This window comes from Bos grunniens, chromosome X, assembly GCF_055505025.1.
Source record: "Bos grunniens cultivar Pamir isolate PY7600 chromosome X, Bosgru_T2T1.0, whole genome shotgun sequence".
NCBI lineage: Eukaryota > Metazoa > Chordata > Mammalia > Artiodactyla > Bovidae > Bos > Bos grunniens.
Window position 1 is genome coordinate 90,472,825 of NC_141194.1, and position 144,179 is coordinate 90,617,003.

The following is a 144,179-nucleotide window of genomic DNA, read 5'->3' on the forward strand; positions in this document are numbered from 1 at the left end:
TAGGTATATTTACTTTGCCCATTTTAAGGAATATAAATATTATATAAAAATTGAAGTTTCATTAACTTTCATCCCATTTCCATTCTCCTCTCACTTTCCAAGGGATACTCCTACCCCGAATGTGGTATGTAGTTTCTAGCCACGTTTTCCATCATTACAGATTTATGTGATCTGTCTCCAGGAGCAACATGGAGCATTCTGTTGTCCGGTGCACCAGAAGTAAGACTGAACTTCCACATCTCTTGGGGTTGAAGGAAGCCCCAGACAGGCACCTCCCCACTCCTGTCCCAACTTCAAAGTCTATCTTGAATCGATCTGCCTCAAATCCATCAGAACCCACCTTATCATAATGTCCATCCCCATTTGTGCCAGTCACCACAAGAATCCCCAAATCTCCATGATACTCCTCAACATCTACATTCTAAATTCCATAAGGCTGTGACCACATCTCTTTACTTCACTTCTCACACCCCTTTCCTACTCTTAAAATGCAATGCAACCTCAATAATTCCTTCACATCATCACCCTCTTCTCTGAATGTGCCCTTCATTTTCTTGCCCTAACAGAAACCAGGCTCTTCCTTGAGGATTCTGTGTCCCCTGACGTCCACTCAAGAGAAGCAGATGATTTTTTTCTCGCACGGCCATTGTTCCACAGAGCCTGAAGCTCTGGTAAATGTCTTTCATGTTTCTCATTGCCTCCTTTAGAACATTCCTCTCCTACATCCTCCAAAACCTCCAGCTTTGACAGCTTGTGTCACCAACTAGCCTGCATTGTGATCATCAACCAAATTTCAGGACTCCTCTCCTTTATTTCTGAAAGATTTTAGCTCCTACAGTAGGTCACTCCCAACAGTAGTTCTGTCTTAATTCCTGGTGAACTCAAGAATGATCATTCTGATATACCTCCTCTTTTTCCAGTTCATTCCCTTTGTTACCCACACCCCATTACCCTTTAACCTCACCAGAATCTCTAGTCCATTGGTCTTTCCAGATTTCACCACCTCTCTCTCCCTTACTGTTTTCTCTCCCCTCCTTCCCTAGCTCAGATGTCATGCTCAGTCTTTGTGATCACTCACTGACATATACCCTCCACTCTCCTGCCCCTCTCTCACTTTGTATTGTTGCTTCCCTGGAAAAATCATATCTCTAGCTAAGTCAAGATACACCTCAATGAGCCTGTACTCACACAGCTAAACCTGTCCAGAAGAAAAATACACAACCACAAGCTTTTGAATTTTAATGTTTTCCCTGGCCAGCATTATGTGGTAGGATACTCTGTCAACATGCTGGGCAGCGGCAGAGATCTACAGCTCCCAGTCAGCTGAGTGATCACAAGGTAAACAACTGATCCTGATATGCGTCCACTCATTCTGTACCTGTTCAACCATCCTGTGTTTCACGTTCAGTACAGTATTCAGTAATTTACATGAGATACTGAACATTTTATTATAAAAAAGAGGATTTGTGTTAAATGACTTTGCCCAGATGTAAGCTAATAAATGTAAGTGGTTTAGCACCTTTCAGATCAGATCAGATCAGATCAGTCGCTCAGTCGTGTTCAGCAAGCCAGGCCTCCCTGTCTATCACCAACTCCCGGAGTTCACTCAGACTCACGTCCATCGAGTCAGTGATGCCATCCAGCCATCTCATCCTCTGTCGTCCCCTTCTCCTCTTGCCCCCAATCCCTCCCAGCATCAGTCTTTTCCAATGACTCAACTCTTCGAATGAGGTAGCCAAAGTACTGGAGTTTCAGCTTCAGCATCATTCCTTCCAAAGAAATCCCAGGGCTGATTTCCTTCAGAATGGACTGGTTGGATCTCCTTGCAGTCCAAGGGACTCTCAAGAGTCTTCTCCAACACCACAGTTCAAAAGCATCAATTCTTTGGTAGTCAGCCTTCTTCACAGTCCAACTCTCACGTCCATACATGACCACAGGAAAAACCATAGCCTTGACTAGACGAAACTTTGTTGGCAAAGTAATGTCTCTGCTTTTGAATATGCTCTCTAGGTTTGTCATAACTTTCCTTCCAAGGAGTAAGCATCTTTTAATTTCATGGCTGCAGTCACCATCTGCAGTGATTTTGGAGCCCAGAAAAATAAAGTCTGACACTGTTTCCACTGTTTCCCCATCTATTTCCCATGAAGTGATGGGACAGGATGCCATGATCCTTAGGGCAGGTTAATCTAAGAAACGATGTTGGGTAGGTTATGAGTATTTAATGCATTTTCCTTTTTTAAATTTACTTTTAGTTGAAGGAAAATTGCTTTATGATATTATGTTGGTCTGCCATACATCATCATGAATCAGCCATAGATATACGTATGGCCCCTCCCTCTTGAACTTCCCTTCCACCCCATCCCATCCTCTATGTTGTCACAGAGCACCGGTTTAAGCTCCCTGAGTCATACAGCATATTCCCAGTAGCTATCTATTTTACATACAGTACTGTATGTTTTCATGCTACTCTCTCAATTCATCCTACCATCTTCTTCCCCCACTATGTCCACAAATCTGTTCTCTATGTCTGTGTTTCCCCTGCTGTCTTGCAAATAGGTTTATCAGCATCATCTGTTTGGTTTTCAGTTGTCAAGTCATGTCTGACTCTTTGCAACCCCATGGACTGCAGCACACCAGGCCTACTTGTCCATCACCATCTCCCAGAGTTTGCCCAAGTTCATGTTCATTGAATTGGTGATGTCATCCAACCTTCTCATCCTCTATTGTCCTGTTCTTCTGCCTTCAATCTTTCCCAGCATCAGACTCTTTTCTAGTGATTGGGGTCTTCATGTCAGATGGCCAAGTTATTGGAACTTCAGCTTCAGCATCAGCCTTTCCAATGAGTATTCAGGGTTTATTTCCTTTGGGATTGACTGCTTTGATGATCTGTATAGATTATATACATATGCATTAATATACAGTATTTGTTTTTCTCTTTGTAACTTCACTCTGTATAATAAGCTCTAGGTTCATCCACCTCATTAAATCAACTCAAATGTGTTCCTTTTTATGGCTGAGTAATAATCCATTGTACTAATATATATGTACCACAGCTTCTTTATCCATTCATCTGTTGACGGACATCTAGGTTGGTTCCATGTCCTAACTATTGTAAAGTGTTAGTTACCCAGTCGTGTCCAATTCTTTGCAACCCCATGGACTGTAGCCTGCCAGGTTCCTCTGTCTATGGAATTCTCCAGGTAAGAATACTGGAATGGGTAGATATTTCTTTCTTCAAAAGATCTTCGCAACCCAGGGATTGAACCCGGGTCTCCTGCATTGCAGGTGGATGCTTTACTGTCTGAGCTACCAGGGAAGCTATTGCAAATAGTGCTGCAATGAACATCGGGGTACATGTGACTTTTTCAATTATGGTTTCAGGGTATATACCCAGTAGTGGGACAGTTGGGTCATTTGTAGTTTTATTCCTAGTTTTTTAAGGATTCTCCATACTGTTCTCCATAGTGGCTGTATTAATATACATTTCCACTGATAATGCAAAAGGGTTCCCTTTTTTCCACACCCTCTTTGAAATGTATTGTTCGTAGATTTTTTAACGATGGCTGTTATCACCATTCTGAGGTGAAACCTCATTGTAGTTTTGATTTGCATTTCTTTGAGAGTCAGCAATGTTGAGCATCTTTTCATGTTTGTTAACCATGTATATGTCTTCTTTTGAAAAATGTCTGTTTAGGTTTTCTGCCCACTTTCTCATTGGGTTGTTTGTTTTTCTGGTATTGAGCTTCATGAGCTGCTTGTATATTTTGGAGATTAATCCTTTGTCCATGTTATCCAATTATTTACACTCCTTCACCTTCTTTAAGGCTCAAATCCCACCATTTCAATGAAGCCTATCTGAACTAGCTTATTTAATACTGCAACCTGCACAGCCCTACTTTATCTGCCTTACTCTGTTCTGCTTTCATCATTCTCTAATACAACATTCAACTTATTTACTTAGTATGCTTATTGCTTTATTTCAGTATTCCTCCACTGAGATGTAAAGTCCTTGAGGGCAGATATCTCTGTTTTGTTCACTGAGTCTAAGTACCTAGAATTGCACAAGATATGGGGTTTTTTAAATGAATTTTATCATAATTTTTGTTTTACAATGTTATATCGCACTGCATGTAATTGCCCACAACTTGATTTTTTCACCCAACATTATAATCTTTTAAATTTATCCATGTTCATGCTATAACATATGTACATTCATTATAACTGGTATATAATATTCCATTTTTGAATAGTTTCCTTGTGCATTTCATTCTTGTGGACATTTTTGAGTAGCTACTCTTTTTTCTATTACAAAGAATGCTGCAATGAATTCTCTTGTTATAGCCTCTTATTACTCTATAAATTTGTTTCCTAGAACTGGAATTGCTAAATGACAGAGTATGTGCATCTTGAACCTCACTGTGTGTGCATGCTCAGTTGCTTCATTCATGTCTGACTCTTTGTGACCTCATGGACTGTAGCCTTCCAGGCTCCTCTGTCCATGGGATTCTCCAGGCAAGAATACTGGAGTGGGTTGCCATGCCCTCCTCCAGGGAATCTTCCCAACCCAGGGATGGAACCTCCATCTCTATGCCTCTTGCATCAGCAAGCAGGTTCTTTACCACTAGTGCCCCCTGGAAAGCCCATTCAACCTCATGCAGTTCAGTTCAGTTGCTCAGCTGTGTCCTACTCTTTGTGACCCCATGGACTGCAGCATGCCAGGCCTCCCTGTCCATCACCAACTCCCAGAGTTTACCCAAACTCATGTCCATTGAGTCAGAGATGCCACCCAACCATCTCATTCTCTGTCAGCCCCTTCTCCTCCCACCTTCAATCTTTCCCAGCATCAGGGTCTTTTCAAATGAGTCAGTTCTTTGCATCAGGTGGCCAAACTATTGGAGTTTCAGCTTCAACATCACTCCTTCCAATGAACACTCAGGACTGATCTCCTTTAGGATGGACTAGTTGTATCTCCTTGCAGTCCAAGGGACTCTCGAGAGTCTTCTCTAACACCACAGTTCAAAAGCATCAATTCTTCGGCACTCACCTTTCTTTACAGTCCAACTCTCACATCCATACATGACCACTGGAAAAACCATAGCCTTGACTAGACAGACCTTTGTTGGCAAAGAAATGTCTGCTTTTTAAAATGCTGTCTAGGTTGGTCATAACATTCCTTCCAAGGAGTAAACATCTTTTAATTTCATGGCTACAGTCACCATCTGCAGTGATTTTGGAGCCCCCCAAAATAAAGTCTGCCACTGTTTCCCCATCTATTTGCCATGGAGTGTTGGGACCAGATGACATGATCTTAGTTTTCTGAATGTTGAACTTTAAACCAACTTTTTCACTCTCCTCTTTCACTTTCATCAAGAGGCTCTTTAGTGCTTCTTCACTTTCTGCCATAAGGCTGGTGTCATCTGCATATCTGAGGTTATTGATATTTCTCCCAGCAATCTTGATTCCAGCTTGTGCTTCATCCAGCTCAGTGTTTCTCATGTACTCTGCATATAAGTTAACTAAGCAGGGTGACAATATACAGCCTTGATGTACACCTTTCCTGATTTGGAACCAGTCTGTTGTTCCATGTCCAGTTCTAACTGTTGCTTCCTGGCCTGCACACAGATTTCTCAAGAGGCAATTCAGGTGGTCTGGTATTCCCATCGCTTTCAGAATTTTTCAGTTTATTGTGATCCACACACTTAAAGGCTTTGGCATAATCAATAAAGCAGAAATAGATGTTTTCCTGAAACTCTCTTGCTTTTTCAATGATCCAGCAATTTGCTGGATGTTGATAATTTGATCTCTGGTTCCTCTGCCTTTTCTAAATACAGCTTGAACATCTGGAAGTTCACAGTTCACGTATTGTTGAAGCATGGCTTGGAGAATTTTGAGAGTTACTTTACTAGCGTGTGAGATGAGTACAATTGTGCAGTAGTTTGAGCATTCTTTGGCATCGCCTTTCTTAGAGATTGGAATGAATACCGACCTTTTCCAGTCCTGTGGCCACTGCTGAATTTTCCAAATTTGCTGACACATTGAGTGCAGCACTTTCAACCTCACTAGACACTGCCAAATGCTAATTACATCAATTTACACACACATCAGCTGTAGAAGTGTACCCATTTCCCCCACATTCTTGCAGATAAGTATCTTTAAATTTCTTTTTTTACCAGTCTAAGAAATGAAAATTAGCATCTCCCTAATGTTGAACCTGCCTTTCCCATACCATTTCTTTGGGTGAGCATCTCATTGTAGGTTTTTCTGAGCAAACATACTTCCTCTTCTTTGAATTATCTTTTGATATCCTTTACCCATTTTTCTTTTGTCTCCTTTTTAAAAATAATTTTATTTGTTTATTTTTGTATTTATTTGGAGGGCTGCACTGGGTTTTAGTTGCTGCACACAGGTTTTTCTCTCATTGAGGCAAACAGGGCCTACTCTCTAGTTGCAGTGCACGGACTTCTCATTGCAGTGGGTTCTCTTGTGGAGCACAGGCTCTAGAGCCCACGGGCTTCAGTAATTTCAGTTTCCTGGCTTTAGAGCACAGGCTCAGTAGTTGTGGCACATGGGCTTAGTTGCTCCGCAGCATGTAAGGATCTTCTTGGACCAAGCATTGAACATGTGTCTCCTGCATTTAGGCAGATTCTTTACCACTGAGCCACCAGGGAAACCCCTGTTTGTCTTCTTAATATTGCTTCTCATGGGTACTTTACGTATTTTATATTCTAATTATTGGTCTGTAACATATTTTGAAAAATTTCTCTGTATTCCAAGAAATTTTTTTCTGCATTCCTATTTTGTTGGTTTGGTTTATAAGCCATCCTTATTTGGTTTAAAATAAGTGTAGCTTAAACAAACTTGTTTGAGTTTCTCTACTCAAACATGCAACTCTACTGGTGAGAAAGTATACTATTAAGCAGGTTTTCAAAAGGTTTTTACTTAAGTATAGCACACATACAGAAAATGGACATATCTTAACTGCACATCTTGATGAATATTCACAAAATGAAGACACACATAAAATCAGCTCTCAGATCAAGACCATTCTTTATCAGTCCTTTCTCCACTCTTTTGCAGTGCAACATCCTTCATAAATCAATTTTCTGTATAAAGAAGGTGAATGTGAAAGTCGCTCAGTTGTGTCCAACTCTTTGTGACCCAATGGACTATAAAGTCCATGGAATTCTCCAGGCCAGAATACTGGAGTGGGTAGCCTTTCCCTTCTCCAGGGTATCTTCCCAACCCAGGAATTGAACCCAGGTCTCCCGCATTGCAGGCAGGTTCTTTACCAGCTGAGCCACAAGGGAAGCCAAGAATACTAGAGTGGGTAGCCTATCCCTTCTCCAGTAAATCCTCCTGACCCAGGAATAGAACTGGCATCTCCTGCATTGCAGGTGGATTCTTTACAACTGAGCTGTCAGGGAAACCAAGTTTTCTGCACATGCCTTTTCCAATTTTGTAATCAATTTTCAAGTTCCACAAAAAAAATGGTCTTGTTAATATTAATATTTTGATTGGAGTGTTACTGGACTTAGGGATTAATTTGAGGTGAATTTCTAACTTTTGGGGGGTTTCCCAGGTCATACTAATGGTAAAGAACCTGCCTGCCAATGCAGGAGACATAGAGACTTGGGTTTGATCCCTGGGTGGGGAAGATCCCCTGAAGGAAGGCATGGCAATCCAGTCCATTATTCTTGCCTGGAGAATCCCATGGACAGAGGAGCCTGGTGGGTTACATTCCATAGGATCACAAAGAGTTGGACAGGACTGAACCGACTTAGCACACATGCATGCTAACTTATTGACATGAAGTCTTCCCATGTATAAATGCAATAGTGTTTGGGAGAAACAATCCTCCATGGTCCCTTTGTACCCCTGTATTTTCTTGCTGAGTATGCCAAAATGCAATCCTTGAAGCCTGTTTTTCTGAGCCATTTCTCAGGGTCATGTTTGCAATGAAGGGTGAGGAAATATCTCCCTATAGAAAAAGAGCAGGCTTGCTTTTACTTTTCTATAAAATCAGTGGAACCTCCAAACTCATTGTCCCTCTCCTGTAATGCAATCCAGTATGTGTTCAGCGTCCTTCATATCATCCTTGTGGGACTTGGTTAGGAGGGTGGGGGGTATTAAGGATAGACACAAATCATCATAAGCTCTGGTTACTGCTTTTATTGTCAATAATAAAGTGTAAACCCGTGGCGGATTCATGTTGATGTATGGCAAAACCAATACAATATTGTAAAGTAATTAGCCTCCAATTAAAATAAATAAATTTATATCAAAAAATTATAATAAAGTCCTTTGTCTCTCACCCAAGATTCTCATGTCTTATGCCAGAATCCATGGAACTAGAGTAGCCTAATATCTTAGATTGTGTATAGGTAAAATCCCACACTCTGTATAGTTCTTACTAAGTTTATTTCTTTACTTTCAGATATTTTTGAAATGTCCTTTAGCACAATTTTATGCTTTTATGTGTAATGGTGTATTCATGTTTGTTAGCTATCTTTTTAGCTGCCTTTTAGATTTGGGGGCTACTGTGAAAGGGTTATTTATACTGAATTTTCTACTCGGTTATTGAATTCTACATCTTTTTTTATATGTCACTAGTGTAGCTATTCATACTGCTGCTGTTCAGTCACTAAGTCCTGTCCAACTCTCTGTGACCCCATGGACTGCAGCATGCCACGCTTCCCTATCCTTCACTATATCCCAGAGTTTGCTCAAACTTATGTCCATTGAATTGGTGATGCCATCTAACCATCTCATCCTCTGTTGTCCCCTTCTCCTCCTGTCCTCAGTTTTTCCTAGCATCAGGGTCTTTTCCAAGAAGTCAGATCTTTGCATCAGGTGGCCAAAATATCGGAGCTTCAGCTTCAGCATCAGTCCGTCCAATGAATATTCAGGGTTGGTTTCCTTTAGGATTGACTGGTTTGATCTCCTTCCTGTCCAAGGGACTCTCAAGAGTTTTCTCCAGCACCACAGTTCAAAAGCATCAATTCTTTAGTGCTAAGCCTTCTTTATGGTCCAACTCTCACATCTGTACATGATTTTATAAATATATAATAAAGAGTAAATGAGGAAAATATATGCACACATTCCCTTATATTCTGGTAAAATAGGGTGCCTGCTGTCAAAGAATTTATAAAATGCGAAGAAGATAGAAACATCCACAGATTATTACCATTAAGAAAGTAATATTATACATCAAGGCAGAGATGTAAACAAAGTACTATGGAAGTAGGGGCAATTCAATGTGATTTGGAGGACTGTGGAAGTTCTCATATCATATCAGGTGTTTATGTTGGGCCTCAGAAAGTAATCAGCATCTCGACTGGTGCAGATGGAAATCAGGGAAAGGCAGATGACTTCTCATGCCATACCTGGCATTCAAAGACATCCACAATTTAACCCCAATCTAGCTTTCTAAACCCAGATGCTAAGTCCTCCAGGAAATAAGAGCTAGTCTCTCATCTGTTAACCCTCTTCCAAACTCAAAATGTTTGAGTTCCCACCATGTTGCTTTGCATTATAACACACTGATTAAAGCAGAAGATTTAGAGTCAGATGATTCTGCCCCAGGCTCTAACTTACTGACTATGAAATCTTGGGCAAATAAAAACTAAAAATGGTGCTAATCTCATGGGATTGTGTGATAGATTAAATAATTATTGTAAAGCTTTGGTATAGTACCTGGCACAGAGTATGCATTCAATTTACATTAATTCTTATGAATGATAACTCTATTTTATCCATCCCTCTGGTATTAGCTATCAGGTTAACCAAAACACACTTATTGTGTATCTACAATGTGTAATAGATTGTATTTGGTATCATGGAGAACACAAAGATGAAAAAGACCCTTTCTCTGCCTCCAGTGACCTGTCAAGTAAAGGATATAAAATACGTAAAAATAATCATGAGGCAAGGCAATTAAGAAAAAATGGAAACAGTACCAGATTTTATTTTCCTGGGCTCCAAAATCACTGCAGATGGAGACTGCAGCCATGAAGTTAAAAGGTGCTTGTTCCTTGGAAGGAAAACTATGACAAATCTACAGTATGAAAAACTATGACAGCGTATTAAAAAGCAGAGATATCACTTTGCCAAAAAAGGTCTGTATAGTCAAAGCTATGGTTTTTCCAATAGTCATGTACTGATGTGAGAGTTGGCCCATAAAGAAGGCTCAGTGCCAAAGAATTGATGCTTTTGAACTGTGGTGTTGGAGAAGACTCTGGAGTCCCTTGGACTGCAAGGAGATCAAACCAGTCAATCCAAAAGGAAATCAACCCTGAATACTCATTGAAAGTGTTGATACTGAAGCTCCAATGCTTTGGCCACCTGATACGAAGAGTTGTCTCATCTGAAAAGACCCTGATGCTGGGAAAGATTGGGGGCAGGAGGAGAAGGGGACGACAGAGGATGAGATGGTTGGAAGGCATCACTGACTCAATGGACATGAGTTTGGGTAAACTCTGTGAGTTGGTAATGGACAGGGAGGCCTGGCGTGCTGCAGTCCATGGGGTAGCAAAGAGTAGGACACAGCTGAGCAACTGAACTGAACTGAACTGAAAGTAAATTTATTTTACAAAAATGAAGTAACTAGAACTACTTGCAGCAATGTGGATGAATCTCACAAATAATATCAAAGGTGTGCATGTATGCTTAGTCTTGTCCATCTCTTTGCAACCCCATGGATTGTAGCTGGCCTGACTGTAGCCATTTTTCCATGGGATTCTCCAGGCAAGAATACTGGAGCGGGTTGCCATTTTCCTCTTCCAAGGGATCTTCCCAACTGAGGGATCAAACCCACGTTTTTTGAGTCTCCTGCATTGGCAGATGGATTCTTTACCACTGTGCCACCTGGGAAGCTAGTCACAATTCCAAGTACATAAAGTTCAAGTATCTACAAAATAAAACTGTATTGTTTAGGGATGCTTATATGGAATGTTAGGGAACCATTGACCGAAACTGCCTGCCCTGGCCAGGCAGGATAACAACCACTTGCATGAGTTATCTCACATCAGGAGGTCCTGATAAGGAGCACAGAACTGACAAGCTACCACCAGCTGGAAGAATTCAGGAGGGGCCAAAAGGAGAGAGGAGACACTAGCCCATAATATGTCCTGCCAACCTCCCAGAAACCTTCTTGCTGGAATCCATCTTGGCTGAGAGATGCACATGCCACCAGGAAGGATCTTGAATCAGACCAAATATAGGCACAGGCAAGATGGTTGGCCAGAGACAACCAGGAAATTAACTCCATTACCATAAAACCTGAGATTTTGAGCCATGTGTTGGAGCAGTTCTCCCAGGTTCCCTTTCCCTGCTGCTGTCCACGTGGGCGCCCTTTGCCAATAAAGTCTTTTGCTTTGTCAGTACATGTGTCTCCTCGGACAATTCCTTTTCGATTGTTAGACAAGAGCCCACTCTTGGGCCCTGGAAAGGGTTCCCCTCCCAGTGACAGGAAGATAAATCTATAAAGAAAAGTAAAGAAATGATATCATATTTGCCAGCATAGGAGTTATCTCTAGGATGGATGGAGGAATAGCATCAGTGAGGGGCTTGGAGTGCAGGAGGAATAGTGATGGGGGTTATCAAGATGTTGAATTTCTTATCTTGGGTGGTCATTACATACACAGTAACTTTATAAATGTTCTTCTAACTGGTAATTCTATTCTGAATGCTTCTCTTTTCCTAATGAGAGAGAAAGTAAGGTCATGAACTGAGACTGAGGGTGAAGGAGGAAGCATTGAAGATGTGAGGAAAAGAAAGACAAAGAGAAGTTGGAAAGGGAACAGAACAGGGAACTACAGTATTTTTACCTTATTCTTTAGGAAAACTTTTCACTTTTTTCCTGAATTATCATGCTGTTCATCTCCTGCTGCTGCTGCTGCTGCTAAGTCGCATCAGTCATGTCCAACTCTGTGCGACCCCATAGACGGAAGCCCACCAGGCTCCCCCGTCCCTGGGATTCTCCAGGCAAGAACACTGGAGTGGGTTGCCATTTCCTTCTCCAGTTTGTCTCCTACATACCATTATTTAATTAACTTTACCATACTACATGCGGTTATCCCAAACACATAAATTACAATGCTATCAATGTTTAAAAATAAATGTCAAAAGCAAAATTGTCTTAATAAACCATATAATTGTGATAATAGTTGTAATACATTAGTTACTTATTCTTTCACTTTGAGCTTTAGGAATCTGCAGTAGTTTATATTTAGACCAAAATACACAGAGCTCATACAGGGATTGTTATTTTTTCTTTCACCTTTTTATACCAAGTAGCTTTAGTGTTAAATTCTACATTTTATAAGTTTTAAACAGACATAGGTATTTATTATCTCTTTATTTTATTGATCTTAAATCCAAAAGCAATTTTTAAATGTCAGAAAACAATATTAACACCACAAAACTAAATATTGATATTTAAAACTACTAGAAAACTATTACACTCTCAAATTTTACTCAGAAGATTTAAATGGGAAAAGTTGATCAGCCTATGTGTTTTGTAATATAATTTTATTAGTTTATTTATTGGATGTGCTGAGTCTTCATTGCTGCAAGGGCTTTTCTTTAGTTTCGGAGAGTCGGGGCTACTCACTAGTTGCAGTGCACAGGCTTCTCACTGCAGTGGCTTGTCTTGTTGCAGAGCACGGGCTCTAGGGTACATGGGCTTGGTAGCTGTGGCTTCCAGGCTCCAGAGCACTGGCTTAATAGTTGTGGCGCACAGGCTTAGTGGCTCCGTGGTATGTGGGATCTTCCAGGACCAGGGATTGGACTGGTGTCTCCTGCATTGGCAGGCAGATTCTTTACCACTGAGCCACCAGGGAAGCCCAGCCTATGTAATTTTAAAATTTTACATGAACCAATTTGTAAAAATAAATTATTTCAATTATAACATGCTTTAGTTGTAAATTCATATTTATAATTGCATAACTTCAAGTATTAACATACATAATGAAAATGTAAAATTTTTAAAAAGACAAATATAGTAAATTTAAATAATTACCACTAATGTAGCTTTAAAATCTGCTGTGAGCTTTCATTTATTCAATTATAACTGTGCCAGTGTCATAAAGCCCTCAGTCTTTTTAAAAGAATTTGAATCTACAAATGTTGAATCTAGAAATATTAAAAATTGCAACTCAGTTCAGCAAAAAATATCATGTGTGTGGAGAGAATGAGTGCTCAAGAAATAAAGCAAATGGTGTAAAATGTTAATAGTAGGTGATTTGGGATAAAGGGTATATGAGTGTTCTTTGAACTCTATTTATGTTGGCAGCTTTTCTAGAAGTTTGAACTTATTTCTAAATAAGTTAAAATGAAGGAACAGACGTGGACTGACATACTGACATAAGTGAAAATGGACAGTGTGCTTAGAAATAAATGTGGGGGGGTACCATATTTTATCTTGAATAAAAAAGTGGGAGAGTACCATAGTTTATCCCCTTCTTTTCAGCTTATAAACTGAAGTCATTATCTAAATAATGATTTTTTGTATTCTGAGAGCTAGCCTTTAAGTAGAACTAACTGCTCTTCTACTTTTCCTTCCCTGGTACAGACTCTGTGCTCCCTGTCACTGAATCTACAAGCAGAGTACTGACCCACCACATCCAGGTCTGCAGAGGGATCAGACATGGGAATGCATCTGCAGCGATTCTGGACCCGCCATTTTTCGTTGACCTTGCTGGCAAATGCTTTCTGATCTCATAATGCTTACAGCCGTGTCTTTAACTTCTCTGATATTCAGTGAGGAATCCCCACAGCCAGGATCTATAGTCAGATCATTATAAATGACAATTTTGGTTTGGTAAGGAAGGAGGTGCATGTGGAGATCATTACATGATATCATTTATAAGGGAAAAACTGCAATGTATGTCATCTTGGAAATCCTCAAAATTCCAGAGTTAAAAATAAATATCAGACCATTAGGCAATGTCTCTGTGAATTTCAGATCCAAAGTGTTGCCAGTAACAAACATGCCACCAATAACACAAACTCATCAAATGTCCCAGTTGAAAGTCACTTTTACTTATTGTTGGTATTATTATTATCATCATCAGCATCATTATCATTAGCACAAAACTAAATCCACTAATAAAACAAAAATCACACCCTAAAGGCAGACGTCTTCATGACAATGAATCAATAACATTATCTTCATGTACAAGGGACAGCACCCTGAGGATAAAGACCATATCACAGCTTGATAATCAATTCAATAATTCAGCCAACATTATTGAGCACCTAGGCACAATGGGAGATTTAAAAACATATACAAGAATCCCTGCTTTCAAGGAGTTTTACAGTCTAGTAGGAGGTATTGAAGAACGTCAAGAACAGAGGACCACATGAGCTCAGTGACATAATGGAATCAGTGCCACGTATGAAGTGTAATTGGAGAGAGACATCACAAGAGACTAACGTCACATTCAATTAGGGGCAATCACATTCAGTAGGGGCAATCAGAAGAGACTCCTTAGAGAAGGTGGCATCTGAGCTGGGCTTTGAGGAACTGGAAGGATTTTGGTGGACTGGCATGTAGAGAACAGGTGTTGGAGGTGGAGAAGATAGAGCATGGCTATGGGAAAGTTAGTGGCATGTTTGAGGAGGGAACAATACTCCAGTTTGGCTAGGGTATGGGATCTATGTAAGTAGGAATGGTGTGATAATATGCTACAAATTTTATGGGGGCCATATTTTGAATGGCTTTAAATGACAGGCTACAATTTCAGATCTTTAACTTATGTCACAGTAACTTATGTCACAGTAATTATGTAGAGTCACATGTAGAGAACAGGTGTTGGAGGTGGAGAAGATAGAGCATGGCTATGGGAAAGTTAGTGGCATGTTTGAGGAGGGAACAATACTCCAGTTTGGCTAGGGTATTGTATCTATGTAAGTAGGAATGGTGTGATAATATGCTACAAATTTTATGGGGGCCATATTTTGAATGGCTTTAAATGACAGGCTACAATTCAGATCTTTAACTTATGTCACAGTAATTATATTTATCCATGGCAATAAAATATGCAATTATTGATGAAAAGATATAGTCATTTGAGTTCCAGATTTCTTAGGGAAACTCAAGTGGTTACTAGGCAATGTTATTGCCTTGCTATCAGAAATGTCCCAGCATGTAACACCAATCAATCAATAGTAGAATTTTCTATTCTGCATGTAACTAAACTTCTTCACTCAAAGTCTATTCTTTCCATCCATCCAAGGACCACACTTCTTCCCATTCCCACCAGTTCTTGTGGCATCTGATCAGTTGAGGCAAGTCTAATTCAGGATTTCTAGCCACAACCACTACCCTGAAACTAGCACCAACAACTTTGAAAAGTGAGAGTGGTGGTGGCAGGGGTAGTGAACGTAGCCATCTGAAAAAATCTCTGGAATCCCCATACCAAGAGTCAAGCTTAGTTCTCTGAAATTGGAATTCCTGGTCCTCCACTCAGTTTGGCCCAGAAGACAACTGGAGGGGTCCCAGAATTCACAGTGCCTGATTAAGGTCATCTTTTAGAGTTTCCTCTTAATGTCAGCAAATTCCTTAAAGGAATGACATTTCATGCAGGTGACATGTTACTTAAAGCCTTCCTGGGTCTGCATGAAGCTGTGGATAAACTGGGGTGAATTTCTTTTTCTAACCAAGGAACCCTATTGGGTTTTGGCTTTACAGAACAGGCTGGTAGTTGTGACCTTCTCGAGTGCACTGACAGTTGAAAGATTTTGAAGAATAGTTGTATTAGGTGACCAAGCCAAAGAAGTAAGCTATTTAAGCCACCCCAGGAAGGCTTAGAATAACAAGTTGCCATGGCCACACTACACTGCCTGCAGCCAGTCAGTCTTTCGGCTCTTTCCTGGAATGATACCTCCTCTGCAGGAAGTCATGGATAGCAGTAGTAAGGCCCCAGGTTACACTGGACCTTAGGATGACCAGGGAACCTCCCCGGTAGATCAGAAATACCTTTCGGCCCCGAGTGTCCCACACATCCTGGATAGAGGCCCATAAGCTTGGCATGCTCTGCCAGCCAATGTGGGACTGCATATTGGCAACCAGCACAATCAGAGGATACAGAACTAGGCAGGTGATTGTTCCATTGACACTCCCAGACACCAAGGCAGGAACCCAGTGGGGCAGGCCTTGCTCTGCCAAGCTATTCTGAATGGGATCCTTGAAGGAGAAATACAGAGCACTCCCCAGGCTGTTCCTGAGAAGGATAGGCCAGAAACCGCGATAGTAACCCTGTGACAGCCGGCCCCAAAGCCCATAAGAGTGAAATTCCTTGAGAATGCTGATGGTGCTGGGAAAGCGAGCTTGCTTGCGACCATCCTGGAGCACATTTTGCACCCTCTCAAAGGGGCTAAGTGCCACAGCCTCCACCACACCAGACATAAGCCCCGCAGCCCAGCGGTTCCCCAGGGAGTGTGGCCCAACAGGGGAGAGACAACACAGCATGCTATCGTAAGTCCCAAACAGCAGAGTCCCTTGCAATGTCTTGGAGAGAAGAGGCGGGTAGATTCCCCGGTAGAAGTATTGAGGGCCTTCATGCCAAAGCTGCCGCAAAGCCTCTGACACCGCCACAGCATGGATCTGTTGCCGGAACACAACCTTATAGATAGGAAAGGTCAGAAAAGTGGACATAAAGTTGGAAATGGCACCAAGGGCGTAGGCATGGGAGTGCCAGCTTCTCTTTCCTGGAGCCTCATTTTGTGTCCAGTGCTGAAGCTCCTTCCCGGGAGAGTGGTTTTGTTCCCCCATGCTGAAGATACCTGGGTGCAGATGGAAGAAACTGGCAAGAGTGGAAAAAAAGAAGTTAGACTGACCAATGAAATCTTTTGGCAAGCATTTTCATTGCTTAGTTATAAACAGAGGCTCAAGAAACTCAAGTCTAAAGAAACAAATAATTTTCTGGGCCAGTTTCTGAGAAATACGTACACTCTTAAGAAAGAATTCCTCCACCTTAAATTAAAACAAAGGCAGTTAGTTTTGCTGAACAGAGTCACCTCTAGGGTGTTTTTCTGACCCAGCAAATATTCTCATAGTCAAAGAAGGTTGAAGAATGAAGAAAATAAAATTAGTGAAGGAGGGCTCCCCATCCTTACTGCATTCACCATATGAAACTTTGCATTTGATAAACTGCTAAAATAATAAGTTGCTCTTCCCTTTCCAAAAAGTGGCACTATCTTCTACAGGCAGAAAGGCATTCAAAGGTTGTAGTCCAGTACTTTCTCTAAAAGATGGTAGTAAATTTAGGGAGCAGGGAAGCTCCTTGCTTCTTTTTTTGTAGATTCTTGATGATGTGCTAGCTGTTTCATGGCAACACCCTGCTTGCCTCTCCCAATTGAGGAACAGAAAGAGTAACTATTCCTGGAAGTTTAGCAAGAAAAGGCTCTATACATGACAGTTTCTGAGCTTAACCTTATAGACCTGTTGCTGTATAACAGGTGTTCTCAATGTACAGGCTATTGACATTTGGGGCCAGATAATTCTTCATCACAGGTGCCCACCCTGTGTATCATACGATGTTTAGTGGTATCCTGTGGCACAAGTTGTGACCTACCCAGTTATGGCAAGAGGAGGGCATGGCAACCCACTCCAGTATTCTTGCCTGGAGAATCCCCATGGACAGAGGAGCCTGGCAAGCTACAGTCCACGGGGCGGCAAAGAGTCGGACATGACTAAGTGACTAAGCACAGCACAGCTATAACAAACAAAAATATCTAAAGACATTACCTTATGTCCACAGGGTGAGGAAAGAAGATAAAATTGCCCTGGTTCAGAGCCACTATACTAGAGGGAAGAGGCTGTGCAAAGATTCCAAGCTATTGCTCCTACCTGGGAGTAGTCTGGGAGCAGATGGAGTCGTATGAAAGGTAATTGGGGAGCCAGGGCCCATGAAAGAATTTTGGGATCAAGAAGAAATGAATGGTCAGTGTAGATCTGAGAACCTGAGGGAGTTGTCAGGAAGGAACTAGGGGTAAGAGGACAGGGTGTGGGGCTTGGGAATGGTGTGTGGAGAGGAACAGGAAGTGGTGTGGTGGGGGACAAGGGCACAGGGTGCCATGACTGGGCATCAGACTCACATCTAGATGGACAGGAAGCCTGGTAGAAACTGCAGACCCAGAGGTTTCACACAGAAACCTGGGCTGTGTAGTCCCCAGAGATGAGGGCTATTGGGGCTCTAGTTACACTAGCCCATCCAATAGGGACAAAGGGGTCACCAGGCTGAGGAACTGGGGGTGGGCTAGAAGCCAGGCCCTGCAAGAAGCCCACTGCAGCCTTCCCTGGGCTGCCGAACTCAAGAACTTGCCTTAAAGTGCTTCTCCTTCCAGAATGACCCCCATAAGCTTCTCCCTGGCTTCTTGCTCCTGCTCCATCCACAGTCCAGTACCTGACCTTACAACCCTACCCCTCTCAAGCCACAGTCTGTCTAGAGGGAGGGAGTAGAGGCTCAGCCTCCTGTACTCTTCCACCAGCCCTCCCCTACCCTCAGCAGTTCGGAGGCCCTTAAGCCTCACATCCTTAACTCTCATGGCCAAGAGGCTGGGAAGGCTCCTCTGCTTTGGACCCTTTAGCTGAGAACTGGCCAGGAGCACAGGCTCAAGAGGCCCACTCCTTGCATCCTTCCAGGGCACTCCTGGGCCCATGGCAGCCCCCTCCATATCCCAGGAACCAAAGCGGACCCCTCTCCTTGGAGGGGAGCTCCAATCAGGCCCCCGAAGCCACAGGGGACCCCCAAATTACCCAACCATCCTACCAAGGATTTATCTCCAAGTTTTATCTGCACCTGCATAAGGACGGGTGGTGAGGGAAGCATTTGTCCCCTCTTCTATCTCAGAATGCAGTAATGTTCCACTTCCTTCCCACATTTTCCTGAGTAACCTGTAAACATGTGCTGATTGACTGTAAGGCAGGCCAATTTAGCAGAAAGAAAACTGGGCTAGAATTTGGCAGACCAGAATTCTCAGTGCCAGTTCTCTTTTCAACTTCTTGTGTGACCTTTAGAAATATATTAACATCTTGGAGCCTTAAGCATCTCAATTATGAAATGAGCAGACGCTGGGGGGTAGGGTAGGGGGATGTTCTCTAGGCATCCTCATACTGTGCATGTGGCAGGGGGTTGATGGAGAGGAATTCAGGCCAATATTTGATAGAGGAATTGTGCTTTTCCATCCCTAGTTCCTTCTGTTTTGGCCAATCTTTTTCAGGGATTAAAAGTGAACAATAATTTAGAAACAACTTACCTGAAATATCTGTCATAATTTTATAAATCTAACTCATCCTGTTTTATGGGGGAAAGGGAGTCAATTTTTCTCCTATGTGTTTTCCTGTTAAAATGCCAGCCTTTGGGAGCAGACAGTCCTGAGTATGAATTCTGCCTCCACCATTTACTTAGTTGTATGACCTTAGGCAAGACACTTCACTCAGTCTCGGTTTCTTTGGCTACAGACGAGGGACAAGAGACCTTCCTCAAAAGGTTGTTGTAAAGAATAACAAAATAAAATGAGATAAAGTGGCTGACCATCCATGGCATGGTGGCCTCAGTCAACTGTATTTTTTTTAAGATGTTTCCCCACCTCACACCTATGCGGATGCTGCACATGCTCCTGCAGCACACTCAGAACCATTTACAGTGGTATGGTGGGACAAATCCTGTGTCCACATGGGAGATGAGGAAGATCTTTCTTCTGTGAATGCAAAGGTGTTATAAAAGCAATCCTGGACAGCCTGGCCCCTTACACAAGAATTCCAAAGTAGAGGCCTCAGAACAAGCCTGGAGTCAGCCTAGAGCAGTTATCCCATGGGCCCTATGATGTATCTCCTATGTTTATAACCTTGTAAAGTGGGTGGAAAGGATTCCAGACTCCCTGGATAGTCTAGCCCAGATGCACAGCCTGCATGATCATGCCAGGATCCAGCCCTATATGTATCCATTCATTCCAGGCATCCCTCTGCCAGTCCTTTGGTCTGCTCACAAACACATATCAATCACTGTGGGTAAGTCACTGTGAAGCAGGGGTGAACAGGACTTGGTACCAGCCCTGGAGGTCTTGGGAATCTAGTGGGGGAGACAGGTCAACCATGAGCTAAACTATACTGGAAGGCAAAACAAAGCTTACACTAATCAAGGACAGAGCAGAACATAAAAGCAATATATTTCACCTAGCATAGGGAGATATCCAGAGCGTCTTCCCAACCCAGGGATCAAACCCAGGTCTCCTGCATTGCAGGCAGATTCTTTACCAGCTGAGCAATAAGGGAAATCCAAGAACACTGGAGTGGGTAGCCTATTTCTTCTCCAGAGGATCCTCCCGACCCAGCAATCAAACCAGGGTCTCCTGCATTGAAGGCAGATTCTTTATCAACTGAACTATCAGGGAAGTCTCTTGATGTAAGTGAAAGAGGAGAGTGAAAAAGCTGGCTTAAAATTCAACATTCAAAAAATGAAGATCATGGCATTTGGTCCCAACACTTCATGGCAAATAGATGGGGAAACAGTGAGAGATTTTATTTTCTTGGGCTCCAAAATCACTGCAGATGATGACTGCAGCCATGAAATTAAAAGATGCTTTCTCCTTGGAAGAAAAGCTATGACAAAGCTAGATAGCATATTAAAAAGCAGAGACATCACTTTGCTGACAAAGGCCCATATAGTCTAAAGCTATGGCTTTTCCAATAGTCATGTATGGATGTGAGAGTTTAACCATAAAGAAAGATGAGCACTGAAGAGTTGATGCTTTTGAACTGTGGTGTTGGAGAAGACTCTTGAGAGTCCCTTGGACTGCTAGGAGATCAAACCAGTCAATCCTAAAGAAAATCAATCCTGAATATTTACTGGAAGGACTGATGCTGAAGCTGAAACTCCAATTCTTTGGCCACATGATGTGAAGAACTGACTCACTGGAAAAGACCCTGATGCTGAGAAAGATTGAAGGCAGGAGGAGAAGGGGACGGACAGAGGATGAGATGGTTGGATGGCATCACTGACTTGCTGCACATGAGTTTGAGCAAGCTCTGGGAGCTGGTGATGGACAGGGAAGCCTGGCATGTTGCAGACCATGGAGTCACAAAGAGTCGGACATGACTGAAGCGACTTAGCAGCAGCAGCAGCATATACATATGTGCGTTCATGGGGTTCTCAAGGCAAGAATACTGAAGTGGTTTGCCATTCCCTTCTCCAGTGGACCACATTTTGTCAGAACTCTCCACCATGACCTGTCCGTCTTGGGTGGCCCTACATGGCATGGCTCATAATTTCATTGAGTTAGACAAGACTGTGGTCCATAAAAGGAAATCAGTCCTGAATATTCATTGGAAGGACTGATACTGAAAATGAAACTCCAATACTTTGGCCACCTGATGTGAAGAACTGACTAAATGGAAAAGACCCTGATGCTGGGAAAGACTGAAGGGAGGAGAAGACGGGGACGGACAGAGGATGAGATGGTTGGATGGCATCACCGATGTGCTGGACATGAGTTTGAGTAAACTCCAGGAGATGGTGATGGACAGGGAAGCCTGGCGTGCTGCAGTCCATGGGGTCACAAAGAGTCATACGCACCTGAGCGACTGAACTGAACATATGTGTGTGCTAACTAGCTTCAGTCGTGTCCAACTCTTTGTGACCCTATGGACTGTAGCTCACCAGGCTCCTCTGTCCATGGTATTCAAGAATACTGGAATGGGTAGCCATTTCCTTCATGGGATCTTCCCAAACTAGGGATTGAACCCGTGTCTCCTATGTCTCCTGCATTGGCAGGGGGTTCTTTACTACTAGTGCCACCTGGGAAGCTTTATACATATATGTGAGATATATATATATATATATATATATATATATAAAACAATCATTTTGCTGTACAGCAGAAATTAACACAAGACAGTAAATAAACTCTATAGCAATTAAAATTGATTTTAAAATAAAATGAAAGGATTTTTTGTTTAAATTGTTTGTTTGGAAGACAACAGAGAAGAGTTGTCGTGGGCTTTGGAGTCTGATGCAGCCTCAGACTGGAATCCCAGTGCCTACACTTACAAGGAGTTTTAACCTCCCTGAAACTCAGTTTTCCTATTTGCAAAATGGGATAACAATGCCTGTCTCAGCATTGCTGAGAAGCTTAAATAAGATAACAAATGGAAAGTCCCAGGCACCAAGAAGGCAGGCAGCCAAGGACAGCTATTATTGTTTCAACTAATAGCGTTACCTTCATAACTTTCAGTCTTTTAAGATTTCTTTGTTACAGTTGGAAAATGTGGTGTCATCAGAACCATGAATTGGGAAGTATTCCCACACACTGATGCCAGAGATCAGGGATACCTTTATCTAACTGGAACCAGTTCAGCAAATCCTCCTCCCAGCCTTGCACAAAGAGGCCTTTACTTTGTTCTAAGGGCCCAATCAAGGCACCAGAATACAATCTTTCTCTTTCCACTATTTTTTGTCAGAGCTACAGGATCTATCCTTTGTCCTACTTGATCCCACCCCCACCAACTCCAACTGTAGATCACCTACTTTGGCAGTGAAGCCAATTTAAACACAGAATAAGAGTCTGCAAGAGACCTGGGGTCAGGTGTCATGATATAGGGGAGCAGAGCAAGAGGCTGAAGGAAATCCAAGAGCTGTGCCAGCATCACCCCTGGTTATGTGAGGTGAGGCTTCACTCTACTTCCTACATCCTCCACCCTCCATCCCCTTGCTACTGTTCCACCCATGAGAAAGTCCACAGTCCTCAGATGGAAAGTACTTAAACTCCAAATCTGCATTGTTTACTCCAAGGAACTCTATGTATTGAGGTAGCCAATGAGAAGGCAGAAAGGAACAGGTAAAGTTCCTTGGCAGGTTGAACACAGCCCAACAGCAATCACAAGACATCAGATTATTCGCTTGCGTCCAAACATCAGGAATCAAGAACAAGCCCAGAAGGGGGGCCTCCTAACCACAATCTACATAAGGGAAGTAAGACCTGCTCTTCAAGAACCAGAAGTCATGGAAAATGGTGCAGATTTCTCTGTCACGGGCTTCACGGCCCATTCACTCTGGACAGCCCTGCATGCTGTTTCCATGGAATTGCTCCTTCTCTGCGGCCAGTGATTCCAAATCCAGCAAAGGAGAGGTCCCCTCAAGAGCTCACAGAAGGGCAACCTAGCAACGTGTCCTCAAGCCAGGAAATGAAAGAGCTATATCAGCGGCAGAGAGCTGTATTTAGGGGGTTAGATCAAATTATGTTCCGTTTCTCATACTTCTTCCTCAAGTACAAGTTGAAACAGAAAATGTTAGGAAGAAAGATTGTAGGGAAGTGGTTCTTAACCATTTCTGGGCCACAGACTCATTTGAACATCTACAAAGCTGTGGACTCAGAAGAATATACATAGTTGAAATTCTACTCTTCACAAACAATTTCAGGAAGGACCCTAGGTAGGAACTTCTGCTCTCAAGTTACATTTCACAACAGCTACCATATGGAGAGATACATTGGCCACATCTTCATTTACTTATTGCCATAAGCATAACTTAGTGTCTCTAGCAATGGTTCACAAACCACTCTACATCTCAGAATTAACTACAGCACTGATTAAAAATATAAATCACCCTCCCTAGCCCTAGTTCTTAGTAAATCTGGATCCCCCAGAGGCAGAGCTTAGGAATCTGTATTTCTAACAAGCTTTTCAAAATGATTCTGAGGCAGCCAGCTTCATATCCATACTTTGGTTAATAGCATGGATTCTGGTGTCAGAGAGAGATGATACAAGTTCTGGCTTCACCTTTTAATTTCAGGCAAGTCATTTTACCTCTCTGAGTCTTGTCTCCTTTCAGGTCATAAGCTGTAAAAATAATGTTTTACTGAAAGAAAAAGCAAGCAGCCTGTTGTAGTGTAAAACAGAGAAAGAAAAATGTCTCAGTTTTCTTATTCTGTACAATGGGTACCATACAAGTTTCCTACCTCTTCCCCTACCCCTCTTTGCGTTGCCTCTCCAAGCCCTCCTTCAGCACACTAAGACTGCAGCTGAGCTGGTTTAAGACCACTCATGTAAAAAAAAAAAAAAGCCCTCTAGGCAGCTCAGATCGGCAAAAAGTTGGTATTTGGAAAACAACAGAGTAAAACCGGATGCTGATATTTATTTGCTGTGTGATGTGGGGCAAGCCGCCTAACCTTGTGCCTGTTTCCTCATCTGAAAAATGGAGATAATAGTCGTTGCTCACTAATTCTATATAGTTCCAAATAGGCCTTCCCATCTCCACTTTGGCTTTGGCTTTTCTCAACTAACCCTCAGTCTGAGAGTAGAGAGGAGTAGGGGGCAGCCTTTGAAATCAGACTTGTAGACTTGAGTGTGAGCTCTTACCTCTGCACTTCCTAAGAATAGTGACTGGGTGCTTAAGTCCCCTCTCTGTTAAGTGGGCATACTGCTACCTCCTTCGCAAGGCTGTTGAAAATAAACGAGTTGTCCGTGCAAGCCCATTTGCACGTAGAAAGCGCTCAGTAAATGCTTTTGCCCCTTCCCTCTGTACAAAGGTGAGGAACTTTCACTGTTCGCTTGATGTCTGTCCCACCTCGTGTTGAAGGCATCTGGTCTCAAAGCGTGGAGGACACAGGTGGAAGAGGTGAAAGAGAAAGAAAGCGAGGGGCAAGCAGCAAACTCACGGTAAAATGCCAATCGGCAGGGTCTGAGAGTCCGAGCTGCACTTGACACCGCACCGGCTTCCGCGCCTGTGTGCCGCAGCCCCCGCCGGCCTGCTACTCCTTTTTGCTAGCAATGGCCCTGAGCAGGAGGCTGCGCGGGGAGGCCGCCCCCTCGCCCCGCTGATTGGCCTCGCCAACCGACTCATCATGCTCTTTGTCTCAAACCGCAGAGGTTAAAAGAAGCGGCGGCTGCTGGGAGCTACCAGCGAGTGGGCGGGGGCGGCCGCTGCTGCCTTGGGAACCGAGCTGCTTCGACCCAGCTACCCAAAGCTGGGTGAAGAGGCTCCGTCTGGAGGCTCTGAGTTGGTTAGCGGTAGAGGAGGCGTCCGGAGAAGGCAATGGCAACCCACTCTAGTACTCTTGCCTGGAAAATCCCATGGACGCAGGAGCCTGGTGGGCTGCAGTCCATGGAGTCGCTAAGAGTCGGACACGACTGAGCGACTTCACTTTCACTTTTCACTTTCATGCACTGGAGAAGGAAATGGCAACCCACTCCAGTGTCTTGCCTGGAGAATCCCAGGGACGGCGGAGCCTGGTAGGCTGCCGTCTATGGGGTCGCACAGAGTCGGACACGACTGAAGCGACTTGGCGGCAGCAGCAGCAGAGGAGGCGTCATCCTTTTTCCCTGCAGGGCCACGGCGACCGGAAGGCGGCATCCACACCTGTCCACGCCGGAGCATTCGCTGTCCACCGGCCGAGCACAGTAACGAAAAAGGGCGCGATTGCCTGTCCCGGAGAAAGGAGGGAAGAGCTCCATCAGGATTGGGCGGCTCTCCTGTTTACCAAATCGCGAGGGCTGAAAGGCAGCCGAAGGAGCACTCCCGCGGCCCGGCTGCGCAGAGACAGGAGGTGGGTTCTACTGAATGATGCCAAATGGGTAGGATTTGCCTAGATTGACAGGAGAACGTTTTCAGGGGGATAGTTAGGGGGCGGGAAGCAGCGGGGATCGCAAGCTGTCTGCCTTGAACCCCCTTTGCATCTCCTGATCCCTTCCTGGTGAGGCATATGTGGGCGTGTGTGTCCAACTCCCATTCCCTCTCTCCGTGGCAGACCACCAAAGTCGAATTCGAACTCGATTTCTGTGCGGCTGATTGCGGAGCTGGTAGGACAACGATTTCCTGGAGTGGATTCAGGGGTATGTAATAGAGGGTCACTTTGGCTTGTATTCACAAGGTGGGAGAGGGAATTCTCCGTCTGGCTACTGTGGAGGGAGGGGTCGAGGGAGCGAGATGAGGGATGAAACTCCTTCTAACCCTTCCCTTCCCTGCCCTGCTTTGCCCTCCGCCATGGCCTGAAGACTGGGATCTTCAATCTCGCGTGGACAGAGGTCAACCTACCTCGGAATCCAGCTTTCTAACTCAAGCTCTTGTTGTGAAATAAAGGCGCGCACTTGTTTCCAAGCTCATATAGGAATCTGAGAAATAACGGGGGAAACTTTGAGAAGGGGGTGTGGTTGAGACCTGAAACCGTCAGTTTCATGGAGATCTTATTTGCTACCACAAATCTGTGAGACTTAGACCACTGCTCTCTATTTTGAGAGCCCAATATGGGCTCTAAGCACTATTTCACCTAGAATTCTAAGCCGCTGTTGCCTTCCTTCCTGGAGGATTCTTGGGAGAGGATAGTTGCAGATCTGAAAAGCACCCTGCAGCACGGGAACACCCATTAACTCCTGAAGGTTGTAATTGCCAGTTTCCTGCAGAATATTTTCAGGGCAGTAGCCAAATGGAAAATGTACCCGCAGGGTGTTCAGGAACGTAAAGGAAGCGACCGCAAACTGCTTCATGCAGTCTACTACCTTACTAACCTTTTCCCCCCTCCTTTTCTTTACAGACCCTACTGAGATACAAGGAAGATGGAGCCCAGGAACGTTGCTTTGGGGATTTCTCCTGCAGATCAGGCTTTTCTAGAAAGGCTGAGCATTTTGTTACATTCATATGGACGATCATTGTCAGTCATGGCCAGCATCATTGCACGTGTGGGTAACAACTGGCAGCAGAATACAGCCTTGCCACCCTGGGCCCATTCCATGTTGAGGTCCCTGAGGGGGAAGGGGAGTCTTGGTCCTTCAAGGGTCAACATGGCAGAAGGAAAGATGAAATTGTTCTCCGGGAGGGTGGTGCCAGCCCAGGAGGAGGAAACCTTTGAAAACTGGCTGATACAAGTCAATGGGGCCCTGCCAGATTGGAATATGTCTGAATAGGAAAAGCTCAAGCACTTGATGAAAACCCTGAGGGGCCCCACACGGGAGGTGATGCGTTTACTGCAGACAGCCAACCCCAACCTCAGTGTGGCAAATTTCTTGTGTGCCATGAAGTTGGTGTTGGGGATTCTGAAAGCAGTGTCACTGCCCATGGCAAATTTTTTAACACCTTGCAGGCACAAGGGGAGAAAGCCTCCCTTTGTGTGATCCGTTTAGAGGTGCAGCTCCAGAACGCTATTCAGGCTGGGATCATAGCTGAGAAAGATGCAAATCAGACACAGCTGCACCAGCTCCTTTTAGGGGCTGAGCTGAATGGGGACCTGTTCTTCAGGCTGAAGAATCTTCTCAGGATGTATGCAAATGAGCAGGAGTGTCTCCCCAATTTCCTGGAGTTAATCAGGACGATAAGGGAGGAAGAGGATTGTAATGACACTTCTATGAAACGGAAGCGGCCCAAAAGATCTGAGCTAATCATGGAGACGGCAGTAAGCCCTGTGGCATTTCAGGGCCCCCAGGCAATAGCCATCAGCACTGCTGATTGCAATGTGATAGAAGTAGATGATACCCTTAATGACTCACATGAGGATGTGATCCTGGTGGAGTCTCAGAACCCTCCACTTACATCCATAGGTGCCCCTCCCCTCAGGGTCAGGGCCAGACTTCAGGATCAAATACTGGTCATTGATTCCCTAAACAGTTCTCAGGCTCAATCTCCTTCTACCAGTGGTGGTTCTGCATATAACAATGATGGTCCTGGGGATATATGTAGAACCAGGAAGAGAAAATATACTATCCACTGTTCATACTGTGGTGAGGAGGGCCACTCAAAGGAAACCAGTGACAGTAAGAGCAACAAGGCCCAGGTGTTTTGAGAATCTGATCATCACCCTGCAAAAGCTGACACATACAGAGGAGGAGACATCAAAAGAGATCCCAGGCAAGCACAGTGACCTCTCCGAGCCACAGTAATGTGCTAGACCCAGCCCTAAGTGAACCCTTAACTGTATTCAGAGACTGCTGATGGGGAAAACTAGGGTAGGCTGGGGGAGGCTTCTATGTGCATGAATTAATCCACAAAGTGGCTTTCTTTGGGGAAGAAGAGATTGTAGATACCAGCAAAAAGAAGACAGCCTGAACTCTGTCCCTGCTTCTCCCTCCATCTGCCTAAGGGTCTATGTGTGTGTCTATTTCCTTGATGATTGTGTTCCTTCTGTGAAAGGAGTACAAGTTATTGTTAAACTTTCAAAGACCGAAGGAAACTACAAAAACTGAAGTGCAAATTACCTGAAACTCCCCACCCTTGCATAACCGTTGTCAGTCCTTGGATGAATGGCCTTCTAGATATCTCCCTGTTCCTGTGTACCAAGATAGATATTATATACAGATAAAAGTGATCAAATATAAGTGTTATTCTATGCTCTGTATTTTTTCACCAAACAATATATGTTGTGGACTTTTATGTCAATTCATAAGCATCAAGTATGCTTGCTGTCTCTGTGTGAGATTACTTTTAGGAATACAGAAGGAAAATAATAAGAAAACTAAATACAGAAGCTCTAAATGGGGGGAACTCATACTGTGGAGTTTTATCAACCTCATTTACAGATGAGGAAAATGGAAGCTGAAAGGAGCTATCTCCCAAAGAGTCCCCTATCACAACTGACCTATGGCACTGAACTAAATCTGTGTCCAATGGACTTACCTGGTGGTCCAGTGGCTTAGACTCTGTGCTCCCAATGCAGGGGCCCTGGGTTTCAATTCCTGGTCAGGGAACTATATCCCATATGCCACAACGAAGAGTTCACATGCCTCAACTAAAAGATCCTGTGTGCTGCAACTAAGACCTTGCACAACCAAATAAATAAATACATATATTTTAAAAACAATGCCCCAGTGCTTTCTTAGCTAATACATCTTGAGAAATCTGATGACAGACAGGGGAGGGGGCAATAATAGGAAATGGGTATTTCAGGGGCTCCATTCCTGTTCACTTTGGGAAGGGGCAGTGTTCCCTTCCCTGAGCAGATTCCTTAAATTGCTACTATTAATGCTTCTGAACAACACCCCGTGGCAAAAAGACTACCCTTTGGGTTGACACTACCCTCTGCCTCCCCCTCAACTGCAGAGAAAGCAGCTGCTCATGAGAGTTCAGTACCAGGAGACTTGGGATGACCCTGGCTTCACCCTAGCTACATGCTAGGGGACACCAGAAGCTCAAGAACTCCCAGCAAACCTCCCTCTGACCCAAGAAATTGAAATCACTGGGGAAAGATGAAAAACAATCTGGATGCCAGGGCATGAGAAAATACAGGGGACCCCTCCCCCACCACAGGGCAGGATATAGCTCCAATCAGGCCCCCAAAGCCACAGGGGAGCCCAACATTCTCAGACTCTTATAGGCTTATAGTCTCCATCCTATCCTCTAAACCGGCCCTTAGAAGGAATCTGCCCCCTATTTATCCAAGATTAAAATATCACTCCTCTTTCTACTCACCTTTTCTCAATTTTACTCCATAATCACTTGTTGACTGATTTACACAAATTAAGTTTATGCCGTCATAATTTCTCTCTGGGACCAGACAGAGTATAAAGAAAAATAAATAAATGCTACACCAACCAGTGCCCTCCTTTACACTGGAGTTAGCTTGGGGATTCAGTATAGACCACTTCTTTGATAACCCCTAATTCATCCCCCTTTTCTTCCAGCCTTTACCTTCTTCTATGTCATTTAAAGCTGAAATTGTCTTAGGTTTTATTTCTACAAAACGATGCAAATCTGTGAGTTTATTTCATTTCACATGACACTGGCTTTTCTTTTATGCAGGAAGTATGTATTTTCCTTGTTTGGAAGACATGGGAGACATGGGCATTCAGATCAGACTGAGGGTAATAGCCAAAAGAAAGCTTTTAGATAATTTTTTGTCTGATAGGTTTCAATTAAGATTATGGGTTTTCTTCCTTTCTTTCTCCCTAATCTTTTTTTTTAATTTAAATTTATTTATTTTAATTAGAGGCTAATTACTTTACAATATTGTATTGGTTTTGCCATACATCAACATGAATCCACCACGGATGTACACATGTTTCCAATCCTGAATCCCCCTCCCACCTCCCTCCCCATGCTGCGAGATGAAATGAGTCTTTTGTCAGGAGATGTTAGCCTTTGAAATACCTTCTTTTGCATTATCTCCCTCCTTCTAGATATGATCTTCTCTGACACCCCAGTCTCATAGTTTCCCCTTCTAAGATCTTTTTGATGCCTCTCAGTCTTCTTTGCTGCAACTTCTTTCTCTTCCTGACTGTTCCATAATAATAGTGACAGAAATTAAAATCACCACAACTGTGACTTACTAAAAGCATATTATATGTCAGGAACTCCTGTTCTAAGCCCTTTAATGGAATATAGCTCTTTAATCTTCATAGAAACCTCAGAGGGTAGCTATTACTATTTCTAATTTACTATTAATATTAATTTAATTACTATTAACTGCCACATATTTCTGGAGAAGGAAATGGCAACGAGGAACCTGGCAGACTACAGTCCATGGGGTCACAATGAGTTGGACACAACTGAGCAACTGAGCATGCATGCACACCACATATTTCAGATGAGGAAACAAGCTGGAAAGGTAGGAAATGACCTAGGATCATGCAGCTAGTTCATGATGAACCACGGATGACACTCCTGGCTGGCTGACTCCAAAGCTTACTCAGGTTAACTCTCAGGCACCATCCTGTAGTGCCTGAGAGATGTAGATGCTGTCACTATCTGTGCATGACACATGAGGAGACTGAGGTCTACACACAGGAAGTGATTAGCCAAACATCATAAGAGTAAGTGGCTTGTGTGTCACACTCAGGGATGGAATCTTTAAGGAACCTTTCTTTGACACAAAAAAAGACTTTTCTACCTTTCTTTCTCTTTCTCTCCAGGTTGCAGCTGCCTGGCAACATCCCCTCCCACTCCTTCAGTTGTAGTCACATACCATTTCTATGTTTTAAGTGCAAATGGTTGTAAATTTAACATATGCAAGAGGTGAAAGCCACAGAAGTCAGTGGGGGAGAGATGAATTGTTCAATTAGTGGTGCCGGGGGGACTTAATGACCTGACTGGAAAAAAGATCTGTTTACTTTCTACCATGACATTAAATATGAATTCCAGACAAATTTGAGAAATAAATGCAGATTTTATGCATGTGTACACTAATTTTTAATAATATATTGTTGTTATGAAGGGAATGAACAGAATCAAATGTTCAAAAGCAACATTTAAAACTGCAAGAAAATAAATATTTATTAAATCTCTGGACTGCAGAAGACTTTCTATGGTTAGGAATGATGAAAGAAATTATACAGTAAAGGCCAATAACAAAAGATAGCATTGGCAGAAATAAAAGACTAACAGAAAGCTGAGAAATATTATCAACAAATAATAAGACAATAATAATAGCAAACTTTTATTGTAGATAGCTAACATTTACTAATTAAGGTCTTACACAGTACCACGCATATTCTAAGAGCTCAACATGGTTTCATTTCATTCTTATAATAAACCCTGAATAAATAAATAAATAAATAGATCCTGATATTATCCCCAGGTTCTAAAACATTCTTATTTAAGAGGGAAAAAAACAGAAAGCATAAAATGCAAATATACACCTTAATAAATTACTGTACAGCAAACCACCACAAAGATCAAGAAATAAAACATTACTGGAACTCCTGAAATCCCTGTGAGCCGCTGTAAAATCGCAACCTGTTGACTTTCCCCTAAAGGAAACCACTCTCATGATAGTTATAGCTATTACTCTTATGATTAATTATTATTTTATGGCTTTTCTTTAGAGCTTTGATGCTGGGAGCCAGCGTGAGGAACTCCGCCCGTGGCAAAGGTCATGAGGAAGGAGGCTCAACATACGCAAAGGCGGGATCGAGCCTCAGGAGTCCCCCTGGAAATTCTCGAGCATCTACCCCCAAAACCAGAGTCTGCCTACTTTACTGCTTTGTGCTCTCACCTACACCTCTGACTTTACGGGGGGTGCTGTCCCCTGCCACCATCTCTCTCTCTGAAAAAGAGTTAACTTACAGCTCCAGTTAATAAAGTTCCTGGGCGTAACAAAAGTGTTTTAGTTCACAAACCCCTCAGATGGCTCTCTAACTTGACTGACAGGTTTACCCGGACTCCTACAGCTATGCATACGATTGTTTACAGTCTCCCAACCGCGAGAGGCATGGGGCGCTTAAGATATTCAAATAGTTTAGAGTCTCTCAGAGAGTTAGAAATTGTCAGAATAGAACTAGTAGAAGATTTCATTGTTGAGCCAATGCTTGCTGCCAAGTTTCCACATCCCCTGTATTGTATCCTTGGAAGTGTATTAATTAATATAGTTGGTATGTAGAAAAAATAAGTAGTGGCCTTGGTGTTAACAACTTTAGAACCTTAAGGTAATAAATTCTTTCCTTTGTTGTAAACCCACTGCACCTTTGCCCTGTAGGAATGCAACTTTATCTAACACCTTCGGAGGATGGCGCCAAACTTTAAAATACTTACTCTTAGAGAAAATAAGTCTAATGGTTGACAAACCTTTGTCAGAGTCATAAAATGTTAACAGGCCTTCTGGCCAGAAGATGATGTAAATCATCTAAACCATTTGTATATGATAAGTTTGCAGAAAAAAAAAAACAAAAACAAACCCTGGTTTCGATAAGGATCAAAGACTGCTGACTTTGCGTGATTTCACACCCCCTATTATCCTCTATGTGCAACTTAGGGTATAAAAGCCCCTGTTGAAAATAAAGCTACAGGCCTTGCTCACCGAAGCTTGGTCTCCCCATGTTGTTCTTTCTCTCACCTTCTGGCTGAATTCCCATCTGGAGCGTGAAGGCTCGTCAAGCCTACTAATTTTGCCTGGGCTTCTAAGATCTGACCGGGGAGGCCTTAGTACCTTCTCTCCTTCGGGAGAACGGAAGGACGCCTGCGGCCTACGTAGGTGATACAAACTCATTGTCTCGGAGTTTTACTGGTTTTCCACGTAAACCAAGTTATTCAGCCTCTTTTTTCCACTGAATTTTCTCACTGAGCTATCCCTATTTAACCACTCTTTATATCTCTAATTAATACTTAATTAAGCTATTGCTATTCTAAATCGCCGACGCCGTCATCCTGAGGGAATCCCTGGATCCAACTGGGGCTGGACCCCGGTACTTTACAACTCAAATATGAATCTCCAACACTGTTTTTTTAAACATTACTTAAACAGAACTAATGATACCAAACTCAAGTCTCTGTGCCCTTCACTTACTCAGCAAAGCCAATTTACCAACACTGGCTGTGATAAAAGTACAGTGTTTATTGCCGGGCACCATGCAAGGAAAACGGGCAGCTCGTGCTCAAAGACTGAACTTCCCAGTGGCTTGCAGAGAATGGTTAAAGGCAACACTTGGGGTAAGGCCTCCAGCTCAATGACTTGCTTTTAACTAGTTGGTGGTGAAGTAATAGTGTGATGTTTTGGGCATCTTAATCATCAACCTTCCTCATTTCTTAATGTGCCCCTAAGACTCTTTAACCTTGAGCTACTATAGACTTTAACATGTAATATTTAAAGGCCAATTAGCTCTCAGTTCAGTTCAGTTCAGTTGCTCAGTCGTGTCCAACTCTTTGTGACCCCACGAATGGCAGCACTCCAGGCCTCCCTGTCCATCACCAACTCCCGGAGTTCACTCAAACTCACGTCCATCAAGTCAGTGATGCCATCCAGCCATCTCATCCTCTGTCGTCCCCTTCTCCTCCTGTCCCCAATCCCTCCCAGCATCAAAGTCTTTTCCAATGACTCAACTCTTCGCATGAGGTGGCCAAAGTACTGGAGTTTCAGCTTTAACATCATTCCTTCCAAAGAACACCCAGGACCGATCTCCTTGCAGTCCAAGGGACTCTCAAGAGTCTTCTCCAACACCACAGTTCAAAAGCATCAATTCTTCAGCACTCAGCTTTCTAAGAAATCACAAAATTACCTAAACTTTCAAATAGTTTGGGGAGTTGTATCTAAACTTCTTTAATGGAGCTTTTCAAATACACACAAAGGTGTATCAAATGGTATAATGAACCCCCATTTCCCATCACCCAGCTTCAAGAATTATCAACATTTTTGCCTCTTGATTCATCTATAATCCTTCATATTTTTAATGGGTTATTTTTACAGCACTTACTAAATATCATATCAAATGGTATGATTCTTCTGTACTCTATCCATACTTATATTTCCCCTTTTTCCGTTCTGAATATTTTTTACTGGGGTAAAATTCATATAACATAAAATCTCCCATTTTAAGCGTACAATCTAGTGGCATTTGGAATACATTTTTTAAAATTTTCTCTTTATTCTCAGTAGATTTTTCCAAAAGTTTACTAGTCTTTTGGACAAATTTGGTTTAGCTGACTTTTCTATTGTTTGTTTTCCACTTCATTGATTTCTACTCTTATCTTTACCAGATGTTCCCTTATACCTTAACTAAATTATTATATTGGACATATGCTGCATATATTTTCGGTCTCTTTTGCAGTCTTCATTTAAAATATACACTCTTTGGCTTTAAATATGCTTTTGAGTATTGTTTGAGGTGTATTCTACAAGCCTGGCTGAAACTCAGATCTTTCATTATCATTCAGTTCTACATGTTTAATTATTCATTTCCAGCAGTTTCAGGTACTTCTCTGGCTGAAGACCAATGGCAGAATGCAGCCTCAAGACAATCACAGGTTTCTGTAGACTTCTAGATCCACAAGTTCCAACCATTTTACCATCATCTTAGCTAAATATCACATCTTGAGGTACTCAACTAAAAAAAAGGATGATCTCACTTGCATTTTCTGGAATGAGAAATTTTTTTGGCTTTTTTTTTGGCTATCCTACATCCTCCTTTTGTGAAAATGCAACTACCCTCAATAACATATGGATGAAAAAGAAGATAATCAGAAATTTAGTTTCAAGCAGGACATGTTGCTACACTGTACTGACTAAACCATATTCTTGAATCTAGCTTTTGGGAGTTGGGTACTGGCTGGGTGATTGGGCACTGTCTGAGCTCTTTGAGTAGTGATACCATGATTCCAATATGAATATTGCACTTTGTATAAAAATGGCCAGTCAGGTTCCCTATGGAGGGGTTGGGCAGTTTGATCAAGAGAGGAGGGACATAATTTGCACAGTCTTGAAACCCTGGCTCTTTTTGTTATAAGTTGTATGAATTTGTGCCCTGTGCTTCACCTTCCTCATTGGTAACCTGGAGAAATAACAGGAAGTCCCTCAAAGGGTTGTGGTAAGAATTAAATGTGTGAGCATTTGCAAAGCTTTAAATAGTGCCTGATGTTCAAGCTTGTTTTAGAAAAGGCAGAGGAACCAGAGATCAAATTGCCAACATCCACTGGATCATGGAAAAAGCAAGAGAGTTCCAGAAAAGCATCTATTTCTGCTTTATGGACTATGCCAAAGCCTTTGACTGTGTGGATCACAATAAACTGTGGAAAATTCTGAAAGAGATGGGAATACCAGACCACCTGACCTGCCTCTTGAGAAACCTGTATGCAGGTCAGGAAGCAACAGTTAGAACTGGACATGGAACAACGGACTGGTTCCAAACAGGAAAAGGAGTACATCAAGGCTGTATATTGTCACCCTGCTTATTTAACTTATGTGCAGAGTACATCATGAGAAACGCTGGCATCTTTCGTGGTTCAGCAGCAACCTTTCAGAGAGACATGCAGCATTCACTGACTGGAAGACTTAATACAGTAAAGACATCAGTTCTCCCCAAAGTGATCTCTAGGTTTAAAACAATTAGTACAAGTAGCTTAGTGGTAAAGAATCTGCCTGCTAATGCAGGAAATGCAGGAGATGTGGGTTCCATCCCTGGGTCATGAAGATCCCCTAGAGAAGGAAATGGAAACCCACTGCAGCATTCTTGCCTGGAAAATCCCATGGACAGAGGAGCCTGGCGGGCTACAGTCCATGGGGTCACAAAGAGTCAGACACGACTTAGTCAATAAACAACAACAACAGTGCACTCACTAGAATATTAAATACCTGTAAAGCATTTACAGGGCTTCCCAGTTGGCTGAGTGGTAAAGAATCCGCCTGCCAATGTAGGAGTCTCAGGAGACGTGGGTTCAATCCCTGAGTTGGGAAGGTCCCCTGGAATAGGAAATGACAACCCACTCCAGTATCCTTGCCTGTCATGGATAGAGGAGTTTAGCAGACTACAGTCCATGGGGTCACAAAGAGTTGGATATGACTGAGTACACACACATATACCCAGGAAGATTTTCATAGATATAGAGAAGCTTATTCTAAACTTTTTGAGGAAATTCAAAGTAACTATGATAGCTAAAACAATTCTGAAAAAAAAAATAAACTGAGAAGAATCACTCTACCTAATGATAAGATTTATTATATAGATATAGCAAATTGAGACAGTGTGATATTAGAGGAATGAGAGACACAGGTCAGAGGAAACAAAGAAAGAACCCAGAAACAGACCAACACAAATATACCCAACTGATTTTTGACAAAGGTGTAAAAAATTTCAATATTAGAATACCTTTTTTAAAAATGGTGCTTGAACAATGGGAAAAAAAAAAAAAAACCTTCAACCTGAACCTTGCATAAGATACAAAAATAAACTAAAAAATGAAACATGGACTTAGGTATAAAATATAAAACTTTAAAACTTTTAGTCAGAAAACATGAGGAAAATCTTTGGGACCTCGATCTTGCTGAAAAGATCTAAGAACTAGATACCAAAAACCATAACATACATCACAACAAACTGTAAAAAATTCTTAAAGAGACGGGAATACCAGACCACCTTGCCTGTCTCCTAAGAAACCTGTATGCAGGTCAAGAAGTAACAGTTAGAACTGGACATGGAAAAATGGACTGATTCAAAATTGGGAAATGAGTGTATCAAAGCTGTATCCTGTCACCCTGATTATTTAACTTCTATGCAGAGTGTATCATGCAAAATGCCAGGCTGGACAAAGCACAAGCTTGAATCAAGACTGCCAGGAGAAATATCAATAACCTCAGATATGCAGATGATACCACTTTAACGGCAGAAAGCAAAGTGGAACTAAAGAGCCTCTTGATGAAGGTCAAAGAGGAGAGTGAAAAAGCTGGCTTAAAAGTCAACATTCAAAAAACTAAGATCATGGCATCTGGTCCCATCACTTCATGGCAAATAGGGAAAAAATGGAAACAGTGGCAGATTTACTTTCTTGGGCTCCAAAATCGCTGCCAATGGTGACTGCAGCCATGAAATTAAAAGATGTTTGGTCCTCAGAAGAAAAGCTATGAAAACCTAGACAGTGTTCTAAAAAGCAGAGACGTCACTCTGCCGACAAATGTCTGAACAGCAAGGTATAGTTTTTCCAGTAGTCATGTATGTATGTGAGAGTTGGACCATAAAGAAGGCTGAGCACCGAAGAATTGATGCTTTTGAACTGTGGTGCTGGAGAAGACTCTTGAGAGTTCCCTGGACTACAAGGAGATCAAACCAGTTGATCCTAAAGGAAGTCAACCCTGAATATTCCATTGGAAGGACTGAGGTTAAAGCTGAAGCTCCAACACTTTGGCCACATGATGCAAAGGGCTGACTCACTGGAAAAGAACCCTGATGCTGGGAATGATTGAGGACAGGAGGAGAAGGGGAAGACAGAGGATAAGATGGTTGGATGTATCATCGACTCAACGGATATGAGTTTGAGCAACCTCTGGGAGACAGTGAAGTACAGGGAAGTCTGGAGTGCTGCAGTCCACGGGGTGGCAAAGAGCTGGACATGACTTAGTTACTGAACAACAAAGGAAAAAAAATTATTAATTGGATTTCACCAAAATTAAGAATTCTTGTGCTGTAATACAGCCTGTTAAGAGGATGAAAAGACAAGCAACAGATTTGGAGAAAATATCTGCAAACCTTATACCCATCAAATAATTGGTTTCTAGAATATATAACAAATTCTCACAACTCAACAGTAAAAAACACATGTATACCTGTGGCGGATTCATTTTGATATTTGGCAAAACTAATACAATTATGTAAAGTTTAAAAATAAAATAAAATTAATTAATAAAAAAAAATGATACAATGAGAAAATGAGCAAAAGACATGAACAGAATCTCACCAAAGAAGACATATGGATGGCAAAGTAGCACGTGAAAAGATGTTCAATATCATTACCTAATTAAAGTAATGCAAATAAAAACCACAATAAGCTACAATTATGTACTCATTAGAATGGGTAAAATATAAAATAGTAATACCAAATGTTGGCAAAGCTGTGGAAAATAGGATCTTGTATACAATACTGCTAGGAATGTAAAATAGTAAGGCTCTAGGAATCATCCTAGCAGTTTCTTATAAAACTAAACACGCATTTACCATATGACCCCACAAGTAAACTCTTGAGCATCTATCCCAGAGAAATGAGAAGAAGCTGTGGTGCGTATACACGATGCAATATTACTCAGCTATAAAAAAGAACGCACTTGAGTCAGTTCTAATGAGGTGGATAAACCTAGAACCTATTATGCAAAGTGAAGTAAGTAAGGAAGAGAAAGACAAATATCATGTATTAATACATATATATATGAAATCTAGAAATATGGTATGGATAAACCTATCTACAGGGCAGCAATGGAGATGCAGACATAGAGAATAGACTTTTGGACACAGTGAGGGAAAGAGAAGGGGGATGATTTGAGAAAGTAGCATTGAAACATATATATTACCATATGTAAAATAGATAGCCAGTGGGATTTTGCTGTATGATGCAGGGAGCTTAAATCAGGTGCTCTGTGACAACCTAGAGGGGTGGCGTGGGGAGGGAGGTGGGAGAGAGGTTAAAGACAGAGGGGACATATACATAGCTATGGCTGATTCATGTTGATGTATGGCAGAAACCATCATAATATTGTAAAGTAACTACCCTCCAATTAAAAATAAAAGATTAAAAAAACCTGTATATGAATAATCAGAGCAGCTTTATTCATAATAGCAAAAGCAGGAAACAACCCAAATGTCCTTCAATTAGCGACTGGATAAATAAACTCTGGTATATCCATCCAGTGGAATACTACTCAGCAATAAAAAGAAACAAACTATTAATATAGTGACTAGGATGGACCTCCAAGGGCATTTCACTCAGTGAAAAAAGTCAATCCCCAAAGGTTACATATTATAGGATTCCATTTATATAAATGCCAAACTATAGAGATTGAGAAGAGATTAACTGTTGCCAGGGTATAAAGATGGAGCTGGGGGCTGAGAATATAAAGGGATAGCACAAGGGAGCACTTTTGGGATAACTGGAAGTGTTAGTCACTCAGTCCTATTTGACCCTTTGAGACCCCATGACTGTAGCCTGCCAGGCTCCTCTGCCATGAAATTCTCCAGGCTGAAGTGGGTCGTCATTCCCTTCTCCAGCGTATCTTCCTGATCCAGGGATCTTACCCGGGTCTCCTACATTGCAGGCAAATTCTTTACTGTCTGTGCCACCAGGGAATAACTGAGATAACTGAACAGTTTTATATATTGACTGTGGTGGTGGTTATACAAATCTATACATGGGGTAAAACTGGATAGAGCTACATGCATGCACAAAAATTAAAGTATGTAAAAAGTGACAACAACCGAATAAGGTCTATAATCTACTTAACAATACTGTACCAATATCAATTTCTTGGACTTGACATTTTACAGTTACATAAGATACCATCATTGGGGAAATCTGATGACAAGCACATGGATCTCTAAGCACTGCTTTTGCAACTTCCTGTGAGGTCATAATTATTTAAAAACAAAAAAGGTTTTTTAAAAAGTTGTTATGGGATTTCCAGAGTTTCAGAAAGTAGCCTTGGTGACTTTAATTACTAGAATCATTCTGTGCTAGTTCCTTTTCATGCATAGCTGGAGTAGTTTAAAACTTTCTCTTCCTTCTGGCAAGTTTTACAAACGTGTTCAAAGGAAGTACACTAGTGCTTCTTTTTAAAAATTCTGACAGCTTTTTTATAATATAGTTTAAAATGTGAACACAGTAAAAAGAGATCACTACTATTTTCTTGGACCATAAGCCTTTCATTTATGTAGGTTACAGATCTACTAATATTTACTATATTCAAAATAAAAACTGAAAATATCTAAAAATACTTATTAATTCATTAAAATAACAATAAATCCACTACATGTTAACATAAACAATACATTTTATTAAAATAACTATTTTCCAAAATAAAAAAAATTTAGAAATGTTTTCTTTTTTGAAAAGCTCTGTAATGTTTGCCTTAATATAAGACAGCTAGACTCTTACTTGCTTCATCACTGTGGTATCGTTGTGGTTATTTTGTTTGACATATATGAAGAAAATTTAACCTTATGGAGATATGTAGTGGGAAAAAGGACGAGTTCCCAGGCACTTTGAATGGATTTCAGGTGTCAGGTGTCTCCAGGGTCCTCAGACCACACTTGGAGAATCACTGTGCTGGAGACACATACTGAAATATTTACAAAGGAAATGTTAGGATGTCTGAAATTTGCATTAAAATACTTCAACACACACACACACATCAATTCTCATTATATGGGGTAGTTATATCCAATAAAATTACCTTGAGCAGTGAACTAGCAAATACTGAGCCACTGCTCCTAGTGGACATACAGAGTGACGTTCCTGCAAACCCCTGGTCACATTCTCATCAACCAATCAACATATAATCTTTTTTTGCCACTTTATTTATTTAAATTGAAGGATAATTGCTTTACAGAATTTTGTGGTTTACTGTCAATCATGAACAAGAATTAGCCATAGGTACATTTGTGTTTCTGTTTAAAGACATCTCATTTTATAGTTCTTAAAATAATGAATTATATATGCACTATTCCTTTATCATACTGAGAAGGGTCTAACATTTTCCTGACCTGAGTAACAAGAACTTAAATTTCTTTGGCTCTCAGCCTCAAAACAATGTTGTTTATAATGCTTTGTAAAGTTTGATTGCCATCTTATGAATCCACAAATTTAGCTAGTTATCCATCTTTTCCATAGATTCATTGCACACAACAGATAGTGTTTTAGTGATTTCTGGATGGTGTCACATATAGGTCAGCAAATTTCCTCTTCCCTTGTCTTGATTTACCTTATTGTTAAATCAAGAAATTGAACTCACAGCCAACATCACCATAACTCATGCCTGAAGGAAACTTATCTAATACATGCATTTTTCTCTGTAAACCACATCACAGTCTTCTTATTATGTCAGCTTCTGAACTCTGTTCACTCCCTTACCTTCACTGAGGCATATGGTATCCCAATTAATGTTTTCTTTTCCATCCTCAAGTTTTTCCATTACCTAAAGTAATTTCAAGTTCCATGTTTTCACTCATGCAGTACCCTGGCCTCTCATTCTCTTGATTTTCTTGTCTGTCTCCAACGACTTTCTTCCATGTTCATACCCTGAACTTTGTGATCATCTAGAATTCTTTATCCTTGAAACAGTTTAGTCTACTTCTGTCTCTCCAGCTCATTCTCTCTCTTATTCACACTGCACTAATTCTTCAACCTTATCAAGACCTCCTTGATCCATTCATTTTTCTCCCAGTATGGCTTATCATTTTCTTATTTTTTACTTTATATCTTATAATTAATCACTTTAACCTCTCTGACCAATACTCTCACCAAACCTTGACCTAAGACATCAGCTCTGATTCCATGCAAGGATAGTCTTTTCTCTTTATGCCATGACTTTAAAATATCAGGCTTCCCAGGTGGCTCAGTGATAAAGACTGCCTGCCAACACAGGAGACACAGGAGATTCAGGTTCAATTCCTGGGTAGGGAAGATACCATGGAGGAGGGCATGGCAATCCACTCTAGTATTCTTGCCTGGAGAATCCAATAGACAAAGGAGCCTAGTGGGATGCAGTGTGTGTATCCTTAAAGAAAATATCATAGGTATAATGATCAGTGCTCTCTCATTTTTGTGGTTTTCAATCCAATAATGCATGGAAATCCACCAGGCACAAAATCCACAAAATTTTAGTCAGTTTCTGCTCTCACTTCTCAAAACAACTCTTCTAAATCTTCATTACCATCCTCACGCCCAATACCTATTTCTACTCACAACATTCTCATTAGACAGAACAAACTCTTAGTTAACAGGAAAAATAGAACTAAGGATGGAAATTCTAGTCATTTCCTGGTCCGGATTAAGTGAATAAGCCAAAGAAAGTGCCACAGTCATCAGTGCTTGGGAGATCCATTACTGTCTAACTAACCTTCATATATTCTCTTAATTACAGTAATAAGAAAGTCTGACATTTTTAAACATCCAGAAGAGGGCAGACATCTCTTATTTTAGAGACTAAAGTGCCCCACTTCCCTTATGCCTAACATCAGCTCCTCTACTTGAGTTTTGGATCTCATCCCTGCCCTTCTCAAAATCTCACACATCAATGTGAGATAGCCCCTCTCTTCTGTATCTTCAGCTTCCTCCATCTCCTAGATCCCTCCACCAAAACATGCAAACATTCTCAAGTATCTACCACCTTAAAAAAAATCTGCCCACAATCTTATGAGACTTTCTAGCTGCCATCTGATCTTTCCCTCTCCAAGCTTACTGGAAGTATAACATGCATTTACAATCTTTATTATTTCAATACCCAAGTGAAGTGAAGTGAAAGTTGCTCAGTCATGTCTGACTCTTTGTGACCCCATGGACTATACAGTCCATGGAATTCTTCAGGCCAGAATACTGGAGTGGGTAGCCATTTCCTTCTCCAGGGAATCTTCTCAACCCAGGGACAGAACCCAGATACCCCCATTGCAGGTGGATTTTTTACCAGCTGAGCCACAAGGGAAGCCCAAGAATACTGGAGTGGGTATCCTATTCCTCCTCCAGTGGATCTTCCTGACCCAGGAATCGAACCAGGATCGCCTGCATTGCAGGCAGATCCTTTACCAACTGAGCTATCAGGGATTCAATGTCCAATGTTCCAGTTATACACTGCTGTTTAATAAACCACCCCCAAACACAGGAATGAAAACAATAAGCATTCTATTATTGTCATGATTGGGTGGATGAGAAATTTGAGCAAGTCTTACTGGACAATTTTCCTGCTCCATATGGCATCTACTGGAGTCACCTAGTGATGTCCAACTGGTGGCTAAGTTGATCTGGTGGAGCCAGGATGGTTTCCTTTATGGCTGGTGCCTTGGTAGAGATTTCTGGAACGCTGGGTGCAGCTAGGCTTCATGCTCTGTCCATGTTGTCTTGAAATCTCTCCATGTGGTCTCTCTAACAGGGTGATGAAAGTTCTTAAATGATTGCTCATAGCCCTAAAAGACCAAAGTGAAAGTAGTAAGGTTTCTTATGACCCAACCTTGTAAGTCAAGCAGCATCACTTCTTGCATTCTATCAGTTAAACTTATATACAGAGCTCACCAGATTCAAGACCAGGTGACTAGACAGAGGTATGATTACTGACAGGAACTGTTAACAGGGAACATAGGATGAAGTCTACCACACACTCACACTCCTCAAACTGCCATGTAGCAATGCCCCATGCCACTGAAACTGTGATCCCTGAGGTGAAGACCTCTTAGTTGTTAAATCCAATGCCTGCTTAGTACTTGCTTTGCTTGCTTTTTCTGCTAAACTGGAATCTACTGACCACTAACTCATTCATGAAATTCTCCTCCCCTGTTTTTTTGTATACCACCTCTCCTTGTGTGCCTTGAATTTTTCTGGCTGTTTCTTAGTCTCCTAAAGTGACTCATTTCTTATGGTTTTCCTTTAACTACTGGGCCTTGTTATCAATCATTTTCTTACTCTGTTATCTGGTTATATCATCTACACCCATGGACTCATCTATCATTTAGCCACCAGAGATTCTGCATTATACATCTCCATCCCAGCTCTCTCTCCACTAATCCAGACTTATACGTACTCAGACTGAATGTCCCACAGATTCCTCAAACTTGGCCATGTACTCACAGGGCAGTTTCCAAACAGTTCAAACTAAAAGAACTAAATAGAAATTTTGGCTGCTACTTACTGCAGGGGAAACTGAGTATAGAATCTGAGTTCTGTCAAGCTAACTACCTGCTAAAACAAAAAAATCAATACTCTTCCGAGGGACACAATGGAATCCAGATTCTCTACAACATGTCCTCCAAGAAATTCAAATGACTGAGCATATTGTAAACAGATAAACGTTACCCATACTGAAGAAAAAAAGATAATCAGTGAAAACCAGCCCCTAGAGATCTAGATGTTAGAATTAAGGCAGAGGAGTTTTTAAGCAGATATTACACATATGTTTAAGGACAAACAGACTCAAGGGATTAGATCTGATAGACAGAGTACCTAAAGAACTATGGATGGAGGTTTGTAACACTGTATAGGAGGTGGTGATCAAAACCATCCCCAAGAAAAAGAAATGCAAAAAGGCTAAATGGTTGTCAGAGGAGGCCTTTCAAATAGCTGAAAAAAGAAGTGAAAGGCAAAGGCAAAAAGAATAGATATACGCATCTGAATGCAGAATTCCAGAGAATAGCAAGGAGAGATAAGAAAGCCTTAAATGAACAATGCAAGGAAGTAGAGGAAAACAATAGAATGGGAAAGACTAGAGATATCTTCAAGAAAATTAGAGATACCAAGGGAACATTCATGCAAAGATGGGCACAATAAAGGACAGAAACCATATGGATCTAAAAGAAGCAGAAAATATTAAGAAGAGGTAGCAGGAATACACAGAAGAACTACAAAAATGGTCTTAGTAACCCAGATAACCACGATGGTTTGATCACTCACCTAGAGCCAGACATCCTGGAGTGTGAAGACTTAGGATGCTTTTACTATGAACAAAGCTAGTGGAAGTGATATAATTCCAGCTGAGCTATTTCAAATCCTAAAAGATGATGCTTTGAAAGTGATGCACTCGATATGCCAGCAAATTTGGAAAACTCAGCAGTGGCCACAGGACTGGAAAAGGTCAGTTTTCATTCCAACCCCAAAGAAGGGCAATGCCAAAGAATACTCAAACTACTGCATAATTGTACTCATTTCACATGCTAGCAAGGTAATGCTCAAAATCCTTCAAGCTACACTTCAGCAGTACATGAACTGAGAACTTCCAGAGTACAAGCTAGATTTAGAAAAGGCAAAAGAACCAGAGATCAAATTGCCAACATCCACTGGATCATATAAAAAGCAAGGGAATTCCATAAAAATATCTACTTCTGCATCATTGGCTATGCTAAACCCTTTGATTTTGTGGATCACAACAAACTATGGAAAATTCTTAAAGAGATGGGAATACCAGACCACCTTACCTACCTTCTGAGAAACCTGTATGGAGGTCAAGAAGCAACAGTTAGAACTGGACATGGAACAACAGACTGGTTTAAAATTGGGAAAGGAGTACGCCACGGCTGTATATTGTCACCCTGCTTATTTAACTTCTATGCAGAGGACATCATGCAAAATGCTGGGCTGGATGAAGCACAAGCTGGAATCAAGATTGTCGGGAGAAACATCAATAACCTCAGATATGCAGATGACACCACCCTAATGGCAGAAAGTGAAGAGGAACTAAAGAGCCTCTTGATGAAGGTGGAAGAGGAGAGCAAAAAGTTGGCTTAAATCTCAACATTCAAAAAATGAAGATTATGGCATCCGGTTCCCTCATTTCATGGCAAATGGATGGGAAAAAATAGAAACAGAGACAGACTATTTTCTTGGGGTCCAAAATCACTGCAGATGGTGACTACAGCCATGAGATTAAAAGATATTTGCTCCTTGGAAGAAAAACTATGAAAAACAGACAGTATATTAAAAAGTAGAGACATGACTTTGCCGACAAGGTCTGTATTGTCAAAGCTATGGTTTTTCCAGTAGTCATGTATGGATGGAGATGGACCATAAAGAAGGTTGAGTGCTGAAGAATTTATCCTTTTGAACTGTGGTTTTAGAGGACTCTTGAGAACCCCTGGGACTACAAGGAGATCAAACCAGTCAATCCTAAAAGAAATCAACCCTGAATATTCATTGGAAGGACTGATGCTGAAGCTGAAGCTCCAATACTTTGGCCACCTGATGTGAAGAGCTGCTGCTGCTGCTGCTGCTAAGTCACTTCAGTCATGTCCAACTCTGTGCGACCCCAGAGACAGCAGCCCACCAGGCTCCCCTGTCCCTGGGATTCTCCAGGCAAGAACACTGGAGTGGGTTTCCATTTCCTTCTCCAATGCATGAAAGTGAAAAGTGAAAGGGAAGTCGCTCAGTCGTGTCCGACTCCCAGCAACCCCATGGACTGCAGCCTACCAGGCTCCTCCATCCGTGGGATTTTCCAGGCAAGAGTACTGGAGTGGGGTGCCATTGCCTTCTCCGATGTGAAGAGCTAACTCATTAGAAAAGACTCTGATGCTGGGAAACATTGAGGGCAGAAGGAGAAGGGAACGACAGAGGATAAGACGGTTGGATAGCATCACTGATTCAATGGACATGAGTTTGCACAAACTCTGGGAGATAGTGAAGTACAGGGAATCCTGGGGTGCTGCAGACCATGGTGTCACAAAGAGTAGGTCACAAGTCAGCAACTGAAGAACAAAAGACATAGAGGAAAATATCCTCATAATGAACAGGGACATTTTACATTCCATCCAGGTTCAGTTCAGTTCAGTTGTGTCTCTTTGCGACCCCATGGACTACATACAGCACGCCAGGCTTCCCTGTCCGTCACCAACCCTCAGAGCTTGCTCAAACTTATGTCCATTGAGTCAGTGATGCCATCCAACCAGTGGTTGGTGATGCCATCCATCCGGGTAGAGATGATCAATATGCAGATACGCGCAACTGATTCAAGGTCTAGAAAAGACATGGTAAACCCGGCCAGGAACTACAGTACCCACTGATATCACCTTAGTTCAGATTTTCATTGTTCCTCGTGTAGACTATTAAAACAGCCTCATAAATTATCTTCCTGCTTCTGGTTGCTATTTACTATGACCACCCCCCCCAAATACACACACACACCTTAAGCATATCCACACTGATTCGAGAGTTAACTTTTAGAACACAGCTTTAATCAGGATTTTACTGATTGCAAGTTGACAGAAATACAGCTTTAACTTGAGCACAAGAGGGAATTTATCAGAAGTCTCTAAGGGCAAGATTGTAGATGAGTCTCAAGGACAAGACCAGAGGCTTGAACACCAATAGGAATTTACAGTTCATTCTACATGCTGATTGCATTCTCTCAAGACATGCTTCTTCCTTGTAGTTGTAAAAGGGCCAATGGTTTCTGGCCACACATCTACAAGCTGTCCCACAAAAGTGGGACACAGTATTTTCCCCCATTTAAGTTGGTGAAGAGAAGGATTCAGATTGTTCTGATTTACATCACATGCCTGTATATTAACCCATCAGATCAACTGTGACTAGGGAGATGATAGGGTACTTGGATTGGAAGCCCAAACTAAAACAGGCATTGCTGGTCAGGAGAGGAGCAGTACTCCCCTAAAACAGAGGGTTTTGCTTCCAAGGGAGGGGAAAGACCTTGGGCAAACAAAAATAATAAAGGCCTAACAGGTTTCCTGTATTCTCTACCTCCACTGCTGGTAACCCCATCCTCCTTGCAATTACCCATGGCAGAGTTCTGGAATTTCTCTTATAGCAGACTGCCAGTTGGCCCCAATATCTGTTTTCTTTCCCTCCACCCGGCATTTTGCTGCTTACAGCATGAACATGATGGCTGGAGCTCTATCGGGTACCATGGAGTCAAGTGCCATATTGTGGAGATGACTGGCCATTAAGCCTTTTAGGTTTTGATTAATTTCTTTCTTTAATGAAAGAGAAATGAATTTCTATCCTGTTTGTTGTTTAGTTGCTCAGTCGTGTCCAACTCTTTGCAACCCCATGGACTATAGCCCACCAGGCTCCTCTGTCCATGAGATTTCCCAGTCAAGAATATTGAGGAGTATGTGCTGAAGGAAGAATATTTCCTTCTCCAGGGGATCTTCCTGACCCAAGGGTCAAACTCATGTCTCCTGTTTGGCAGGCAGATTCTTTACCACTGAGCCACCACAGAAACCCTCTACCCTGTTTAATCTGTTCTTATTTTGGATGCCTGATAGCTCATAGCTGAACCTAATCCTAACCCCCTCACTCCTCACATCTAATCAAGGCAAAACAAAATCTAGAAGAGTGGCATGCAGTGAAACAGGTTAGAGTGGATTAGAACCAACCACCTGGACTTGAATCTAGGCTCTGATCTAGGCTCTGTCATTTACCAGCTCTCTGACCACCTGCAAATTGTTTTCTCTCTCTGTACCTCAGCTTCCTCAGGCATAAAATGAGGCCAACAACGTTATCTACCCCATAGATGGGTTGTGAGAATGATGTGAGATAATTCATATAAGCACTGAGAGTAGTGCCTGGCTCATAATAAGGGCTCACTGAGTGTTAGCTACCATTTTCAGTGCCCGCCAATTTTACCTGCTAAAGATCCTATTCCTCCACAACATCCTATGCAGCATCCTGCCTCAGCCTGATTTTTCTGGAACACTCCAATCTGACCAGGTCACTCCTTTTTGAAACCTCTTGATGACTCTCCATTATCTACAGAATGAAGGCTTAACTCCATAGGTGGGTGACCAAGGCCCTTTTGGATGAGGGACCAACTGGCCTTTTGATGCCCACCACCTGCCACTCCTTCACGACTGACCACACTCTGACCACAGCACTGAGCTGTCTTCTGTCACGACCTCTTGACCTACCTCAAGAGTGTCAACCACTCCCACTCCCTCTCTCCTGAACTTTTTCCTCTTTTGGCTTCTGTGGCACCACACACTCTCCTGATTTTCTTCCAATCTCCCTGGCTGTTCCTTTTTCATCCTTCTCATGGGCTTCTCATTCTCCACTCCCTTGGTAGTGTCAGAGTTCCCTCCTGAGTCCACTCCCTGCATGTCTTCTTGCCAGTGAGGGCATCCACCATCAGGCTTTCAAGCTCTACCTTCATGCTGTGTTCCCCTGATCTCCTTTCCTGACCTCCGACCTGGGCTCTGGTCTCCCACATTCTCCTGAAGATCACACAGACACAACTTAGCATCTTCAAAATGGAACTCATCTTCCACCCCAAACTCGCTTCTCCTCTTTGCACTGAATCTATTTGTGGCACCACCATCATCAAAGCCAGAAACACTCATTCTCTACATCTAACAAATTAACAAATACTGCCAAACTCATATCCCCAGTAACTCTCCAATCTGTCTTCTCCTCTCCATACTCACCACCATTGCTTTAGTCTGGCTCTCCAGCAAAGGTCCCTTCTCTGCCTCCAGTCTCTCATGCCTTCAATCCAAATGATGACATGTGCCACCAACCTACAGTGATAGTCTTAACGTGCTGCTGCCCTGCTTGAAACTCTTCACTGGTTTCCCCTGCCCACTCTGACGAAATTATTCCTTTCCCCATAGTTGTTAAACACCTACTATGTACCAAGGACTATACTTGGTATTAAGAATACAAACTGGTCCCTGCCTTCTGCCACTTATCTGGTATGAGAGAAAAAACCACACACTAATAAAATACTAAGTCTTGCAACAGATATATTCACAGAGCATCATAGGAGCATAAGACTGAGTTCCTTGAAGCAGAGACTTGGGTGTTTATCTTTGCATCCCCAACAACTGGTACGAGGTCTGATTCAATAGAGAATTGTTTTTGAATACTCAACAGATTATCTCTTGATCCTCAGTTTCCCTCTACGTAAAATGGCTCATAGCTCACATATCAAAAGAATTAAATGTATGAACTCTGTTGGAATCCTGATTTGAATTAACCAAATGCAGTTTTTAAAATTAGACATCTAGGTAAATTTGAACAGAAGGTATCTATTTGATAATATTAGGGTATTATTTCTTGGGGGTTTTAAAAGTGTTATAATGATACTGTGATGTTTAAATTTTTTTTAGAGAAATGTAAGGAAGCATTTTAAAATGAAATTATGCAATGAAAAATCATCTGGGATTTGCCTGAAAATAATTCAGTGGTGTTGGGTGGGGGGTATCGCAGAAATAAGACTGGCAGCGCCTATGTTAATAACTGCTGAAGCAAGATAACGGACAAAATAAATGACAAAATTAATCTCTCAAGGTTCTGTTGCCATTCAACAATGTGACTATATAACATTTCTGATATAGTGCCTGCTGTTTCAAAAAAGGGTAGTTTTGCTTCTCCCCCTTACTCTTTTAGTTTCATCCAGGGCAGAGCAGGAGAAACAAGGCAATGGTGTGGGAGTCAGAAGTCCAAAACGCAAAGAACTGGAAATATACTCAGCATTGTCTCTCTCTCTCCTCTCGCCTGATAAAGACAGAGTAGCTTAAGCATCAGATGGCTCCCAAGTAGCCTTGGGTTTGGACATGAGTTTAAGCAAGCTCCAGGAGTTGGTGATGGACAGGGAAGCCTGGTGCGCTGCAGTCTATGGGGTTGCAAACAATCGGACACGACTGAGTGACTGAACTGCACTGAGCCTTGGGTAGGAATGGCAGTGCTCCAAAACCAGCAGAACAAGACGGAAGAAGTCATAGCTTGAGTTTCTGTGGAGAGGAGAGAAAAACTGCGTCAGACAGAAACATGAACTCTTGGCTGGAAAGGGCTCCTCTGCTGGTTGAATCCCTGTGTAGTAGTGCCACCTGGTGGCTCCATAGCATCGCTTTACCTAGTTTTGGGATGCAGTTGACTCTCATAGATCTGACTGCACTGAAAATTCTAGAAAGGAACAGCCCCTGTCAACCAAATGTTCCCTGAACTGCTCAGAGTTAAGCATAACATACCCTATCCCTCATGTACTGAAAAGTGCCTTGTATTCAATCTCTGTTACAGCACTTCTCGCTGTATTAGCATCGTTTACCAGCGGGCATTCATTCACCCAACAAATTTGTTTAAGACATCGGAGATAGAAAAGTGAACAAAACTAATTCAGTATTTAAACAGTTAAATGTGTAAACAGAATTTAAAAACTCACTTTCCAGGCTTCCCTGGTGGTCCAGTGGCTAAGACTCCATGCTCCCAATTCAGGGTTCAATCCCTAGTCAGGGAACTAGATCCCACATGCCACAACCAAGAGTTCTCATTGTGAAACTAAAGCTCCCACATGCTGCAATCAAAAGATCCTTCATGCCACAACAAAGACTGAAGATCTTGAGTGCTGCAACTATTAATAAGACCGAGTACAGCCAAATAAATATTTTTAAAAGTCTGCCTGCCTTAGGGATATATGTACAACATGATAAATACAATTAATACTGCTGTATGTTACATATAAAAGTTAAGAGGGTAAATCCTAAGTTTTCTCATCACAAGGAAAAATTTATTCTGTACCTATATGAGATGATGGATGTTCACTAAACATTGTGATAATCACTTCATGATATACATAAATCATATCATACTGTATACCTTAAAATTTATTATAATTATATCTCAAAACTGTAAGAAAAAATATATTGCTGCCCTTTGCTGAGCAGTTACTCTGCACAAGGCACTGTATTTTACATTATTGATACATTATCCCATTTAATCTTCTCACCAAACCTGTGAGGCAGGAAGGTATTCCTATGTCACAGATAAAGATAATAGGGCCAGAGAGATTAAATTGTCAAGGATCACATAGCTAATAAGCAGATAAGCAGAAAGCCTTGGACTTGAACTTAAGCAGTCTAACATCAGTAACTGAATTCCTAACCACTAGGACATACTGCCTCCCTCCTTATCATTTTTTTTTTAATCATTGCCTAGTCTCTGGCTTTCCCCTAGGGGTAAGCCTGAGGTATATTCCTACAGTGGCTCAGTGAGTGGAATTAATTAGATATTTCAGTTGGTTGCATTAAATTTAACTGCTTCCCTACTCACCACTGGAGAAGGCAATGGCACCCCACTCCAGTACTTTTGCCTAGAAAATCCCATGGACGGAGGAGCCTGGTAGGCTGCAGTCCATGGGGTCGCTAGAGTCGGACACGACTGAGCGACTTCACTTTCACTTTTCACTTTCATGCACTGGAGAAGGAAATGGCAACCCACTCCAGTGTTCTTGCCTGGAGAATCCCAGGGACAGGAAGCCTGGTGGGCTGCCGTCTATGGGGTCGCACAGAGTCGGACACGACTGAAGCAATGTAGCAGCAGCAGCAGCTACTCACCACACAATTTTTTTTTTCAACTAGGCTGAGTGCCGAAGAATTGATGCTTTTGAACTGTGGTGTTGGAGAAGACTCTCGAGAGTCCCTTGGACTGCAAGGAGATCCTACCAGTCCATTCTAAAGGAGATCAGCCCTGGGATTTCTTTGGAAGGAATGATGCTAAAGCTGAAACTCCAGTACTTTGGCCACCTCATGCGAAGAGCTGACTCATTGGAAAAGACTGATGCTGGGAGGGATTGGGGGCAGGAGGAGAAGGGGACGACGGAGGATGAGATGGCTGGATGGCATCACTGACTCGATGGACGTGAGTTTGAGTGAACTCCGGGAGTTGGTGACGGACAGGGAGGCCTGGCGTGCTGTGATTCATGGGGTCGCAAAGAGTCAGACACGACTGAGCGACTGAACTGAACTGAACCAACATGCACCAATTCTTGCAGGATAAGATCAAACCCATGCCTCCTGCAGGAAGCCTTCCCTGATTTCTCCAGCCCACTACTCACTGGTTCATTCAATAAGCATTTGTTTCACCCCCTTTAACATCATTCTCTCCCAAATTCCTTCTAAAGGAATGGTTCATGTCCAATAAACTTTCTGGAGAATACGGAGAACAGTAAAGAGGAATTGGTGGCCCATCTGTGGAGAAGTTTGGCTCAAATATACCTCCAGGTTTTCATGTGCCTATGAGCATAGAATGAAACGACTTAGTTGGAGAAAAGACAACATTAGCTCCTCTGGCTACCCATAGTTTTCACCCACTGGCCTGCTCATGATCACAGCCCAGTCTCATTCCAGAACAGACTTTTAGAGCTGTCAAGACACAGGAAGAGGCCATCTTCAGCATTGTCATTGTTCGTCCAAATCTTGTCTACTGCTAAGAAGTTCTGACGCAAACATCCACATAAGATTGTTATTTTAGATGGAGATAGGGCTTTCCTGGTGACTCAGATGGTAAAGAATATGCCTGCAATGCAAGAGACCCAGGTTCAATCCCTGGGTCCGATCCCTGGGTCAGGAAGATCCCTTGGAGAAAGAAATGCTAACCCACTCCAGATTTCTTGCCTGGGAAACCCCATGGACAGAGGGGCCTGGTGGGCTACAGTCCATGGGATTGCAAAGAGTCAGACATAACTGAGTGACTAACACTTAGATGGAGATCCGATTATACCCTAAAGAGAATAAAAATCTATGAGTAGGAGCTTTCAGAATGGCTTGGTAGGAACCTCTGGAAATCCACTTTTGCAAAACAGCAATGAGAACACTTGCAAAAACTGTTAAAATCAATGTTTTTGGAACTCTGGAAGTGATTCAAAAGTATGCAGACACCAATCTGAGGAGCATTTATTCAAGAAAACTACTGAGTCTTGTTAAGAACGCTGATCTTTGAGGCCTTTTAACTTGCCCTATTTCAATCCCCCTCTCTCTTGACCAGTGGTAGTCTTGAAAATCAGCAGTCTCACACCCATGGTAAAAGGCCATGAAAGCCAGTAGCCTAACAGTCATTGGTGGGGGCAGAGTGAGTGAACTGAAGTCGCTTAGTCATGTCAGACTCTTTGTGAACCCAAGGACTGTAACCTAACAGGCTCCTCCATCCATGGGATTTTCCAGGCAAGAATACTGGAGTGGTTTGCCATTTCCTTCTCCAGGGGATCTTCCCGACCCAGGGATCGAAGCCAGGTCTCCTGCATTGCAGGCAGATGCTTTACTGTTTCAAAACAGCCTGAAAAACTCTCATCCTCAGAGCACTATCACTATTAGATCTGTCAGCTCCCAATGAAAAAGCCTCCTTCCCATGGCTAGCAGTTATTTAACATGACTCAGCAGGACATGAGATAGTGGGAAAAGCCGCATCTATGGGGGCATTTGCCGAAAAGTTTCAGTGGCAATTGTTTAACATCACAGCTGCCTAAACCATGATACCTGTTGAGATAAATGTGCTAAGTCACTTCAGTTGTGTCTGACTCTTTGCAACACTATGGACCATACTCCTCTGTCCAGGGGATTATCCAGGCAAGAACACTGGAGTGGGCTGCCATGCCCTCCTCCAGGGAATCTTCCTGACCCAGGGATTGAACCCACGTCTCTTATGCCTCCTGCGTTAGCAGGCGTGTTCTTTTCACTAGCACCACCTGGTGGGAAAATAAGAGACTGATTAAAAAACTTAAGATTTGGGGAATCAGATATCCACAGATGTCTTTGAAAAGCCACAATACATTCCTAAGGATCTAAAAGTCACACATGTCAAGGGCTGTGTACCTGCCCAAGAAAGACATAGAAGGCTCCCATTTCTCACCTCTGGCTAACCTCGAGTCTGTGAAAACATGAAGTGAAAGCTAAGACAGAATTGTGAACTGCTTACCAGAGCACTGGGGGGATTCCCTGGCGGCTCAGATGGTAAAAAATCTGCATGCAAAGGATACCTGTGTTTAATCCCTGGGTTGGGATAATCCCTTGGAGAAGGGAATAGCAACCCACTCCAGTACTCTTGCCTAGAGAGTCCCATGGACAGAGGAGCCTAGTGGACTATAGTCCACAGGGTCCCAAAGAGTCAGACATGACTGAGTAATTAACACTTTCACTTTCACTTTACCAGAGCACTGAGAGTGTACCACAATACACACAGAGCTGGTCTGTAGTAAGTGGGAGGTTTATTGGTTCAAGACACTATAGAAAAACTCCCACCAATTTTTAGCTGACAGCTAAGCTACAAGCTTAGTGATGTATCTGGGCAAGACTTCAGTGGCAACACACAACAGGAAAAACAGAATTTACAGAATTCAGTTCAGTTCAGTTGCTCAGTCGTGTCCGACTCTTTGTGACTCCAAGCACACCAGGCTTCCTTGTCCATCACCAACTCCTGGAGCTTACTCAAACTCCTGTCCATCGACTCAATGATACCATCCAACCATCTCATCCTCTGTCCATCCCCTTCTCCTCCTGCCTTCAATCTTTCCCAGCATCAAGGTCTTTTCAAATGAATCAGTTCTTCGCATCAGATGGCCAAAGTACTGGAGTTTCAGCTTCAGCATCAGTCATTCCAATGAATACTCAGGACTGATTTCCTTTGGGATAAACTGGTTGGATTTCTCTGCAGTCCAAGGGACTCTCAAGAGTCTTCTCCAACACCACAGTTCAAAAGCATCAATTCTTCAGTGCTTAGCTTTCTTTATAGTCCAACTCACATCCATATATGACTGCTGAAAAAACCATAGCTTTGACTAGACAGACCTTTGTTGGCAAAGTAATGTCTCTGATTTTTAATATGCTGTCTAGGTTGACCATAGCTTTTCTTCCAAGGAGCAAGCATCTTTTAATTTCATGGCTGCAGTCACCATCTGCAGTGATTTTGGAGCCCAAGAAAATAAAGTCAGCCACTGTTTACAGTTTCTCCATCTATTTGCCATGAAGTAATGGGACCAGATGCCATGATCTTAGTTTTCTGAATGTTGAGCTTTAAGCCAACTTTTTCACTTTCCTCTTTCACCTTCATCAAGAGGCTCTTTAGTTCTTCTTCACTTTCTGCCATAAATATAGTGTCATCTGCATATCTGAGGTTACTGATATTTCTCCTGGCAATCTTGATTCCAGCTTGTGCTTCATCCAGCCCAGCGTTTCTCATGATGTACTCTGCATATAAGTTAAATAAGCAGGGTGACAATACAGAGCCATGACGTACTCCTTTTCCTCTTTGGAACCAGTCTGTTGTTCCATGTCCAGTTCTAACTGTTGCTCCCTGACCTGCATACAGATTTCTCAAGAGGCAGGTCAGGTGGTCTGGTATTCCCATCTCTTTCAGAATTTTCCACAGTTTATTGTGATCCACACAGTCAAAGGCTTTGGCATAGTTAATAAAGCAAAAATGGGCCAAAGAACTAAATAGACATTTCTCCAAAGAAGACATACAGATGGCTAACAAACACATGAAAAGATGCTCAACATCACTCATTATCAGAGAAATGCAAATCAAAACCACTATGAGGTACCATTTCACACCGGTCAGAATGGCTGCGATCCAAAAGTCTACAAATAATAAATGCTGGAGAGGGTGTGGAGAAAAGGGAACCCTCTTACACTGTTGGTGGGAATGCAAACTAGTACAGCCACTATGGAGAACAGTGTGGAGATTCCTTAAAAAACTGGAAATAGAACTGCCTTATGATCCAGCAACCCCACTGCTGGGCATACACACTGAGGAAACCAGAAGGGAAAGAGACACGTGTACCCCAATGTTCATCGAAGCACTGTTTATAATAGCCAAGACATGGAAGCAACCTAGATGTCCATCAGCAGATGAATGGATAAGAAAGCTGTGGTACATATACACAATGGAGTATTACTCAGCCATTAAAAAGAATACATTTGAATCAGTTCTAATGAGGTGGATGAAACTGGAGCCTACTATACAGAGTGAAGTAAGCCAGAAGGAAAAACATAAATACAGTATACTAACGCATATATATGGAATTTAGAAAGATGGTAACAATAACCCGGTGTACGAGACAGCAAAAGAGACACTGATGTATAGAACAGTCTTTTGGACTCTGTGGGAGAGGGAGAGGGTGGGAAGATTTGGGAGAATGGCAATGAAACATGTAAAATATCATGTAGGAAACGAGTTGCCAGTCCAGGTTCGATGCACAATGCTGGATGCTTGGGGCTGGTGCACTGGGACGGCCCAGAGGGATGGTATGGGGAGGGAGGAGGGAGGAGGGTTCGGGATGGGGAACACATGTATACCTGTGGCGGATTCACTTTGATATTTGGCAAAACTAATACAATTATGTAAAGTTTAAAAATAAAATAAAATTAGAAAAAAAAATGTAAAGCAAAAAAAAAAAAGAAAAAGAAATAGATGTTTTTCTGACAACTCTCTTGCTTTTTCGATGATCCAGTGGATGTCGGCAATTTGATCTCCGGTTCCTCTGCCTATTCTAAAACCAGCTTGAACATCTGGAAGTTCACAGTTCACGTATTGCTGAAGCCTGGATTGGAGAATTTTGAGCACTACTTTACTAGTGTGTGAGATGAGTGCAATTGTGTGGTAGTTTCATCATTCTTTGGCATTCCCTTTCTTTGGGTTTGGAATGAAAACTGACCTTTTCCAGTTCTGTGGCCACTGCTGAATTTTCCCAATTTGCTGGCATATTGAGAGCAGCACTTTTACAGCATTATCTTTTAGGATTTGAAATAGCTCAATTGGAATTCCATCACCTCCACTAGCTTTGTTCTAGTGATGCTTCCTAAGGCCCACTTGACTTCACATTCCAGGATGTCTTGCTCTAGGTGAGTGATCACCATTGTGATTATCTGGGTCATGAAGATCTTTTTTGTACAGTTTTTCTGTGTATTCTTGCCACCTCTTCTTAATATCTTCTGCTTCTGTTAGGTCCATACCATTTCTGTCTTTTATTGAGCCCATCTTTGCATGAAATGTTCCCTTGGTATCTCTAACTTTCTTGAAGAGATCTCTAGTCTTTCCCATTCTATTGTCTTCCTCTCTTTCTTTGCACTGATCACTGAGGAAGGCTTTCTTATCTCTCCTTGCTGTTCTTTGGAACTCTGCACTCAAATGGGTCTATCTTTCCTTTTCTCCTTTGCTTTTCACTTCTCTTCTTTTCACAGCTATTTGTAAGGCCTCCCCAGACAGCCATTTTGCTTTTTTGCATTTCTTTTTCTTGGGGATGGTCTTGATCCCTGTCTCCTGTACAATGTCATGAACCTCCGTCCATAATTCACCAGGCACTCTGTCTATCAGATTTAGTCCCTTAAATCTATTTGTCACTTCCACTGTATAATCATAAGGGATTTGATTTATGTCATACCAATAAAGAGACAAATTATTTTTAAAAGACCCAAACAGAAATTCTGGAGTTGAAATATATAATAAATATTTATTGGAGGAGTTTAACGGCAGATTTGAGCTGGCAGAAAAAAGAATCATCAAAATTGAAGACAGGTCAATTGAGATTGACTAGAATGAGGAACAGAAAGAAAAAAGAATGAAGAAAAATTCACAGAGCTTCAGAGACCTATGAGCATACCAACATACACATAATGAGTCCCAGAAGGAGAGAAAGAGAAAGGGACAGAAAGTATATTTGAAGAAAACATGCCTGATATTCTCCAAAATTGATGAAAAACATGAATCTATACATCTGTGAAGCTCAACAAATTCCAAGATAAACTCAAAGAAAATCACACCTAGACACATCATAAAACCAGAAACAAGACACGGATTTCCATTCTTGCCACTTGTATTTCACATTGTGTTGGGGGTTCTAGCCAGGGCAATGAAAAGAGAAAAAGATATATAAAACATCTATGTTGGAAAAGAAGTATTTATAGGTGGCATGATATTTTACACATAAAATCCAAAGGAATCATAAAAATACAATTATAACTAATAAAATCAGCAAGGTTTCAGGTCAACATACAAAAATCAACTGTACTAGCAATGAACACTCCAAACAGGAAATTAATGAAATAATTCCATTTATAATAGCATAAAAATTACTTAGGAACTAATTTAACAAAGGGGCTTCCCTGGTAGTTCAGCTGGTAAAGAATCTGCCTGCAATGCAGGAGACTCCAATTTGATTCCTGGGTCATGAAGACCTGCTGGAGAAGGGATAGACTACCCACTTCACTATTTTTGAGCTTCCCTGGTGGCTCAGCTGGTCCATGGACTGTAACATCCATGGGGTCACAAAGAGTTGGACATGACTGACTTTCACTGTCAACTTAACAAAAGATGTGCAAGACTTGTATATGTATTAAAGTATGAAAGGGAAAGTCGCTCAGTCATGCCTGACTCTTTGTGACCCCAAATATAAAGAATCCTGTGCCCATTGATCAGAAGACTTAATATTGTTAATATGGCAATACTCCATAAATTTTTCTACAGATTCACTGCAATCCCTATCAAAATTCTAGCTGTCTTGCTGAAACAGATGAGATGATCCTAAAATCACATGAAAATTCAAAGGGTCCAGAACAACCAAAGCAATCTTGGAAAAATAAAAAGAAGATGACTCACAGTTCATGATTTCAAAAAATACCCCAAAGCTATAGTAATTAAGACTGGTACTGGGGGAGGTTAAACAGAGAGATCAGAGAAATAGAACAGAGAGATCAGAGAAATAGAACTGACAGTCCAGAAATAAACTCAGACTTTCACAGCGATTGATTTTCAACAAAGGGTGCCAAGACCACTCAAGAAAGAATAGCCTTTTCAACAGCTGGAACAACTAGATATTAACATGTAAAAGAATGAAGTTGGACTCCCACTTCATGTTGTATGTAAAAAGTAACTCCAAATTGATCAAAGGCCTAAATGTAAGAGATTAAATTATACAACTAGAGGAAAACACAGGTATCAATCTTCCTAATCTTAGATTAGGCAACTGTGTCTTGAATAACTCCAAAATTACAAGCAATGGCTTGTAACTGAGATTTGTTTTTAGTGAAAGATTAAAACTCCTGAAAACACCCTTAGAATTTCTTAATTCTTTAGGTCTGTTCAGCATTTTTGGCTTCTTTAATACCTATCTGCCTGCAATGCAGGAGACCTGGGTTCAAACCCTGAGTGGGGAAGATCTCCTGGAGAAGGAAATGGCAGCACACTCCAGTATTCTTGCCTGGAAAATCCCATGGACAGAGAAGCCTGTGGGCTACAGTCCATGGGGTCACAAAGAGTTGGACACAACTGAGCTACACAACACTTTCACTTTCAACACTTATTTATTACATGTGGGGTGCCACTTACATCTTCCCTTAAGCTCCTGATGGCACATACACACAAAAGTCTGTTTTAATAACTTTAATAATAATAATAATAATAATGACAGATATAACACCTAACATTTAAACAGTACTTACTGTTTAAACATGGATGAATCTATAGATTATCATACTAAGGGAAATACATCAGAAAGAGAAAGACAAATACCATATGATATCACTAATAGGTGGAATCTAAAAAAAATGATACAAATGAACTTATTTCAGAACAGAAACAGGGGAATTCCCTGGTGGTCTAGTGGTGAGGACTCTGTGCTTCCACTGCAGGGGGCACAGGTTTTATCCTGAATCAGGGAACTAAGGTCCTGCATGCCACGCAGTGTGGCCAAAACAAAACAAACAAACAACTCAAAACAAAACTGATTCACAGACTTCAAAAACATACTTATGGTTACCAAAGGAGAAAGGTGGGGGAGGGATAAATCAGGAGTTTGACATTAACATATACACACTGCTATATATAAAACAGATAATCAAAAAGGACCTCCTGTATAGCACAGGGAACCCTACTCAATATTCTGTAGTAAGCTATATGGGAAAATAATCTGAAAAGTGTGGATATATGTATATGTATAACTGAATCACTTTGCTGTACACCCAAAACCAACACAACACTGCAAATCAACTATACTCTAATATTTAAAAATAAATAAATAGCACTTACTGTTTGCCAGGCACCATCCTAAGTGCTTCACCTATATTAACTCTGCAAATCCCCCTAACACATCTCTATCTAACAGATAAGAAAACTACAGCACAGATAGGTTGAATAACTTGCCCAAAGTCACCAAAGCCTACAGAGCATGGAGCCCAAACTGCAAAACAGGCAGTCTTCCCCCAGAGGCTGTGCTATTCATCTGAGCGAGCACCCTTAACTCTTCAGATCAAGGGTTCTTATAAACCATGTGGCTTTGGACTAGACTGAGGCCAAAGTGTGTTTCCTAGTCCCACTCCCTTCACCCTGGATTTTAGTCACTTTAAAATTTTATTTTAATTAATTCATTTATTTGGCTGCGCTGGGTCTTAGCTGTGGCACACAGGATCTTTAGTTGTGGCATGTGAACTCTTGGTTGTGGCATGTGGTATCTATTAATAGTTTCCTGACCAGGGATCAAACCCAGGCCCTCTGCATTGGGAGCATGGAGTCTTAGCCACTGGACCACCAGGGAAATCCCTGCCTTAGATTTTAAATCTTAGAAACTGTACTTTCAGGTATCACAGAGAAGGAGATGATTTTCCTATATAAATTTGTAAAAAATCACTTTCACCCTGGGGGTAAGAATTAAGAAGAAGAAAGATTGGAATAGAGCTAAGGAAAAGATACCTTTTTCAGAACACAATAAGCAAAGACAAGGAGGAAGAAATCAGATTGAGAGGGGACAGCAGGTGATTTTCTTTAGTGAGATTTGAGGTAGGAGTTACCAGGATGATGACCACAGGCCAGCGAGTACAGGGGACTAAAAGGTATGTGGTTTTATCCATTCTCTTTCTTGTCTTTCAGCCATACCTATGGCCTCCATTACCTGGGGTCATCTCTACTGAGAGAGCAGGCCCTCTTGGCAACTCTAGATTCCAGCCACATTGTCCCAATGGGATGTTCCCAGCAAGGCCAATAAAAGGCAGCCATTAGTAATGAGCTAAGCCTTTTTTATCTTTTAAAGAAATACTAACTTTCCCAAGAAGGTTTTTACATAAAATGAAGACATTTTGTGTTCGGTACATCATATTTTTCTTTTATCAGAACACTGATGAAAGAGCTCAGTGGGAGCTGTCTGACAGTCCTTAGAATTGCTACCAGGGAAAGATAAGTGGTACAAGAGAGCAGTGGGAAAATACCAGTGCAGGAAAAGCTGGATTTTTTGGGGGGGGGGCTTTCTGTTTATTCTTTCCTGCATCAGGACAACACATGAGATAAGAACTTGTGATAAGTAAACAATACCTATGCCCCCTAAGGTCATTGTACATCATCCCTGTACCTGAATGCCTATTTACCCCAATCACTAGTTATTTCAGTAAATATTTTTTGAGTGTGCACTATGTGCCAGGCACTGTTCTACGCAGTGGGGATGCAGCACTGAATTAAACAGATACAAAGGTTTGTGCTCATGAAGCATACTACTTCGTCCCTCTTTTCCTCTACCCCCTTTTCCTTCTTCATCTAGTAGAGAACATCAAGTTGTAAATTAGGAAACCTGGGTTCTGGCCCTAGCTCTGCTACAAATTAGATGTATGATCTTCATTAGCATGTCCAGGCTCAGGTGTCCTCTCTGCAGTCCCTAAAGATGAACAAAACATCCATCCTGCAGTTGTGGGGAACTCCTAAATCAATCTAATATAGATTCTGTTTTCCAGGGGCTCACAGACTAGTAGGAAGGTCAGAAACAGTTCCAGATAACTACAATGCAAAACTGAAGGTGACAGAAAAGTAAAACAGGGAAAGGTGACCAAGAGAACACGAGATCTAGGTTTCCAAACAAGTGGTACTGTCTGACTTGGGCCTTTAGCATTACAAAAGATTGGGGTATGTGTGAACAGATAGGGATAGTTTTCAAGGAAGAATGTACAGAGGGAGTAAGCAGAACAAATAGTAGTAAATGGATGATCAAGGTTCCAATAAGGGCGTTCAGCGTGGCTGGAACACACTGAAAGAGTCAAACACCAAATTCACATGCATTTTTACAAGGAACCAAGAGATTGAGACATTCTGCTCTTGACCCATAACCACGAGGTCAGTTGATGGTTTTACTCAACATTTACAACCAATATCATTGAGCGCTCACCAATTACACAATTTCAAAAAATACTAGGACTTCTAACTTACAGATTAAATGACTTACGCAGTGGGTATAACATATAGACAAATACAGAAGCTTTAAAAGTGAACCACATTCTGTCAGATTAAAAGAACAAAACATCTATACATGTCATTGGAAATAACACTGTGGTTTCCTTCAGCCCCATGCAGTGATACAGAGGAGACCAGCATCTCTCATCCTCTGGTTACTAAGTGGTGGTGGTTTAGTTGCTCAGTCGTGTCTGACTCTGTGTGACCCCATGGACTGAAGCCCGCCAGGCTCCTCTGTCCATGGGATTTCCCAGGAAATATACTGGAGTGGGTTGCCACTTCCTTCTCCAGGGGATCTTCCAAACTCATGGATTGAATCCACATCTTCTGCATTGCAGGCAGATTCTTTAGGGACTGAGCCACCAGGGAAGCCCCATGGTTAAAAAGCACTGGTAATCAATGTTACTTGTTTCCTTAGGGGGAAAAAAAAACTCCACATACTTCTGTTTGTTTTCATCAAGATGTTCAATTAAAGAAATAACTAAATAATTCCAGATCTTATTTTAAAAGAAGATGCTATTGTCTACAGAAGTTTCATTTAGAATGAAACTCCTCCATCTTTCTGTCCACTCTGGGGTCTCTGGAATCAAAGAGCCCAGCAGTAGCAGCAGCAAATGCAAAGCAAAATGTTTTGTCACTAGCCTGTTTTCCCTCTTACAATTACTTGCCTTCCTTGTTCCTTTCACTCCATTCCTTGGGTGTTAACCAACATTTCTACCCATGTTTGGGTTATTGTTGCTTTGTGATAAACCAATCCAAAATTCAGTGGTGCAAAATGACCATTTTAATTTGCTCTCAGATTCTGTTTGGGAACTCAGGATATGGCAGGGATGTCTTGCTTCTACTCCATGAGGTATTGAGTCTCAGCTGGGAAGACACAACAGCTTGGGGACTCTAATCATCTAGAGGTGTCTTCGTTCTCTGGTCTTCTGGTTGATGTTTGCTATTAGCTGAGACGTCAGCTGAGGCTGCTGACCAGAGGACCTGTAGGTAGCCTCACCATAGGCTTAGGCTTCCTTAAAACAAGGCAGCCTCAAGGAAGTCAGACTTCTTACATGGCAGCTTAGGACTCTAAAGATCAATGTCCCTGAAGATAAGTCACAAGCCATGCTGCCTCTTATGGCCTCAGAAGTCACAGAGTCTCATTTCTTCCTATTATGTTGATTTAGACAATAGAAGTCTGTCCAGATTTAAAGCAGAGGGGACGTTAAACCTACTTCTCAATGGAAGAGTGGCAAGGTCACATTATAGAAGAAAGCATGGGATGAGACATACTGTTCTGGCCATCTCCGAAAAAGACAATGTTTTCCCTCTCATCCATTTATCTTGCTGAAGTATACTCCGATGATTTTTCTTTTTTTTTTAGCAAAACACCTTAGAAGACTGTTATTTCTCACTGAGGCCCCTAAGTTCTGATAGAGGGTAACTAGATGCTTTCATCTACACCCAGCCCTCAATCTTTCCTATTCAATACATCTAACCATTTCTCTGCTATATACAGCTCCTGGCAGAGAGGAAATTTGGTCTCCTATAGGCTGCTGGACTAGGCACTAACTCTGAGGAGAAAAGCAGCCACTGACATATGGGAGCTGTCCTGGCCCTCAGCTAGGTCTTGGTGTTCTCCTGATGAGTGTAATATAACCAATTTCACAGACCATAAACATCAAACAAGGCCACTCTGTGACAAAATCAAGACTACTGCATCCATGTCTGAAAAGAGACAAAATGCCAACTTTGATCAAACCACAAAATGGCCAAAACACCCTCCTATCCTGGCTAATAGCTGCTACTTTACCAATTAGCCTCTTTCTAGTCTATTCTCCTGCTGCTGCTGCTGCTAGATAAGATTAATCAAGATACCCAATCATGGAATTATCCCTATGTATAGTCTGTTGCTTCCTAACAATGCAATTCAGAATGAAGCCTCACTTCTTTAAATTCTGCCCCAAATCACCTAATCCAAGTCCAAATCCTATGATAAGTCCTTTCTAACACCCTCTGAGATATTCCACCAGCTCCCCATGGTGTGCATTCTGCCTTGACTCACTAAGTAAGCAACCGACTTGCTCAACCACAGGTATGTTCCTGGTGGTCTTCAGCTGCAGCGCACTGGTGACTCCTCTGCTGCTGCTGCTGCTAAGTCGCTTCAGTCGTGTCAGACTCTGTGCGACCCCATAGACGGCAGCCCACCAGGCTCCCCCATCCCTGGGATTCTCCAGGCAAGAACACTGGAGTGGGTTGCCATTTCCTTATTCAATGCATGAAAGTGAAAATTGAAAGTGAAGTCGCTCAGTCGTGTCTGACTCCTAGTGACCCCATGGACTGCAGCCTATCAGGCCCCTCTGTCCATGGGATTTTCCAGGCAAGAGTACTGGAGTGGGTTGTCATTGCCTTCTCCGGGTGACTCCTCTAAGAACCTTGAAATTAGAAAACACATTTCTGGCAAGGCCATTTCTGATCTTCTGATCTCCAGCTTTCAGTAAGACTTTTACATGCAGTTTTGGAAGACAATTATATGAGTTCTTTGGATCTCTGAAAGCTATTAAAATGCTCCCATAGATACTACATATATTTATGTGTGCGTGTGTATGTGTATATGTATGTGTATATATACATATATATATATGAGTAGGTTATCAGGGTTTCTTCATCATATTACCAAGTACAGAAAAGTCATCATGATACGTAGTAGCAATAACTCTCCTGTCTCCAACAGGTCACAGGATCTAAGGGCAACCTGGCTGCAGGCACATGGTTGTTTAGGCCTCTACTGTGGGAAAAGCAGTAAGTTATACACCTAGCAACTGGCTCATCAGTTGCAGATTCCAGATTCTAGAATATATTTGTGTCTCTTCCTCCTGTTTTTTTTTCTAATCTTATTTTTCAAAGAAACAACATGACATTAACTATGATAACTACCCATCTCCCCTCTCCTTTATAGTTCTCATTCATTTGATGTAAGAATTCTCATCCTCAGAAAAAACATTCCAAAGAAAACAATGACATCCATACCTTGTGGTTAAGTGCCAGATTGAAAACCTCACTCCACTTCAGGTTAGAGACACATACTGATTTAAAGTTAGGGACTTCCTGGCAGTCCAGTGGTTAAGAATCTGCCTTCCAATGCAGGGGACATGGGTTTTATCCTTGGTCGGGGAACTAAGATCCCACATGCCATAAGGCAACTAAGCCTGCCTGCTGCAACTAGAGAAGCCCACGTGTCACAACGAAGAACCAATGCAGCCAAAAATAAAAAATAAAGTTGTTTAGGGAATCAGCCGTAACAAGCAGGAAGTCTGGATTAGAAGAAATCTTGTCTGAATCTGAATTCAGCTGCTCTGACACACCTGGCCGCAAATTCCCTTTAGCATCCATCGGTCTGCTCTCAGGATCCATAAGCTACTGAGTGCTTGAGCAACAAAATTCAATCATTCCTACTTAGGAATCACTTAGGACACAGTGATGCATAGTTCAAACTAACACAGGTTTCTTTTATTTCTTTTTATCCCCTCACATTCCATTGAAAACTATACTGTCTATAAGACTAAGTGCAAATTAGGCAGAGATGAGGACTGGTGAGGAGGGGAGGAATCAGTGTACAACTCATCAACCATATGTGAAATTTATTTGATATTCAAGAGTCATGTGTGTGATTACTGATAGGGTTCAGAACATGCTACCCCAAAATATGGTGCCATGGCATACTGAATATTTTAAAGCTGAAGGAGTTTGAGTAAATAGTAGAAACAAGGTCACTTGACCTCTTTGCCCCTCTTCTCTCCTGAAACAAGTCATAAAATCCTCATGTGAGAGGTTCCCTCCTTATATCCAGAGGAGAGGATAATTTTTCTCTCCAAATACAAAAGGATGCAGAGAAAATCCTAACAAACAGGACTTGCTAAGTCTCCCCCAGTTTACTATACTTCCCTTGTACTCCTTAATTTGTCTTATTTCCCCATGATTTCCCACTCTTTGTCAAACCTAGCATAAAATTTTGTTGTTTGTTTAGCCACTAAGTCATGCCACCTGGGAAGTCAGCATAAAATACTGAACTCAGTTTCTCTGGGTCTTTATTTGCCTGTGACAGCTCCAATGTCATGTAAAACTTACATTAAATACATTTGTATGCTTCTCTATTGTTAATCTGTCTTTGTCAGCTTAATTTTCAGACCCAGCCAGGGACCTTGAGACAGTAGAAGAAAACTTTTTCCTACCCTTACAGTGTCCTGCTGATTCCCTTGTACTGGAAGACCTTCAGACTTCTGAAACATCCAGGTCACTCGTCATCCTAGCATCTTGCTGGTCACTGAAAAAGCTCACAGTAGACCTAAGCCAGTTTATTTGGACTTTTTTGTGTGCATTTTATGTATGTCTTCATGATTGGTCTTGAGGTTTTGTTTTGCTTCATAACTGGCCTGGGGAGAGATTTGGGAGCCAACACTAACAGGTCTAGAATGAGTGACATTTCTGAAAAATGTGTCCTGATCTTTTTCAGGCCCATGGAAGAGTTTGGAGGGTAGGCAGAACTACGGACTGCCATTCCCTGGTGACACAGTAGTAAAGCATCTACCTGCCAATGCAGGAGACCTGCGTTCCATCCCTAATGAGGAAGATCCCCTGGAGAAGGAAATGGCAACCCACTCCAGTATTCTTGCCTGAGGAATCCCATGGACAGAGGAGCCTGGTGGGCTACAGCCCATGGGGTCACAAAAGAATTGGACATGACTTAGTGCCTAACAACAACAGCAACCCTCCAGTAGGCTGTTTAGGTCAATCTATAAAATAAGGTTTCATGTTAATCTCTGGCACAGTAAGGTTTCTGGTTCCCTTTGTGCTCTAGAGTGAATAAACTGATTATTTCTTCTGAAGAGGGAGGGATTTCATTGAGGGTGAAAAAATCAAAAATAAACTACTTATCACACTATCTCAGTTCTGGCTCCTTATACAACTATTTCTGTGTTGATTAGAATGTCCCAACTGTCCTTTCACTTTTTAACTTCAAACATAATTACCAGAAGTTAGAACACGTGATTTTTTTTTTGGTGATGACACAAGTGTGAGTTCTATAAATAACTAGCTGTGTGTGTGCCCGTGTGCTAAGTAGCTTCAGTCAATGTCTGCCTCTTTGTGACTCCATGGACTGTAGCCCACCAGGCTCCTCTGTCCATGGGATTCTCCAGGCAAGAAGACTGGAATGGATTGCCACGCCCTCATCCAGAGAATCTTCCCGACCCAGTGTTTGAACCCATATCTCTTATGTCTCCTGCATTGGCAGGCGAGTTCTTTATCACTAGAGCCATCTGAGGAGCACAAATAACTACCTATTTGAATATAACTCAGAAAGGGATCTGAAAAGAAAACAACTATTGTGTTTTTTAAATGATTTAAGAAACTCTGATCCCCATGAGTGAAAAAAAACTGATGCAAATTTTACTTTGTTTAGTTCAAGAAGATTCATCTTTGCTCATCCATTTAAAACATACAAATGAACAACCAAAACACATCTGTTTTATTTCATATCTACCATGGCTTAATTCAGACTTGTTTAACCTTTAGGAATATGCTTACTCTCCCTTAGAGATGTCCTTTCTGGTTACTAATCTCAGTTCTGTTTAGACTAGTACTTCTCTAAGTGTGTTCCGAGAACGCCCAGAATGAGCAGTATCAGCATCTCCTGGGAACTTGTAGGAAACATAAATTTGGGGGCCAATGCCAGACCCACTGAATTAGCAACTCTTTGGTGGAATTCAGCAATCTGAGCTCTAGCAAGTCCTCCAGCTGATTCTGATGCACAGGAAAGTTTGAGAACCACTGACTTGGACTGCCTGCTATACTGCTGTTTCTCTGGCAAACAAAGCAGCAGGTATGATGATTCAAAAGTTTTAAAAGAATTGCTTAGAATTTCAAGTAAATCCACAATTCCCAGCTGTGAACTGAGTTTTCTAGAAAACCAAACAGCTGGCACAGAAGCGTTTCAAATGATTAGACCAGACAGCCCTTGAGTTCTGCCACTTTAGTACTACCCAGAGCTCGGAGAAAGCAATGGCAACCCACTCCAGTACTCTTGCCTGGAAAATCCCATGGACGGAGGAGCCTGGTAGGATGCAGTCCATGGGGTCGCTAAGAGTTGGACACGACTGAGCGACTTCCCTTTCACTTTTCACTTTCATGCATTAGAGCAGGAAATGGAAACCCACTCCAGTGTTCTTGCCTGGAGAATCCCAGGGATAGGGGAACCTGGTTGGCTTCCCTCTATGGGATCGCACAGAATCAGACACGACTGAAGCAACTTGGCAGCAGCAGCAGCAAAGCTTGCAGACTATACATGTAAAGGGAGGTCTTGCTCTCTGGTAAGACTGACTCTCCAGCAGGGGTCCTGGAAGTACCACTGTGATGGATAAATGCTCTCACCAGGTATAAACGAGTTTGGGCCTTAAGTGATACTCAGTCACACTCCAGATAGCTGAGCTAACCAGGAAGGGAATGTGCTTGGAGAAAACTGCACATAGTTCCCCCCTGTGTATTTTATCTTTAAAATATATGTCAAATCATCACATCAAAGACCATCCCAGATGGCACCCTCTGGAGCGTTTGTGGCCCCCGACAGGTTTTCAAAACACTTTATCTCCTTGTATTGTAACTGCCTGTCTCCAAATGCATACTGTAACTGACAGGCTGTAATGGTCGAGGAAAAAGGTTAATTCCTTTCCTCACACAGAGCTTCCAGTGCAGTACCCAAAACAGCGCAAGTGCTTGGTAATTTGTTAAAAGGGAGTCAACTCGTCCAAAGTAGAATCTGAAACCAGGGGCTCAATAAAATCACTCCAATAAAATCATCCCATATAGGTACAATTCGCATGTGCCGGTGCCCCGCCAACAAAATGTTTTTTCACTCTGCTGATTTTACCTTCCATTCATCTGTTCGCCACCTCCCCTATCCCCAAACACTACAAAGAAGATTCACACACTCATCACCTACACAATTACATACCCTCTTCCGACACCCTTGTCATCACTTCTCGCCGCCGGGTCCGTCAGGCTGTCAGTTCCCCCGACTCCTCACCCCCTTTCACTGCGGTTCCCCTGTTCCAGCGCGACTGGAGGCCAGGACGTGCCTACACCTTCAGCCCAAAACAAGTGTTACAAACTTCCGCCTCCTCTGCTCTCCTGGTGCCGGCTGACAGCCCCTGCTTTCCAGCCTCGGAGAGAAGCTGCGCCGGAGCGGCCAGACTCAGTTAGCCGGTGGCCCTTACTTAGGATCGGTCATAATAGAGAAGAGCACTGCATATTTCCCAGATGCCCTGGGGCGACGTACAAAGGAGCTCCCACAATCCTATTCGCTTCCGCTTGTTCCACCCCCGAACCCCGGCATTAACCCCTTCACGTCCATGTTTGTTGGACAACCCCTGGCAGGCAGATTGCATCATGGGGAGATCCCCGACACTTACGTGGTAAAAGACGTGAAAGGTGGGACCTCTAGTTACAGGCTTCCCTGGTGGCACTAGTGGTAGAGAATCTGCCTGCTAATGCAGGAACATAAGAAACGCAGGTTCGATCCCTAGGAATGGCAACCCACTCCCATAATCTGGCGTGCTGTAATCTATAGGGTTGCACAGAGTCCGACCCGATTTAGCACGCAAGCAGGTCCCTCAGTTATAGTTATCTCGTTTTTGCAACTTGCTTGTAAATTGGCTTGTAAGCTTACCTACTCATTTATAAATAAGACCTTAATATACTTGTTAAGTTGACAACATGAACAGTTCACAATGATGCCTTTTAAGTTTCTGAACCAACTGACACTCTAAATTTGCTGTTTTTGACTGTTCACCTTGATCCTGTGCCTTTTCTACCCTCCATTTCCCATCTCCTTTTAGTTCTTGTCTGACTATTTAACCGCATGCCTCAATGGTTAAGGGTACCGATTTTGTAAACCAGGCTTTTTGGGTTTGAATCTCCACTCTACCATTTATCCAACCATGAAATCTTGGTTAAAGGATTTAAGCACGCTATTCCTTGACTTCCTCATCTGTAAAATGGGTATAATACTAAGATCTACCTCTAGAGTTGTAGTGAGAATTTTAAAAGTTATATGCAAGAAGCACCTAGAACATTACCTGGCAAAGAGTTAAGTGGTATATTGGAATAGAAATTACAATTATTGACGTTTGTGGATATGTTTTCTCAGTTAAGACCTTCTAGCTGATAAATAGTAAATGATAATCATGGTTAACATTTGATTATCTGTGAACTAGGTACTATATTAAGTGCTTTACATCCATTTCTGTTGTTTAATCCTCATGATCATTGGTAGTAGTTGTATTATTCTTCTCTCCCCTCCTTTGTTTTTCTAAGCAACTAAGAAAATTCAAAACTGTGAGATTGCAGATAACTCAGAGCTACTAACAAATAGAGCCTAGACTTAAAACTCTGATTTGTCTTGTGTGCATTAGTTGCTCAGTCGTGTCTGACTCTTTCTGATTCTGTGGACCATAGCCCACAAGGCTCCTCTGTCCATGGAATTCTCCAGGCAAGAATACTGGAGTGGGTTGCCATCCCCTACTCCAGGGGATCTTCCCTACCCAAGGATCAAACCCAGGTCTCTTGCGTTGCAGGCAGATTCTTTACCATCTGAGCTACCAGGGAAGGCACTTTAGATATGACTTGACCCTTCTCAAGTATCACTGAGAAAACTGCCATAAATTCTTTGTGAGTGCTCTTCTTTTCCATAAGAGTTCCCTCAATATCCGTGCAGGTCAGGAAGGCTAAGTTCTCTTCAGAGGCAGAAGGACAGCAGACAATAAAGCAAGGGTCTCTCCCCTGAAGGTTGGCTGCAAAGATGACTAAAATAGCAAGTCATAATGAACTCAATTATTGTACCCCACTGTGCCACACAGGCCCTATTACTGCCCATACTGCCTAAGACCACTGCAGATAAAAGGTCCAGGATCCCCACCTCACCTCATCATTCTCTAAAGCTTGGATATTATAAAAGATTTTGCTTGTTTTAGGATGGCACCAAGAGACTCTTTAATATACTATTCTGACTCCAGCCAAAGTGGTAGTAATTTCCACATTAGCAGCAGGTAGAATCAGGTATTTCTATCTCAGCCCAATAGCACAGGGAATTCTCCTCTTTCCTAGTTAAAAACAAAAAAGGAATCCCCTCTTTTCCCTCAGATCCAACAGTACCAGGGTTTTGTTATTCTCGCTCCACACGTACCTACTCCCACTTCCCAACTGATGCCCAGGCAGTTCACAGTGTTTTTTTTTCCAGGAGAAAAGCTGCTGATGGTAAAGAGACTGGTAAGGAAAAAGAATTAAGTCCCCAAGTACTGCTTTGTCCCTACCCCTGTACCCATTTTGTAGCTCCCTGACCTTCTTTACTCCCTTTTGGCACTTCAGAACTCATTACCCTGCACACCCAGGAAAGCCTTTGGGCTTGAATTGCCAAAGTATCAACTTGTCTTTTTTTTCTTCACAACCCCCAACAATAGCACGGATGGCTAGTCTTTGTGTGTGTGTGTGTGTGTGTGTGTGTGTGTGTTTAATGTGGACCATTTTTAAGAAGTTTTTATTGACTCTGTTACAGCATTGCTTCAGGTTTCTTTGAAATATGTATTTATTTGGCTGTATTGAGTCTTAGTTTCGGCACATAGAATCTTTAATCTTGGGCATACAGGATTTTTTTAGCTATGGCATGTAGGATCTAGTTCCCTGACCAGGAATTGAACCCAGGCCCCATGCATTGGGAGCCTGGAGCCTTAGCAATTGGACCACCAGGGAAGTCCCTGCTTCAGTTTTGTTTTTTTTTGGTCATGAGGCATGTGGGATCTCAGCTCCCCACTGGAAATCGAACTTGCACCCTCTGCATTGGAAGATAATGTCTTAACCACTGGACTGCCAGGTAAGTCCCTGGGCTTGGTCTTCTACTCAAAATGGCTAAGTTTAGATTCTTCTCCCATATAGGCCATCACGCTGACAAAACATTGTGGGTCAACTATGCCAGTATTCTTGCCTGGGAAATCCCATGGACAGAGGAGCCTGGTGGGCTAGAGTCCTTGTGGTTGAAAAGAGTTGGACACAACTAAGCAACTGAGCACACCGCATATGCTCCTATAATTTTTTTTTTTAAAGTTTGTGTGTGTGTGTGTGTGTTAGTCAGTCATGTGACCCCATGGACTGTAGCCCTTCAGGTTCCTCTGTCCATGGAATTTTTCCAGTGGCTAAGTTTAAAAAGATAAAGAAGAGAAAGAGAGGATGAGAAAGCTTTTATCTTAATTTCCCCCATTATTTCTAGTGTCAGACTATTAGAAAGTGTCAGCATAGGGGTAAAGCTGAGAGAAGTCCAGTTCCAGAAGTCAGGAAATCTTCCCTGGCGCAAAGCATAAGTGTCAACAGAGGAAAACAAGCAGACAGAGGTGTCTCTAGGGCCAGTAGAAATAAAGCAGAGAGGTTGGGTGCAGATCTCAGACATAAACAAGAGACCCTACACTTATAGCTCCTTTCATCCTAAACCCCATATTCCCATTCCAGAGATTCCATCTGCCTCAAATTCTTACCAATTTGGTTCTTTTGACTTCTGGGCAACTTGCCCTGATCACAGAAGCCACCACCAGCTGCTATTGCTTTGCAAAAATAGTAGGTATGGGGAGAGGATATTCCTTATTCCTAACCCCAATTTTAGAAAGGGAGATATGTTCCCAGTATCTCATCCCAGATGTTCTCATAACGTAATTTTCGAAACTGTCATATGTAGTTTGTGTTCAAGTTCTGCTGTGCTTTCTGTGGTATTTTTCAGTTATGTGTTTTTAAGGGCTCATCTGGGGTCCTAATACACATATGACAGTATTCCTATACTGTAGGGTACACACTCTGCTGGTGACCAGTTCAGGCTCCCTTTACAAGACAGATGGACCAATTCCCCCAGCAGCTGTGGGTGTTAGCAGCTAACTACAGCTGCTTCCTTTTCTGGATAATTGCACTCTGTAGAATAAAAGCTTCAGTACTGGTATAAGATTCATGCTCCCCGCACACCCCTGCAACCTAACAAATGAAAATGAGGCCTAGCCTATTCCTAACTTCTCTTGTCTTGCTGATATCAACAGACCACATTCTCTCAAATTAAAAAGTAAATTCATTCATGCTTCATTGTAGTTCTTTTTCACTACAGATTATGGGGGAAAAACTTATAATTGTTAGAAAAAGCTATTTGAGACTTGTTATAATTTTGGTTAGATTATAATTATTTTGTGATAGATATTCCTGCTCTAATAGCATGAATCTTAAATTGATCAGTTGTTGGCTATTTCATTTCTGTTGACTGTAAGCTGTTACTGAAGATGGCCAAGAACAAGCCCAAGGTTATGTATCTGATAAGGATACTCTGATTAATCTAGAAATGTTAAAAAAAACAGACAAGACTACCAATTTGCAAATAATAAAAATATATCCTAAAATAATTCTGGTATAATTCAGAAGACATATTGGGATCATTATTATAAACCTTGATCATAATATTGTAGAAGCGTGTAGGTATTGGTTGAATAAGGTTCAGGTTGAAAAATTGTTCAGATTAAAAATGATCAGATTTTTTAATTTACATTTGCAGACATACAAAATCCTTAACCTCTGGCATCACATTCAGTTTCTTCCTCCAACACATAAATCCTATTATAGAGCCTTTGTAAAACCACCATACCAAAACGGCTGGCTAAATCCACTCTTCTGGCTTAAAAGAGCCAAGGTGATTTTTTCCACTGGGATTATCCCCTCAATTAACTTCCATCTAAATTAAGACCCAAACATATCTGAAAACTTATTTCTCTGTGTATTTTAATATATTGCTTTTAGTGTGACCTCTGATCATTAATTCCCTTTCATTTATTATTTACATGTATTTATTTGTATATTTTATGTTATTATTTATTATTTAGGGTTTCCCTGTGGCTCAGCTGGTAAAGAATCCACCTGCAATGCAGGAGACTTGGGTTCGATCCCTTTCAATTCCTTTGTACTTGTTATTTTGCTAAATATATTGATTTTATCCTCCCTTGAAAAAAATCAGATTATGGAAAGTCTTTTAAGTGGTGGTTTTTGATTTTGTAACTGAAATATTTCCTATTTCATAAGAGGAAAATATCATTATTTTAAAATTTATACTGATCTGAAAACTATTGGTTGTTTCTGAAAAGTCCTTTCTACATTACTCAAATAAATCTCAGTATTTATAGAGCTTATTCAGTATTTATAGAGCTTATTCAATATTTTAGTTCTGTACAAGATTTTCAGTATAGCATAGGAAAGAATACTCTGTTAACTTGCTTAACACAGGTATACTGAAGAGAAGAAATGACTTTCCTAACTTATCTGTAATCATTGTTAAGTGAAGTCTTGGTAAGAGCAATTAAAGAATGGTGAATTACTCATTAAAATTTTTGAAGTACTAAAGCACTGGAATGGATAGAATTATACAGGAGAATTATATAACTTATTTTCAGAAATAATAAGAAAATTGTATGAGGGTAGATATGTAAAGTTTATTATAACAGTACCCTCTGTTGGTATTTCTCAAAAATTTTCTGCCTATCAACCCTTAAAGGTTTCTAAGATTGTAAATGATTAATTATCACATTATCCATTTCTAATAAAAACATTTTCTAAGTCCTTCATCTATCTTTCATCATTTACCAGTTTCACCATAGAAATGATATGGAATTTCAGTGTCACTGTTGATACACAATGCCCATCTTTTCTGGCCTAGTTGACAGATATGCATATTCTAAAATCCCAAGCCAAATGTCATTCCCTCTGTGAAGACCTTCCCAGTCTCCTTTTTCCTAGGCAGAATTCATCCTTTTCTTAAATGTGCACTCATAGGTCTTTATACATACCTCTTTTAGACCTTGCATCTCATGGTATTATAATTATATGTTGCATAAGTTAACAATTGTTTTTGCATGTCATTAAGAAACCCATTATTTTTCTATTATATAAAAATCCAAAAGTAGGCAGTTCAATATTGTTACAGCTTCTCCTTTCATCTTTATGCTTTATTTTTCAAGCTCAAGCTCTGCCTTCCTAGCTCAGTTTCCTCGGTGTAACAATATAGTTGCTGTAGCTCCAGCCATCACACCCATGTCCTAGGCAAGAATGAGTAAAAAGGTAATGCAAAATGGCCTCCCAGCTTAACAACTTCATAAGCACCCTCACCCCTCCTCCCCCACCCAAGTGCATGTATGTGCACATACACATACACACAGACAAAATTTTGAAACTTTCTAGGAGGCCCCACCCAACAACTTCCACCTACATACCATTGACCTATGTTTAGTCACATGAGCACCCCTATTTGAAAGAAAGGGTGAGAAATTACATTTTTTCCTACATAGCCACATTTTGGGTACATAGCCACACCCCCCACCCAAGAAAATCAGGTTTTATCTCTTAGAAATAATGGGGAGAAAGGGATAAACAACTAGCAATCTCTGTCACATTCTTTCACTTAAAAAAAAATCATAACCTGTTTCCTTACCTAGGCTGTAAAATCTTGGATGATTTAGAGTATGTCACATTTATTTTGTATTTCAAGGGCCTAGCATAGTACATTCGGAGAAGGCAATGGCACCCCATTCCAGTACTTTTGCCTAGAAAATCCCATGGACAAAAAAAAAGAAAAAGAAAATCCCATGGACAGAGGAGCCTGGTAGGCTACAGTCCATGGGGTCGCTAGACTCGGACACGACTGAGCGACTTCACTTTCACTTTTCACTTTTATGCATTGGAGAAGGAAATGGCAACCCACTCCAGTGTTCTTGCCTGGAGAATCCCAGGGACGGAGGAGCCTGGTGGGCTGCTGTCTATGGGGTTGCACAGAGTCGGACACGACTGAAGCGACTTAGCAGCAGCAGTAGCAGCATAGTACATGACACTATTTATTGTTTATTTTCTTCACCTACAATGTGAAGGGTTATTTTATGTAATCTTCCAAATAAAAAAGATTTCATGTTTTACCAGAATAATTTCTGTGCTTTGTGTTGACTTTAATCATGTCCTTGATTATTTAAGAAAACAAAGCTTCCTCACTTATGAAGGAGCTGAGGTTCTTGAGAGTCATGTTACCTTCTGTGTTTATTTTTAAATGCTTTATTGTTCCCTTCATATGAATAGCCAAATACTGTTTCTTTTCACCAACTATCCTATTTTAAGTATTCAAATTTCTTGACTTTTGATTTTGTTTTCTTCCTAAGGTTGAATCCTAAATGTAAAATGAAATAAAATAACTTTCAGGATATATTTTGCACCTAAAGGTATATTTGATATTTTCCAAAAGGCCCTCAATCAGTCAAAGATTTGTTTTTTCTTTTACCTTAGAAAAAAGGTGCTAGAAACTATTATGTTTATTTAGTGTTACTATTTGGAGAAGGCAATGGCACCCCACTCCAGTACTCTTGCCTGGAAGATCCCATGGACAGAAGAGCCTGGTGGGCTGCAGTCCATGGGGTCGCTAAAAGTTGGACACCACTGAGCAACTTCACTTTCACTTTTCACTTTCATGCATTGGAGAAGGAAATGGCAACCCACTCCAGTGTTCTTGCCTGGAGAATCCCAGGGATGGAGGAGCCTGGTGGGCTGCCGTCTATGGGGTCGCACAGAATCGGACACGACTGAAGCAACTTAGCAGCAGCAGCAGCAGCAGCAGTAGTATTACTATTGATGAGATGCATAGGAAGAGTTGTCTAATTAGAAGAGATGCTCAGTTTCCCCTAAGTCACATTTGTATGGGCGAAATATTTCTAACATAAAAATGTCAGAAATTGTATCCTAAATGGAAAGTATCTAGAGATATCTCAAGGCTTTTGGTCTCCATGATATTTCTATTTATCAGAGTTCTGGTGGTACTTTGCCTGAGAATATTAGGCAAAAGCAGTTTAGCATTATTGGTTATAATTTTAGTTATTATTGTAAACCTTTTCTTGGCCACAGCCTTACTTCTTATTAATTTGAATCTAGCATCTTCAAAGCCTGTGGCTTTTAAGTGAGGATGTGTATCAGACTTAACCTATGGAGTTCCATTAAAATATAGGTTTTGTTGTACCTGCTCCAGACTTACTGAATTTCTTTGGTTGGTATTCATTTTTTTATTGGAGGATAATTTCTGTACAATGTTGTGTTGGTCTCTGCCATACAACAATGTGAATCAGTCATATATATATATATATATATATATATATATAGAGGATATATATCCCTTCCCACTTGAGCGCCACCCCGCCCCCCCCAATTCTACTCTTCTAGGTTGTCACAGAGCACCAGGCTTGGCTCCTTGTGTTATGCAGCAGCTTCCCACTACTTATGTATTTTACACATGGTAGTGTATATATGTCAGTGCTACTTTCTCAATTTGTCCTAACCTCCCTTTCCCCCGCTGTGCCCACAAGTATGTTATCTACGTCTGTGTCTCCATTTCTTCTCTGTAAATAGTTTCAACAGTACTATTTTTCTGGATTACATATGCATGCATTAATATATGGTATTTGTTTTTCTCTTTCTGACTTCTTCACTTTGTATAACAGAATCTAGGTTCATCAACCTTATTCCAACTGACTCAAGTAATATCATTCTCAACAGTGAAAACCTAAAAGCATTTCCTCTAAGATCAGGAACTAGTTGGTATTCTTGATATTCTGTAAATATATGTTCTTCCTGTATGTTTAGTATATTCATGGTATAGAATGTATGTCATATCTCTATTATTATTTATCTTTCAGTTTTTTCCTCTATAAAAATTGTCTCTATTTTTTTGTAAATCAGATGTAACATTTACTGTTTTTGATGAAAGTAGACTCAGTTGTTATAGATATTTTGTCTAAAACTTTGGTAATTGGCATTATCAGAATTGGCTCTGATATACATTCTGCCCCATTAGTTTGTCTTCTAGGAAAAAGGGTAAACAGATAATTCAAAAAAGAAAAAAGAGGTGTCTCCAATTAGAGGACTGAAACCCTAACTGCTTTTTGGGAATTCTGGATTTCTTTTTCCTTTTCTCAGGCCTCTTCATTTCATGCTTTATTAAAGGCACAGAAAGTAGAGCAAACTGTACATGCTGTGGTTCAGAGAATATCAAGCGATTTAGACAATGCCACTGCAGTGGGCTGAATGGTAGACCCTGAAAGATATTTCCACCTTCTAATCTCGGAAATCTGTGAATATTGCAGTATATATTAAGCCCAAAACATTCATAAAGATTTTGAGAGCAGAACTCATCCTGGATTATCTGGGTAGGCCCTAAGTCCGAAGAAAAGTGTTCTTAAAAAAGTGAGACAGGGACTTCCCTGGTCATCCAGCAGCTAAGATTCCGAGCTCCCAATGCAGGGAGCCTGGGTTAGATCTCTAGTCAGGGAACTAGATCCCACATGTCACGACTAAATATCCTGCATACTGAAACTAAGACCCAGCACAGCCAAATAAATAAATAAATATTTTTTAAAAAGTGATGCAGAGGAAGATTTGAGAGACACACAAAGGAGGCAGTGTGATGAAGGCAGATGTTGAAGAAATGAGTCTACAAGTCCATGAATGCAAGGACAGCTACAAGAAGCTGAAAAAAACAAGGGACCACTTCTCCTCTAGGGCCTCTGGAGTGAGTGTGGTCCTGCTACATTTCAGATTTCTAGGCTTCAGAACTGTGCAAGAATAAAGCCACCAAGTTTGTGGCAATTTGTCATAGCAGCCTTATGAAACTAATACGATCACTTAAAACTTATTGCCCCAGAAGTTCATGCAATTGAATGGGCCATGGTTCAGAATTGAACTGCCTTAAATATAGGACTGGCTTCTTGAGGGAGAACATGAGCTAATTTAACAGCAGGATATTGTGCCTACATCCCTACAGTCCTCTCCAAGATTTATTTATTTATTTTTGGCTGCATTGGGTCTTGATTGTCACATGTAGGCTTTCTCTAGTTGTGGCTTGCAGGCTCTAGAGTTCAGGGCACATGGGCTTAGTTGCACTGTGGCATGAGGAATCTTCCTGGACCAGGGATTGAACCCCTGTCCCCTGCATTGGCAGGTGGATTCTTAACCAACGGACTATGAGGGAAGTCCTCTGAGATCTTTGATACTACTAAAACTCCAGGAAGTAAACCAAGAAATCTGAATTTGGGCAATTTGGAGAACAACCCCATAGCTGGTTTGGCAGGCTCTTCAGATTAGGGATGGGATATATTCCCTTGGTTTAATGTAGGCACTCATGGCTCCTAGCTGAGAAGTGGACCACGAATTCTGATCATAATCAAACATATAAACTCTGATCATAATACTTCTTTTAGTATTATTTTTCAGTTTCAGATCTATGATCTCTATCACAGCTGTTATTATGACAATCTAGCAAATGGCTATATAGCAGGAAGAGCAGAAAAGCCTGATACAGAGATATAAACAACCACTGTGGGAAACTTGGGGACCAGAACAACTATAGACAGAAACTTGACATGTGATTGTGATACCCCAAACAACAGTGAAAATCCAGAATGGTCACACCTTAGATATTAATAGTGTATTTAAGGAAAAGCTGAAAGCCCAAGCTGCCTATCCCCACACTCAGCCTGGACTCTGAGAAACAAAACTATGTTTACTGTCTATATTAGTATAACTTTGCTGTTGCTCTGTCTTCATGAGCATCTCTTTATTTTCAGGACTATCCTGCCCAGGCAAACAGGTTGATTGCTCATCCCAAGAACTTACCCAGGAAACAAGGTTAATATTCAAAAGTGTCACTTTCCTATATACCTGCAACGATCAAGTGGTGTTTGAAATGAAAAACGCAATACTATTTACATTAGCACTCCCAATGTTCTATAGATTCAGTGCAATCCCAATCATAATCCCAACACATTATTTTGTGGATATCGACGGACTTATGCTAAGTTTATATGGAAAGTCAAAAGACCCAGAATAGCCAACACATCTTGAAGAACAAAGTCAGAAGACTGACACTACCCAACTTGAAAACCTACTATAAAAGCTACAGTAGTCAAAACAGTGTGGTATTGGCACAAGAAGAGACAAATAGATCAGTGGAATAACACAGAGTCCTAGTACAGACCAACAAAAAATAATCTTTGACAAAGGAGAAAAGATATCTTTTCAAAAAAAAAAAAAAGATATATTTTCAACAAATGGTGCTGGAACAACTGGTCATCCACATGCAAAAAAATTAATGTAGACACAGACCCAATAGGGCTTCTCTGATGGCTCAGTGGTAAAGAATCAATCTGCAATGCAGGAGACATGGGTTCGATCCCTGAGTTGGGAAGATCCCCTCAAGGAGGAAATGGCAACCCACTCCAGTATTCTTGCCTGAAAAATGGCGTGGGCAGTGGAGCCTGGTGGGCTACAGTCCAAAGCATTGCAAAAGTTGGACACAACTGAGTGACTGAGCACATACTGAATACCCTTCATAAGAATTTCTCAAAAGACCCACGAACTCTTCAATGGAAAGCGTGGACAATGTTTGCACCCTAAGATTCTCTAAATTTCTTACCTCAATTCTTGCCTTGCTGCTTCCACCACTCTTGGACTGTTGTATCATGAGTACATGTATCATGTACTCAATCCTAGTCAAGTCTCCACACTGAAATCTCTACTTTTAAAACAAACACCCTATTTTAATCAATTCTATCCTTACCTTTTTCCCTCTGAGACACTGCCAAATCTTTATGGAATAGATGTTCTCCCTTGCTGTGATAAGTAATATACTCAAGCTTTGTTTCTCAAGTTGTGTTGGTGATACTTGGGGAGCTGATTTTATATATATATATATATATATATATATATATATATATATATATATCTCCTTCTCCAGTATATATAAAATCTAATATATCTGGGGCTTCCCTGGTAGCTCAGCTGATAAAGAATCTGCCTGCAATGCAGGAGACCCTGGTTGGATTCCTGGGTCGGGAAGATACCTTGGAGAAGAGATAGGCTACCCACTTCAGTATTTTTGGGCTTCCCTGGTAGCTCAGATGGTAAAGAATCCACCTGCAATGTGGGAGACCTGAGTTCAGTCCTTGGGTTGGGAAGATCCCCTGGTGGAGGGCATGGCGACCCACTCTGATATTCTTGCTTGGAGAGTTCCCATGGACAGAGGAGCCTGGCAGGTTACAATCACGAAGAATTGGACATGACTGAGCAGCTAAGCATAGCACAGCACATCTCATATATCTAGGTATGACATAAATATATACACACTTATAATTTGCATCCATCAGTCACATGAAAAAATTATAAAGATTAGATCACAGATCACTGTGTCAAACTCATATATTTCTATCCAATAGTAACCAAAATGATAAAGATTGTTTGGCAATTCTCGGTCCTGTTCAGTCTCTTCATAACCCTCTTGCAGTCCATCATCTCTCTGGGTACTAAGTTATGCACCTGAGGAAGGTAGAGCACTCCAGGGTTGCCTTCCAGTCCCAGACCCTCAAAGAATGTAGGGAACTAATATATACATATCAGAATTATTCTATTTCATTATAATGGTAGGGAAAGATGAATTGGGTAAATGCATTCAGACTAGGTACCCCCAAGGAACTAACCAAGAAAATTGAAGTGAAGCAAGAAGGAAGGATGCACAACAGTCATCAACTCCTAGATCATATATTTAAGTAAACATTATACACATAGTGCACATACTCTATGTGCTGCTGTCATTATTTCTATCACTGTTTCTCAACTGAAAAATATATTTAAGGGAACTCAAAAACTTTCTCAGACCCAATCATTTATATTAATTTTATACTACTATTTCCTAAATATAAACAAAACTAAATATGAACTCTGCTGTTCATAAAGCTCTTATACAAATTCAATTTACCAATTATGCACAAATTTTAAAAATGTTCATTTAATCTGTTACATGATATTTGCTAAGACAAAACTGCCCTTAGAAACCTGAGCATACTACCAGCTGGCCTGTGTGCACTCTTGATTTTCAGCATGCTTGTATGTGTGTCTTGTGAGGACTCTCCTTTCCCATCACTTTCCACTTTCAAATGACAAAAATTTTCAGTTGTACAGTAAGCCTTGAAGGAGGAGGGTCACTTCATTTCTTTTCTCACTAGCTCATGACAAAGTAGTATTACTTTGTGCCAACTTGGTTTTAAAAACAGACTCAAATACACGTCCTAATTATGTGGCAGCTGTTACCATTCAGTCATCCAGATACTCCAGAATATGCCTAAAACTGAATGTAAAACATACTTGTAGAAAAACTCAGACTCTGTCATTGGATTCCAGTTTGAAAAACACTGCCCTATTATAGTATGTGTAAATAAATATATGTTTAAATGAGACTATTTTGTTAGCTTCTTACTAATACGTTCTGGTGCTATTACCTGAGTACCTGCATTATAATGCAGCACTTGACTCCTGCTTCAATTGGACAATCAAGTCTCTTGTTTGTGAGGACTAAGGTATGGGCCATTCTGTCTCACTAGTCCAGGCCCCTGAAAATGGGTGCACTGGAGACCATAGGTCTCCATCGTAGATCATCACTGTTCTTTGATCTCTAAATTGAGTGAAAGAAGATATACTCAACAGTAGGGTAGCCAAATAACTGAAGCAAGACATTAAATTTTAAGGAGCGGTTGAGGAGTTGGTAGGACAAGACACTGTTTGGGGCTCATGTGACAACTCCCCACTTCTCCCAACGCCCTTTCTCCTTCCCGTCCTGCATTCTTTTACTGTTCCTCTCCTTTCCATCTACTTCTACACTTCCCTCAAGGATCATTGCAATGTTTTTCCATAAAGCTAAATATAGTTAATGTTTTTTAATTGAGAGATTATGGCCTTATCATTTTATATTAAAATGTACTTCCTTTTGTAAAATAGTAGTAGGTACTTTTAAAAATTGTCTTTGGCAAAATAAGTAATCAGTAACCTTGTGTTTTCTTCCGACTATTTAAAAAAATTTTACACTCCCAAGATCTGGAACTACTGTCTAGAAATGAGAGACGCGAGAAAGAGGCAGGAAGAAAGAAAAGCATGTGACATCTAATAAGCTGATTTATCAAGTTCAAGACGTTTAGCGCCATAATGTATTATATCTTCTACAGGAGTAGGAATGCCTAAGTCTCATTTGGGAGTCAGGGAAGGCTTCACAGAGGAGGTAACATTTGAGCTGGGGCTTTAAGGATTACCAGTGGAGAAAGGGCAGGGCTTTCCAAGCAGAATGCATAATGCGAGCGAGAACACAGAGCACAAAAGAGCATTACGTGCCCGGCAACTCTAAGAAGCCCGCCGGCTGTTGCGAAGAGTTCTCGGGGTTAGGCGATCAAGAGAGAAGCAGGGACTATTTTTTTCCTACTTGGCCCTCTTCCCCTGAAGCCCATTGCACAGTGCTGGGCACACACACTGCAGGAGTTCAATAAATACTTGTTGAATTGGGACAGGGTGATCGACTGTGCTGGGAACCAAAGCCTCTGGATTCTTTCTCACGCACCCGTAGTGTGACCTTGGCTAAGTCCCTTTTCTTGGGACTGCAGCTTGCTGCTTAGTAATCCGCCAAGGGTGAGAAAGTGGAGGAGGAGGTTGGCCTGAAGCGTCGGGCTCTTACAGCTCCTGGAATCCCTGATTCGACGCGCGAAGGGCGGGGCGGGGCGGGGCGGAGCCGGCGGCGCGGGCTGCGGCAGGCGGAGATTCAGTTCCTCCTCCGCGCCAGCAGGGGGCGCAGGGAGCGGCTTCCCGCCGCCCTTCCCGTCCCTGCGGGCGCCTGGCAGACTGCTGCAGTCGCGAGTGGCGAGCGCGGTGGGCGGGCCGGGTGGCGGCGGCGGCGGCGCTACGCTGGGCTAGGTCGGGCAGCCGCGACGACAGCTGAGGTGGCTGCAGAAGCCACTGAGGCGCTGATTGGGTGGCCTGGAGCAGCCCCTGCGAGCCGCCAGGCGCTCCCCGGGCAGCAGTGGGCCGCGGACAGGTTAGAGTGGGGGCAGGGGCAGGCGCGGGAGCAGCCCCGGGCCGGAGTGGGGAGTCCGAGCCAGGCCATCTCCAGCCATGTCCGACGAGGCGTCAGCCACCACTTCATACGAGAAGTTTCTAACTCCCGAGGAGCCCTTCCCGCTTCTGGGACCCCCTCGTGGGGTGGGCACCTGCCCGAGCGAGGAGCCGGGCTGCCTGGACATCAGCGATTTCGGCTGCCAGCTCTCGTCTTGCCATCGCACGGACCCGCTCCACCGCTTCCACACCAACAGGTACAATCCTCTGCTGAGGGCAGGAGCAAATTTACCGCACCCCTGCCTCCAGTCGGACAACGCCGGCTCCCCCCGATCCTGGCCCTCAGCCTAGGGGCTGTGCGTTCAGTTGCCCCCTCCCCCACCTTTCTCCACCCAGCTCTCATTCCCGGGCTCCTTCCCTCTCCCCCTCCCTATTTCACCCCTTCCCTCCGATTTTCCTTTTAGCCGGCATTTTACTCTCTCCCCCCACCCCATTCATCTTCTGACCCAGCTACTCTTCCCTTCCCCCTCCTGCCCCATCTGTACCCTGCGAATCCCAGACCCCCACCCTTGATTTTTAGATGCTTCCCTGTTTCCATCCACCCGCAAAAGTTTAACCCCTTCCAATTCCGGTATGCTACAGAGAGGATTTCGGATGGCTCAAAATCAAAATCAGTCGACGTTTTGAAAGGTGGCACTTTGAAAGCTAGAATCTTCCTTTCTCTATTTTTTAAACGTCTTATAGCGCTGTTTCCAACCTCCAACCCGCCTCCCATTTTTTAGTGAAGCTCTAGAAAACCAGATGATTCTCTTTTTTTCCTTTCTCTGTGAACCCTTTGCCCTAGCGCTTTAGGCCCTGCCAAAATGTATAAGCTTAAATCTGGAAGATTCTTTCCTGAAGCACATCCTTTGGTTTGCTCCGCCAGTGGAGGGATGGAGTGAAGCATAGGATGAGCTTGCTTATACAAATTTCTTCAGAGGGTGCATCCTCTAACTAGTTTTATTAGAAGGTAGAGTGTTCTGGAGAATTCTATCATGCAGACATTTGTGTTATATCAAATGTGCGGAATTTGAAGATGTTTTACACACAGCCCCAACCTATAACATAGGTGCATATTATATGTATTCGTGTATGTGCAGGCTCAATCGCTCATGTCACTCTTCGCTACTGCATGGACCATAGCCCACCAGGCTCCTCTATCCATGGGATTCTCCAGGCAAGAATACTGGAGTGGGTCGCCATGCCCTCCTCCAGGGAATCTTTCTGACCCAGGGATCGAACCTGAGTCTCTTTAAGTCTCTGCATTGGCAGGCATGTTCTTTACTGCTGAGCCACCAGGGAAGCCTGCTATTATAGGGGCGCACAAACAGGCTGGGGAAGGTGTGTGGAGAAAAAGGGAGGAGGAGGAGAGGCAAGGGAGGAGGGAAAGAGAGAGGGATTCAGCTATGGAAAATACTGGAGCTGAATTAAGGCAAAGGCATCTAGTTCTGATTTCTGGTCCATTTTACAATATGAGCACAAACAAATCCTTCCACATTCTAATACCTTTTGCATGCTTCCCCCACCAATCCCTTAAATCAATCTACAGAGTTGCTGAGCTTCTACTGAGTACCAGGAATGTATAAAATACGTTTGTTACCTAAAAGAAAGTTATAGTCTGAAAACAAGGTGTTACAGTTAAATAATGATGAAGCTCATCACTGTAATACATTTGAAAAGAAAGTCATGGTAAGTTTGTTTTAACTGTTCCAAATCCTGGTTATAAAAAATGAAGAAACTGGGGCCTAGAGAGAAAAGACTGAGTTCAAGGTCATAAAACCGAGTTTGGCAAAGCCAGGATTACTCCTTTGGAGCCAGTGATGAAACTTGGAACAGAGCTAATGGCTGCAGTGTTATAAATGGTTGTTAGTTTCTTAGACTAACTCACAGAAGCCCAGGATGTGACTAAATGTTACTATGAATGTAACATTTATGAAATCAAGTGTGCTTAGAATTGTTTGCATTGGAAAATAAAAATACTTGTGCACATATTTGATATTTAAGTTTTGCCGCATTGGAGTAAATCATATACACAGGAAAGTTAAATGATCTCAGGATTAGCCTGCTCTAATGATGAGGGCAGGGGAGTGGGGATAGGGGTTAAGTGCTCCCAAAATGTGTGGAGGTGTTGGGGAGTGAAGAACAGTGAATAACACATTTCTTACAGATTGTTCTGTTCTGTTCCTTCTCCTCCTCCCCATTTTCTCCTTGTTTTTCTCCCCCTTGTCTATCAGACCTTGGTAAGGTCAAGGTTGTTTTCCAGAATGAGGTGATGAAGATAGAGGGGGAGGTTCTTGTTCAACCCCATTTTTTCCAAGTTAGCGTTATTTTTTTCTAGTTACTGCCTGTTTTTCAAGACCCCTTCTCCTACCCTGGGCTTCCCTGGTGGCTCAGCAGTAAAGAACCCACCTGCCAATGCCAGGAGACACGGGTTCAATCTCTGGGTCGGGAAGATCCCCTGGAGAAGGAAGTGGCAACCAGCTCCAGTATTCCTGCCTGGGAACTCCAATGGACAGAGGAGTCTGGCAGGTTACAGTCCAGGGGGTCATGAAGAGTCTGACAGGACTTAGCGACTAAACAACAACAACTCCTTTTCACAGGGCTTGAAATGGTAGCAGCAGGTCTAAAGTATCTTGCTCTGCACTCTTCTCAGCTGAGTTTAGGGAAAGTAGAATTAGCAATTCTTAGAGCAGGTGATGTTTCTGCCCCAGGCTACCTTGCTTTTTAAATCTTTTTCCTTCTGGAATGTTCTGCCTTCTTATCCCCTCCTCAGGGTGGCATTTGAGAGGACCATAAGCTTCCAGTCATTTCTTTTCAGAGAGAAGCAAACAGCTAAATCATATATGTGGGAAAAGTTTAGTTTAAGGAGTTCTTTTATTTCAGAATCATATGGGTCACTTTTTTTCTTCACAGCACGTTATTCATCAATTCAAGGAACAATCCAACAATCAGATCTGAATAGTTGAGTACTGATATTGTGTCTTGGGTTTGCTGTGTGCTTAGTTGCTCAGTCATGTCCAACTGTCTGAGACTCCATGGACCATAACCGGCCAGGCTCCTCTGTCCATGGGCATTCTCCAGCCAGGAATACTGGAGTGAGTTGCCATGCCCTCCTCCAGGGGATCTTCCCAACCCAGGGATCGAACCCAGGTCTCCCATATTGCAGGTGGAGTCTTTACTGTTTGAGCCACCAGGGAAGCCGTGTCTTGGGTTTAATCATTGTGAAATAAGTCCCATTAAAAATAGAAAGCTTGTCAGTGGGTAGATAATTGATTTACCTTTATCTTGCATCTTCATTGTTACCTGATAACAAAACTGTGGAGATTGTTTAGATGATGCTATTGATAAGGGCCTTGTGATGATGACAGTTTTGTGCCCACTCATTTACTGGACTCTGGGATATCTATGCAGTCTTCATTAACCAAGAGGGTCAAGGCACTATTACTTACGATCCCTAAGTTTGAATGTTTGCTGTGTTTAGAGTCACCTGTCACTTATATTGGTGTGTCACTGGTCTAGGTTCACTGGAAAATAAATTACATGAACATGGCCAACTTCCTGAGAATTCACTTTCCTAGGAGTATCTTTTAGGATTTTATGACCAAGTTGAATTTGTCTGGAATTTGGGGAGAATAAAATAAATTTCAGTAAGCCAAAAAACATTTTTTAATTGAAATGTCAATATGAAATATATATGTATATAGTTTTTAAGGCTTTTTTTTTTTGGTTTGGAGGATAGAATTTTTCTGATATAACTGTGGATTTTCTTTCAGCCTTTGTCCACTGTACTTCCATTGTCATCAAATGAAGGATATCCTTTAGCAAATTGAAAAAATTACAGCGATATTGGTAGATCCTATAATTGTGAGATGAAGGAGGTTAATATGAACTACTCAGTGTGATTTTCTCTTCCTCTTTCAGGAGTACATCAGTACTTTGACATTGAACAATTGTGAAAAGCATGTGGGAGGACAGTGTCTCACTTTGCTACACCCTATTGGCAGGATACAAAATGAACTACGTATTGTATACAGCAGTTAGTTACTCAGTTCTGTGATTTCAGAGCCCCATTTCTAGCCCCATTAACTAGAAAAAGCCCAAGACTACTGGGTGCCTTTTGTTCCACCCACAGTTTTCCTGTCTTGTTAGAAAATTGGAGGTGCAGAAGAGCTGTGAGTTATAGGTGGGAGAACCACATTTCACGAAGTGATATGTTACAGAGGCAGGAATAATTTTATTTAGGGATTTGTTGCAACAAATTGAGGATGGGGATAAGGCTTTGGAGAACTACCCAGGTTAGAAATGTAGATTGGGGAGTAATCAGAACAGCAATTTCAGTAGTGCAATAGGAGTGGAACTGTGGGTTACAAAGGTTGGAAGAATAGAAGAAACTTTTCAATAAATTTAACAGGGAAGGGAAAGGGAGATGTGATGATAATTTGGGGGAAAAAAAGTGAAAGTTTCTTTGTTTTCTGCCTTGTCTAGTGTTTATTTTCGAAGAATAGGTATGTTAGCTCCTTAGAAGAAGCCCACAGGAAAAGGAGAAATAAAAAATACTAGAGCAGGTGGGATGACAAAGAGATGGATGGGATTAACTCAGTAGGCTAAATGGAAGAATTAGCCTTAGAAATATCATGGAATGTTGTTTACTTCCCAAACTATAGAGGGGGTAAGAGGGATGGGTAAGGATCCCAAGACAATTGAAGTTGCTGGGATGAAAGTTGGAAATTTGAATGAGCTGATTAGGGGGTTGTGTCATCTGTTCTAACTTGGGACCCTGATGGCCTTTTGGGCTCCAGAGAGTAGCAGAGGTCAAGGTGGTTGTATGGGAATTCTAGCAGGACGTCAGTGATGAATACACATGATGATAGGGGGTTGTTAACTGAGAAAGGATGGCTTTGGAATGACTTTTCATCATTGACAGTAGGACTTGATTCCACAGTGCTCATTGGATACTCATTCTCAGAGGTAATGGTTAGGTCTTCCTGAGAAAGGCTTCAGAAGAATGTATATGATGCATGTACTTTTCTTAATTTTACAAAAATGCCATTGAAAGCCCTTCATCTGTATATTATTGCTGAAATGCCTTGCGGATAAGTCTTCTTGGCTTTTTTGTTTTTTTTTTAATTAAAATTTTGGCAGTAAGCCTAGTTACTGAGTTAAACCCCATTTCATGGATTCTTTTCAACATTTTTCTTCTGAGATATGGAGAGAGTGTCCTTTGTGAATAATTGCATGGTTGTGGCTAGGATCTTAGTGTTAGGTAGTTTTCTCTTAGTGGAATAAGATTTAAGGGCTTTGTAAGTTTGAAGAGTTCAGTGCTGAGCGCACGTACATGGTGCTCTTGTGTTACATGTTTGAAGCCAAAAGAACTGTCTAAAAGCATCACTTAAATTTCTATTATAAAAGCTCATTAGAAAAAATTGTGGGCATATATACAAAACCATAAAGACTACTTATAATCCTTTTCACCACAGATAACAGGTGTCAACATTTTGATGATGTTACCTTTTTTGGCTGTACCATGAGGCTTGCAGGATCTTAGTTCCCTGACCAGAGATTGAACCTGGGCCCCTGGAATGGGAGCACCAAGTTCTAACCACTGGACTACCAGAGAATTCCCTGTTGTTACTATTAATGTTATTATTTTTTGTACACATATAATTTTAAAAACCAGGATCAAAAAAAAATAAATAAAAATAAAAACCAGGATCAAGCTATATATATAAAATTTGTGACCAGGTTATTTGCACTTGTATTTTCTTTTCCAATAAATGGTCCGAAAATATGATTTTAATGATTATAAAATATACTCATTTAATTATTCCCAATGTTTTGGGAGCGTTTGTCTCGCCCCTTTTTTATTTGCTATTATAATATTTGGACAAGTTTGTATATACATCTTCTTTTCCAAATTTCTATTTGGGAAAAGGGATAGATTCTTAGCCAAGCAATTACTGAGTCCAAAGGAATGAACCTTTTTAAATCTCTTTATATATACACTACCAAATTGCTTTATACACATATGTACCAAATCTATATATACAGATTATGTCAGTGCCAATATACCACTCCCACTGGCAGTGGATGAAAGTACTTCCTACTTGGTTTTTATCTACATTGTTTTAAAACAACAATAATAATATTTGCATATTAGAAGATAGAATTTTTTGAAAACTCAGAGTGCTGTTTTTCCGTTTTGTAAATGACTTTCAAGTATGAGATCAGTTTCCTTGTTGTTAATTAAAAAAAGAAAAGAACAAGGAGCTAAGTCTTCTAAGAATACCCAGAACTTTGTAATAGCTATTAAAAGTTACAGATCTGAAACTGAGGAACATCCTGATTTTGCCGTAAGGTAAGAGCACAAAATCAAGCAAATTCCAGACTCCCTTGTCAGTGACCTAATGTTTCAATTATTAAATATGGCATAGTTTTTTAAAAAAAGAGAGTCATTATTACTCATGAAAAAAAACACATTTCTACTAAATTTTTGAAGCTGAGAAGAAATTCCTATTAAAACAATTACCTGACAGCTTTTCCTAGTACATGACACAGTGCTTGGCACTTTGAAGATACTGACTAACTAAATGTCTGTTGAGTGTGTGAAAGGACAGAACTTGTAATTGCCATTCAAGGCTTTTTATTGTCCTATTGCATGACTGAAGCAATTAGGTTAATTCTACCAGGTTTGTTGATCTTTTTAAAACATGCGTATACTGCTTACCTAGCAAGCGTGTGATAAAGCTATGTAATATTAAAAGGTATTCTAGGATTCTTAGATGAATTTTGAGTTTTTGCCTATTTATAAAAGTTTGTTGACATCTGCTTTCATATTATGGAACTATACTAGGTTAGCGTGTGTGTTTCAGTGTTTTATGTTGTGTATGTTTCAGTGCTTTAAAATACTCTGCCTTTATCACAAAGGAAAAGGTGCCATAAAATTGTCAGATTGCCCAAATTTTATAAATCAAGAACTTTGGAATTAAGATTAGCTATGTAAAATAAGAGGGGAAATTAAAAAATGAATACATAATTCAAGAAAAAACCTGGATTTAATGAAGGATGAGAAACAACCTAATAATAAGTACTGCTGCTGCTAAGTCACTTCAGTTGTGTCCGACTCTGTGCGACCCCATAGACGGCAGCCCACCAGGCTCCCCCATCCCTGGGATTCTCCAGGCAAGAACACTGGAGTGGGTTGCCATTTCTTTCTCCAATGCATGAAAGTGAAAAGTAAGAGTGAAGTCACTCAGTCGTGTCCAACTCTTAGCCACCCCATGGCCTGCAGCCCACCAGGCTCTGCCATCCGTGGGATTTTCCAGGCAAGAGTACTGGAGTGGGGTGCCGTCGCCTTCTCCAATAATAGGTAAGTAATAGGCTATTCTTGAGGAAGTCATTATTTCAGTACCTTATTAGTATCAGATATACTAACTCATGTCCTAAGGATTAATTTCCTAGGCTACTGCCAAAGCAATGAAGATTATCTCAATAATATAAAGCTAGTGGAAATTTATAAAAGAAAACAGATTTGTAGGTTTCAAGACCAAAAAAAAAAGAAAAATGCATAACCCTGCAACAGATAATACACTTGTTGTTCAGTTGCTCGATAGTGTCCAACTCTTTGAGACCCCATGGACTGCAGCATGCCAGGCATACCTGTCCTTCATCTCCTGGAGCTTGCTCAAGCTCATGTCCATTCAGTCAGTGATGCCATCCAACTGTCTAGTCCTCTGTCATCCCCTTCTTCTGACTACATTCTTTCTCAGCATTAGGGTCTTTTCTAATGAATCTACGTATCAGGTGGCCAGAGTATTGGAGTTTCAGCATCAGTCCTTCCAATGAATATTCAGGAATGATTTCCTTTAGGATTGACTGGCTTGATCTCTTGGCAGTCCAAGGGACTCTCAAGAGTCTTCTCCAGTACCACAATTCAAAAGTGTCAATTCTTTGGTGATTAGCTTTCTTTATGGTCAAACTCTTACATGCATACAGGACTACTGGAAAAAGCAAAATTTTAACTATATGGACCTTGATTGGTAAAGTAATGTCTCTGCTTTTTACTACACTGTTTAGGTTGGTCATAGCTTTTCTTCCAAGGAGCAAACGTCTTTTTATTTCATGGCTTCAGTCACCGACTGCAGTGAATTTGGAGCCCCCCAAAATAAAGTCTGTCACTTTTCCATTGTTTCCCCATGTATTTGCCATGAAGTGATGGGACCAAACGCCATGATCTTAGTTTTTTGAATGTTGAGTTTTAAGCCAGCTTTTTCACTCTCTTCTTTCACTTTCATCAAGAGGCTCTTTAGTTCTTCTTTGCTTTCTGCCATAAGGGTGTTGTCATCTGCATATCTGAGGTTATTGATGTTTCCCCCAGCAGTCTTTTTTCCAGCTTGTGCTTCATCCAGACCAGCATTTCGCATGATATACTCTGCATGTAAGTTAAATAAGCAGGGTGACAGGATACAGCCTTGACGTACTCCTTTCCCAATTTGGAACCAGTCCATTTTTCCATGTCCAGTTCTAACTGTTGCTTCTTGACCTGCATACAAATAATACAGACAAAATATTAATATCCTTACTATATAAAGAACTCTTAACAAAATCAACAAGAAAAATACTAACACATTGTAAAATGCTGTAGTAAAATAGCTAATAAATATTTTTAATTTTGTTCTTGACAGTAGTCAAAGAAATAAAAATTGATATAAAAAAGTTTTTCTCCTATCAGCTAGGTAAAATTTTAAAAATGAAAATTTCAGTGCTATTAAGGTTGTGAAATGAACACTTTTATAGACTGCTTTAGGGAGTGTAATGGAGAAGGCAGTGGCACCCCACTCCAGTACTCTTTCCTGGAAAATCCCATGGACAGAGGGGCCTGGTAGGCTGTGGCCCATGGGGTCACTAAGAGTCGACTGAGCATCTTCACTTTCACTTTCATGCATTGGAGAAGGAAATGGCAACCCACTCCAGTGTTCTTGCCTGGAGAATCCCAGGGATGGCAGAGCTTGATGGGCTGCCGTCTCTGGGGTCGCACAGAGTCGGACACGACTGAAGTGACTTAGCAGCAGCAGCAGCAGGGAGTGTAAACTTATGTAACATTTCAGAAAGGTACTTGGCTAAGTATACTATCACCCTTAGAAGTGTTCATATTGTTTGATTTAGTAATTTCCTTTCAAGTTACTTATCCTAAGAGATTATATATTTGGATAAATAATTATAAACAAAAAGGTTTCATCTCAGTATTATTTGTAATACCAAAAAATGGAATTTTGAACAGCTAAGTACCTGTTATTGAAGGATAATGTTTAATAAATTATGTTTAATCAATGGACTATATAGGCATTAAAATGTTTTCAAGTAATATAGCTGGGTAAATGTTCAGTATATAATGTTAAGTGAAAATAAATAGGGCACTAATATCTATACACACACAAAACACTGATTGCATAAAAATATACATATGCATGTAGAAAAAAGTACCAAAATATTATGGATCAGTTATTGCTAATTAGTGGAATTATTGGTCATTTTAATCTTATTCGTGACTCCTTTCTTATTCTAGCATATTTGCAATAATTTTTAAAAGTTACTTAAATATAAGAAACACTTTGAGCTTCTGCCTGTATACTGTGTTGATACTTTTCTCTGCCCTGCACTGACTGCCCTCTTCCTTTAATAATAATAGCTGTGGATTTCTCTGGTCGTCCACAGTGGTTAAGAATCCACCTGCCACAGAACAACTAAGCCTGTGCACCACAACTATTCAGCCTGCACCCTAGAGCCTATATTCCACAACAAGAGAAGCCACCACGATAAGAAACCCATGCACCACAGCTAGAGAAGTAGCCCCCACTTGCAGCAACTAGAGAAAACATGGGCACAGCAACAGAGATCCAGCACAACCTAAAACCAGTAATTAAAAAAAAATAATAATAGCTGCCATGTATTGAGCACATTTTATATCCACTGAGTGCTCTGTATGCATTGTCATATAATGTTCATAGTAACTGCATTTTAAATATGATGACCCAGGCTTGGCGAAGATTTGTTTTGTTTCAGATCAAACAGCAGGCAAATGACAGAGCAAGAATTTGAATTCATTCTGGCTCCAGTCAGATATGAAAGTAGAGAATAGTGTAATGAACCCCATATGCCCATCATGCAGCTTCAGTAATTACATACGGCAGCATACTTTATCTATGCCCCTATCTGTGGCTCTAGTGGTAAAGAACCCACCTACCAATGCAGAAGACCTAAGAGATGCAAGTTCTATCCCTGGGTCAGGAAGATCTCCTGGAGGAGGGCATGGCAACCCACTCCAGTATTCTTGCCTGGAGAATCCCATGGACAGAGGAACCTGGCAGACTACAGTCCATAAGATTACACAGAGTCAGACGACTGAAGCGACTGAACATGCACTCATTCCTCAATCCCTTCCGTATAATTTTGAGATAGGTTCCAGACATACTCATTCATAAATATTTTACTATATATCTTTACAAGAGCTCTTTTGAAAATAATTATCGTATATTGTATCTAGAAATATGCTCATATTCCTCATAAATGTAATAAATATATCTTGTTTGTAGCTCTGGGAGTTGGTGATGGACAGGGAAGCCTGGCATGCTACAGTCCATGGGGTCACAAAGAGTCGGACACGACTGGGCGACTGAACTGAACTGTTTGTATCTTAAAAAATTGTATGGATTCTGTAGTTTCTGTTGTGATTGACTTTGTGTCATTTTTAAGGTGGAACTTAACTTCCTGTGGAACAAGTGTGGCCAGCTCAGAATGCAGTGAAGAACTGTTTTCATCCGTTTCTGTTGGAGATCAAGATGATTGCTATTCCCTATTAGATGATCAAGAGTTCACGTCTTTTGATTTATTTCCTGAAGGGAGTGTCTGCAGTGATGTCTCTTCTTCTATTAGCACATACTGGGATTGGTCAGATAGCGAATTTGAATGGCAGGTAGGTTTTTTTTTTTCTTATATTGCCATTATTACTCCATAAGTAGAAGTATGAATTTCTGTTTCGGGTATTTTCATTTCTACCTCAAAGTAAATTTCTTCCAATTTTTGTTCAGTCCTTAAGATTCTATGACAGCATTAAGAATTAGAAGAAATATGTATCCTTTATTTTTACTAATGTACCTTTTAGGCTTCTCATGCTGCAGGTAACCTTTTGTACATTTTCATGTAATTTAGTACTTGTATAATGTTCTTGTTAATATATATATCATCAATACCTTTCTATGCATTAATCCAAGCAAATTTTCTCTTTAGTAATAAATGGCCTTCATGTCCTTATAGGTATAATAATTTTACACCAGGGTCATATTATATATAAGATCACAAACCACTCCATAATACATAATTTTTCATTGTTGTCAGGAATATAATTTCTCATTTTGTTTTCTCTTCATATGTAGAGATGTTTTCCACCTAACAGTGTTTTTTCTTCTCTGGCACATTATAACACAAAAAAATGGCTTTGTAGCAAATTACTGTCATTATGAGGCAGCATTTCCAAACAGTCCTTCAGAAAATGAAGATCACGTTATTGCAACATCCATTTTCTGATTGTAAAAGAGAATAACAACAACAAAAAAGACAATAACATTTGAAGAAGCTTTCCTTGCATACAGCAACTGTTATATTCAGTGTATGCTTGAATATTGCCTTCTAGATACTTGAAATTGTTGTACAAAAGAAGAACCAAACATTTTATTTCAAAAAAAAATTATTAAAATATAAAATAATACCGAATGGCATAAAATTAAAAATAAGTCTCCAAGTCCAACTCTGCTGTGGTTACCACCATTAAGAGCTTATACAGATACAGTATGTTTGCACAGTGTTAAAAAGGCACACAAAGGGACTTCCCTAGCAGTCCAGCTGTTAAGACTCTGTGCTTCCACTGCAGGGGTCACAGGTTTGATCCCTGGTCACCTCTGCTGTTTCAACTACTTTATCTCATTCTTTTCAATAACTGAAGCATAATTTAATCATTTCCCTAATAATGAATATTTAGGTTGATTTCAGTTTTTTTCTAGTTATAAACAATACTATGCTGAAAAATAAGAGGTTTTTAAAGAGGAAGAAATAATCTGCTGCTGCTGCTAGGTCGCTTCAGTCGTGTCCGACTCTGTGCGACCCCATAGACGGCAGCCCACCAGGCTCCCCCGTCCCTGAGATTCTCCAGGCAAGAACACTGGAGTGGGTTGCCATATCCTTCTCCAATGCATGAAAGTGAAAAGTGAAAGTGAAGTCGCTCAGTCGTGTCCGACTCTTTGCGACCCCATGGACTGCAGCCTACCATGCTCCTCCATCCATGGGATTTTCCAGGCAAGAGTACTGGAGTGGGTGCCATTGCCTTCTCCAGTTATAAATATGATTTGGATAAAAAATGTTAAAAATTGAGATAAAAGGTACCATTTTAATAATTCTATAATTCAGAAATTTTAATATATTCACAATGTTGTGCAACCACCACCATGTCTAAGTCCAGGATATTTACATCACTCCAAAAGAAACCCATACCTGTTAGTGAATAGTCCTAATTTCCCTCTGTCACCTGGCAACCACTCTTCTACTTTCTCTATGGATTTACCTGTCTGGACATTTAATATAAATGTACTCATGGAAAATCCCATGGACGGAGGAGCCTGGTGGGCTGCCGTCCATGGGGTCGCTAGGAATCAGACACGACTGAGCAACTTTTTCACTTTTCACTTTCATGCATTGGAGAAGGAAATGGCAACCCACTCCAGTGTTCTTGCCTGGAGAATCTCAGGGACGGGGGAGCCTGGTGGGCTGCCGTCTATGGGGTCGCACAAAGTTGGACACGACTGAAATGACTTAGCAGCAGCAGCAGCATGTAATATGTGGCCTTTTGTGTCTGTGGTCTTTCACTGTTTTCAAAGTTCATCCATGTTATAGCACATAAGAGTATATTTCATTCCTGTCTTAAGTCAGCTCAGGCTCCTGTAACAAATATCATTGATGGGTGGTTTAAAAAACAAACACTCGTGGTTCTGGAATCTGAAAGTCCAAGATCAGAATGCCATCATGGACAGGTTCTGGTGAGCACACTCTTCTTGGCTTGCAGATGCTGTCTTCTGCAATATCCTCTTTTGGTTCCCTTATAAGGTCACCAATCCCATCACAAGGGCTCCACCCTCATGACATCTTATAAACTTAATTACCTCCCAAAGCCCCATCTTCAATATCACATTGAGGATTAGGGTTTCAAGATACCGATTTAGGGGGTGACAAGCATCTAGTCCATAGCAGTTTCTTTCTATGACTGAATATTCCATTTTATGGATACATCACTTTTTGTTTAATTCATCATCAACTGAGGGATTATTTCCACTTTGGAGCTATTTATGAATAATACTAATATGAACATTCAGGTATAAGTTTTCATATGGATTTTTATTTTTAATTCTCTTGAAAATACATTGGGAGTTGCTGGGCCATGTGATAACTTTATGTTCACTTTTTTGGGAAACTGCCAAAATGTTTCCCAAAGTGGCTGTACCATTTTACATTTCTACTAGCAATACATGAAAATTCCAGTTTCTCCACTTCCTTTCCAACACTTTATATTGTCTGTCTTTTTTTATTACAGCCATCCTACTATGTCTTACACATAGTGATTTTGATTTTCATTTCCCTAATTACTAATGATGTTGAGCATCTTTTCTTATCTTACTGACTATTTGTATATCTTCTTTGGGAAAATGTCTTTTCAAATCCTTTGCCCATTTTTAAGTTGTGTTGTCTTTTATTATTGAATTGTAAGAATGCTTTATACGTGATGACTACTAGACCCTTATATACATGATTTGCAAGAATATTTCCCATTCTTTGTGTTGTTTTTTCACTTGATTGTGTCTGTTCGTTTGATATAGTGTCCTTTAATACACAAAAAAATTAAATTTTAAAGAATTCCAATTTATATTTTCTTGAGTTCTGTGCTTATCATGTCATATTTTTAAAACCATCCTTTAATCCAAGATCATGCAAATTTTTTCATCTGTTTCCTTCTTAGAATTTTATAGCTTTAATTAGTTCCTACATTTTAGGTCTTTGATCCTTTTGAGTTACTTTTTGTATATGGTATAAGGTAGGAGTTCCAGATTCATTATTTTGAATGTAGAAATCCAGTTGTCCCAGCACCACTTGTTGAAAAGACTGTATTTTTTTCCTTATCTAATGGTCTTGGTACCTTTGTGGAAATGAATTGGTCATAGACATATATAGGTTTAGTTCTGGACTCTTGATTGTATTCCACTGATTCATATATCTATCTATGGCAAGATATTCTTATCCTTATATTTTGATGACTCTAGCTTTCTGATTTGAAATCAGAAAGTATGAGTTCTGCAACTTTGTTCTTTTTTTATCAAAATTTAGGATCAGGTTGTCACTTGTTCAAAAAGGGAAGTTCGAATTTTGATAGAGATTTCATTGAATCTGTAGATCAATTTGGGAAATGTTGCTATCTTAATAGTATTATTAAATATTCCAGTCCATAAACATGGGCCAGAATGTATTTAGGCCTTCTTTAATTTCTTTCAGTGATTTTTTAAATAGTTTTCTATGCTTAATTAGGTCTTTTGTTCCTTGGTTCAGTTTATTCCTAAACATTTTATTCTTTCAATATAGTTGTAAATGGAGTTTTCTTAATTTCATTTTTTGGATTATTCACTGCTAGTGTATAGAAATACAGTTGTGTTTCATATATTGATTTTGTATCCTGCAACTTTGCTGAACTCATTTTTAATAATATTTTGTGTATAGATTCTTTAGGGTTTTCTGTATTTAAGATCATGTCATCTATGACTATATAGTTCTGTTTTTTCCTTTCCAATCTGGATACTTTTTTCCTTGCTTAATTGCCCTGACGAGATCTCTAGTACAATGTTGAAAGAGAGAAGATCTAGATACCCCTGGCAAAAGCAGGCATCCTTGTTTTTTTCCTTATCTTAGGTGAGAAGCTTTGTCCTTCACTATTGAGTATATTAGCTGTAGGTTTTTCACAGATGTTCTTTTTTGTCATATTGAGGCATTTCCCTTTTATTCCTAGTTCTATGTTTTTAATATGAAAAGGTGTTAGATTTTGTCACATGTTTTTTCTGCATGTCTGTTGAGATGATCATGCAGTTTCTTCTCTTCTGTTACTGTGATGTAGTATATTGATTTCTAATAATGATTCACCCTTGCATTCCTGGGATTAATCGTAATTGCTCATGGTATATAATCCTTTTAAATTGCTGCTGGATTGGATTTGCTATTATTTTGTTGAAGATTTTTGCATCGGTAGTCATAAGAGATATTGGTCTGTAATTTTCCTTTCTTGTGATGCCTTTGTATCACTTTGCCTCACACAGTGAATTGGGCAGTGTTCGCTTTTCTTCTGGATAAGATGCTGTAATAAAAAATTTTCATTTAACGTATAAACTTTTTTGTGATATTTAAATTATTCATTTGATGACTACATAATATTCCTGGTACTAGATATTCCAGAACTTATGAAACCATTCCTCTATTCATATCTGTTTCAGTTTTTTTCTATTATAAATAATAAAGTGGTGTGCATTTTTGTTTATATATTATACCTTTTGTATTCTTCAGTGCCTCATTTAAAAAAATTTTATTGAAGTATAGTTGATTACAATATTGTATTAACTTCTTCTCTACAGCAAAGTGACTCTGTTATACACACACACACTCCCAGATATGTATATATTCTTTTCCATTATGGTTTATCACAGGATATTGAATATAGTTCCCTGTGCTGTACAGTAGGACCTTGCTATTTATCTATCCTATATATAATACTTTGCCTCTGCTAATCACAAATTCTCATTCTTTGTTCCTCTACTTCCCACTGTCTTGTTTTTTTGAAGTGCACACTTTGTATTTAATATCTGACTACAAGGATTTTTAATAAAGTGTAAGCAGATGGAGTTCTGATAATTCTGAGAAATATATTATTTTTGCTTATTTCATGTGACTTATTTAGAGTTCTTATCATCCATAATGTTGCAAAATGGCAGGTGTTTTAAAATCTTAATTGCTGACTTCTTCATTCATTTTATGAGTGGAGTGGAAAACTATCCCCAACCACTCACCATTAATGCGCATGACTGACTACAACATTGAAACAAACTAAGGCCTGCCTTAGTAATGTGTTTTCCCACTTCTGAAATTGGAGTGTAGGTACTCTGTTACCATGGATATTTGCTGTTTAAATATGCTGAAAGGTTTATAAAGCTCTCTTGTCTTTGTGAGATCTCATAGTGATGAATAGTAAATTACCTAGAAGATAATTACAAATTATGTGTTAGGATTAATATAGACTAAAAATCATTGACTGTAGTTAAAAAATTCATATTACCTCTGTTGTGATTAAAATCTACATATGTTTAAATCTTTCTTCTAAACAGATGTTTCAGTTACTACTAAAATAAATATAAATGATTCATAGATTCTCTCGGAAGAGAAATGCTAACTACCTGATAAGGCAGGATTTTAACCTTAGAATGAAAAGCATCTTAGCATTTGAAGTTGCATCAAAGCATTTTGCCTTGCACTTAGTTTTCTTTGCTTGCAGTCCTTTTATTGTTAAAGATATATTTGACTAGTCTTAAAGCTTGAGAAATTATTTTATTGTTGAGCAGGAAAGCATAGAAAATTTAGAAAGTGAGTAATACAGCTGTCATGCTTGAAACCTAGAGGTGCAATTTGAAATTGCACATCAGCTGTTACAGAAATGAGCTTACTCATAAAATTTTGCTACATGCTACAGAAAATATGGCAGAAGTTTGATTTAATTCTCCTTGTCACAATTACTGATTCTAATATAAATATACAAAATATTGTTGTCTATGAAAAATATGAGAGTTATTAACCATTTTGACTCTGAAATATATTCAGTTATAAAATAGAAAATTGCTGCTCTAATAAATACACAGGAATCCGTACAGTAAATTCTTCTGTACATCTGCAGCTGTAATCCCATGTCTCCAATTGGCTACTTGACATCTCCACTTGAATGACCTTATTATTTAATGCTAACCCATTATCTGGTGCTGAATCCTTAATCAGTAATGCAACTTCCAATTACTGTGTTTTCATGGAGGGAAAAAAAGACTGCTTTGTGACATGTCTTATATTGTATTGAAAAATGATAATGGTAATTTCAAAGAACATTTGTACTTGGTTTTCTCATGATCACTGCAAACTCACCATACCCCAAATTGCCTTCTTCTCTCATTCCAAACTACCTGCAAGGCAGGACAGTCTGATATAGTTGAAAGTTCTGGACTTGTGTCCTGATTTGGATGCTGCCACTAACCGTATGACCCTCCCTGGATATCATTTTTCCCTTACTTATAAAATGAGGTGTTGGACTAGATCTATATAACATTACTTCAGGTCTCTTGCCATAAAAAAATGAGATCTTTAAGGGTTGTGTGTTAACCTGGATGGGTTGTATGACTGTGAAATGTTGCCAATTTTCTTCTGGTCTCACGGATATTTGACTATTGTGTGCCGTGTGCTTAGTCCTGTTTGACTCTCTGCAACCGCATGGACTATGGCCCACGAGGCTTCTCTGTCTGTGGAATTTTCCAGGCAAGAATACTGGAGTGGGTTGCCATTTTCTACTCTAAGGGATCTTCCTGACCCAGGGATCGAACCTGAATCCCTTGCATTGGCAAGTGGATTCTTTACTGCTGCATCACCTGGGTAGCCCCAGTTGATTATTATCCTTATCTATTCAGTTATCAAATAATCTTGTAAATTGTATTTCATTTGAAAATTTCCCTATCTGTTCCCATTTTTCTTTCTGTTTTTGCTTATCTTAGTCCAGGTCCAAATCACAAAAAGAGCTTCCTAATTCCAGTCTTTCCTCTATTTTGTTCCCATACTGTATTTTATTAAAATATTTATTTACTTATTTATTTTTGGCTGCACTAGGTCTTCATTGCTGGGTGCGGGCTTTCTCTAGTTGCAGCGAGCAGGAGCAACTCTTCGTTGAGGTGTGCAGGTTTCTCATTGCATTGGCTTCTCTTCTTGCAGAGCACAGGCTCTACAGTGCGAGGGCTTCAGTAGTTGTGGTTCTTAGGCTCTAGAGCACAGGCTCAGTGGTTGTGGCACACAGCCTTAGTTGCTCCAAGGCATGTGGGATCTTCCCAGACCAGGAACTGAACCCATGTCCCCTGCATTGGCAGGAGTATTAACCACTGAACCACCAGGGAAGCCCCCATACTGCTTTTTAACTCATCTTCTTTCCAGACCAATTTCATTATTACTTCTTCTATTTAGAAATGTTACTGGCCTACTTCTTTATATCATATAACAGCTCTGGTTCATTTGTAAAGCTTTTAAATCCCTAGCACTGATTTTGTTTTAATTATATAGGTCTTCTTAATCTCATCCTGTGTTGGTTTTTGTTTTCTCTTCTACCTATGGTTTTATTATTCTCTTTATGTGAATGCCTCTTCCTTTACCCCAGGCTGTCATTATTAGAGACTAACATGTGAAACTTAACCCAGCCACTTAAGCAACATGAAATATTCTCAGAGTTTATGTTCCTTTCTTTTTAAAACCATGGCAAGGTACAGAAAAAAGGACACACTTCAATTTATTGAGTATCACCTATGTGCCAGGCATGTTACCTCATATAATCTCTCAACAGTCCTTTGAGATGGATGATAGTAACCACAACTTACTGAAGACTCTGAGGCTCAAAGAAGGGAACTAACGTCTACAAGATCACACAGCTAGTAAGCAGTGGGGCTGGGATTTGAACTCTGGGATCTTTTACTTCTCCCCAGAAAAAAAAATGGCCAAAGGACCATTAATTGCCTGTTTTTTACCACCCACCCCCCAACAACCATGTAAACAGAATTAAAGGGACAAATTAAAATGCTTAGCATGTAGTCTGGCACTTAACAGATATTTGCTAAAGATTTAGATGAAATTTTTTCTTATGTTTTGAGAGTATAGATATTTTAGAAGTTGCTTTTTCTACCTAGTTTATCAAAGTAGTTTGAAGTAGGGGAGGCCTTTCATCTGATAAGGAGTACCTCATTTTGTTTTAGGAACCCCAGGAGGATCTTTAACATAGTAATGTTGTGATTTGAAGTTTTTCAAAGGGGAAATAGCAAAATGTTTTATTGATGTTAAAAACGGGAAAAGATGGCCTTTGTGCATGCATTCAGCAATGTTCTTAATACTGACTATTACACTGACATTTGGGCTAAGGGTGAATAATTCAAGCAGTGTTAGTTAATGAGATTTTGAAGGAAGTCATAGATTGTTGGATGTCACTTATGTACTTGGATTCATCAATGACTATCAAAGTAAAAATGTTTTTAAGGGGGAATAGCTAATTTAGATAACTTCATTGTAAACATGATCACCTTGCAGAGTGATCCACCCCCTTTTTGTGGCTTCATACATCTCTTCTATGCAATTGACTCCCCGGTGCCTGTCCCCTAGTAGTTCTCTAAGCTTTAGTCTTGTAGCTTCAGTTTGTTGCTAGGTATTTCCATTGATGACTTGTCATCTTAAACATGCATTTGTTGTTCGTTATGTTGTATAATTATATGTTTGTGCTACTGTGTTATCTTTCCAAGTAGAATATAAAGTTCTTGTGTAAGGACCATGACTTAGACTCCTTTGGATTCCGTGTACCTGTTACAGTGCCATGGATACGTATTCACAACGTATTTTAAATTATTTTAATTGTCTTGAGGTTATTAATACAGTCATGAGGACAAGGGACATGATTTATTTGTCTTTGTTTTGGAATTATATCTCCCACAGTGTCTGGCAAAGAGCCAGATAGTGGCAGATCACTCAGGTTTCTTGAGATAGAGACTAATGCTTCTTATTCATTATGCAGTGTGGGCCCTAACCTGCATTCACATGAATTTAAAACCTTAATGATGAGCGATTCTTAAGTTAGCATTTTAATAAGCTTCGATTGTGATTTTAAGCTTTTGGAAAATACTGCTCATTGAATGACTGCATATAAAAAGAGTATGATGTTGCTGCTTTGTCTAAAATAAGAGTGGATCAGAGTTAATGTCTTCTGATTCAGTATTTGTCATTAGTCTTTTATTAAAGTAATTTTTAGTCAATATGAAACATGGCATTTAAACTCTTGCTTTTAATTTTTCTTTCCCTACCTTCTCCTTATTTTTATAAAGTTACCTGGCAGTGACATTGCCAGCGGGAGTGATGTACTTTCTGATGTCATACCCAGTATTCCAAGTTCACCTTGCCTGCTTCCTAAAAAGAAAAACAAGCACCGGAATTTAGATGAACTTCCTTGGAGTGCAATGACAAACGATGAGCAGGTAGAGATCTTGACATTCTTAATTAAAAGCGTATATGCTTGGGGCTAGTGCACTGGGACGACCCAGAGGGATGGTATGGGGAGGGAGGAGGGAGGAGGGTTCAGGATGGGGAGCACATGTATACCTGTGATGGATTCATTTTGATATTTGGCAAAACTAATACAATTATGTAAAGTTTAAAAATAAAATAAAATTTAAAAAAAAATTAAAAAAAAATAAAATAAAAAATAAAAAGTTCCAAAACACACACACACACACACAAAAAGCGTATATGTGGAGAATATGTGAAGTTTCATTTATTGTCTAATTTAAAGCTACTGGATTAATGTGGATTGCTTAGTAAATATGAATTTGAGCTCTAATTGTTTTGCAGGGAAAAATATAAGTGTTTCTGATACTTAAACATATTATAAGTTGCACACTAAAAGATCAGAGGTTTTGGCATTGATATTATTTATTATAATTTTTCATCATATAGGTGGAATATATTGAGTATCTGAGTCGTAAAGTCAGTACTGAGATGGGTCTTCGGGAACAACTTGATATTATTAAAATAATTGATCCTTCTGCTCAAATCTCCCCTACCGACAGTGAGTTTATTATTGAACTTAACTGTCTCACAGATGAAAAACTGAAGCAGGTATGTAAAGAAAATACAGATTCTACAGCTATTAAAAATACCATTGTTTTATAACATGTATACTTGAAGCAGTTCAGTTCAGTAGCTCAGCTGTGTCCAACTCTTTGCGACCCCATGGCCTGCAGCACACCAGGCCTCCCTGTCCACTGCCAACTCCCGGAGTTTACTCAAACTCATGTCCATTGAGTCGGTGATGCCAACCAACTATCTCATCCTCTGTTGTCCCCTTCTCCTCCTGCCTTCAATCTTGCCCAGCATCAGGGTCTTTTCCAATGAGTCAGTTCTTCGCATCAGGTGGCCAAAGTATTAGAGATTCAGCATCAGTCCTTCCAATGAATATTCAGGACTGATTTCCTTTAGGATGGACTGGTTTGATCTCCTTGCAGTCCAAGGGACTCTCAAGAGTCTTCTCCAACACCACAGTTCAAAAGCATCAGTTCTTCAGTGCTCAGCTTGATTTATAGTCCAACTCTCATATCCGTACATGACTACTGGCAAAACCATAGCTTTGATGAGGTGGACCTTTGTTGGCATGTCTCTGCTTTTTATACTTGAATAGTCATATATAAATATATAGATAATTAAGGTCAAAATCACTGCTGTGAAATGTAATATTAGAACATGTGGTTTTAAGAGATTTTATGTATATCTCATGTGGCCATACCTTTCTGGGATCATTTGGATATAGAACCTACTTTCTAGTTATATAGGATTTGAAATTTGACTTCACAATTTAAGGAGTTGTTATGCTAAGGTATAGATTTATTCTAATAACTCATCTTACAAAAGACCAGTGGACAGAATCAAAATATTATTGAGAGCTATACTTGAGTGAACATTTTAATTTTTTGTATTTGTCATCATTTATGAAAAATTTCTCTCATTTCAGTGTTTCTCTCAACAGACAAACTATATAATTTTTTACATTCCAGCCCATTTTTCACTAGTATGGTAAATTGATGCCTTGCATTTGAAGACAAGTATTATGGGCCCCTACCTAAGATCTAGGAAACACTCTAATATAATTAGCAGCATACTTAAGTGGCAACCTTTTAAAAAATGCCTACTCTTATCTATTTTATTGTTAGTTTCTGTTTCTAGTGTTATTTTCTTACACTCCTAAATTCTGGAAGCTAGTAGCTTATCATTTACTGATTATATTTTATATACTTAAAAAGATCTAGCTTCATAACATTTATTCTAGAATTTTGAACACCAGAATTTTTCTGGTACTTGTTTCTACATTTAGAGATTTCTTTTGTCTTTCTGGTCAACCTATATGCACCTGTAGCACTTTTGACAATCTTTAAGTACAATATTCTTCTTTTCTCCATTATTTTGAGGGCAGAACGTCAAGGTACAATACTAACCAGTTTTTGTCTGTCTGTTCCAAGGTCAGAAACTATATCAAGGAGCATAGCCCTCGCCTACGGCCCACAAGAGAGGCCTGGAAGAGAAGCAACTTTAGTTGTGCAAGCACCAGTGGAGTGAGCGGTGCCAGTGCCAGTGCCAGCAGCAGCAGTGCCAGCATGGTCAGTTCTGCAAGCAGCAGTGGGTCCAGTGTTGGAAACTCTGCTTCAAACTCCAGTGCCAACATGAGTCGAGCACACAGTGACAGCAACTTGTCTGCAAGTGCAGCAGAGCGGATTCGGGATTCAAAAGTAAAACGTCTAATCAATACAAAACTTTACCTTTCAATATTAACATTAGTATTCCTTCATATACAGTTCTTGAAGAGTTAAAATTATCCTGCTCTATAGATGCCTGTGGGTTTTTATTTTAATTGAGCAAGCAGGATTCTCTGCTGTTGAACAAAGCCCTCTGCATTGAGTGCTTTGAAATGCTGTTTTGACCCACAGCCATATTACCTTCAATTTTATCTGATTTTTGTGTCTGTTTTAAGTAAGATAAATTGATGGAAATAATGAGTGAGTCTCAAGATTGCAATACTGACTGCAACTTACTATTAAGCAGATCTCACTAGGTTGCTGATGTTGCTGTCTATTAGCTCCTAAAATGTCCTATATGTCTTGTATGTGTGTGTGTGTTAAATGTTTTCTTAAAGTTTTAACCATGAATGTTTCTTTGTAGCTCTTTTTTAAATGTAATAATGCTTTCTCTAATTTCTGACTACTCTTTTCACAGTTGAAAAAACTCTGTATAGTATTTTTGGACGCATAAAAAATAGAAAGTTTAAATGTATATAGCATAGTTCTGTTATGCTTAGTGGGAAAGTTCGGTTCCTTGCAGTGGTGACAGTGTGGAGCTAACTTACAGATGATAAGGGTATCTCTATAACTCTTGGGAACCCAGTGGTGACTTTTCCTGGAAAGTGATTCTTTACTTGGTTCTTAACCAAAGTAGCAGAAACATAGCCAGCTTTGTTGGTTGCCAAGGGTTTCCTCTGTGTATGTGGTCATTCTTTTTTGGCATCAGTTCACCAGTGGCAAGAAATAGAGTACCCACTGGGTTTCTAATGGGCTTAAAAGATGGCATTTGCTTAATATGAAAAAGACATGGTTCTTTCCCAGCCATTGTAAAATTGCTAATGCTTTTGGATGAAAGGCACCTTCAAAGAATAAGCATTAGAGATTTTGACAGTGTTCTCTACATTTGTTTTCATTATTGTTCACTGCATGTTTCCTCTGCACTGACACTAGTGTACCTTAATTTGATATAAAAAAGCCTTAGAAATGATTGGTTATCCACAACTAGTCAAATGATCAAGTTTCAAACCTTCCTAATCAGATTTCCTAGTCAAATACCATAAATATAGAATCTTGAAAAATTGTTTTCATGTCTAAGCTAATGGCTCACTTACTAGAACCAAGATTGTACTGCAGAGGAATTTGAACATCTCTATTCAGAAAATATCGAATTTGATCCATACTTTGGGGTGGGTATGCCAGAACTGAACCTCACTGATTTAGAATTTTTTATTTTGACAGAAGCGATCCAAACAGCGGAAGTTACAACAGAAGGCCTTACGCAAGAGGCAGCTGAAAGAGCAGAGGCAGGCTCGGAAGGAGAGGCTCAGTGGGCTCTTCCTTAATGAAGAAGTGCTGTCCTTGAAAGTGACTGAGGAAGACCATGAAGCAGATGTAGATGTTTTGATGTAATAAGGGTGAATTTATCAGCATTGTTTCTAAGCATTATTCTATCCTTATTTGTTTACATGCATCTTGACCAAACTTTTGGTTAGGGCTGTGCTGACGTACCGTTCATAATTTAGGTCTGTGGTTCTCAGCAGATGGTCCTCGGACCAGTAGCTTCAGCATCACCTGAGAAGTTATTAGAAATGCATACTCTTGGGTCCCACCCCAGGCCTAGTGAATCAGAAATGCTGGGGGAGGGGCATAGCATTGTGTTTCAACAGGTACCAGGTTATTCTGCCACACACTCTAGTTTTAAGAACCACTGATTTAGTAAATGTTTTGACTATTTAAACTTCAGAGTGGTTAAGTGGGCTTTTTCAGATTAGTACTTTAACAGTTTAGGAGATTTCAAGGTACTGCTGACAGATAATTTATTATGTCAGTATAGAATGTGTAGAGATCATAATTCAGTTTCTTCTTAATGTTATGATTTCTTGGTTTTTCTGAAGGGCCATAGCATAATTCTCAATTCCTAGTGGACGTCTTTTTTTTGAGGTTGTAGGGATAGAATGTGGATTGCTGTTTACAATAGTGCCTTCATTAGGTTTATTTGTTTTCATTCATTTTAACTCAAATGTGTAAAAAATAGGCCCTAACATCTTAGGTTTGTTTTTTTCACTTTGTGTATGTTCAGAATCCTTTCTGCAAGTGATGACTACTGAGAAAATAATGTTACTAGTAGCTGAATTTTAGACTTAATGCTACATTGATTAATATTCAAATGGAAAAATCCAGCAAGCAAAACAACCAATTCTACTTTTCACTGCTTTTTGAAATTTTAGGCTGTGAAACTGTCTTAAAGGCAAGAAACATCTCTGTCAAGTTCTTTTTGTAGGTTTTTTTATTTTCAGCACAGCTCTAATTTTTAAATATTTGGTGTAACAGCTTTATGGCATGTGAATAAGTTAATGTTCAAAATTAACTCAAGAAACCCTTACAGTTCTGCTAAACTCTATAAATCGCTAGAAATACACTGAGCAGTGAGATATTTAAAAACCTTTGCTTCTTGGCTACTAATAGTACTCTAATTTTAAATGTGAAATCATAGAGTCTCTAAATGTTTTCATGAAGAGTTTGTTATCATGAACATTATAAGTAGTGTGATTCCTTTTATTTTCCCACACATCTTTAAACATTCACACGGGTTAAAGAAAATGGAAACTGATACTACTGACAATCAAGCTGCTTTCTGACTTTCATAATTTTCTTTTTATTGTGGAAACTTGGGAGGTAATCATGATTTTGTAGGATGAGTTGTCAATATTTTTTTAAACTCTAGAGTCAGAGGTTGATAGATTCCTACCTTTTTTACACTGTATCATATCAAGTAATCCATTAAAAAGATTAACAACATAGATCCTTAATTCTCAGCTGTGAATTCCTAATTCTCAGCATAACCTTTGCTTACAATCATATGTTTTGAAATTTTTACTTTATTTTGGTTCCTCAAAAGTTAAAGAATTGAAACTAAAGGAAAAATTGATATATTGCAGCTTTACTGAGGTCTGTGGTATGGTTGTAACATTTTGAAGACTACTAAATTCATACTTTAAAATTTTACTGAAATAACAGTATATATGTGTATATGGTTGTCAGTTGGAGTATTCCCTCTAACGTTCCCCTTACCCCCTCTTTAGTGCTTCTGACTAGCTTAGAGGGCCCAAAGAGAGCTTGGGGATAAATCCCAGAATACTCTTGAGGAAGATTGAAAGGGTCCACCTTGTTGTGTTTTCCCTTCTAAATACAGAAAGAGTAAATAGAAGAGCAAATACAGCTGAATTCTCTACCTGCTCTTAGCAAAAGCAAAATTCCAGGGAATGACTGCCTGTTCTCTTTAGTTACTCTTCAAGGAAAACAGGCCCCTTTTGGAGACCATAGAGCAGCATGTATCTGTTAAATACTTGGAAACAATTTACTTGACAGTGACCAGTAAAAGAAGATCCTAATAAGACCAATTCCTCTACTCTCCCAATAATCGCAGTCTTATTACCATAGATTTACCTTAAGTCACTGTTAAACAAGTTTACCAAAGTGCCACAAAGCCAATTTTTAAAGTTTATAAAGGTTTGAGTGTTTATAGTAAAGTACACCATGAAGTGGTGTGCAAATCTGGATGCACAGTCTTTATGGTATCATAAATTAGAGATAGCTCAGTAAGGTGGCTTGGAAGAGATTGAAATAAAGAACAGGAAAAAAATTTAAGCAATTTGTGTTTGCTTATGATTAAAGAGGGAGATTACAAAGTCTTTCTCTACCTACGCCCCCCCCCCGCCCAAATAAAACAACAGAAAAAGACAAAAAAATTCTTGTCTTTGTTAATGTGCTATACTTTTTTTTGGTTTTAATGCCTCATGTAGATAATTCAGGTTTGAATTATTTCTTTCTTAGAATAAATAATAAATTTAGTCTGATCTCTTTCTAAGTGCAATTTAAAACAAATCCAACTCAATTTTTTTCTTTAAAAGTGTAAACCTCGACTAACCAATTAATAAAAATGTAAGACTTATTTGCTCCATTGTCAGTTCTCAACTGTAGAGAATTGACATTAGAGCAAATAAGTCTTTCCCTTTAAAAATAAGCCTTGTTACATGAGGGCATGATTAAAAAATAAGACTTCTTAATTAAGGGCATAATGAAGTCACATCACATTTATCCAGAACATTTTATTAGGGATCTTGTGTGTATGTCAATTATATTTCAACAAAACTGGGGAAAAGAGACCTTGTAGAAGTCTGTCAGTCCCTACCACAGGTTTTAAAAGTGCAAACCTTGAGTTTAAACAAAATGATGCGTTTTTTCCTATATTTTTGCAACTGAGTTTAAGTGAGGCAATGTAGTATAATGTGTAGTGAAGTACAAAGGACTTTATACTTTATACTGTCCCAAGAAGAACTTAGAGTAAAATAACTTTATTTTTTGAGACTTGTCTCATTTTTAGTTAAGTGGTGGCTGTTTTGTCCATTTTGTCAGTCCTTTGGGTTAACTAGATATTGCTGAATTAATGCCAGAAACTGATTTGAAATTTGATGACTCTGTGGATTGGATAGACATCTCATTTTATTTAGCTCTTAGAAGTGCTAAAACCCCTCATAAAGGAAAACTTTTAAGAACTACTATATAAAGGTATTCAGATTCTGATGAGCTTTAAAAATTGTGAAATTTATCAAATGTCTTCATATTTAAGCCAAAAATGTTAGTTCATGACAAATAGAAAAGTCTTGTTCCCAGGATTCTCTAGTGTAGAGTCTTTTGTTTATAGCTTCCTGTGCCTTAAAGGTGAACTCTATACTTTTCGTCAACATTAGGCTTTTCCAAATTCAAAAATAATCTAAATGTTGTAATTAATTTTATAAAATGCCCATGCTCTTGGATATCAGTAAGCAAAGGCATTATATCGAACTAATCAATGATAATAGAGTACATAACGAAAACTTTCAGATCTTAAATTTCACTTATATAACTTGATTTTTGGCCCAGCTAGGTCATAGAACATTGAAGTCATCTAAAGTATAGTTTTGGAGAAGGCAATGGCACCCCACTCCAGTACTCTTGCCTGGAAAATCCCATGGACAGAGCAGCCTGGTGGGCTGTAGTCCATGGGGTCGCTAAGAGTCGCACACGACTGAGCGACTTCACTTTCACTTTTCACTTTCATGCATTGGAGAAGGAAATGGCAACCCACTCCAGTGTTCTTGCCTGGAGAATCACAGGGACGGGTGGGCTGCCGTCTCTGGGGTCGCACAGAGTCGGACATGACTGAAGCGACTTAGCAGCAGTAGCAGCAAAGTATAGTTTAATGTATTTGTTATTTTTTTCCCCTGATAAAACTCATAAAGCAGAATATTTTTTTATTTTACTTATTTTATTTTTTGGCCTCACTGTGCAGTTTGCAGGATCTTAGTTCCCTGACCAGGGATTGAAACTAGGCCCTCGGCAGTGAAAGCATGGAGTTACAACCACTGGGCTTCCAGGGAATTCCCAAGAATATTTTTTAAATTGAGTTAACTCTGGAAAGATAATTTTCAAGGCAAAAGTACTTCAAAAGCAGAGATTATATAGCAATTTGATTTGTTTGTTAACTTTAGTGATTCTTGTATTCATTTATGTAATAGCATAACATTCCTCTTCCTTTTAACTTCTTAACGCTTGTGTTTACAAGGAAAAATGTTTGCTTCAAACTGGGAAGGGGTTACTTAAAATCAGTTTATAGTTTGAGATGGTTGATAGGAAAATTTCCAGTTACAGTCAAATGATAGTATTGATGTTGCGCACACTGACATTCAATATGTCTAAACTTAGAGGTAAGTTTAATCCTTAAAAGGACTATTAGGTAGAAAATAAATATTTGTATACACATGTACTGTGATAACTTTGGATTCATTTTAAGTCTGACAAAGTAAGATAAGTTTTATCTTTACAATTAAATTATGCTAAGTGGTGGGATGTATCTGAGAGAGATTTAGACCTAGGCATCCTTATCAGTGTAGTATCTGGAACATAGCTCCTTAGAAATGCTTAATTCTTATTTCTTAATCCTTAATTCTTATTTCCATAAGGCTTAGAAAGAACTCTACAAATTCTAAGTAACTGGCTATTATTAATAAGAGTAAAAAATCTACTATACTTCAATAAAATATTTTAAGACAAAAAATAGGAAGTTGCATGGTATAGCCGAGTTGACTCACTAAAATTTTATTTACATAATTTTTCTAATATGAAAATTACTTGTTTTCAGCCCCCCTTCACAATTGTATTTTAAATTAAGGTTATTAATGTTTTAACCTAGATCATATAATGGTAAATTAATTTTTTAAATTTGATATCCGTACTGAACTTGGAAAAACTGATTTGGTCTTCTCTGATTTCAATAAGTATTGTTGGATTTCTTTGTTACATCTTTGTGGTCAATGGGACCTGTGGAAATCTGTGTTCTTTTTTTGTGAGGGATGGGGTAGAAAAGAGGAGAGTAGTCTAATTATACATATGCAGAGAGTAGTCTAATTATGCATTTTGACTATATAAAGGTAGTTGTAGAATTAATATGTATAAATGACAAATTAACACTTACCTATTGTGAATTGTTCTAAGGAACAGTGGCCTGAAGCCATGGCTTGTTTTGTGGAGCTGCTTGCTCTTTAATAGTAGCTGACCAATTGGATTTAAGTTGAGACTTTGAGGTTAGGTTACCAAGCTGAGGCTTTTAGGAATGGAGCAGACCATGTCTGTTCCTGTAGTGAATCGATTTAATTTCCTCTTTGAATACTCTAATTTAGATATATGTATTGTCCATTCTAAATCTTTGTGTTGGGAGTTTTATAAAATTGTTTTCAAAAGCTATTAAGAATAAACACAAGTATATGTAAAACATTTCACAGATGGTTGAAAATTTCAATTTTTTTGTTTTAGTTTCAAAGGTTAGTTATGTAGCATCAATATCATAACCAAAGCAAGTAGGACATTGACTGGTTTGGAGAATCTTCAAGTAGTCTTAAATACTGTAATGTATCAGATTGTTAACCAGGATTTTTTTCCTGTATTTCTGCTAAATGTATTACTGTATTAATGCACTTTTGTATATATATCTGTCTTCTGTACATTCTGTACTTACTTCAGTGTATATAAAAGCTGTTTTTCCTGAAGCTGTGAGGGAAAAACAATAGCTGTAACACAAGTCACTTCTATTTTGAGTTTCCTCTTGTACTTGAAAGTAGTCATTCAGTAGTTAAATCTATATAGTATGTATGGTTGTAATTAAAATGGTAATGTGGCAGAGCTGTCTTTTAAAACTGATTATAAGAATGAAAAGTGTTTTAGTTATAAAAAATTGTAATATTTTAAATTGTCTCTTTTGATGTACCATGGATTTTTACAAACCCACTGCTGCTTACTACTTTATACTTCTGAATCTACTCCTTTTCATGTCCCATCCTAGAACATTTATCATCAGAAAAATTTCTCTCTTTTCTTTTGCTCAGTTTGGTTAAGGCTGCGTAGCTTTTGTTTTGTGTAAGTCCCAATTCCCCAGATGTCACTGGCAAATCTCTTTTCTCCTGGAAAGATCAGATTTCTAGAGACATTAGAATTCATAGTAAGTGAAAATTAGGTCTAACGTTGTTTACAAAAACCAGATCTATTTTCCTTCTAGAGTTTTCTTAAGTTATATAAAAGTAATGTCTGTGAGCAGTTTTATGTATTGGTACAGAAGCAGTTCAGCTTTTCAGCAGCAACTTTATCTCTTGCCACTAGAGGGAGATCTGTGGTTGCTCTCTCCTTTGGAAAATGTCTTGGCTGCTTTTCATTTGTTTTTAACTTAAAAGGTTGGAATTGACCTCGTGCTCAAAATTCCTTTTGTGATATTAAATGCTTTGATTTGTTAGTCAAAGGTAAGTTAATTAAGCTTGTTTAATAAAGCCAATATTATTCATGCTTTTCTGTAATTTCAATTTTTAATAAATGTGAGTCAGATATTAAGTGAAATGTGTGTGTTTATCTGTGTGTATGTGTTTCTTAAGTACTCTAAAACTGTATGTACTGTTTATTATGGTAACCCATAACCACACGTAGCTATTTAAGTGAATGAAAATTAAAATTTAGCTTCTTGGTCCCATTAGCACCACTTCAAGAGTGCTGTAGCCATATATGGTGAGAGACTACTGCATTGGAAAATACAGGATATAGAACATTTCCATCATCACAGTTCTGTTGGATAGTACAGATCTAGGTATTTTGTTTTATGTAGTGACCACTATCATCATTTTACCAGTGAACAGTAATCATTGACTCAAAACTTCTGCCCACAGTTACTATTTATAAGTGATTGGTATGAGAGGAAGAGTGTGCTGCATTTCATTGTCTACTTCCTTAAGGCCACTATCTAAGTTGGGAGCTTGATGGTTTAATGGAGAAATTTCTCAAATATTGACTATTTCACTTGACTATTAATACAATTTAATGTTTGAATGATGTGGAAATTAGGTGCCAGTTTCTGTTTTGATTGTTGCAGAGTGCTACCATGGAGATTTCTCTGAGTTCATCCTTCTCTGATGCAAAATCAGTCCTAAGTGACAGTACTAGGACATAGATTTTTAGAGTCTATTAAAAAAAAACTACTTATTTCAGAATCATCCCTCAGAGTGTTTTTTTTTTCTTGGAATGTGAGAGCTTTAAGAGAATCACTGTTATTTAGGTCTGACAATCTCTACCTCTCCCTCACTATCAGTTTGAATCTCATGGTAAGTGGGATGTTTTAGTACATTATCTGTGTTTCTTAGCTGATAGATACCAAATTTAAGTACATTACTTCCCTTGTAATGGAGGAATAATATTTTTAAAATTCCAGTTTATTCATTTGGTTGGCAGGATCCCACTCTATGCTTCTTTTTACTCAAAACAGCAGATAATTGAATTGGCATATTTTCTGCTTTGTCTTATTAAAAAATTTCAAGTAGAAGAGTAAAATGCATCCCCATATACCATATCTACTTCAACGCTTCTCTCATGGCCAGTCTTGTTCCTTTTACCTCCCCATCCACTAAACTGTGAAAAATTCTGAAAGAGATGGGAATACCAGACCACCTGACCTGCCTCTTGAGAAATCTGTATGCAGGTCAGGAAGCAACAGTTAGAACTGGACATGGAACAACACACTGGTTCCAAATAGGAAAAGGAGTACATCGAGGCTGTATATTGTCACCTTGCTTATTTAACTTATATGCAGAGTACATCATGAGAAACTCTGGGCTGGAAGAAGCACAAGCTGGAATCAAGATTGCCGGGAGAAATATCAATAACCTCAGATATGCAGATGACACCACCCTTATGGCAGAAAGTGAAGAAGAACTAAAGAGCCTCTTGATGAAAGTGAAAGAGGAGAGTGAAAAGGTTGGCTTAAAGCTCAACATTCAGAAAACTAAGATTATGGCATCTGGTCCCATCACTTCATGGGAAATAGATGGGGAAACAGTGGCTGACTCTATTTTTTGGGCTCCAAAATCACTGCAGATGGTGACTGCAGCCATGAAGTTAAAAGACGTTTACTCCTTGGAAAGAAAGTTATGACCAACCTAGACAGCATATTAAAAAGCAGAGACATTACTTTGTCAACAAAGGTTCATCTAGTCAAGACTATGGTTTTTCCAGTGGTCATGTATAGATGTGAGAGTTGGACTATAAAGAAGGCTGAGTGCTGAAGAATTGATGCTTTTGAACTGTGGTGTTGGAAAAGACTGTTGAGAGTCCCTTGGACTGCAAGGAGATCCAACCAGTCCATTCTAAAGGAGATCAGTCCTGGGTGTCCATTGGAAGGACTGATGCTGAAGCTTCAATACTTTGGCCACCTGATGTGAAGAGCTAACTCATTTGAAAAGACCCTGATGCTGGGAAAGATTGAGGGCAGGAAGAGAAGGGGATGACAGAGGATGAGATGGTTGGATGGCATCACCGACTCAATGGAGATGAGTTTGGGTGAACTCCAGGAGTTGGTGATGGACAGGGAGTCCTGGCATGCTGCAGTTCATAGGGTTTCAAAGAGCTGGACACAACTAAGCAACTGAACTGAACCGAACCACTCACCTTAGCTCAATACTTGATGATAGTAAAGTTCACAGGTATTATTCTTCATTTTTAAATATTATAGTATCAAGTTTTTTTAAAAGATAATGGCACTTCTATATTATACATAACTATGATATCACCATCAGAGAAGGCAATGGCACCCCACTCCAGTAGTCTTGCCTGGAAAATCCCATGGACCGAGGAGCCTGGTGGGCTGCAGTCCATAGGGTCACTAAGAGTCTGGCACGACTGAGTGACTTCACTTTCACTTTTCACTTTCATGCATTGGAGAAGGAAATGGAAACCCACTCCAGTGTTCTTGCCTGGAGAATCCCAGGGACGGAGGAACCTGGTGGGCTGCTGTCTATGGGGTCACACAGAGTCGGACAGGACTGAAGCTACTTAGCAGCAGCAGCAGCATGATATCACCATACTTATTAAAGTAATTCCTTAATATTAAATATCTGGTTTACTTGTTTGAAATCAGAACCATTACCATCAGCCTTATTTCAAAATTATACTTTTGTTAGCACTAAGATAGAATAATTATTTTTATTATTGCTTGATAAGTCCTGGTGGTGTGTCTTGAGCATATTTCCAGTGAAAACAAGATATGTATTGCTTTTAGATAAAAACAAAGTCCAGTTTTCCCTACTACTTTATTAATAAAGCCATGGAATATTTTGGATTGCAGGTAGAAGGTAGGGAAAATAGCTACAAGATAAGTTGAACTAGGTATTTTCTCTCTCACCTACCTCTGGGTCAAAGAATTTTCTTTTTCAGCCAAGTTGGACCATATGGTAAATATATGAATGCTCGGTATTTATAAATAGGTATGCACGGGTACTGTGGGGGATATAAGGTAAAAGTAAAGATTCTTATTCTTTTTCCCTTAGAAATTAATTTTAGAAAATCTTTTAACAGATGTGTGACTGAAACTGTTGGTTTTGGTTTTATATTTTGAAGTACTGAAGTTTATACTTTCCAAATTATAGAATTTGAGAGCTCAAAGAGACTTTAGAGATCATTTAGCTTGGTGGTTCTCAAACTTGAGTGTACATCAGAATCCCCTGGAGGGCTTGTTAAAACACAGATGGCCGGGCCCCACTCCCAAAGTTTCTGATTCAGTAGGCACTCTTAATGACCTCCTAGGTGATTGTGAGGCTGGTCCATGAACACATGGAGAACCACTGATGTAGCACAGTCCTCTTTTCTGCATTTTGCAAATGAGGAAATTGACATTAAGAGGAAGGTGACTTTTTCGCTCCAAACTAGTGACAGCTAAATCTTAAGATGTTTATTCACACCCCAAGTGCAGTGTTTTCCTGTCGTGCGTTTGTTTCCTTCAGAGAAGTTGCCTCCAAAGGATTTCTTCTGAGTCCTTTCAGAACATTTGGATTTTCTTAGTAATGGTAAATATTTATCTCCCCAGATTTGGAGTTTTAAAATAAAGTCTAGGGATTCAAATTATTGGCAAATTTTTTTTGCATGCTGATATATTTTTCTGGGGAGGACTGTGTATCTTTTTATCAAGTTCTCAAATGAATTTTCTTCCCCCTAATGGCCAAGGCTCTGTTCCTTTAGGGCAGTTTGGCTTTTAGAAATAACCAAGGGTCATTTAGAGGACTGTCTGGTGGTTAAACATGGGTGAGAAAGCTGGCTACATTTGGTCAATGAGGTGTGATTTTAAAAGACTTTCTTTTGTGGCCTAAAAAATGGCTTCTATCTATATTAAAGGAGTCCCAAAGTATCTGGGGCAATGACAGCATCATTGGACTGGGTATATGGTAATACCATGAAGTGTGGATGTTATTAATTTGAGATATATTAGCTCTGACTTATTGATTAAAATAGTCTTCATTACTTCTTAGTTTGTATCCTAGAGAAAAGTCTTCCACTAATGTTTTAAAAATATTGTCTTAGATTTCATGGAATTATTTATTAAGTTGGCAATAACAGAACTAGACGGTAATCCGAAAAGTTGAGGACTTCTCCTGTGGTCCAGTGGTTAAGAATCTGCCTGCTGATGCAAGGGATACAGGTTCGATCCCTGGTCCAGTAAGATTCCTCATGCTGCGGGGCAGTGCCACAATGACTGAACTCACACTCTAGAGCCTGTGAGCCGCAACTACTGAGCCCATGTGCTGCAAATACTGAAGCCTGAGCACCTAGAGCCAGTGCTTTGCAGCAAGAGAAGCCACCACAATGAGAAGCCCAAGTACCACAACTAGCGTAGCTCCCGCTCTCTGCATCTAGAGAAAGCCTATGCAGCAACGAAGACCCAGCACTGCCACAAATAAATAATTTTAAAAGTTTTTAAAATATTAAAAATGTTGGAAACATTTTTAGATTTTATAGATTTTATTTAATTTAATGGTCATTACTCTCTATTTTGCAGATGAGAAGCTTGAGGCTAAGAGAGATGAAGTGCTTTATCTAGGTTCTGTAGCTGAATGATGGTAGATGAAGGATTAAGTCTCGAGCTGTAAACTAGTGTTCTTTGCACTGTATAACACTGCTTTGTATCACGTGGTTACTTTTCACAGTGGTTTGAGAGAAATCACAAGAGTTTGGTACAGAGCAGTAGTTAAAGTGTGGGGTCCAGAATCATCTGGGGAATTTATAGAAAATAATGGCATTTAACCACCTGTCCCCCCTCACCCAGAAATAGTGAATCAGAATTTCAGACAGTGAGGCATGGACATCTACTGAGTTGTAATGGACATTTTATTTAGGAATAAGTCTGTTTACTGAGAAGTTATAAAGATCGCACTGAGAATTCCTGTATACCTGCTACCCGGTGCCCTAATGTTAACATCTTACATAACTCTGGTATATTTGTCAAAACTAAGAAATCAACATTGGTACATTACTATTAACTAAACTACAGATTTATTATTTCTTCATTCATTATTTGATCTCAGTTTTTCCACTAATGTTCTTTTTTTAATTTTTAATTTAATTTTATTTTTTAGCTTTACAATATTGTATTGGTTTTGCCATATATCAACATGAATTCTTTTCTGTTGCAAAATCCAACCCAGGATCCCTCTTTCATTTAATCATCATGTTTCCTTAGCTTCTCCTATCTGTGACAGTTTCTTTCTTCACTTGTTTTTCATGATCTTGACAAATATAAGATGAACTGGTCAGGTATTTTGTGGAATGTCATCCTCAGTTTGGGTTTGTCTGAGGTTTTGAGATTCACAGAGGATTACGACAGAGGTAAGATGGGCTTCCCAGGTGGCACAGTGGTAAAGAATCTGCTTCCCAGTGCAGATGTGGATTTGATCCTAAGGTCAGGAAGATCCCTTTTAGAAGGGAATAGCAACCCACTCCAGTATTCTTTTCTGGGAAATCCCATGGACAGAGGAACCTGGTGGGCTGCAGTCCATGGGGCTCCCAAAGAGTTGGATATGACTGAACAACTGAGCACACACCATAGAGGTGAGGTGCCATTCTCATTATCCTGAAGGGTACATACTATCAACATGATTTTTTTTAGCTGCACCAAAGGTGTATCCTAGCTTTATTAGAGGGCCCACACTGCAGTAAACATGAAAACACAAAATCTCATCAGTTTAATAATAATAATAAACACCCAAAATGGAAAACTGGGAGCAGAAAAGAGGCCCCTGGGCCAGGGGCACAGGGAGCCCAGTTCATGGCACCAGGCCTGGCCGCAGGCTGCCCCCCACCCCCATTGCTGTTGCTATGAGGTTGGGGGAGGGGACCAGCAATTGTCCTGTGGGAGCCACTGTTCACCTGAGTCGAGTACCCTTATTTCTTCTGGGGTGTGCTCAGCTTCTTCATGCCCCAGACCTTGTCCAGCAGGCCAGAGATGAGGGCCTCAGTGGGTTTGTAAGTCAACCAGCAGCTCCTTGACCCTGGTAGCCCACGTATCATTGCTCTCCATGTCCAGTTCATCCACATTGATTTCTAGCTCTGGAATCTTCTCTTCCTGGGGTAGGGGTTAGGGAGGAGGGAGAAACAAGGGCCTGGCAGTCTTTGAGCTGCTCCTGGATCCACTTCTCCAGGTTGAGACGCTTCTGTAGCTCCTTGCAGTCATACTTGACCATGACCTTCCCTTGGTGCCTCACTGGGCCTTCACCTGCAGTGACTTATGCCTGCATTACTGGATCCCTTTTGGGCTTCCCTGGTGGCTCAGATAGTAAAGAATCTGCCTGCAGTGTGGGAGACCTGGGTTCAATACCTGGATTCAATCCCTGGGTTGGGAAGATCCCCTGGAGGAGGTAATGGCAATCCATTCCAGTATTCTTGCCTGAAGAATTCCCCCATGGACAGAGGAGCCTGGCAAGCTACAATCCATGGGGTCTCAAAGAATCAGACACAACTGAGGGACTAAGCACCTGGATATTGGCCTCTCATTTATTCAGTCATTTATATCAGTATGGATTCATGGATATTTATTTTATACTTTGGATTATAACATAATACCATGTTATTTATTTTGTTGCTCAAATTTTTCCAGCTCTGGATGTTGGGAACTCTTAAAGCTTGGCTCCAGCATCCCTTTGATCTACTCCTATCCTTTTGTGTTTTGAGCACTTTATTTTGGGCACTACATGATGCTCCAGCCCTAGAATCAGCATTTCTCCAAGGAGCATTTTAAAAGCTTCTTGTGATTCTAATGCAGAATTAAGTATGGGAATCACTGATATTGAGGGTCAGCCATATTCTTCTGTAAATCTCCTAATGCCATGAGCAGACCAGTCCTATCTTGTATGTTCAAAAAATGTAGTCATCTTTGATTCATTCCTCCTCCTTTTCCACGTTCAGTCTTTTCACAAAAGCTGTTTTCTCCTTATCAGAAACAAAAGCAGCATTTTTGAAACTTTGATGTAGCTGGGATCTAGTTAAAATGGCAGACTCTAATCTGGTGGGTCTGTGATAGGAGCCCAAGCTTCTGTCTTTCTAGCAAGTATTTAGGTGATATGAATGCTGCTGATCAATGAATTACATTTTGAGTAGCTAGCATCAGAACAAAGTTCAGACAACTTAGGACATCTCAAGAACCTCCACGGTTGGCCTAACTCCAGTCTACTTTCCAGCTTCACCATCTATGCAGTTTTTCATTTACCTATACTCAAAACAACCAGTCTACTCAGCATCTGTAGTACTCACGTTGTGATGTGGTCCCCAAAGATCATGGTGTGTCACTCCTTTGTGTAATTCCCTTCCCTTAGGTGTGAGCTGGACCTTGTGAGTGATTAGGTTATAAAAGACTGTGACTTCTATCTTGCTTGTGCTCTCTCTTGTCCTCTTGATTGCTCACTCTGATGAAGCAAGCTGCCATGCTGTAACATGTCAGCAGAGAGGCCCCTCATGGCAAGGAACCAAGGGACTGAGGCCTTGATAGAACAGCCCATGAGAAACTGAATCCTGCCAACAATCATGAATGAGCTAGGAAATGGATCCTTCCCAGTAGAACACTGAGATGATGGCAACCTTGTGAGAGACCCTAAGCTCAGGGCACCCATCTAAGTCATGACCAGATTCCTGACCCACAGAAACTGTCAGATAATAAATGTGTATCATTTTAAGCTGCTAAATCTTGGGGTTATGTTGTTATGCAGCAATAGACAACTAATACATTACTTATGAAATATACAATGAAATGATTTCCTGTTGCATCCTTGTTATCCTGCAAAGGAAAACTTAGCTGCTGCTTCCTCATCTGTGTATTAAGCAATAGGATGCCTACTATATGCTAGGCACTGTGTTAAGCATAAGGGATAAGTGGAAAATAAGCAGACAGTCTCTGCCCTCACACAGCTTGCATTATTTTGCTTTGGTTTTCAGTTTCACAAAAGATGGAACCAAGATGTATTTCATTAAAGGGAAAGCTATTTTTTAATGCCAATAAAGTAGGAAGGAAGTAGTCTAAAGGAGCTTTAGCCTGTATGACATTCTTCATTTTGCAGCATTTACTTGTCTTCCCCACTATCCTTCATTCTTACATCCCCATGGTTCCTTACACATGTGCAAAGAACTTTGCTAATTTAATACTAATAGCTTTGTTAATCTGAGCTTAATGGAGATTGCAAATCAAATAGAGTTACTTACAAAATCCAAATGGTTTTATTCATTTTCTCCTATATTTGAAAGAGGATATCCATTGAAAGCATGAATACTGTTTATCTCTTTGTAAAGCCCTGTTCCTTTCAACATGTTGTAGGTCATGATAATGCTACTTACTAAGGTTACAAGTTCTATTCATGGCAAAATGAAGTAAAGCCATTTATAGGCTGATGAAGATGATTTATCATTCTTCAATATCTTAGAGACCTATATTAAAATTCTCTTATTTTAAAATTTTATTCCATTAAAATAATTTTCTTAGGATTCCATTATTCAAAATTTATCTGTAGGTATTTGATTTAATTTTATATATTTGCACAATACCCCGTATGATAGAAATATGCCAAAATATATTTTAAGATAGTCATCATTTTTAGGTTAATTGCACACAAATTTCCTGAATACCCTGAAGCTAATTCCTGTTTATAGCTAGAATAAATTCATTAGCTTATAAATTTAGAGTTTCTAAATACTTGCAAAGGAAGAATATTCACTCAGTGACCCTAGCAACATTGACTTGTAATTAATCACTTTACTTCGTGACTCATCTATGATCACAGTACAACAAAAATGTCACGTATGCTTAGTGGTATTAACTCAATTTGTCTCTTATGCAATCATAAAATTACATTGTCATCAGAGGACTATGAGTATATGCTAATAAGATAGTTATTAAAATATCTATGTCCATTGAGAGTATGATCATTTAAACCTCTCAAAGAATTCAGATTAAGTAAATAGTTTATTATATAATTTAAAACATCACCATTTGTAGCAGAGGAGTTTGACACCTAGTTTTTCCTTGACTGTTGAAAGAAATATGTTTGTTTTTTCCTTTTATTATTTTTTAATTGGAGGAAAATTGCTTTACAATGTTGTAATGGTTTCTGCCATCAGTTCAGTCAGTCAGTTCAGTCGCTCAGTCGTGTCCGACTCTTTGCGACCCCGTGAATCGCAGCACGCCAGGCCTCCCTGTCTATCACCAACTCCCGGAGTTCACTCAGACTCACGTCCATCGAGTCAGTGATGCCATCCTGCCATACAACAATGCAAATCATCCATAATTGTACATATATCCCCTCTCTCTTGAGCCTCCTCCCCTTCCCCATCTAGGTCCCCTAGATGACCCCCTAAAGTAGTTGATGTTTTCCTCACTCTTAAAGTTACATTTTCTACTAGTTCTATCTGATCTTTTTGTTAAATTTTGTTAGTTAAGTCACCATTTGGTGTACATGTAAAACACTATAAAAGAATAGTAAGTAAACATGGAGTGTGCCTGATTACCTAGCACTTCACATTGGATAGAGATGATGCCATCCTTGTTTGCATACCTCTAGAAGAAATGAAGTGTAAATTTTGATGGCCTGGTTTATATATGTATCATTTGGTTCAACATTGTACATAGCAGGTTGGTTTGAGTTCAAATGAACTCAAATGGAAACCAAAAGGGTACAATTTGCAAAATCCATACTCTGGGAAAGACAACAGAACAAACAACCCAATTTCCTGAATAAAAAAATTGCAAGGAAAACAAGATGCAGAATCCTGTCAATTAAAAGAGACATGAGACACATGGACATGTAACAGTGACTGGATATTCAATGATCTAAATTTTAAAGAATAATCATTAATTTTTCCTAGTGTGATAGTGATATTGTGGTTATCTTTAATTTTTAAGGAGTTTATATTTTATGGCTCTATATTGACATATTTATGGATGAATTCATATAATGTTTGGAATTTTTTTCAAAATAATCCAGGTTGGGGAAAAATTTGGGGCAAAGACAAAAGAAGTTGGCATGATTGGGTAATTGTTGAAGCTGGGCAAGAGGTACATGGGAGTTAATTATAGTCTTCCCTCAATATTTAAATGTTTGAATATTTTAATAATTCAAAGTTTAAAAGTATGAGGGCAATATAAAAGCATTTTAAAAATCAAAAGCAGACATTACCACCAACAGACTCTTTAAATAAGTTTCTAAACGTTTCTGTTTCTTCAGGAAGGAAGGATGGTTACACTTAAGATCTGTGCCTTTCACTGTTTGTCCCTTATACTTAAAAACATGAGTGGGGAGAAAAGGAATGGTGAGGCTCCAAAAGGAAAACATTGGTAAATCTAAAATATTGACAGTATAACCTCACAAAATAGATATTATTTTTAAGAAGAGAAAAAATTTAAATAGATTTAAAATAGCACATATCCAAGTGTGGATGAGGGAGTAGAGAAATTAGAACTTTGTAAAATTATTTGGCAGTATCTTACTACAGCTAAACATGTATATACTTTAATCCTCAGCAATTCCATTCTTCGATATATGCCCTATAGAAAGGTGTGTGTTTGCTAAAAAGACATATGGAATATTTATAGCAATCTAATATCCCCAAACTGGAAACTACCCAAATGACCAACAGCAGAATGAATAAATAAATCAGGGCACATTTACCCACTGAAAATAGCATGCAGTCTTGCATAAATGATCTATGTGGTAGTGGTTTAGTTGCTAAGTCATGTCTGACTTTTCCAACCCTGTGAACTGTAGTCCACCAGGCTTCTCTGTCCATGGGGATTCTCCATGCAAGAATACTGGAGTGAGTTACCACGCCCTCCTCCAGGGGATCTTCCCCACCCAGGGATCCAAGCTGGGTCTCCTACATTGCAGGTGGATTATTTACTGACCAAGCCGCCAGGGAAGTCCATAAATGATCTATAACTACATCCATAATATGGATGAACCTCACAAACATGATGTTAAGCAACATAAACCAAATATAAGGAGTATATATTATATCTATGGTGTAAAAAATACAGGTGAAACTAATCTGTGTTGCTAGACTCAGGATAGTGGCTACCTTTATGGGTCTAGGGTGCCTCTAATGACTGGATGGGTATCCGAGGAGGCCTTCTGATATACTGGTAATGTTATATTTATCGATACGGCTGATGGTTAGTTAGCCTTTTCAGTTTGTAGAAATTCAATGAGCTGTACACTAATGTGCAATGTTTTGTAGGTATGTTATACTACAATAAAATGCTTCAAAATTAGTTTTTAAGTCACTAGGAGATTACCAGAGTCAAAATATTGTAAGGACATTGTACAGACTAGAAATTAAATTTGAATTTTAAGGATAACAATTTTAAAAAGAGGCTATAACTTACAAGTCTGTAAAGGGAAAAAATGGAGTAAAGAACTTGAATTCAGAAAAAAGCAAGAGAAAAATGTAGAGAAAGTAGTACAAATGGAAAGCACAAAATGGCTGAAAGAAATTCAACTACATTTTTCAAAGTTTTAGCAAATTAAAGCAACTAATTCTAAAAGACAAATGATTGCATGACTAGGATTTTATTTTTAAAAAGCCAAATGCTCTTTACAAGAGACATGTCCCATAAAGGTTGAAGGTCAAACAATGGGGAGAGATATATCAGGCAAATACTAATCAAAAGAAAGGTGGTATAGCTGTATTAACATCAAACAAAATAGATCTGAGGTCAAATATCATTATGCCAAAGAAAGAAGATGGTCATTAAGTAATGATAAAAGTTTCAAGTCACCATGCTGCTGCTGCTGCTGCGTCGCTTCAGTCGTGTCCGACTCTGTGCGACCCCATAGACGGCAGCCCACCAGGCTCCCCCATCCCTGAGATTCTCCAGGCAAGAACACTGGAGTGGGTTGCCATTTCCTTCTCCAATGCATGAAAGTGAAAAGTGAAAGTGAAGTCACTCAGTCGTGTCTGACTCTTAGCGACCCCATGGACTGCAGCCTACCAGGCTCCTCCATCCATGGGATTTTCCAGGCAAGAGTACTGGAGTGGGGTGCCATTGCCTTCTCCATCAAGTCACCATAAGAATACAGAAATTCTAAATCTGAATACACCTAACAACAAAGGTTCAAAATTTATAGAACTACAAGGAGATATTGACAAGTTCATATTATAGTGGGCATTTTAAATATTTTTTTCTCTGTATTTCTTAGGTCAGGCAGATAAAAATTCAGTAAATATAGATTTGAACAACACAATTATCAAGATTAATCTTAATGGAATATATACAACTCAACATTCAAAAAACTAAGATTATGGCATCTGGTCTCATCACTTCATGGCAAATAGATGGGGAAAAAATGGAAACAGTTACAGACTTTTTCTTGGGTTCCAGAATCACTGTGGATGGTGACTGCAGCCATGAAATTTAAAGTAGTTACTTCTAGGAAGAAAAGCTATGACCAAACTAGACAGCATATTAAAAAGCGTATCACTTTGCCAACAAACATCCATATACTCAAAGCTATTTTTTTTTCCAGTAGTCATGTACAGATATGAGAGCTGGACCATAAAGAACACTGAGCACCTAAGAATTGATGCTTTCAAACCGTGGTGTTGGAGAAGACTCTTGAGAGTTCCTTGAACCACAAGGAAATCAAACCAGTTAATCCTAAAGGAAATCAACCCTGAATATTCATTGGAAGGACTGATGCTGAAGCTCCAAAATTTCAGCCACCTAATGTGAAGAGCTGACTCATTGGAAAAGACCCTGCTGCTGGAAAAGATTGAAACCAGGAGGAGAAGGGTATGACAGAGGATGAGATAATTGGATGGCATCACTGACTCGATGGTCATGAATTTGGGCAAACTCCGGGAGATAGTGAAGGACAGGGAAGCCTGGTGTGCTACAGTCCACAGGGTCACAAAGAACTGGACATGACTGGGCAACTGAACAACAACATACATAGAACACCATGCCAAATTACTACAGAATTTTCAGCAAGCTGACACAGCATTTTTATGAAATTTGACTACATCCCAGGCCTTACAACTCATCTGAACAAATTTTTTAAAAAATCTTCTTCTGACCATTTCCTCTGACCATAATGTAGATAAATTAGAAATTTCACAAGAGATGATCAGAAAAATTCCATATTTTTGGAAGTTGAAAATGTACTTCTAAGCAACTAGTGTCAATGAAGAAATTCTGAAATTAAAAGATGCGTCTGAATGGAATGTAATACTATGCCTCAAAACTCACAGCATGCAGCTAAATATTATTCATGGGAAATTTACAGCTTTAAATGCTCATTAAAAAAGAAGAAAGGCTTAAAATTAATTCATTAAGTGTATAAGGTAATAATTCAGAGACAGAACAACCAAATAAAACTAAAGAGAATAGAAGACAAGTAATAATAAGAACAGCAAAAATGAATGAACTAGAAAACAAAGATGCACTAGATAGAATCATCATTGACATCATCCTCGAATCCTTTCTTTAACTCACAATCTACACTCAATCTATCAGCAAACCTGTTGGCTCTATCTGCAAAATTTGTCCAGAATCTGACCATGTCTTGTGACTAGCACTGCTATCACTGAGGTCTAAGCTGTCATCACATTGCTTGCCTTTAGACTGTGATGCAGGTCTGATACCTGTGAAAACAGAGGGGGAAGAAAAGAGAACTAGAGATGAAAATCCTCAGATTGCAGTGCAGCTCAAAAAAATCTCAGCCAGCTGAATGGGGTGCTCTGCAAAGATTACTGATGTGCAAAGATAGTCCTGTGCTGGCCAGAAATGTCAAGCCTTTGTAAGACTACCATGCTCAGTCATAAGCTGAGATCTGCCTGAGAAGGTCATGACCTCAGCTTAAAAATAGCAGGCCCTAAAGTAAACTGCAGGTAGAAGTTGCTGGATAGTTGCATACTTGGAGGCCGATTGTCTCCCAGTGGACACTTTCATGGCTACTACAGAATTCATTCTTCTTTGGTGTTGTTGAGATGAGACTCAGGACATAGTACAGGGTTCAACAAAGTGTGGGCCAAATCCAGCCTGCTGCATGGTTTATAAATAAAGTTTTATTGGAACATAGCCATAACTATTCATTTATTTCTTGTCCATAACTACCTTCACATTACAATGACTGAGATAAGTAGTCAAACAATAGAAGTTATATTGCTTTGTTATTGTTGTTCAGCCACTAAGTTGTGTCTGACTCTTTGCAACCCCATGGGCTGCACCTCGCCAGGCTCTCTTGTCCTTCACTCTCCCAGAGTTTACTCAAACTCATGTCCATGGAGTCAGTGATGCCATCCAACCATCTCATCCTCTGTCACCCCCTTCTCCTCCTGCCTCTCAATCTTTCCCAGCATCAGGGCCTTTTCCAATGAGTCAGTTCTTCCCATCAGGTGGCCAAAGTATTGGAGATTCAGCTTCACCATCAGTCCCTCCAGTGAATATTCAGGGTTGATTTCCTTTAGGATTGACTGATTTGCTCTCCCTGCAGTCCAAGGAACTCTAAAGAGTCTTCTCTAGCACCATAATTCAAAAGCATCACTTTTTTGGCACTCAGCCTTCATTATGGTCCAACTCTCTCATCCATGCATGACTGCTGGAAAAACCATAGCTTTGACTATACAGACCTTTGTCAGCAAAGTGGTGTCTCTGCTTTTTAATTTGCTGTCTAGGTTTGTCATAGCTTTCCTTCCAAGGTGCAAGCGTCTTTTAATTTCAAGGCTGCAGTCACCATCCACAGTGATTTTGGAGCCCAAGAAAATAAAATCTGTCACTGCTTCCACTTTTTCCCCTTTCATGCCATGAAGTGGTGGGACTGGATGCCATGATCTTAATTTTTTGAATGTTGAGTTTTAAGCCACTTTTTTACTCTCCTCTTTCACCCTCATCAAGAGGCTCTTTAGTTCCTCTTCACTTTCTGCCATAAGGGTGTTATCATCTGTGTATCTGAGGTTATTGATGTTTCCCCTAGCAATCTTGATTCCAGCTTGTGATTCATCCAGCCCAGCATTTTGCATGATGTACTCTGCACAGAAATTAAATAAGCAGTGTGACAATATATACATACAATATCCATGACAATATACAGCCTTGTGGGCTTCCCAGGTGGCGCTAGTCATAAAGAACCCATCTGCCAGTGCAGGAGACATAAGAGACCTGGGTTCGATCCCTGGGTCAGGAAGATCCTCTAGAGGAGGGCATGGCAACCCACTCTAGTATTCTTGCCTGGAGAGTCCCATGGACAGAGGAGCCTGGTGGGCTATAGTCCATAGGGTCACAAAGAATCAGACAGGACTGAGTGACTAACACATACACATACAGCATTGTCATATTCCTTTCCCAATTTGGAACCAGTCAGTTGTTCCATGTCTGGTTCTAACTGTTGCTCTTGATCTGCAAACAGGTTTCTCAGGAGACAGGTAAGCTGGCCTGGTAGAATTGTTATTGTGTAATTATTCTCAGTGACATTGCTTAAGTTCCTGGTTTATAGAAAGGATAAGATAAGCATGAGAGAGGTCAGGTAGTTATCTGTTCTAAGCTGTGTTCTCCCACAGGGATTTACTTGAGAAACAAGTACACTTGTAGAAAATGACTCGATTTTGCTCTAGTTTGTTCTTTTAGGATAAACTCTTTTAAACTCTGTTTTCATTTCTTCCTACTGAATAACCAGATGAGTTTTTCTCACTGCTCTTTAAATCACTTACACCCTCACCCTGGTATCTATGGCTTTGCTACCTGCTTTTCCTGTTGCCTCCTGTTTTTCCTGTTGCCTCCATACCTTCCCATTCCTCCAATGACAGCACTCAATGCTTCCTAAGCTGGCCCCTGGGCCATGAGCTGGCTGATCCCTTCTGATCCTCCTCCCAGAAAACTCCTCTCATAGATCCTTATAGTCTAATCTCTTCACCTGGAAAGTTGGTTTCCCTTCTGATCCATGGGCTTCCCTTGTAGCACCAACACTTACTTACTTACTCTGATCCATGGCCACACCCTTTAAGACCTGACTGTATATTCCTATCTTTCAAGTGTCTCACTTATATACTCAACAAATATTTTTTGAGTGGCTACTCACTGGGGATTCTGAACTGAGAGATAGTCGAGGCCTGCTTTCTTTCCTGAAGTTTACATTCTAGTGCTTGGGCTTCCCAGGTGGTGCTAGTGGTAAAGAACCCGCCTGCAAATGCAGGAGACGTAAGAGATGCAGGGTGATCCCTGGATCGGAAAGATCCCCTGGAGGAGGGCATGACAACCTACTTCAGTATTCTTGCCTGGAGAATCCCATGGACAGAGAAGCCTGGTGGGCTACAGTTCATAGGGTTGCAAAGAGTCAGACATGACTGAAGTGATTTAGCACACACGTACACTCATTCTAGCTCAGGGGTTGGGGAGAGGGAGAGAGAGAGAGAAAGGAGGAATGAAGGGAGGAAGAAAGAAAGGAAGAGAGGGAGAAAGAGAAGGAGGGAGAGAAGGAAAAAGGAAACAGGATAATTTCAGGTACATACAAGCACTGTGAAGAAGATGAAATCAGGTGATGTGATGGAAAGTGACTGGCGAGTGGGTCACTTAAGACTAGGGGAGACTGAGGCAGAGACATTTAAGCTTTGTCCTGAAAGACAAGATTAGGAGGCAGTCATGCATTTTTGGCAAAGCAACCCACTAGGGAAAAGAGACAGCACAGAACACAGGACTGTGTACCAAATAGGTGCTTTGCAGATTCCTGTTGAACACTTAAGGATGGCTGCCTATTACCTTTGCTTTTCAAGTTCAAATGTGATGAATCTTTCTTCAGGCAAAATGGTCCATGATATAAAAAAAAAAAACAAAAACAAAAAAACAACTTATTCCCACAGAAGCAGTGTAATTGACCACACTAGACCTAACTTAATACCCACATATATGAGAGAAGGGAGAACCACTAAGGCCATCAAAGAGATCCAGCCAGCCACTTCCATTGGATTTGCTAACTAAGCCTTGTGGCCTTGCCAAGGTCCAGCTGGACTCCTGGAGTCACCATCATATGCACAGCACACTTTGTAGGAGCATGCACTTCCTAGAAACCAGATGTTCTTTAGGCCAAGGTTTCAGGCTAAACAAGAAAGCTACCTGGCAGCACTCAGTGATTCGCGAAGAGGGTTGTTTCCAAAGAGCAAAATAGAAAATTAGTCTCTTTATGGGTTAACTGCAAACACAATACATCAGCAGAATTGCTAAAATACTTCTTAATCTCTTCTCTCTGGGTCTGCACCTCTCAGTAGCTCCCTCTCCTTTCTACCAGTCTGCCGCATGATTGAAATTCTATTGTAGGACATTCTTGCATTTAAGATTTATTTCCTAGAATCCTGTTAAAAAGCTTAAAGCCCTAGTAAGGGGACTATGCCATATCATTAGTTCCTTTTAGCATACATCTATAACTTGGTTAGTCAAATTGTCCTAAGTGTATATACAACCTGGAGATGGGACCAGGCTTCCCAGTAAGCTTTTGATGTAGAGTCAGAACAACCTACCACTGCCTAGGCTCTGCCTTTCATGGGTGAGGAGGAACAGAGGAGTAATAAGTGAAAAAGACTCAGGTGAAGTTTTCCTTTGACATTACCACCCTCTTTCTATATACAATCCTCCATGTTTTGATTACCCTTCCTTCCATCCCCTTGTTGTTGTTTAGTTGCTCAGTCATGTCCGACTCTTTTGCAATCACATGGACTGTAACCCACCAGGCTCCTCTGTCCATGGGATTTCCCAGGCAAGATTACTGGAATGGGTTGCTATTTCCTTCTCCAGGGGATCTTCCACACCCAGGGATCAAGCCTGCATCCCTTGCTTGGCTGGCAGATTCTTTAAGACTTCTGAGCCATCTGGCTCCACTCACCCCAATGGCATCATGAGAGTAGCAAATCCCACAGACACCAGGAGCCATTCTAGAACAAATAATTTCACAATTTATATGGAAACCAAAAAAAAAAAAAAAACTCAGATAGCCAAAGCAATCTTGAGAAAGAAGAATGGAACTGGAGGAATCAACCTGCCTGACTTCAGACTACACTACAAAGCTACAGTCATCAAGACAGTATGGTACTGGCACAAAGACAGAAATATAGATTGATGGAACAAAATAGAAAGCCCAGAGATGAATCCATGCACCTATGGACACCTTATCTTTGACAAAGGAGGCAAAAATACACAATGGAGAAAAGACAATCTCTTTAACAAGTGGTGCTGGGAAAACTGGTCAACCACTTGTAAAAGAATGAAACTAGAACACTTTCTAACACCATACAAAAAATAAACTCAAAATGTATTAAAGATCTAAACATAAGACCAGAAACTATAAAACTCCTAGAGGAAACAAAGGCAAAACACTCTGCAAAAATCACAGCAACATCTTCTATGACCCACTTCCCAGAGTAATGGAAATAAAAGCAAAAATAAACAAATGGGACCTCATTAAACTTAAAAGCTCTTGCACAACAAAGGAAACTATAAGCATGCTGAAAAGACAGCCTTCAGAATGGGAAAAAATAATAGCAAATGAAGCAACTGACAAAGAATTAATCTGAAAAATATACAAGCAGCTCATGCAGCTCAATACCAGAAAAATAAATGACCCAATCAAAAAATGGGCCAATCAAAAAATGAGCCAAAGAACTAAACAGACATTTCTCCAAAGAAGACATACAGATGGCTAACAAACACATGAAAAATGCTCAACATCACTCATTATCAGAGAAATGCAAATCAAAACCACAATGAGGTACCATCTCACAGAGATGCTATCAAAAAGTCTAGAAACAATAAATGCTGGAGAGGGTGTGGAGAAAAGGGAACCCTCTTGCACTGTTGGTGGGAATGCAAACTAGTACAGCCACTATGGAGAACAGTGTGGAGATTTCATAAAAACCTGGAGATAGAACTGCTATACGACCCACCAATCCCACTGCTGGGCATACACACCAAGAAAACCAGAATTGATAGAGACATGTGTACCCCAATGTTCATTGCAGCACTGTTTACAATAGCTAGGACATGGAAGCAACCTAGAAGTCCATCAGCAGATGAATGGATAAAAAAGCCGTGGTACATATACACAATGGGATATTACTCAGCTATTAAAAAGAATGCATTTGAGCCAGTGCTAATGAGGTGGATGAAACTGGAGCCTGTTATACAGAGTGAAGTAGGTCAGAACGGAAAACACCAATACAGTATATTAATGCACACACATATATATATATATATATATATATATATATAGAATTTAGAAAGATGGTAACAACGACCCTATATGCGAGAAAGCAAAAGAGACACAGATATAAAGAAAAGACTTTTGGACTCTGTGGGAAAAGGCAAGGGTGGGATAATTTGAGAGAATAGCATTCAAACATGTATATTACCATAGGTGAAATAGATAACCAGTCCAAGTTCGATGCATGAAACAGGGCACTCAAAGCTGGTGCACTCGGACAACCCAGAGGGAAGAATGTGGAGGGAGGTAAGAGGTCGGGTTTGGGATGGGGAGACATAGTACACCCGTGGCTGATTCATGTCAATAAATGGCAAAAGCCACCACAATATTGTAAAGTAATTAGCCTCCAATTAAATAAATTAATTTAAAAACCAAACAAAAAAGACGCACCATCCTGCCTCCTATCATGGCTTGGGCACTGCCTAGCCCTCTGCTCATTCTGGTTTCTGCAGTTATTGCTGGGTCAGCTCCAGCTCCAGTTCTCTGTCAGTGGAAGAGCTCAGCTGGTGGTTGGCATGGTGAGGCACCCTGCCCTGCAACTTCCCTCTGCAAAAATGCAAAGTCCGCTTTTCACTTGATACAGCATATGCACAAGAGTTTGCTTTTTGGGGTAAAAGGAGTAAATTGAACACCTATGTTGAATTCTGAAAGATCTGGACACCTTTACGGGATGAGGAGATAGTTGACTGGGGGTCGTTTCCAGACCCTTGGGCTTCCAGGGAACCTGTGTGAACTCTTCTGTCCTCTGGAAGGGATGGAAGAGGTTCAGCCAATGTGTTTTATGACAGGGTTCTGGAGCCTCATCAGGACAGAAATTGGGCTCCTGGAGTGCCCCTCTCCCATAGCTAAGGACTGCAAAGTTGAAGTGAGTGTTCTTGGCTGGCATCATAGAAGGGGAAAAGAAGGCAAATGTCAGAGTATCAGATCTTCAAGGCAGCCTCTGGAGAGCAGGCCATGCTAATGCTTCATCATTCTGGCCCCAACATGTAGAGAAAAAAGTCTCCCACTTTTATTGTTGTTGTTTAGTCTCTAGGTCGTGTTGGACTCTTTTGCAACCCCATAAACTATAGCTCTCTGGGCTCCTCTGTCCATGGGATTTCCCAGGCAAGAATACCCGTGTGGGTTGCCATTTCCTTCTCCAGGGGATCTTCCCCACCCAGGGACTGAATCTGTGTCTTTTGTATTGGCACTGAGCCAATGAGCCACCAAGGAAGCCCAATGTGAATATGCAACTGTCAGTTGCTTAGAAAAAAAAAAAAAATCAGAATCCCCAGGCTCTATTCCTTGGGATTGTGATCCAGCATATTTAAGTGGGACCTGCGATTCTATATTTTAACACTTTCTTCCAAGTGACTCTGATTTTTGTCTTCCTCATACCACACTGGGACTCATTGATTTAAGGTCATAGAGATGAATGGAAGGCAAATGAGACTGAGGATTTATACCTGAGTCTATGCATTTTGTTGAGGTTGCTACAAATCCTGGAATACAAATAAATTATCTATAACAAAATACATCACCTAGGCACTTGCTGGTCAGGTCAATGATTTCTAACAATTTAGCAACCATGTTTGAGGAAGAGCACCGGAAGTCACCTGGGCTTTCCAGGTGGTGCTAGTGGTAAAGAGCCTGCCTGCCCATGCAGGAGATGTGGGTTCAATCCCTGGGTTGGGAAGATCCCCTGGAGAAGGTCATGGCAATCCACTCCAGTATTCTTGCCTGGAGAATCCCATGGACAGATGAGCCTGGTAGGCTATAGTCCATAGGGTTGCAAAGAATTGGACACGACTGAAGTGACTTAGCATGCATGTAAATACAAAAAGTCAGGAAAGTGAGACAAAATGGCTGCCACCAATCAACTGCACATGTGCAGTAAGGAAAAGATGTGGAGAGTGGGGATGGTTTTCAATCTCAAAGTGGCTTTTCCTGTCCAGAGATAAAGGAGCATAGGTGTTACAGAGCAGAAAAGACTAGAGGAGTGCCGGTGTGAGAGGAGTGGAGTCATGAATGGAACTCAGAAGGGGAAGAACTAGAGTTTGAACCTATGACCTCTCACTCCAAAGCATTAATTTTCCCCCTAAGATTTATTTTTATTTTTATTGGAGAGTAACTGCTTTACAGTATTTTGTTGGTTTCTGCCATAAAACAATGTGAATCAGCCATAAGCATCCTTATATCCCTAATATTTTTAATTGAAATATGGTTGATTTTTTTAAAAAAGTATTTATTTTTAATTGGAGGATAATCACTTTACAATGTTGTGTTAATTTCTGCTCTACAACAATGTGAAGGAGCCATAAGTGTGCTTATATCACCAATTTTTTTAATTGAAATATAGTTGATTTACAACATTGTATTAATTACTGCTGTATAGTGAAGTAACTCAGTTTATATATATATATATATATTCATATTCTTTTCCACACCTGCAGTGCGGAAGACCTGGGTTCGATCCCTGCTTTGGGAAGATCCCTTGGAGAAGGAAATGGCAACCCACTCCAGTATCCTTGCCTGGAAAATTCCATGAATGAAAGGGCCTGTACAGTCCATGGGGTCACAAAGAGTCGGACAAGACTGAGCGACTTCACTTTATTCTTTTCCACTATGGTTTATCACCGGATATTGAGTACAGTTCCCTGTGCTATACAGTAGGACCTTGCTGCTTGTCTATTCTATATATTCCAGTCTTCATCTGCTAATCCCAAACTCCCAGTTCAACCATTTCCCCTTTGTTAATCACCAGTATACTCTCTATGTCCCCAGTTCTGTTTCTGTTTCATAGATCAATTAGCTTGTGTCATATTTTAGATTCCACAGGCTTCTCTTGTGGATCAGCTGGTAAAGAATGCACCTGCAATGTGGGAGACCCAAGTTTGATCCCTGGGTTGGGAAGATCCCCTGGAGAAGGGAAAGGCTACCCACTCCAGTATTCCTGCCTGGAGAATTCCATGGCCTATATAGTCGATGGGGTCACAAAGAGTCGGACACGACTGAGCAACTTTCACTTTCACTTTAGATTCCACACATTAGTGATAATATATGGTATTTGTCTTTTCCAACTTATTTCACTTAGTATGATAATTTCTAGTTGCATCCATGTTGCTGCAAATGACATTATTTCATTCCTTTTTATGCCTGAGTAGTATTCCATTGTGGGCTTCCCAGATGGCGCTAATGGTAAAGAACCTGCCTGTCTGCCAATTCAAGAGACATAAGAGACTCAGGTTCAATCCCTGTGTTGCGAATATCCCCAGAAGGAGTCAAAATGAGTCAGACACAAGTAAAGCAGCATGTATGCATGCAGTATTCCACTGTGTATCTCTACCACATCTTCTTTATCCATTCACCTGTCAAAGCATTACTTTTTAATCCCTCTGCTATTTGAGGAACTCTGAGCAGAATTCAGTTCAATTCAATAAACATTCATTAGTTGGAAACCATGGATGTTCTCTGGATGCTGCTGTAATTACAAAGATGATAACACTAAAGCCTTCTACTCACATTTTCTCATTTATCTTTACTGCACCCTATGAGGTAGGTACAATTATTGTTCCCATTTTATTTTTTGATATTCACGTTGAGGTACATATGCATTAAAGCAATTAGTCCAGATTACACAGCTATAAATTATAGAGCTGGGATTTGAACCTAGGCAGCAAGACTGCTGAACTTCACTGTCCAATTTGATAGCCACTAGCCACAAGGGACTATTGAGCACTTGAAATGTAACTACTTCAGAGATGTGCTGTAAATTTTAAATACACACCTGGTAATTTAACCAAGGAGGTGAAAGACCTGTAACATTAAAAACTATAAGACACTGCTGAAAGAAACTAAAGATGACACAAATGAATGGAAAGACATTCCATGCTCATGAATTGGCAGAATTAATATTATTAAGTGTCCACATTACCTAGAAACAATCTACAGATCTAATGCAATTAGTTTAAAAATTCACAGGACATTTTTCACAGAAATAGAACCAAAAACTCTAAAATTTATGTGGGACCACAAAAGGCTCTGACTAGTCAAAGGAATCCTGAGAAGAGAGAACAAAGCTGCAGGTATTTCATGTCTTGATTTCAAACCTTATTACAAAGCCATACTAATGGGCTTCTGGTGTGGCACTAGTGGTAAAGAATCCTCCTGCCAATGCAGGAGACTTAAGTGACATGGGTTCGATCCTGGGTGGGGAAGATCCCCTGGAGGAGGAAATGTCACCCCACTCCAGTATTCTTGCTGGGAGAATCTCATGGACAGAGGAGCCTGGTGGGCTACAGTCCAGGGGGTCACAGAGTCAGAGCATCTGGGAAGCCAAAGCGATGCTGAAAAGAAAGAACAAAGCTGCAGGTATCTCATGCCTTGATTTCAAACTATATTACAAAACAGCATAACTATAATCAAAACAGCATAATATTGTCAGAAAAACAGTTACATAGATCAATGGAACAGAATTGAGATACCAGAAATAAACCCTTACATATATGGACAACTAATTTATGACAAAAGAGCAAAGAACATACAATGGAGAAAAGAGCATCTCTTCAATAAAAGATGTTGAGAAAACTGCACAGCCACATGAAAAAAAATTAAATTAGATGGTTATGTTACACTATACACAAAAATCAATTCAAAATGTATTAAAAGCTTGAATGAAAATCTTGAAACCATAAAACTCTTAGAAGTATAGGCAGCATGCTCTTTGACATCATAAAACTCTTAGAAGCATAGGCAGCATGCTCTTTGACATCAGTCTTAGCAATCTTTCTGGATATGTCTACTCAGGCAAGAGAAGCAAGGCAAAAATAAATAGGACTGAATCAAACTTAAAAGCTTCTGCACAGCAAGGGAAGGGAAGTCGCTCAGTCGTGTCCGACTCTTTGAAACCCCATGGACTGTAGCTCACCAGGCTCCTCCGTCTATGGGATTTTCCAGGTGAGAGTACTGGAGTGGGTTGCCATTTCCTTCTCCAGGGAATCTTCCCCACTCAGGAATTGAACCCAGGTCTCCTGCATCGTAGGCAGATGCTTTACCGTCTGAGCCACAAAGGAGCCATCAATAAAACAAAAAGACAATCTTCCGAAGGGGAGAAGATATTTGCAAATCACACATCTGATAAGAAGTTGGTATCCACAATATATAAAGAACTCATACAACTAAACAATAAAAGCAAACAAATAACCCAATTAAACAATGGATAGAAGAGTTGAATAGACATTTTTCCAAAGAAGGCATACAGATAACCAACAAGCACATAAAAAATGTCCAACACTCAGTACTAGGGAAATACAAATCAAAACCACAGTAAGATATCACTTCACACCTGTCAGAGTAGCTACTATCTAAAAACCAAGAAATAACAAATATTGGTTAGGATGTAGAGAAAAGGGAAGCCTCATACACTATTGATGGGAATGCAAATTGGTATAGCCACTATAGAAAATAGTATGGGATTCCTCAAAAAATTAAGAATAGAACTACCATATGATCCAGCTATTCCATTTCTGGGTATTTATCCAAAGAATATAAAAACGTTAATTCAAAAAGATATATGAAAAAAAAAAAAAAGATATATGGTCATCACAGAGCACCAGGCTGGGCTCCTTGTTTTATATAGCAACTATTCACCAGCTACTTATTTTACACATGATATATGTGTGTGTGTGTGTGTATACATATATATACATAATTATATATATATATATACATAAAAAGTAGTGTGTGTATATATATATATACACACACACACACACACTACTTTCTTCAATTAAAAAATAAATTTTAAAAACTAAATAAATTTTAACACTATAAAAAAGATACATGGGACTTTCCTGGTGGTGCAATGGATAAGAATCTTCCTGCCAATGCACAGGACACGGGTTTTATCCCTGGCCCAGAAAGACTCCATATGCTGCAGATAAACTAAGCCTGTGAGTCACAACTACTGAAGTCTGCATGCTCCAGGGCCCACAAGCCACAACTAATGAGCTCCTGTGCCCAAACGACTGAAGCCTGCATACCTTAGATCCAGTATACTGCAACTACTGAGTCCAAGTGCTGCAACTACTGAAGCCTGTGTTCCACAAGCCTGTGCTTCACAAGAGAATCCTGAGCACCACAATGAAGAGTAACCCCCACTCACCACAACTAGATAAAGCCAACACACAGCAAGGAAGACCTAGCACAGCCAAAAATAAAAATAAACAAATGAATAAAAATAAAAGATATATGCACCCCTATGCTAATTGCCTTTGACCGTGTGGATCACAACAAACTGGAAAATTCTTCAAGAGATGGGAATACCAGACCACCTGACCTGCCTCCTGAGAAACCTGTATGCAGGTCAAGAAGCAACAGTTAGAACTGGGCATGGAACAATAGATTGCTTCCAAGTTGGGAAAGGAGTACATCAAGGCTGTATATTGTCACCCTGCTTATTTAACTTATATGCAGAGTACATCATGTGGAATGCTGAGCTGGATGAATCACAAACTGGAATCTAGACTGCTGGGAGAAATATCAATAACCTCAGATATGCAGATGACACCACCCTAATGGCAGAAAGTGAAGAAGAACTAAAGAGCCTGTTGATCAGAGTGAAAGAGGAGAGTGAAAAAGCTGGCCTAAAACTCAACATTCAGAAAACTAAGATCATGGCATCTGGTCCCATCACTTCACGGCAAATAGATGGGGAAACAGTGGGAACAGCGACAGACTTTATTTTTGGGGGCTCCAAAATCACTGTAGATGGTGACTCAGCCATGAAATTAAAAGATGCTTGCTCCTTGGAAGAAAAGCTATGACCAACCTAGACAGCATATTAAACAGCAGAGACGTTACTTTGCCAACAAAGGTCCATCTGGTCAAACCTATGGTCTTTCCAACAGTCATGTATGAATGTGAGAGTTGGACTATAAAGAAGGCTGAGCACCGAAGAATTGATGCTTTTGAACTGTGATGTTGGAAAAGACTCTTGAGAGTCCCCTGGACTGCAAGGAGATCAAACCAGTCAACCCAAATGAAATCAGTCCTGAATATTCATTGGAAGGACTGATGCTGAAGTTGAAGCTCCAATACTTTGACCACCTGATGTGAAGAGCTGACTCATTAGAAAAAACCCTGATGCTGGGAAATATTGAAGGCAAAAGGAGAAGGGGATGACAGAGGGTGAGATGGTTAGCAAAACTGACTCAAAAGACATGAATTTGAGCAAATTCTGGGAGATAGTAGAGGACAGAGGAGCCTGGCATGCTGCAGCCCATGGGGTCGAAAAGAGTCAGACACAACATAGCGACTGAACAACAAGAAAAGCACACACACAAATACACACGGAATACTTCTTAACCATAAAAAGATGAAATCTTACTTTTTGTGATAACATGGATCAACCTTGAGGTATTATTCTAAGTGAAATAAGTCAGAGAAAGACAAACACTGCATAATTTTAATCATAAGAGTCATATAAAAACAAAAACAAAATTAAGGAAAAAACATAAACAAATACACAGATATAGAGAACAGAGTAGCAGGGTTACCAGAGGGCAGGGATGGTGGGGAGGGTTAAATTGGTAAAGGAGATCAACTGTATGGTGACAGATGGAAACTAAGTTTTCTTGGAGGGGTAAGCATGCTGTTACCCGAGTACTTACCCTAGTACTGCATTTTGGACTCTTTTTTTGATTATGAGGGCTACTCCATTTCATCTATGGGATTCTTGCCACACTGTAGTAGATATAATGGTTATCTGAATTAAATTCGCCCATTCCTTTCCATTTTAGTTCACTGATTCCTAAGATGTCAATGTTAATTCTTACCATCTCCTGCTTGCTCACGTTCAATTTACCTTGATTCATGGACCTGAACATTCCAGGTTCCTATGCAATACTGTTCAGACAAAAGAGTCTGAAATGCAATACTTGGGTACAACCTCAAAGATGACAGAATGATCTTGATTTGTTTCTAAGGCAAACCATTCAATATCACAGTCATTCAAGTCTTTGTCCCTATCACTGATGGCGAAGAAGCTGATCAGTTCAATGATGACCTAGAAGACCTCCTAGAACTAACAACAAATAAGATGTCCTATTTTTCACTGGGGATTGGAATGCAAAAGTAAGAAGTCAAGAGATACCTCAAGTAACAGGCAAGTTTGGCCTTGGAGAGCAAAATGAAGCAGGACAAAGGCTAACTGATTTCTGCCAAGAGAATGCACTGGTCATAGCAAATACCCTTTTCAACAACACAAGAGGCTACTTTACACATGGACATCACCAAATGGTCAATAACAAAGTCAAATTGATTACATTCTTTGTAGCTGAAGATGGAGTGATACACAGTATGCTGCTGCTGCTGCTGCTGCTAAGTTGCTTCAGTCGTGTCCAACTCTGCGTGACCCCATAGACGGCAGCCCACCAGGCTCCCCCGTCCCTGGGATTCTCCAGGCAAGAACACTGGAGTGGGTTGCCATTTCCTTCTCCAATGCATGAAAGTGAAAAGTGAAAGTGAAGTCGCTCAGTCGTGTCCGACTCTTCGCAACCCCATGGACTGCAGCCTACCAGGCTCCTTCGTCCGTGGGATTTTCCAGGCAAGAGTACTGGACTGGGTCGCCATTGCCTACACAGTATACAGTCAGCAAAAACAAGACCTGGAGCTGACTGTGGCTCAGATCAACAGCTTCTCATAGCAAAATTCAGGCTTAAACTAAAGAAAATGGGGAAAACCACTAGGTAAACCAGGTACAACTTAAATCAAAATCCCTATGAATATGCAGTGGAGGTAACAAATAGATTCAAGGGATTAGATATAGTAAACTGCCTGAAGAACTATGGACAGAGGTCTGGCTATTGTACAGGAGGCAGTGAAGAAAACCATCCCCCCAAAAAAAGAAAAGCAGGAAGGCAAAGTGGTTATCTGAGGAGGCTTTACTAAAGAAAGCTAAAGAAAGAAGAGAAGTGAAAAGCAAGGGAGAAAGCAAAATATCCAACTAAATGCAGAGTTCCAAAGAATAGCATAGAGAGACAAGAAGGCCTTCTTCATTGAACAGTGCATAAAACTAGAAGAAAACAACAGAAGGGGAAAGACTAGAGATCTCTTCAGGAAAATTGGAAATATCAAGAGAATATTTTCCCCTAAGATGGGCACAATAAAGGACATAAATGGTAGAGACCTAGTAGACGTGAAGAGATCAAGAAAAGATGGAAAAAAAACACAGAAGAGTTGTACAAAAAAGATCCTAATGAACCAGATTACTACAATGGTGTGGTCAGCTACCCAGAGCCAGATATTCTGGGGAGCGAAGTCAAGTGGGCCTTAGGAAGCACTGCTGTTAATAAAGCTAGTGGATGTGATGGAATTCCTGTAGAACAATTCAAAACCCTAAAGGATGATGCCATCAAGGTGTTGCATTCAATATGTCAGCAAATCTGGAAGACCCAGCAGAGGTCACAGGACTGGAAAAGGTCAGTCCTCAACCCAGTTCCCAAGAGGGCCAGTACTAAAGAATGTGCTAACCATTGGAC

General features: G+C 40.3%; 2 protein-coding genes and 1 pseudogene across 7 annotated transcripts; 2 read left to right on the forward strand and 1 right to left on the reverse strand.

The window, feature by feature from the left end:
* Positions 1 to 14,018: 14,018 nt before the first annotated feature.
* SLC25A53 (solute carrier family 25 member 53) lies at positions 14,019 to 70,086 on the reverse strand. 4 transcript variants are annotated; one of them, XM_086386991.1, is made up of 4 exons: positions 69,775 to 69,913; positions 43,049 to 43,282; positions 24,658 to 25,422; positions 14,019 to 16,805 (listed from the first exon to the last, which is right to left on the reverse strand). In XM_086386991.1, the coding sequence occupies exons 3-4, from the start codon at positions 24,843 to 24,845 to the stop codon at positions 15,854 to 15,856; spliced, it is 1,140 nt and encodes a 379-aa protein (XP_086243117.1). In that variant the 5' UTR covers positions 24,846 to 25,422; positions 43,049 to 43,282; positions 69,775 to 69,913; the 3' UTR covers positions 14,019 to 15,853. The 4 variants fall into 4 exon arrangements, 3 of the variants coding, with proteins under 3 accessions (XP_086243117.1, XP_086243118.1, XP_086243119.1); XM_086386992.1 differs by lacking the exon at positions 24,658 to 25,422 and having other exon boundaries at positions 69,775 to 70,086; XR_015158621.1 differs by lacking the exons at positions 14,019 to 16,805; positions 24,658 to 25,422 and adding an exon at positions 40,138 to 40,443 and having other exon boundaries at positions 69,775 to 70,086.
* Positions 25,405 to 28,303, forward strand: ZCCHC18 (zinc finger CCHC-type containing 18; annotated as a pseudogene). The gene is made up of 3 exons (XR_015158620.1): positions 25,405 to 25,545; positions 25,747 to 25,831; positions 26,530 to 28,303. The product of XR_015158620.1 is annotated as a zinc finger CCHC-type containing 18 (transcript).
* A 14,402-nt stretch (positions 70,087 to 84,488) lies between the features above and the next one.
* FAM199X (family with sequence similarity 199, X-linked) lies at positions 84,489 to 115,468 on the forward strand. Of its 2 annotated transcripts, none has more exons than XM_086386994.1 (6): positions 84,489 to 85,033; positions 95,565 to 95,784; positions 105,047 to 105,196; positions 105,675 to 105,836; positions 107,231 to 107,497; positions 108,785 to 115,468. In XM_086386994.1, exons 1-6 carry the CDS (start codon positions 84,837 to 84,839, stop codon positions 108,953 to 108,955), a joined length of 1,167 nt encoding a protein of 388 aa, XP_086243120.1. In that variant the 5' UTR covers positions 84,489 to 84,836; the 3' UTR covers positions 108,956 to 115,468. The 2 variants fall into 2 exon arrangements, with proteins under 2 accessions (XP_086243120.1, XP_086243122.1); XM_086386996.1 differs by having other exon boundaries at positions 84,516 to 85,033; positions 107,231 to 107,368.
* Positions 115,469 to 144,179: the final 28,711 nt, after the last annotated feature.

What these genes read in the sequence shown, in the direction of transcription:
- SLC25A53 (XM_086386991.1), bottom strand. Translation starts at nt 24,845, where the DNA reads ATGATGAGTCGGTTGGCGAGGCCAATCAGCGGGGCGAGGGGGCGGCCT. An exon ending in CTGCCGATTGGCATTTTACC is followed by an intron (nt 16,806 to 24,657) that starts GTGAGTTTGCTG and finishes CACTCTTGCCAG; the next exon opens with TTTCTTCCATCTGCACCCAG.
- FAM199X (XM_086386994.1), top strand. Translation starts at nt 84,837, where the DNA reads ATGTCCGACGAGGCGTCAGCCACCACTTCATACGAGAAGTTTCTAACT. An exon ending in CAATGACAAACGATGAGCAG is followed by an intron (nt 105,197 to 105,674) that starts GTAGAGATCTTG and finishes TTCATCATATAG; the next exon opens with GTGGAATATATTGAGTATCT. An exon ending in AGCGGATTCGGGATTCAAAA is followed by an intron (nt 107,498 to 108,784) that starts GTAAAACGTCTA and finishes TTATTTTGACAG; the next exon opens with AAGCGATCCAAACAGCGGAA.